The sequence below is a fragment of the Trachemys scripta genome, chromosome 11 (genome assembly GCF_013100865.1).
Source record: "Trachemys scripta elegans isolate TJP31775 chromosome 11, CAS_Tse_1.0, whole genome shotgun sequence".
Taxonomy (NCBI): domain Eukaryota; kingdom Metazoa; phylum Chordata; order Testudines; family Emydidae; genus Trachemys; species Trachemys scripta.
This window is the reverse complement of record NC_048308.1, coordinates 40137023-40281201: the sequence shown is the minus strand read 5'-3', so window position 1 is coordinate 40281201 and position 144179 is coordinate 40137023. Positions and strand designations below refer to the sequence as shown.

Genomic DNA, 144179 nt, shown 5'->3' with positions numbered 1-144179 from the left:
CTTTATCTACAAAAGTAGAAAATACAGTACAGAGAGGTATGTAATATCACAAATCACCTGGACCAGTTTTCTTCAGAATTGCTTGCACGAAAAGCATTGTTCAGTTTAATTAAAAATCATACCCTGGGGAATTTTCCAGTCCACTCTCTCATTGAAATATTATTCTAACCCACATAGATGCTACTGGGATTTACATGCATGATTTGGAAAGAGACTATAGCATAGCACAGTCATCTGTATATTAAACTATTATATATTTTGCATTTATTTTCTGCTTCTGTTTTATTTTTCTGTTTCATTCCACTTGAAAATTAGACACTAAAATATTCATTACTATTTAAAGTGTTTTTGCAAATTGTAACTTTTCTTTAGTGCTTTTAAAGATGGAGATGAATATGGATATTTTATATTTTAGAATTATTAGCTCTTTATTACAATTCATTTCCTCGTTCTATTTAGATGAATGCCAAAAAATCTCCTATTTAAACTGAAACACAGAATAAAAGTTCCCACTACCATAAAAACACTTTGTTCAATGGTTATACTACAGTTCTATAATTTTCCCCAAAATTCTAACATTTACTCATAAGGTTTTCAAATATCCACTTACTTTTCATGTGCACTTGGTCTGAAACACATAGTTCCTTAATTTGCACATGAAATTCTCCTTAAAATTCTCCACAAAATATAGAAAGCCTGTACAGTAAAACTCAGCAAATCTCCATATTTGGAAAATCTAACAGATGTAAGTAGATTAACATGTGAAATTACTGGAAAATACAAGTTTTGACACATGTTAAGAACACGGCCTTTACATTTAAGCGATAAGTTTTGTTTTTGGGGTGAGAGACTGTTTGTTTTTTCAGTGTGGAAGATATTTTTACACTGGTTATAGCAGAACAAAAATTAAAGTAAAACTAGAAGAAATATTAGCAAAGGCATTTTTAAGGACACAATTTATGTGTTCAAATATATATAAAGGCAGGCTAACTTTTAAAATGCATTTTACTCCTATTCAGTAGAGCAGTATTCCATTTATGTGGAGTATCTATTTTGCATTCAGAATTTCTTTGCTTTGATGAGGAAATACGAAATCTAGTGTATAGACATATTTCTAATATTCATGTTGAAGACTTGGGAATTAATTTCTTCCTGTTAAATTGAAGACAGAGCATTGTTTGTGCAGTCTGACAAAGATTTACATGCTTAACAAAACTTTGGAAATGAATACAAATCTCCCTTAAGTGAAAACATTTTGTTCTGCATATTATCCTATAATTTCCACCTTGATTCTTCCCGTTTAGAAAATACTTGAAATGCTATCTATAAACTACATTATGGGTCAGATGCTGCTCACCTTACCTACTGTCACAACTTCATTAGGACTACTCAAGTGAGTAAGGTTCACTAGATTTGACTCTACGTGGCCCTGATCCTGCAAAAGCAAAACTCTCATTGATTCCAATGGTGCAGAATCAAGTCCTGTATTCTTTGGATAGTTTTGGAATCTAGGATTTAAAATTCCAATGCTTGCACACAAGATGACTTTAAAAAAGTAAAGATATAAAGCAGATAAAGCAACATTTTACTGAAAGTTCATTCATCAAAAAGCTGCATATTTTGAAAAGGGTAAAAAGTACTACTAAACCCATCAGGGATAAGTAAAGGCTATATACTATAGATTATTTTAATCCCCCTGCTAGATATAAAAGGGATAATTACATATTTGTGGTTGAAGCCATGTGGTGGAAAAATCAATACAACTTTTTTGTATGACACTTCATTAGTGTGAAAAATTTTAAAAGCTGAGAAGAACTGCCTTGCAATTAAATGCCTCTGCTACTTCAGATTCAGTAATGGGTTTGTATTATTATCTAGTTTATTTTAAATAGTGGTTGCACTATAGCAGTAATTGGAAAACATTGATTATGCACTTGTATATAGAAAACCTGGCAAATTATTACAGGGCACAGCAACAGTTAGTTAGCCTTACTAATGAAGCACTAATTGCTGTAAGTAGGTTAACGTGTTAGTGAAACTACAGGGAGATACAGTTTTGAGAATTTTTATCTGTTCATTGATATGTACATTTTATTTTAAAAATCTAGCTAAAGAAATTTCATTCTACAAACACAAACCACAAGACTTTCTTGATGCTATATTTGGAATAATTACAAACAGAATTGTTTTTCTCTGTGATAGTTATGTCTGGTACATTTACATCATGTACACTATTCCAATTAACATGAGTGCTTTTAGCACACGTATATGATTAATTGAAATGAAAACCCATATTAGCTTGACTGACCAGTTTATTAATGTAATTATATCATCCATACCACATCCTATGATTGTATAATAATATTTTTTCATTGGATACCATACATTTTTAAATGTAGTGGCTATATCATTTAAGATACGGTTTTCCTTTAAAAAAATACAGTAATAATGGGAGTTTGAGCCCCAAGCCCGTCTCTAACAAAATTTGTAAGGATAAAAAAAGAATAATAAAGTATTCTTTGCTCTACCCTGGCTATTAACTAGGGATCACATGCTGAAGATTCTTTAATCAGTTACAAGATTTTAGCAATTCTTTCAAGAGTTTGGATCAGAACCAGTTTCAGAAACTTCAGTGCTACAATTCAAACATTTAAGAAATTAGAATCTTCATACAATATTTTGCAGAGATAACAAAAATGTTACTTTTTGGGCGGTATTTGTGATCAAATTTTCAAGTAGAAAATTTTCCTCTCTTTTTCTATGTAAGGTCAGCTTAAAAAAAAAATCAGCATGTTGCACCTTATGATGAGAAATATATGTGCTTAAAAAGTTGTGCCTTGAAAAAAATTGGTTTCTTCCTCCTGTACACAAACCTTAGCATTAAGGCCATATTTTCAAAACTTGCCTCTAAAATCATAGGTATATCACTCATGCCCATATCTTGCTCCCACAAAATTTGGATTTGTGCAAGCAAAATGTATTTGTGTATGTAAATGGATAGTTAAATGTCAAGTTAAACAACTTGTTTTTGAAATTTAAGGTCATGAAAATTTTTGCCAGCGATTCTAGCTACTGGGTGGAGGATTTCTGATATTATTCCCTAAAAGTAGAAAATTGGATTAAAATATTAATACCATAACTCTTTAGAATATGGTATTTATACATCCAAACTATGGGCTATAACAGAGCTGGAAATATTTAACAAATACAGCACATATGCACATTAAAGCTTAATTGCCAAATTTTCAGCTGACCTCTGATTTGTGCTCTTGTGAAATATGTGCACATGAACTGATATTTGGATGCATGAGTCAGGTAACAGCCTAAATACTCAGTTTTCAAGAAAAAAGGCCAGTCTATTGCTCACATATAAATAGAAAAGAAGGCAGCTACAATTTCAGCCTTAAAAGTTGAAACCCTTCATGATAAAAATTTTCAAAACCTGTTTGGGACATATTCATCTATGCCTGCCAGTTGCAAAGAGAGGGTTTGTCTATGATAACAAGTGCATCTGCTAAATAGAGAGTTGACTTCATTTGTGGCCAGATGCCATAGGTTCAGAGTGAAATTCATATTCCTTCTGCAAAAGTCAAGTAAAAGGGCTTTGGCCGGAGGTCAATGTGGGAGGCTGGACAAATGGAATCTTGCCCTAAACCCAGGTCAGGGTTCTGTCCATCCACACAGCCACTCCATGGCTGCTACGGCCTTTTGTGCCTTGTAGTAATGGCCGTAATCCACAAAACCCTTCCTGTGTAGGGACTGTGTCCTCTAGATCCGTGAAATGTGAAGAACTACTGGCTGTGGGTGCATGCGCACACGCACACACCCTCACACCTCTACATACACACCCATACACATACCTGTAGGGAAAGTTAATACAGAATTTAGTTCCATAACATGTGGCAGGTTACAGAGTCCTCTGTGCAGCTGCTCCACTTCCTGCCCACATCCCAGCATATGGAGTAACTATAGCAGTTCCGTTGCGTTTTGACCTCACTTAGCAAAAGCAGGGGGCATGATTTCCCTTTTAAATAGGTGTTCAGTTCTCTTTCAGATTCAAGGGAATAGATCTGACCCCCTAAGAAGTTGCAGAAAAATGACGAAATCTTACAGAACACCTTGGGACCATTCGTAAACTGAAAAGTAAATTAATCACAACACACGTGTTTACCAACCGGTAGGAAATGAGAGTTTTGTGTTTCTTACCACAATCCAAATTGTGTGTGTGTGTGTGTGTGTGTGTGTGTGTGTGTGTGTGTGTGTGTGTGTGTGCGCGAGAAAAAGATTTTGCAGAGGATGGGGGGAGTTTTAAAGGGAACACTGCTCCCAGCTGAGAGCAAACCAGGACTAGTTCTGCTTTGACTCAGCTTTCTAAAGAACTTAACAGTATTATACCCTCTGTTCATAATAATGAGCTGTTTTGTGCAAGGAGCTCATTATTATGAATGGAGGGGTGTGTTTCAACTAGTAAAGCAAATCATAAAAATTGCTGCCCGTGTCACGTTTTTCCTTCGTCAATAAAAGATTTTCCTCGGGGTCAGAAACAATTATTGACCAGAGAAAAATCTCAAGCCCTATTTACAAATCTCACCCAATGATTCTGGAAGTAGGGGAGTGAAGTGATGAAACTAAAAGTATGTGTTGTGAACATTATCTGCAAGGTCTTTTATGTTAGGGAAATCATGACATCTGCCAATCTTTCAAATTCCAAAGGGTAAAGAATGAGGTCTGTTAGGCTGTCATTGAACATGACAGGCTTAATGTCAGGTTTATAACAGAAAAAGGGCAATCTTATTGTGGTTTATTCAGTTTTATGTTGCTTGTTCAGTAGAAAAGCTCATTTTTTATCTAATTTATAGCATTTGAAATACCAAACAGATTCTTTACATATCTCCTGAGCTCACAGCTCCTCTTGACTACCCCTTAGTCGTTCCTTTAGGGAGCAGTCTTAAATCCTTCCAATTTAGCATCTATGTGAGACCAGACAATTGTTTTACTTGAGCATTTCCTTCAGTTGTTATAGAGCTGTTTCTAACTCCAAAATTTTACTTTAATTACTGCTTAGAATATTTTCTATATTTTTATCTAAGTTGCCTCTCACTTGAGCCCATTGGGCTGAAGAAGGAATTACTCCCATGCTGTTCTTTAGCCCTTCTTGTTCAGATCTGTAATTGGCCCTGTGTTTTTGACTTTTTGCTAATAAGCAGCTTACTTTCTCTCCCACTAGACTCAACCCACCACTTTTGTTTCATGAATTTTACAAAGGATTTTAATAGATGCTTTAGGCTATGCAAAATGTTATATGAAGGAAAGCATTAATGCTCCAGTCTTGACACAAAGGACGTGTGAATGGCTGCTTATCATTACCGTCAGGTCTCAAAATTTTCATTAGGAGTTCTGGAGGACAAAAGGGGAAAAAAGTGTAGCTCTATGAAAGAATATTAACCTATACAGTGTAACCAACTATAATTGCTTAGCATTTTACATTAACTCTCTTCAGACACTGGCTCTCATTATTTTTACACATACATAATAACTGCTTATTATAGCGGTACAGTTCATACCGATATATTCTAGATAAGGTTGTGTCAGCACTTCCATTATAAACCCCATTTTAGGGGGTTTAAAAGGCAGCTGTAAAAATTCACTCCAGACTGAAGATTGGTTTTCTAGGTTTCTGCCTTGGGCAATTTTTTAAACCAATTAAAAACAATTGGTTTGACTGTTTTTTTTTTTAAACTACAGAAGTAAACAAAACAAATTAAAAGGTCTAAAACACTTTTTGCACTTCTGCAACTCCTATGCCTTTATTAAAAACAAATAAACAATTTTGGTAGTGATTGTGTTGATACATTGTATTTGCTGTTAGTATTTTCCAGAGAAAAAATATTTCTCAGTTACTGTATTGAGGATTATAAACTGAGATATCGAAGTTTAAAATTGATAGTTGTATAGTACCTGCTTTGCAACAAAACCAGTTTTTGTAACATTGGAATATGAACTCTGAGCCTGCAAGCATTAGGTATGTGCTTAATTTTACTCAAGTGAGTAGTCCCGTTTAAACTAATGGCTCTATTCACATGCTTAAAGTTAGGCTCTATCTTAAGAGCATTGCTGAATCGGGGTCTAATTGTGCAGGCATACGTGTAGTTGCAATGGCTCTAAACATTGTGATATCTCAGGTCTATCCCTTAATCATTCCAAGCCTTTAGTTAAGAATGTGATACCGATTGGGTCAGGAGACTGGTGAAAAAATGCGATATTTAGCATGTCACTTCTAGGTTGCCCAAACCTATAATGACTGAACATTGTTACCCACACATGTCTGTTCAGGGGACTTTCTAAAATGAATTGTTCCCTGTGCTAATTATCCTGTCAGCCGTACAGGTAGCCCCTTGTAGTTAAGCTGACACACATGGGTGGGTCAGTGTGGAGAGGCTTATAATGTCACACTATAGGCCAGCGAATTCTGACTTCAGTCTGTTGATGGCTGTCAATATGGCACTCTTCACCAGCACTGAAATTTGTGTGTACACTCAAAAATTTTAAAAGGTTGCCAAATATGCACTGCAAGTGTCTGAGCAAATGCATGGGATGCTGTAAACAAGTTAATTTTGAAGATTGTGGACAGTAGGTGAGATACAATATTACCTGTTCTATCTTAAAGAGTAAGCTGTTGCTATCATATGCAGAATTCTTCCCTAGACAGCATTAATTCCGTGAAGAATATCAGGTGTCACGCACAGCCAGTTAACTAGCACTGTGGAATTGTGTTCTGTAACTGTACCTGGAAATCAGATGAAAAGATGGCAACACATCCATTGTTATGAAGGTAACTTATGAGGTACCCAAATTAGGTAGCTTAGTATCCCATCATTTCTGTTCAAACATGGATTCACCTGCTACTATGGATTGCTCTTTGGTATCTACTGGGGGAAAACCGTGCATTAATTTCTGTTAATGGGCTTAAGTGTGAAATTGTTGAGAGTTGTTCTGCTGATTTGGATTAATGATGCACGTTTCATAACCCTGATTTCACATTCAAATATCATAGTATAATCTTAAAGACCACTTTAATTAAGCCTCTAGATTTAAGATATATAAAGGTAAATTAAAACAAATTAGGCTCCTGTCGCACATGGGCAAAAGTCAGCAACCCACACAGATATATCTGATATCTTATCATTAATTTATGTATAATTATTTCCTCTCTTCCCTCCCCAACAATGTGATTTCAAGAAGGTGTCAACTTAAATGGGCTGACACACATTTAAGTTAATCAGATAATCAAAGGGCCAAGTCCTGAAGTCCTTATTAAGTATTTACTCAGTCCTCACTAAGGCAAACTCTCATGGTGATGACTGACTAAGGACCTCAGGATTTGCCATGTTGAAAGAAGGGGTGTTAATTTAAAAGTATAAAGCCACTTGTAATAACATCAGGTCGTGTTAGTACTGTAATATCCACAATATATTTTGAGGTAACAGTTCAGACAAATCAGGAAAGTGGGTCTGACAAAGAGAATAAAAGCCTGTTACATATATGTTTAACCTTTGTGGTGTAACACAAAGATAAGAGTTCTGAATTTAAACAATTTCTTAATAAAGGTCTTGACACTATTAGCATCTGCTCATCACGTTCAAGCAAACAGAATGCGAAGTCTTACATTAAAATTAAACTCAGTAGTTACTACCGTACCAGTATACAGTGCCACACTCATCCAAAAGATGATTGTCATCAGATACCATAAATTTCTCCATGCTGGTATTGCAATAGCTACAGAAGGTGGTTTTGTATTGTGACTAGATCACATGAATGCTCTTTTGAAGGAGCTGGGACTCTGAATGACTCAGATGCTACTTACAGGCAGCAAGCTACTTTTGCCTACTGATAGGAAGCTAGCAAGGTTAGATGCAGTGTGGAGTATCCAAAATCACACCTGTCTGCCTTGCGAGGCAACAGCTATGCAAGCATGAAATGTAATAAGGGAGAAATACAGAAAAGAAATGGGAACATGTAGCAAAGTTCATATGTGTGAATGTAGTTCCTACATAACTAAAGAAAAATCCAAACTTAGTCCTAAATTCAACACATGCTCAGCTATGGAGAAGCTAACAACACCTCCCTAATGCTTCAAAAGTTTTACATTACCTACTTGCCTAAATTTGCATTTTACAAAAATATGAAAGTACTTGTGCTTGCAAGGCTATAGAAGATGTGCAATGAAAAACTGAGACAAAGGGTGAGGCAGGTTTTGCTTGAACATCCAGTGTTCCCATTCCCAGTCATCCCTGGTCATATCAAAGATTTTTTGCTATATAGGTATTCTATTTCTTAGGCAATTTTATTGAAAAATCCCCTTGCAATATGTCTATTCAGCATTTAATGGAGAGTTAAAATGCAAAGATATTCACTGAGCTGCATGAAATCTGTGGGGCTATGCAGGTAATCATGGGCAGAGCCGTCAGTTATTGCAATCCACTGGTCCACAGACTGGGCAACTCCATGCTGGCCTCAAATAAGCTAACATAGGATGCACATCTCTACAGATCTAGAAGCCAGGATTAGCAGGTATAGCGTGGCAGTGACTGCTGTTTCATTCCATCCCATGGTGCTGCAGCCCGTAGTCTGTGTCAACCCCTCAGCATTCCCTTACAAATCTTGATTGTTTGGTCTTCCCATTACACTCTTAATGAACAACCATGAATAACCAGTTAAGCCCTTGTATCACAAACTTGCCATTGCATGTAAGATTATAACAAGACATACGCATTAGATACTTCATGCAAATTTTCAAAGGAGCATATTCACTAAGGACCAGATTCTGCCACTTTTATGTTGAGTAGTAACAGTATTCAATGTGATTAAAGATGACCGAAACAAGCCTTACATTTCTAACCCTGCTTTATTTTTTGTTTTAGAATGTATTAGGTCAAATTCTTAGGGAGACAATGAAAACAAAAAATGCCATCATTAAATGTAACAATTTTTATATTAATTTGAACCATGTTACTGAACTAATCAAGAAACAACCGTTCTGAAAGAGTTGCAATCATTTCTCTTAATAAAGATATGAAGCACCATTTAAGATATCTACTGTGGATATGTTTAATCAAGAAGTGCCGATTTCTGCCACTCTTACGGTGAATAGTATCTTCTTTCGCAGGGACTGCTTTCAGAGAGAAGTGCTACTCAATGGCTATGTCTTCATTGCAAAAATGCGTTTTGTTTTGTTTTTTGTTTTTTACATAGAGTGCTCTCTTGCTGTAAAATCCTAGCAGAGACTAGGCACCTGTAGTTTTAACTCAGTGTAGCTAGTTGAAGTCAATCCCAAATTATGGGGGGTGAGAGGAGGTGTAAGGTTTATGTGGACTTATCTGCCCTGAGATAAAAATTACAGTATCTTGTCTGCACTAGGATTTTACAGCGAGATAAATAATTCAAGTTAGGTATCAGTGTAAAAACACTTTTCTTTTCTTTTTTGTGCAATGAAGACACAGCCAATGTGAACAAGTGTAGCAATATCTGGTCCTAAATAATCTTATTTAGTTAGAAAAAAACGTATGGAATAAGAAATACAAGCACAGTTGTATAAAATGCTAGAATACCACACACTCATTTCAATAAATGTTAACTGTACATGGTATCACATACCCTACAGCCTCTTGAGTGTGTATGGGAGAGACAGAGGAAGCAATGAATGAATGAGGTGGTAAGGTTACTTTTAAAACCTGTGGTGGGAAATAAAAGTGGAAAAAATTAGACTGAATAAAGAATCCAACAAGCACAATATCCCCAAATATCCCAGAATCATTAAAAGTAAAGAAATAATTTCATTAGCTTGGGGACATTAGGAAATTTATTATTTTTTCCTCATAAATTTTACTGATAAATGACAAATTTGCAAAAAACATTTAAATGAGTGATTTAAAAAAAAAACTGAAAAAGGAATGCAGAGAGTGAGCAAAACTTTTCCAGATACCTCCAAAATGTATTATTTAATTCCAACAGCTGGATCCACCTTAAGAAAGGTCCAAGGAGCTAGATGGAAACCAAATACAGTAAAAGGAAGTTGGGAATGTGGGTGTCAGGTTGTCAGTAATCTGACAGCTATGGTAACTACCCTCTAATCCAGCAGGCTCCAGCCACGCTCTCAGCTGACACCACAAGGACTGACTGACAGCTGAAGAGCGGGCACTTTTTACAGGCAAAAGTGACATCCAGTCTATTAAGGCTGACAAGCACAAAGCAGAGATTTGCCCTGAATGGTTTGGTACTGAAGCCTAGTAAAGGGGTTATTTGAAAGGTCTTAGAGAAAGTGTCAGACTCAAGCTCAGATGATAACAATATTGTAATGATAGCACTGGACAATGAAGTGCTATGATTGCCTATACAGGCTGGGAAGATTGCATGTGGATATTGAGCACCAAAAGCCAGTTTATAGTAGTAGATTCTCAAAGGCAAACATGCAACAGTTTTCAGACTATCCTCTAACTGTATGTTAGAGAGAGATTTTTCATTTTAGATATAATGCATCTGTATATCTGCTGCACTTTCAAGGGCATGTCGTAAACAAGTATTTAGCAGTGGAAGTCATTATTGTGGTTCTCCACAGTATATACAAATGAGGGAAGAATTTTTTTTATGTTTGTTTACATCTGAGGCTTACAGCAATTAAGTTAAAAGCAAGACATTTAATATATATATAAAAGGAAGTTGGGAATGTGGGTGTCAGGTTATATATATATACTATATATATATAGTATTAAAAGTAAAACTATCATAGTAATTGAAAGCCTACTGTTTCAGCCACAAACTCAGTCCAATGGAAATTGGTGAATATGGGCTGATCCGACAACTCACTCACTCACGTGAGTAATCCGTAGTCACATGATTAGTCGCAGTAAGTAGAATGTTGGACTGACTAATCATGTGAGAAAATATCTTAAGATTTAGCCCTATGTTAATAGACAGTCATTGAATCTAAATTTTGGAAACCAGAAGGGTCACAGACATAAGCAAATTAGATAAATTAAATCTGGCCAAATTCTGTTCTCACTGTGGAGGGCCCCCTAATTGATGAGGGGAACATGGCTGTACCAAACACATGTACATTACAGCCATGGTTTGTGGTAGGGGGGAAATGCATGGTAGGGCACTCACTGCTTTAAAATGAGCAGTGTCTACCACATGAAGTGCCTGCTTACACCATAACATTGGCAGTATGTTGGCTGGGAGTCTGACTGACAGAAGCTGTGGGGCACCAGCAAGCACATTTAGCTGTTATCCCCTCCTAGCATGCCCTTGAACATTAAAGTAGGAATCCTGCCTTGCCACTGCATGAATGTGCTATAGGAAGAGGTAGGGTGACCATATAGCATGTGTGAAAAATCGGGCTGTGGGTGGGAGGTAATAGGCACCTATATAAGACACAGCCCCAAAAATCAGGACTGTCCCTATGAAATCAGAACATCTGGTCACCCTAGAAGTTTATCTTTCCATTTTAACATACAATACAGGGCAATATGTAACCTTTATCATTCTAATGTGGAGAGCATGCTAGAAAGAACACATGGACTCAGTGTTTGTTTGAAATGATCAACAAGGGGTCAGACCTTTATAACATTATTACAAAAAGATTGTTAGAAGAGCGTTAGGGTTGTGAAGTCAAGCACACTGAAGTTAGGAAATGCCAGAATTAAGGCTGCCTGTGCAACCTTAATTCAGCCCTAGTGTGCATGCATTGCAGTCTTTAATTACATGATCACATACTGTTTATTTCCACAGGACCCCAGATCTCCTTGCTGAGCAAGTCTTAGCCTCTCCCTCCACAGTTTTCCACCCCAGTGCCAGTCTTTCCCTCCCCATGCTCCGAGACAGTGCCAAAAGTATGTGTTCATCCACATACTTCACCCATTTTGGTTCCTAAAATTTTTCCTAGTGATATTGTATATAACGTTGGTCGGTGAGACTTTCTGATAGAGGATTATAAATGTGCCACAACACCAGAGTTCAGGGTGCTATGGAAGCCTTACTTCAGAACTACTTTTCTTGTGTGGGTTTATGTTAATGCTGTTTTACTGTCTTGTTTCTGGCTTGTGTTTATTTTCTTTGTTGTTTTAATGCTCAGTGTCACACTTTGCTCTCTTATTGTGAGATCAGGAAATGTGTCCATAGGGTTGCATGGATGTGATTTTGCAATCTTAATTTTGCCTTTTTAAAGCAATTAGTTATAGCACTGATCTTTTCATTGACACCCTTGGCCTCTTGCTTCCCTCCCCTTTCCCCCCGATCTATAACTTTCAGCTACTGTCATGTTGTGCTCAAAAACAATAAAATAATACTTGGAACAGTGTCTTCATAGAGTTACACAGAAATTATTTTACTATTGAAGATGAACCTTTTATAATAGCATCATTGTTTCAACTGGATAGGATGGCCTAATGATCAAGGAATTAGATCTGAAACTGTTAGAATCCCACATTACACAGACAGAGCTCTGCATGGTCAATTCAAGATGGTTTTGACTAAGTCCTTCATGCTTCAGAAGCAGGTAAATTGAGTTCCATGAGGTTTATAGCTGACTGAATAATTTGCAACAAATATCTTATTCAAAAAATGTAGCCTCTTGGTCTATTCATGAATTGTCTGAACCTCTTGTGATTTTTCTCAATTTTGTTATTCTTAGTTATATTAGCTGTGTTTCTGTTCCCCGATTGGATGAGAACAACAATTATAGTGAGGTTTCAGTTAGACATTCATTCCATGTGAATATTCTCCAATATTAAAATTCATTATTTCAAAAGGCATTCTGACCAGTTAATAGAAAATGAACAAAAAGTGAATTTGCCTAATAATTTAAAAAAGGTGGATTCTCCCCACCCCTTCAAATATTACTCAGCAGTGTTAAAGCCAAGGATCTCTTCTCTGTTTGGAGATTAAAGACCTCAAGGCACTATTTGCAAATTTCGATTCCTCACACCATTTTGCAGTGTCAGAAAATAGAGAGACTGTGCCCACTGAGAAATTGGGTTTCTTGTATCTCTTTAATGTTTTCTTTAAATCCAAATGGCACTATTTTTCATTAAGGAAGACTAAATGCACTGCAGTTTGTTTTGTATTTCTGAAAGCAAGAGGTGAATATATAACTTTTGGCTAAGAGCTTGGTGACAAGAATTATCGGAAACTTAGTGCCCAAGGTATTCATTTATTTATTTACTGCTCTAAACTTAAAAAAAAAAAAAAACTGCTTAGTGGATATAAACCATCTTTAACTTATGAAATGACAAATTAAATTTAAAATAGCCAGGAAACAAAATGTTAAATCAGAGTTTTGGAAACACTTACTAACCCTCAATCAAGCAGGGTTAACTACTCCACTATTACAATATAATTGACCTGACAGGCAGTGTGGTCCAACAGAGAGGGCATGTGATTGTGTTCAAGGGCTTTGGCTTTGATTTCTGCTGTAACCTTGTACAAGTTACTTCACTGTTCTATGACTCAGTTTTCCCTTCTATAGAGTGGGGAATACTGACACTTACCCATCTTTGTCAAGTGCTGCAAAGTTTATATAGAAGTGCTAAGTATTGTTGTTCTATGACTATATAATAATTATTTAGATTTCAGGAACCCCTAAAGGCCCAACCAAGATGAAGGCCCCATTGTGCTAGACACTACAAATGCATAGTAGAAGATTGTAAATTCCTTAGGGCTGGGAAGGGAAAAGGAGGCACAGAGATGTGAAATTATTTGCTTGAGGTCACTGACAAAACAACGGATTAGAACCCAGGTCTCCTGAGTCCCATTCGCAGAGATAACTGGCTCTGTGGATGAGGGGAAAGCAGTGGATGTGTTATTCCTAGACTTTAGCAAAGCTTTTGATACGGTCTCCCACAGTATTCTTGCCGCCAAGTTAAAGAAGTATGGGCTGGATGAATGGACTATAAGGTAGATAGAAAGCTGGCTGGATTGTCGGGCTCAACGGGTAGTGATCAATGGCTCCATGTCTAGTTGGCAGCCGGTTTCAAGCGGAGTGCCCCAAGGGTTGGTCCTGGGGCCGGTTTTGTTTAATATCTTTATTAATGATCTGGAGGATGGTGTGGACTGCACTTTCAGCAAGTTGCAGATGACACTAAACTAGGAGGCGTGGTAGATACACTAGAGGGTAGGGATCGGATACAGAGGGACCTGGACAAATTAGAGGATTGGGCCAAAAAAAACCTGATGAGGTTCAACAAGGACAAGTGCAGAGTCCTGCACTTAGGACGGAAGAATCCCATGCACTGCTACAGACTAGGGACCGAATGGCTAGGTAGCAGTTCTGCAGAAAAGGACCTAGGGGTCACAGTGGACGAGAAGCTGGATATGAGTCAACAGTGTGCTCTTGTTGCCAAGAAGGCTAACAGCATTTTGGGCTGTATAAGTAGGGGCATTGCCAGCAGATCAAGGAACGTGATCATTCCCCTTTATTCGACATTGGTGAGGCCTCACCTAGAATACTGTGTCCAGTTTTGGGCCCCACACTACAAGAAGGATGTGGAAAAATTGGAAAGAGTCCAGCGGAGGGCAACAAAAATGATTAGGGGTCTGGAGCACATGACTTTTGAGGAGAAGCTGAGGGAACTGGGATTGTTTAGTCTCCAGAAGAGAAGAATGAGGGGGGATTTGATAGCAGCCTTCAACTACCTGAAGGGGGGTTCTAAAGAGGATGGAGCTCGGCTGTTCTCAGTGGTGGCAGATGACAGAACAAGGAGCAATGGTCTCAAGTTGCAGTGCGGGAGGTCCAGGTTGGATATTAGGAAACACTATTTCACTAGGAGGGTGTGAAGCACTGGAATGCGTTACCTAGGGAGGTGGTGGAGTCTCCTTCCTTGGAGGTTTTTAAGGCCCGGCTTGACAAAGCCCTGGCTGGGATGATTTAGTTGGAAATTGGTCCTGCTTTGAGCAGGGGGTTGGACTAGATGACCTCTTGAGGTCCCTTCCAACCCTGATATTCTATCATTCTATGCCTTATCCACTGGACTATGCAGCCTCAAAAAATTCTATTGTACTATTTTGTCACTTCTTACCAGGATTTCTGGACTTTGAGACTGTCCATCATGTGGGTTCTTCATGCGTGCACAAATCATAAATGATACAGCAGATTAAGCGCTGAGTCCGAATCATTAATGCACTCTCCCATTTCTGTCAATTCAGTGCCCTTGAATAAGCAATCCAGTATGGTGTTGATATGTCATCTGATAAATAAAATTTTAGTTTATATAGGTAAAAATACAAACGTTGGCTGATAAAAAGCAGAAGCCAATTACAATGCTGTACAGTATATCCTGAGTCCATTTCAGATTACGAGAGCTCGTGGTAGCACTGGAAACTGTTGTATACACACACGAGCAAATGTAAAATTTCATTAGCATCCCTCCCTAGTTATAGTTTAGCATTTTCTGTTATGGTTGGTTTATTAAATATAGCGAAGGAACCTATGTACTGCACAGTAGTTACAAGAAGTGGGAGATAAAGAGAGACTGTTCTCTGCAGACCTTGAATGTTTATTGCCTAGTTCTTCTTTTCATTCAGTCCAAGGTATTTTATAAATCAGACCCCTTTTATTTTGATACACTATTGTTTAACAGCCAGTTTAAATTGGGACCAGCATCCTGATTCTGGACAACATGGCTTTTATGGGAAGTCTCTGCCACTTTTAAACATCTTTAATACATTTTAAAAATAGAACTGTAAAAAGCAGTCACCAGACTTCAAAGAGAAGACATGTTGTGCCAGAATTACAAAGCTGGTGCTGATTTTCACTGGTTGTAAAGTTTTGAGAAATTCTTCCAATCCTTAAACCAGTGACAAATAACAGAAATACATATGGACTAAAAAAGGCTGAAGTGCGGGTGGCAGCATCAGAAGGGCGGGTAGCACCTAATCAGAACAGGTGTGTCAGAGCTCATGGCTACAGAAATTGCTGACCCAACCATGGCAGGACCAGTGAGATCCTGTACATGGCATATAACATATTGGGCCAAATTAATCCTTGGTATAATTTCACTGAACTCAAAATTATCCATGGTGTAACTCCAATGGAGTTAGGACAGAGGAGAAGTGGGCTGTTAAGGTAAGGCTAGCCCTGTACTGGCTGAAATTACCTTAAACCTCACAGGATAGCAGGAGAATTCTGGCCAGGTTTCCCAGTTACTTTTCACAGCTTAAAACAGCTAGCTTCTCAGAAGGAAATGTTCACATTTGGAATGCCCCCAGAGAGCCCACTAGGATGACACAGAGTAAATAAATGGATTTGAAATCCTGAATAGAGGAAAACCAGTATACAAATGGCAAATTACCCTGTTTAACATTTTTCAGTTGGTTTCCTTCTAAGGCACTATAGTTCACAATGGTCAGCAACCACATCTTTGCTTAAGGAAAGCAGAGGGACTTCTCCTACCCCCCTGATTTACTTAATTCTGCCAGGCTTCTAGCATTGTGTCTTCTTGTACAAGCAAATACAATGTAACAGCTCACTGTATTTGCTGCACCAGGTAACACCCCTCATTACAGAGCAAACGTATTCTGGAGCAACTACTACAATAGAAATAGAGTCATACAAAAACAATCTATAGATGGTTCTATGTTTAAAGGAACACAACTGTTTATGTACCTAACGGTACCAAGAAAAATAGCCAAGGAGCAAAACAACTTGCCTTTTTGCATGTTTCTACCTAGTCAATGCTGTTCTTTGTGGGTCTTGCTGTGGTAACAAGGGGGGGGGGCAGAGTCTCTTATAGTATATTTGTCCTAGCTCCATTGAGGTCACGGTGCTATGACAGCCTGACTTGAATTCTGCTATGGCAGCCCCAAAGGGAATGGAGCTATGACAATTACACCAGTGGAGAATCTACCTCAGTATGGCTCACTACCATGGTACTTGCAGGAAGGAACCATCATACTAGCATTTCAGATGCAAATGCTTGACACCCCCTGAGCTGCTGAGTTCCCTTAGTTCCCATGGATTTCACAGGAACTAAATGTGCTAAGCATTTTCCAGGAGGTGCTTGCAGGAAGGACTAATCCTCCAAAGATCCTTTCAAGCTAGTTATTTCCCCCTTTCCTTTGGTTACCTCATTTCTCCAACTGGGCTATTGACAGATCCTTTAAGTTTCCATACCTTACCACTGCTTTGCTTGTAGGCTACTATATCTCCCTTGCAAGAGAGAGAGTGATAGTGCAAGTTACTATGGTTAGGGACCTGTCTCATTAGTACTCCCCAATATGTATGTTAGCCCCACTACCATTATAATGTAAGAAGGTAGCACTGAGAAATATCACTAAAAATTAGTTAGAAATATGACAGAATATGACAACTGGTTTATTACCTTTAAGTAGGCAAAAGTGTGACAGGGATCTCTCCAATGGGATATCCACAGAGAATGTTCACTTGGGAATAAGCTAATTGAACACTTGATGCTACTATGAATCCACCTGCATGTAACCAGAAAAGGCAGCTATCTGGCAGCTACACTGGATTTTTAAAGAAATTTGAAAATTCAATGATTATGCAGCCAAATCAGATTCAAAACCTGAGATGAATCAACTCAACATAAGATTGTTTAATAAAGGATAGGTGCAGTATCCAGATTTCAACATTTCAAAGTTCTGGCTCCTTCAGATCCAGAGGTTTGGTTTGGTCCATTTTAAAGACATGGGCTGCTGGCAAAATTTGAATGTAGAGCCAGGTTCAGTTTTGGGTTGTTTGGATATAGGTTTTTGATTGGCCCATATCTGATTTTATTATTAAAATGCCATAATGTTTGTTAACCTACTCAAATTTTAATTTCAAACTATATTTTTTTGTTAGCAAATTGCACAAAAATATATTATTTTGGGCAAGTTGTTCTAGAATAACTGTGTTATGCAGTATCTGTGTATCCATCTAAGTGTTTACATTGTGCACATCACTAAGGTTGCTGGGTAACTTACAACATTTAAAAAAATCTATGTGAATGATCTGCAGAGAGACCTGATTTTTCACTTCTGTTCCATTAGCTAGGGACAGCCAGGATTGATTAGAACTGAATTTCTTTATATTTTTTTATTTCCTAGCTATGCTATACAACTTTTTGCTTTATTATTTATCAGAATGACCCTATAAATACAGTGATCGCTCTACCTTTCAGGATGGCTTCTGTTAAGATGGCTTCATTTTTGAATACTTACTCGACTTATCTTCACACACTTAGAATCCAGTTAACTATAATGCTACGTCAATGATTCTGGATATCAGATCTCCTGATAGCAGCTGGGGCCAGAAGAGCTCTTTCCTCCAGCTTCTCTCTCTGTAGCAATCTTAGTGCTGGAGAAGAGAGCAGGACCAGGTCTTGTACACACAAAGGGAATTCTTTATTGATGTTGCTGACCACACACAGACCCTGTAACTTCTGGGTTGTCTAGATTGCAGATTGAGGGACACCATTTGTGCTGCATAGCATCACCATATGCAGTCTATCTAAACCTTGGCCCAAGTTAAGCGATCTTGGGATGGACTGCTGACAACACACTTGGCAAGGAAGTTGTAACCTTTCTTTTAGGGGGTAGATCCCACCAGACTTACCCATACCTTTCTTGCTTTCACCTTGGATTACTGCAATATACTCCTGAAAACCACTTTGAAACTTCAGCTGGTGCAGAATGAGACATCCTGCTTACTAGGCAGGGTCCCATTCCCGGAGCAACTTTAGCTCCATGCAACTACCAAGCTGTATATCCAACAGGCTCAGAAGTGAGAATGTGCTTAACTTGCCCCTAAACTTGAGCATTTACTGGGATCAGAGTCTCATTGTATAAGGCACTGCACAAATGTACTGCAAAACACAGCCCCTACCTCTGAAAAACTGATTTGAGACAAGGAACGATGAGTAAGTATGAAAAGCAGTAAGAGGGAATGGGAGAAGGGAAATGAGATAAGAAAATCACATAGTTACACGGGTAGCTGTCACACAATTTGATAGTTCCATGTTATCTCGATTTTTTTTTTCATACAACAAAATCAGCTTTCCCCAAATGCTGTACAACCTAGCCCTTACTAGCTAGCTGATTCTCGTGGGTGCCACAGCTATAACGTGGCTTCAGGAGGAATCTGAAGGAACGACAGGATAAATGGCTTTACAAATTAATTTAGGGAGGGGCTGGGGGACTTCCATGGGCTTAAGAGCAAGAGCATGCAGCAGAGGTGCTGTTTTTCTTTTCTATGCCCCTAGACAGGTTGTGTAGCTTCCATGCCATTCACATTAGTGAAAGGAGATAATAGACTGTAATTCTTAGATTGGCCTACCTAGCTGTGGATACAGGTATCAAGAGTGGATAGCAAATTAGTTACAAGAAAAATGTAAAGGGCAGCAGGTCACAGTCATGAGAAAGTACTGCTGGGATGCTTTTAGGGTCAGTGCTCTTCACTGGCATTTATTAACGAGCTGATGCTCAACCTCCTAATTTGAAGAGACCAGTAGAGGATTTTTCTGCTGTATATGAGTACCAAAGAGGACTTGGTCCATTAAGCATTAGCAACAAATTACAGGGACACTCCTGACAATGTTTAAAACAAAAGCAAATGATGTGCATCTTAAATACACAAAAGGGCTTTTTTTGTTTTTTTTTTTTACTTAGTGGGTAAACCAGGTTTTCCCTTCACTACCCTAGAGGTTTGCAAGAATCCACCTTGGGAAACAATGTAATCACACACGGGATTCAATAGATTGCCAAGTTGGGGGACCGGAAGGAAATTTCTCCCAGGACTGATGATGTCCTTGCTATTTCCCCCCAGCTTACTTCGAGAACCTTATTTTATAAGGAAAACGGATCTGTTAGGCTCAGGTGAGCATATTCCATCTGTTCAAATTCTTGTCTGTCAGCATGGGACAGGGTGTGGTGGACATTGGTCCCTACAAACTTTTCTATGTTTGTTTATTTCTGTGGTACTATGTACCATAAGCAGGCCTAAATTCCTGAGATGTTACAAAAGTCTTTTGACTTCCTCATTAACAGATGTGGGGTGCTTAGATTGTACTGTGATGAGTGCCATATAAATACCTATCAGTAAATAAAATACAATTTTGTGTCTGTAGCATATATTAGTCTCTCACAGTGACCCATTCTATAACATTTTATAAGGACATTGTCTGCTGAATGATTTTGAAACTCATCTTTGTGACCCACATATTGGGATGGTTTACCATCAGAGAACATTATGAAAACAATGAATTTGTGTAAGATATAAATACTTGAACAGTTTTACAACTACTTATTTGATAAGTTTGTGGAAAACAGTAAATAATGCTTATGGTTTACATTCTGAATGCTACAAACATTTATTATTCACCAAAATTAAATTACAGTATAGTGAAATAAAATGTGCGTAGATGGTCATTTCTTCGTGGACTCCTGATGGCAATTAAAAATGTGGAAGTATAACGAATTGTAAAAAAAAAAACGGTCATCTATTTCATGGAGTCCTGAAACGGTGTTAAATTGTTTAATAAAGTGGATGTGTTCTATATAGTGTACTATAGGTTCATTTTTATTTGCTTGATGCAACTTGATTTTTTGCTGCTGTTTCCAACAAGATATGTCCAAAGAGAAGATACTGTAATTTACAATCAGCAAATACTTGTGTTCATGCATTAGTTTTAGAGAATTAAATAATAAATGACGGCAATTGACAGTAGGCCTTCTGATCTTAGCAGAGAATCTTAGAGATTGATATGCTTCTAGCTACAGAAATGTTTCCTATATAAATTCGCCCAAAAGACAGAGCCATAGGGAATCACCAAATAGTTATGCTCCCTCTACAGACAGGTGTATGAATAAGTAAGAATAACCTACCTCATTGGACTAGCTTGTTTTTATGTGAATTACATCCTACTATCTAATGCTTTCTCAGTTCCAACTATGCATCCTGGAGTTCTGCCCAGCACTATTTGTATTACAAACTAATGGAAAATAGAAGAAAAAAAGGTGTATACAAATAATTAAGCAGAGATTGATTCTTTCCCTTTTAGTGATTTATACCTTTAAAGTGCTACCTCTTTACCCCTCATATATTGCATATATTGTCTACTGTGGTTGGCTACAAACTAAACTAATAGCTCCTTTCACCTGGCAGAAATTAACTGGAAGCTATGAGCAGGTCATTCCCACAGAAAAGTCTGGGAGGGAAACATCTAACCTAGAAACTCTGTGTATTTCCGCACACAGAAAAGATGACCTGCGAGAAGACATTTGCTAGGGTTACCATATTTAAAAAATAAAAAAAGAGGACACTCCACGGGCCCTAGCCCCACCCCTTTCCCACCCCCAGCCCCGCCCCAACTCCACCCTTTCCCCGCCCCTTCCCCAAAGTCCCCGCCCTAACTCCCCCTCCTCCCTCCCAGCCACGCGAAAAGGGCTGCCCAAGCGCTACCAGCTTTACGGTTTGCCGGGCAGCCTCCAGACCCTGCACCTCCGGCCGGTGCTTCCCCAGCACAGCTGGTGCCCGGGAGGGGAAGCGCCCAGCCGGGGGCACAGGGTCTGGAGGCTGCCCGGCAAACCATGAAGCCGGTAGCACTCGGGCTTCGGGCAGCCCCTATGCCTCCGGACCCTGCGCCACCGGCTGGGCACTTCTCCTCCCCGGACTCAGACTTCGGCTCTGTTTAAGAGCCAAGCTGCCTGAGCCAGTGCTACCGGCTTCGGGCAGCCCCCTTGACTCTGGACCCCAGCCACCGGCTGGGCACTTCTCCTCCCCGGCTCCAGCTGCTCTGCTCCAGCAGCGCAGGGTCCGGAGGCATGGGGGCTGCCCAAAGCCGGTAGTGCTGGCTCGGGCAGTGTGGCTCTTAAACAGAGCCGAAGTCTGAGTCAGGGGAGGAGCAGAGCAGCCGCGGGAGAGGAAGTGCCCGGCCCGTATTTTTCCTGGACATGTTCAGCTTTTTGGCAATTCCCCCCGGACGGGGGTTTGATTGCCGAAAAGCTGGACATGTCCGGGAAAAACCGGACGTATGGTAACCCTACATTTGCAGTGCCATATAAGGGCCATGGGGCATGGTGATAGGTTTTTGCATAGAGTCCAGATCTCTGTGAGTTATCCTGGCCACAGCCCCATGAACATTGCATCATTCATGTGAAGTTCTTGCTTCTTTGTCAGTCTTTGAATGTCTAGACTAAACAGAAAAGTTCAGATGCAGTGGCCTGTAGTTTGTTAAAAATCAAACTCTAGTCAAGTGTTGGAGGAAGCATGGACCCTTCACTGAGAATGTTGCTGCTGCTAATTGGGGACCGCAAGAGCAACACAATGGGCCATAGCTCCCCAGGCCATCTAAGACTTTATATAGTAGATTATAACCAATGCCATGAATTGGACCTGGAAGCAAATACTGTGTATAGTAGGTGTATAGCAACCAGCTATCAGCTCAGAGATTATAAAGCATAGTCTATCGAAGGTCTTCATGAGAAAGCAAACCAGTGCGGTGGTATTAATGTTATTATTATTACTTTATTGTACTACAATAGAACTTGGATGCCTTTGCTGAGATTGGGGCCCCATTACACTAGATGTTGTACATTCATATTGTTAGAGACAGTTCCTGCCCCAATAGCTTACGATCTAAATAGACAAGGCAGACAAAGTGGGATACTCCATTAAAAAAAAAAGCCCTAATATGTATTCCACACTGACTTCAATGAGAGTTCCATGTGTGGAACAATGACAGGATATGGTCCTTATTGTTTAGAGTGGTCTGAGTGGTGGAGGTAGTTGGTAGGAAAAATAGAATGAAACAGAATAAAGAAAAAATTTGCTAATACAATATGACATAGGACCCCACACTCTACTATGCCAGTGATTAGAGGCTGCTGATTGTTTGGATTACAAGGGTCTTCTTCTCTGGCCCAACCTGCTTCCCCTGGTGAATTTAAAATTATCATTCTGCTCTATTCCGCTATTACCCTTGTGAAAATCTCATAATTTTGCAGTTGCTTTGGAAACCTAATAATTAAAATCAGCAAAGTTTGTGCAGGATGCTAATCTCAGATAATCAGTTTTGGAATTAAGCCAAGTTAGGGGCCATTTCTTCCTAGCTCTGCTTTTTATTAAAAAACAAACAAACAATGCAGCAAGAAGATCAAGGCCAGTTCTAAAAAAGAACCTGATAATTGGGGGAAGGGGGAGTTTGAGAACAAGGAGTGATCATAATAAAATTTTTGAGAGCACCTTCAAATCTAGGGCTGAGAGTCATGAAATGAATGAGAGAACTCTGATGTGGGTTTGATGTGGCAACCATCCATCTTGAAAGACAATGGTGTAAGCACCAAAGCAGCAATTCAGTTACTGTTTGTCATGCTGCGGTATCACGAGTGGCTACAAAGTCCAATTCTCAAGGGACAGTACAAACAGTACTGGCACAAGGCACAGGGACAGAGGATGAAGCCAGCCACTACTAGTGTTTGAGGCCTGCTGCACTTTCCTCTTTGCCCTCTTCACTTTCAGCCTCTTTGGCTCCCTGATGCAGTGCTGCCCTCCACTGTGGCCCATTACTAGCTGCACCTTCCCAGCTTGCTGTGTCAATGTTAAAAGTATGCAAGTCCCTCTTGCAAAGGTCCTTGAACTTGAGCATAGGTTGGCCCAGTGGCCTTTGAGCATTGGCAAGTTCTCCATACAGGAGATCCTTTGGAATACACCCATCATCCCCCTAGTGCAGATGACCAAGCCAATGGAGATGTGTGTGTTTAAGAGTAGTGATTAGATTTGGCAATTTTGCTTTCTTGAGTTCTTCGATGTCAGAAACCTTGGTTTCCCACTTGATATCTAGAATATGGTGAAGACAGCAGGTATAGAAAGTGTTTAGTCTTCTCTTATTCCTACTGTAGTTGGTCCAGGTCTCGCCGCTGTACCATCATGCTCAAAGCACTCATCGGGTAGACCCATATCTTGGTTTTCAATGTTAGTTTCCTGTTATTTCACACATATTTGGTTAGTTGGCCAAATAAGTAGCTGCCTTTCTGATGCTAGAATTAAACTCACCAGAGATAAGTTATCTAGTACAGTTGATCCTAAGTAGCAGAACTTGTGCTCAACTGTGCATGCTGTTAGCTATTGAAACCTATGGTGCAGTCAATACACCTTGTGCTATAATCATTGTCTTCTTTGAATGATAGTAAGTCCAAATTCATCACAGGCTAGCACAAAGCTAGTGCAAAGTTGCTGAAGCACCTCTTCACTGTGTGTGATAAATGCTGCATCATGGGCACAAAGAAGTTCTTTTATCTGCAAGTGCTTGATTTTTTATTTTTGCTTTATACATGAAAATTTGAAGAGTTTCCCATCTGATTGTATATGGAGATGTACACTCTTAGTGCTAGATGAGAAAACGTAAAGAAGAAGCAGAGAGAAAAATATACTGAAGAGTGCAGATGGCAAAACACCTCCCTGTCTGACATCACTGCAGATTAGCATCATATTGGAAGCCACCTTCATGCCACTGTGGAAGGATTGGATCAGACTGCAGGGGATTAGGGGCACCCAATTCTCTCTAACGATTGAAAAAAGGCCTTTTCTGAAGTATAAGTCAAAAGCCTTTGGAAGATCTACATGGGCTTGATGTAGTGCATAGCAAAGTTTCAATAGACTGAGTTTCATTTCAGTTCAGACATGCACCCAAAGGTTTGTATGCTCATCTGAACCACCTACACATTTGAGTGTGCAGAATTAAGCAGGAAATCTCAAGAGTACCGATTTTATTGTACAGCATTTCTCATTGCCAGGCATGTCAGAAATAGCATGAAAGGAGTTGCCATTTTGGCTCCTTCCACTTTTGATCTTGCCTGGAAACTGTAAGTGCAGAGGTGTGTAAAAAGGAGAGTGAGTAATCTTTGCTGGTTTGGCCCTTCTAGAGCTGATACTTCCTGTCAGCAAAAGTTAGGTGCCAATGTAGTTGTTGGAGTCAGGAGTGAGGGAGATCAGACAAAACAGAGGTGGCCTGCACCCCCAAACTCTGGCTTTGATGTCCCTATTTTTTACAAAGCAGAGCTTACTTTCAGCACAAAGCTGCAGATGGTACTGTCACTGACCAAGGGCCTCTACTACTACAGAAGTAAGCAGTTAAAGTGTAACCAGTGTAGGCCAAATTCTGAAGGCTTTTCTTGGGCCAAGTTAAAAGATTTGCCTGAGTAAAGTCCTCCATGATTTGATTATTTATGAAATCCTTGTATCTTTCCCTAGTAAATGCAATATACAGCAGTACTTTTTAGGGTAAGGCCAGGGCCGACGGGGGGAAGGGGGGGAAGCCAGTACAAATTACCGGGGCCCCGCGGTCCGGAAGGGGGCCCTGGGTCTGGCTTCCCCCCCCCTCTAGTCAGCCCTGTTTAGCCGGTCCGCCCTTGCTGGGAGGCCTGAAAAAAAATTTTCACTGGGGCCCGAACCCGCTCTCGGCGGCCCTGGGTAAGGCAATCATATGCACTGTGTGTGAGCTGATTTTACAAAGGTAAAAATTTTCAGAAGTAGGATCTCATTTTGAATGCCTCAGTGTATGAGTGTCTGGGGCGCTTCTGGCTCTGTTTTCAGAAGTACTGAGCCCGTCACTCCCATTGACTTTGGATGAAGTTTTGAGTTTCAGCATCTCCAAGAATGCTAAACATATCTCAAGTTGGGCTCCAAAAACTGAGGGACCCAAAGCTAGAGGCCTCTTTTGAAAACGTAGGCCAGAGCAATTAAACCGGTAAGAGCTGCCATGTTTTGACAGCAAACTCAGAACTAGTTCCTTCAGAATTCATTCTATTTGTGAATGAAACTATCATCAGCCAGTTGTCTAACATCCCTGGGAAGGCAGTACTCCTGTGGCTGATGGTTAATAACACTGCAGTGCTCACCTAGTGCAGGCATAGCAGATAGACCTGGTTGGGAACTTTTTTTTTACAAAACGTTTTTCCATTGGAAAGTACCCATTTGTTGAAACAGAAAATTTTTATGGGAGTGTACAGGCTTCACATCAGGAAGTTTTCTCAAGCCCAGGATGGACTGTCTGCTTAAACAAGAGAGAAAAAGACCAGTTATAAGGGCAGTGTGGGAGGCCCAGGTTCAAGTCCCTGCTCTGAAGTAGGAAGAACAGAGACTTGAATCTGAGTCTTTCACATCCTAGGGGTACCTATTCACCAGGTTATTGGCTATTCTGGGATCATTCTCACACACACGCTTACTTTTCTGCGGGGGAAAAATCAAAAGTTCTTAGTTTTATTCTGCATCAGAATGGAAACAGATGTTGAAACCCCTGAAGTTTTGTGAAACAGAATTCTTGTTTTGCAGCCCACTCTACTAGCAGGAACATGTGTGAACAGCAGTGGATCTTGTCTGTGCTTTGTTCAGCTGCTTGTGTGTGTGTCTGTGTTGATGGTCTATTTTAAGGCATTCCAGCTGACATTGGTCTTAAGTTTTTGCTCTTGTCAGCAGTGACCAATTTGAGGTTCCCACTGCTACAGCCTACGAAAGCTCTTTCTCTCTCTCATGGATCATGTAATTGCTTTATTTAATTAACATTATGGCAGAAAATGTAGCTTGCTGGGGTTCTTGTCATTGTAGGACCCTCTTGTGGCTCCATTATATCCCTTCCCCCAATAACTTTAAAAGGATATAGAGTGAAGAATGTATGTGTTCAGAAAATAATAAATGACTACTTAGCAGGGTAAACAGATATAGCAGTATTAAATACACCTGTGCTGTAGTTATCAGAGTCCCTGTTTAATATAAAAAAAAATGTGGTGTGTGTGCTGAATTTCCCTCACATCTTTCTGTTTTCTTCACATGGCAGATACTTGCATATTATTGGATCAAACATCCACAGATACTTCATTTGCAGTCCCTTAGTTTCCTGATAACAATCATGTCTTGGTAGCCTGCTGGTGACCCTGGCATAAGCACCTTTGTTGGCTAATTATTTCAGGGAGCAAACGTGACCAAATCATTTGTGAGTGATTAGTGGGTCTGGTAGTGCTAGAAGGCAGATAGCTTTGAACAAGCACATACAGAGAAGTGGATAATGTGTGTTTCAGGTCCAGTTTATTGCCTATTAAAACATTTGATATCACTTCGTTGATAATAATGTGGCTCATATTTTCAAAAACAACCTCTAAAGCTGCACCCACAATGTTATGTCAGGAATTTTGAGAGTGTAATTACTTGCAGGTGCAAATAACTGCACTCACAAAGTCACAGCAAATAATTGTGGGTGTAATTTTAGAAGCTGGGATCAGGCTCATTTAAAAATATAGGCCCCCATCTCAAATCACCAGAGGGATATCACTGTGGTATGGTAATTGTCTCGTGACATATATTTGATGCTACTCTGAGCATTATTGAATTAGTGATCTCCATTAATTGTTCATAAATAATATTGTACCTGAATTCTATCAACATTATCTCATATTTAGGTACTGAATATAGTAACAATGTGTTTGTTAATATATAGTCATGTTATTTTTGACACTTTTAATTGCACCGTGGCTAACGTAACAACCCTTCTGCTGTGTTAATAAACATTGTTTCATTCCATAGAACATGGACCACTTTGGATGTGGATTCTTGAACGTGCAAGCTTAAACTTTAGTTTCCATCAGTATGTTTGTAAGTAAAATATGTAATAGAAAGTAAACAGTTGTGCATGTATTTAGGCATTTTTATAACAAGTTGTCATTGGTGGTTGTCATTATAAATGTTACAATCTCTGTTTGCGTAAGATTAGCCCTATACTAATATTACAATGATTTTTGCATGTGCTGAAGCAAATGCATAAATCTGTGCAGGATTGAGGCCTAAGTATAGAGAATACTGCAAATACCATGATAAATGAACTATGCAGAAAAGGAACATTGTTAGGCTTTTCATGATAACCCTTATAGTTAGATATACAAATACCAGATTTGCAAGCATGTATTTCCATTTACATGTGCAAAACATGTTTTGCATGGGAAACAGAGACTGGCTGAATTTGTGACCCATCTCTGATTTTTAATATTAATGGAGGTACTTTTTTTTCCTATTTCTCTTAGGCTGTTGGTTTCCATTTAGGTGATTGGTGGCAATTTCCCACTTGTTTGAATGGGAGCTATCGCGATAAGATTTATTAGGCAGTAACAAGGAATGTCACTTTGCTACTGTAGTGAATTAAAAAGAGCAATAAAAAAATAACTGCAGTGCATGTTCAAGAGCTATGGTTTGTATTGTTAGTGTTGCAAAAAATATTGATATTTCTTTATTATAAAGCTTCCAAAGGAGTTTGGAGAAAACACGTGGTCTAAAATACAACTCAGGGGTGAGAGTCAGGATTACACTCATTGACTTGCTGTGCAACCTCTTTCATTCAGCTTGTGGGTGCCTCAGTTTCCTCGTCTGTTGAAAAAAACATGAATAATGCATATCCATTGTTGTAAAATAGTTTGTGATCTTTGGCCAAATCATGCTATATACATGCAATTGTGAGGTTGTCATCTCAAATAATAAAGTAAAAGGAAACCTATTCTCTATACTTACTAGCTGGAATGGAGGGAGAGGCAGCAAGCTGAGGCTAGCTGCCAGGTGGCCATGTTAGGGTGCAGCTGCTTGTCTATACTCATCATAAAGAGCCAGAAAAGCTTGCTGGGAAAAGTTCCTATGAAAACATGGGTACCCTGTGGTGTATAAACAATGATTAAGGCTAAGATTTTGTCATGGTTATTTTTAGCAAAAGTCATGGACAGGTCACGGGCAATAAACAAAAATTCACAGACGCTGTGACCTGTCTGTGACTTTTGCTGCTGTGGCTCCATGGTTTCCCCCACCATCGTGGTGGATGGGAGCTGTGAGGTTCCCTCTCCACCCATGGCAGCTGGGAGCTGCAGGTTGACCATATTTCCCAAAGAGAAAAGGGACACCCCAGCCGCTCACCCGAGGTGTGTCCCTCCCCCCCCAACCCCCACAAGGCTGTTGCCCATTGTTGGAACCCTGAGGAGGGCCCCTCAGGAGTCGTCACCTGTCGCTGGAACTTTGCAGGAGGCCCCCTGTCGCTTGTTGCTCCTGTTGCTGGAACCCTGCCAAGGTCCCACTGGCTGTCAGCTCCAGAGTCCTGAAGTCCCTGAGGCTGAAGCAGAGAATGTCATGGAGGTCTCTGGAAGTGACGGATTCTGTGACTTCCATGACCTCCATGACATAAACGTAGCCTTAGCAATGATCAGGTGGTTGTAAAGAAACTTGTTTGTAGGGAAGGGCCTGATTTTCTGCCATTTTGAGGAGAAGAGTTCTGGTTGGAAGTGGTCTCCAGCTTTTCAAGGTGTGAGCCTGGTGTTTGAAATAGCTATGTTTTTTTTAATTAATATTATGTGCCAAATTCTTTTTCTGGTCTAAATTGGGCAGCTCCATTGAATTCAATAGAAATGGGTCACTTTATATCTACAGAGAATTTGCTCCTGCATTTCTACAATAAATACGAAGATGTTTATCTGTCAGAAAATAGTTTCTTTGAAACCAAAATTTTCACAGGAAAGGGTTGGTTTTCACTTGAAAATTTTTTGGGAAAAAAATCAAAATTGTCAAATCATTTCATTTTAACATTTTCAAAATCAAAAGGTCCAGTTTTCAGCTCAAAATGATGTTACATTTTGACATTTAAGCTAATTATGGTAAAATAAATAAAGTTTTAAAAAGTGGTCAAAAATGAAACAAAATATTTTGATAGACCTGAATTGATTTTTATTTTTGGCTCACAGAAATTTTCAGGATTTTTACTTTTCCTCCTGATTTTGGAATGGAAAAAATTCTCAGAATCTTGAAGACTTTCACAGGATGGGAAAACCATTTCCCAGATGCCTCTAGCACTGAGTGCTTCATCCCACATTGTAGTAAGTAGGGAATTGAAAGTGCTCAAATATCAGACCCCATGGACCAATCCTTCAAGGTGTTGAGCACTTCCTGTTAGCCGGTTAGCAGCTTCAAGTCCCATTGACTCAGAAGGGTGTTAAAAGACCAGAGTAACATGCAGGAGGTGTTCTTGGCAACTTACAAGATAGGAGTCAATGTGTTTATTGTTGCCCCTGAGGGTAATATAATATTCCAGTGAGGACTTGATAAGGGAAGTATCCCAAAGTAGTGACATTTGAATGTATTTAATCTTGTACCTACACCCTGAGGTTGGTTATGCTATGCCACTTTAAAATAATATAACTCATTTTAAAATGAACTTAAACTTTATTGAGCCCCAGCATGAAGATGCAATATTTAGACTTGTTTATTAGCCACCCAAATTCTCTGATGAAGAGCTATTAGCAAATACAGAATAGGATTTCTTTATAGTAGCACTCATGTTGTTAATAGGAGCTACCACTGGCACTAGTGTTGGTGTCCATGCAAAATATAAAACAAAACAAAATTTAACAAGCCACATTTTAAAAAAAATCAAAGTTTTCAGTTATCACCTTATAGGCAGCTAATCAGACAGAAAGTAACATAATGGAACTTTTTGTTGAACCAAGTGTACTTAACTCCAATAGACCAGGACTCCAAAAGAGGCACACATCAAGTGAAGGTAACATATTGGGTGAATTATGTGTCCCATCACTTCAATGACTGCAGAGCTATAAAACCACCCTAACTGTTCTAGTTACAATCAATTACATCATGCTTTAATCACATTTTAATGATGTATTAACCAAGATTTCAACAGCAATTAGTTTAATGGGTGTTTGCTTTTTTAAACTATTTTAATTATGTCCATATCCAGTAAAAAACATAAAATAAAAAAGCATTGATTGTGACCTCCTTCTTCTCTGGTGGTTCTGTGCTTCAGGGACATAGGTAGAGGATTTCTCAATAATCAAGCACTCATGGGTCCAAGCAAGAATGAATTTGTTTTTTCTCATAAAGAGAGATGCTCTGAGGTTTTCTTATGTAGACATGTTCTGTGAAATATCATTAAAATGTAACATTGGAAGTAGCCATGGCTAACCCATCCTCTAGGTTAGAAAATATTGTGCTGGCTACTGGACTTCTTGGGGAAAGAATGAACAGGAGAAATGCAGGGAGTAAAATGATGGACCAGAAATATGTTAATAGAATGGTTTAGAAAAGTTATGTGGCTCCATATTGCATTTTGGTTTATACCTATTTTATTTATAAAAAGCTGGACAAGTTTCTATGAAAATCCAGTTTCCTTTAAAACACTCCTTAACATAAAAACAGATTTTAAAAAGATATTTCAAAGCATAACGCACATAAAAAGCCATATTAGGAATGATACGAAACTTAAAGAATGTTGTAAAATGAGAATGGAAAAATGTACAAAATGAATTCATGCCCATTTACATGCTTTCAGTCAGGCTACCAGATAACAAAGCCTCTGTCTTTGTGTTAACACTGCAGATTAGGTCAAGTTTTTACCCCTCTGAGCTCTTTTCCTGTAAATGACGGGTTTTGATGTGAAACAAGCAACACGTCAAAGCAAGTTGAAAGATGTAGGCATTTTATGCCATGTCACAATGACAGGCCGGTGAATATTTGGGCCATTAGGGGCTTATTAGTGAATAAATGACCAGATGGTTCAGTGATGCACAGAGATGGACAGAACTGGATGCTACTAATCAGCACTGTCTGTACTTGATGTCAAATCACATGACACAGTAACCCATGGATACCGAATAAAAGTTACCATTAGCAAGTCAATTTGATATCTGTGTGGTGTAAACAGACTTATAGCTGCACTTCAGTGCTGCCTGTTGTTAAGAAAAAACAACAGTAGAGTATTTAAATAAACATACTTTACTCTTATCAAGTTATGATAAATTTAAATAGAATTTCAATTCCTAATACCTCCTTTTTATTCTGGAGAGTGAACGGAGGATTATTTACATATTAGACCATATTCAAAGATAAAAGGGCTGGACTGAAAATGCAGTAAAAGAGAAACAGGAAATGGCACATAAAATAATTGGTTTTTTACATCAGTTAGAGAGAGAAAGCAATGCTTTGTTAGTGCATTTGACAGAAAGTACAAACTTTGAGAATAGGACTATATATTTTAGGAGACACTGCTAACCTTTTTAACAGTAAATATACAGTTTTAGTCTTTGATTCCACTAATAATGTTGATAGCACTAAATGTCTAGTAGCTGCTACCTTAGGTTATTCCCTTGGGTCTTTGAAGCGCTCATGCTATGAATCTCAGTTAGCATTTCTTTTCTCAAGTCATTTTCAGTATTTTCCAAATGACCATGAATCTCCCTCAAGAAGCCTTACAATTTATTTAGGATTTGGTTCTGAACCATTAACATAAATGGAAGTTTTACCTTTGATTTTGGTGGAAGCAAGTTTAGAGCCCTTAGTGGTTTAGGGGTGTATGCCATCTCAATGGAGAGAGTGCAGCTGGCACTAGTACACATCAGCCTATAATGTAATACCTGTATCTAAGGCACAGACCTACTCAGGTTCTCTTTTAAGAATCTTTACTGTGAATGAGCATGAATTATGGCTTTCAGTGGTGTAGCCATGTTGGTCCTAGGATATTAGAGAGACAAGGTGGGTAAGGTAGTATCTTTATTGGACCAACAGAAGAGGTCTGTGTAGCTTGAAAGCTTGTCTCTCTCTCCAACAGAAGTTGGTCCAATAAAAGATATTACCTCACCCACCGTGTCTCACAATTTATGGTATTTAATTGCTATAACTTACATACAATGATCATTGACTGATGATGTGCTGATGTAATTTACAAAGTGTGTAGGAATTCTCAAGAAAATTTGCTTGTATTTCTTGAATCTGAGGCGTTAAATTTAAATGTCCTCCTGCCTTTGCTTTGAAGAATGATATTGCTATATGTGTTTTACATAATTGGTGAATAGTGCAAAAATGTTCTGCAAATATGTTCTGATCATATTTAAATAGGAATTCCACTCTGCCACGATTGTGCTCCTCTTGTGTCTGCTTCCTGGAAGCATTAATGGCCTGAGTTTTACTAGCATGAATACTTGTGGATAGTGAATTTGAAGTTTATATGCTCACCCCAGGAAACTGAAAAGAATTATCCTCATCCAATGAGGGGCAGAAACAACATTGTGTGACTTATGTGACTAATCGCAACTAAGCAGCATAGCTGAAATTTTCATTATCAAGTAATACATCAAAGTGTATTCGATTTGTGAATGCTAAATAGTTTAAAATAACAAATGTGTTTAAGGAAATAATCTGCTCATGGACATTCTGTAAACAGAAGAAAGTGCCGAGTCTTTGGATGAGATTCTCAGTTGGTGTAATTCTAAACTCAACTTCAATCAGTGGAGGGACAGGAGAACCTCAGAGTTACAAACATCTCAGGAATGGAGGTTGTTCATAACTCTGAAATGTTCATAACTCTGAACAAAACATTATGGTTGTTCTTTCAAAAGTTTACAACTGAACATTAACTTAATACAGCTTTGAAACTTTATTATGCAGAAGAAAAATGCAGCTTTTAACCATCTTAATTAAATGAAACAAGGACAGGAAGAGTTTACCTTGTCAAATCTTTTTATTTTTTTTTAATTTCCCTTTTTTTTAGCAGTTTACATTTAACACAGTAGTGTACTGTATTTTTTGTTTGTTTGTTCTCTGTAGCTGCCTGATTGTGTACTTCCAGTTTCAAATGGGGTATGTGGTTGACTGGTCAGTTTGTAACTCTGTTGTTCATAACTCTGAGGTTCTACTGTATGTTGATTACATCAGCAGAGAATCTGGCCTCTTTATCCTGCAATTAAACTTGTGAAACTTGTCTTCTTCCGGGTATCTTTACAAACCTAAAACTTGACACACTTTACCTAAAAGTTTCTTCTAGATTTATAGATCTTTCTGAAAACTTGGGCTTTGTTTCAAGAAAGACTGGGCTATATTTTGAGTGAACTGGGAACAGTTCTTCTGTTTTGGGTAGAAGCCAATAAATCAAGTTAAACTTGGTAGTTTTAGCTGAGGTTAAAAATAAATGTATAGGCTCATTTGAATCAAAAACTCAAAGCAAAACTCAGGAGTTTGAGTTCACACCGAACAGAAACCAAAGAAAAGGGTCACATGAACTCCTGGTCTTGCAAAGCTTCTATCATCACCTGATAACTCTAAATATGCAAGTAACTCATCATTTTAGTAAATAAAGTTTCACCTTGTACTTAACACCTGAACATATACCACTGAAGTCAATGGGCATTTTGCCACAGGGAGCTAGATCAAACACCTAATAACTGCAATTTGCCATGCTATTGAATGTATTTCTTATATTTATATTATATGGTCCTGTTTTCTCTGGACATTTTAGCCTTTTTTCTCAAATTTATTAAATCTCAAGTTTAGTTACATTTCACTTTTCTTCCTAGAATCTGAAAAATATAATCCCAATAGCTCCAGAAAAAAACTGTTCACAAAAACTGACATTCACAACATGTGGGGAGATTTATTATAAATTTATAAAAAGTATTTAATCTTTATTAGATGTCTTAATAGCATTTCAAAATACATTAACGCATGTAATTATTTCCCTCCCTCAACTATTCCAGATCCAAAGGTTAGACAAGTGTATGTATGTGTGTATATATATGTGTGTGTGTGTGTATATATAATAAAATATTCAAAAAAACAGGCAGTGTCACAGGTTTTAAAGAGATTACAAAGAATTCTATAGGAAATAAAAAGGAAAATTTGATTCCCTATTTAAGGACAATTTCTGTTCCTATTAAAGTCAATAGGAGTTTTGATATTATCTCTAGCAGGAGCAGGATTGGCCCTTTATTTAGTCTGTTTCATTAAATAATTGCAGCATACCTACAGGGTGACAATGAAGAGAAGTATTTCTTTGACCCTGAAGCCTCAAGTGGGTTTATTATAAATTTATTGAAGGTACAGCAACATAAAATAGTCTGCTTCATATATACTAACTAATTTACCTGTGTATGTATGAGTAACATTTTTTACTATGGTTTTCTAGCAATTCATTTCTGATATGCATCCTTTGTTTTCCGTGACAGGATATGTGGGTGACTGGGTGTGCATGACCATAAACATGGTGCCCTGAATGGCTTCCCTGTCACCAAATGTTGAGATGATTTTCATGATTACCTGTTGTTTTAGCAAATTAATTTGTTGGAGTCTTCTGTTTGTCTATATCTTCAGAGGTTTGGGAATTAGGTGATGCTTCTATCAGAGAAACAAAGCAGTTTATCACTATGTCTGTGCTGTATATCTCATTTCATTTTTATGGTACTTATAAAGTGGAAGTCTCACCACTTTCAGAAGTATGTCATCTTCAGTCTTCCTTGACAAAGTGAGTGTCTGCTGGCATATGTAATCCTTACTCATTCAAGCTTCAGAGACTGTCTGCTTTTAACCATTTGGTGGTATTTTAAATAAAATTATTTCAATATCATGTTATAGAGCAGACAATGCCTTTTAGTCATTTTGAAAAGCATTCTCTTCAGAAACAATCCTGTTAATCTAGAAGATGCTTCTCATACTTCTCATCTCCTATTCAGCGGTCAGATGAAAAAAGTTATTCTTTCTTAAGAATTCATTTGCCTTTTCTGCTTATTCTCTGCCAGACATCATAGGGCCAGATCCTCAGCTGCTGTAAATCAGCTTCACTACTTTGATTTTGATGGTGCCCTGCTAGTGGTGTCATAACTGATTGATGAGGAAATCATTATGAGAGTCCAAATCCTGGTTTGTCTTCCTTATCAGAGTACTCCCTGGCTAAATCATTGGGATTCTGAGCAAGGTGAGCAGGAATTGGCCTCATTCAGTGGTTAAAATAGATCAACATAGGAAGGGGAGCTCACATGTTCCCAAGCTGGCGCATAGCTAGCCGAGCAAACTCTGTGTGTGCATGTGTGGATCCAGTAGCGGACTTATCGTAATGTTCCCCATCCCTATTCTGACAAATGCAATTATTAAAATTTGACCAGAAAACAGACTCTGAATTGGGATAAGGACTATGCATCAAAATGGTGTGTCCAGGGGTATCCTCTGGGGAAAAAAAATTGAAAATATCCAATGCAATTTCCTACATTTTAGAAGATTTTAAGGTAGTTCATCTCCCATCCATGTCCAGATGTTTGAATAATCATGTCCCTAGCATCTAAATCAAACACTAACATGTATTTTACTGCAATATGTTGGCATCCAATTTTCTATACAAAGAGTTTTTTAAATTGTTGGTCTCTCAAGTTTCCTGTTCTTACTTTTTCTAATTCACTCCAGCTTTCCCTAGTCCTTTGGTCTGTCTAATATAAGAATTTATATAGTCCCATTTCTGAAGTAGCTGCCTATATCTGGCTGTCTTTTTTTCCATAGTCTTTTCATTTTCTCCACCATTAATTTCCTCCTCATCCCCCATTCTCTATTCTTTCCACCTCCATCATCCTCATTTCCCCCCCTCTTCCATTCTCATCTTCTGCCTCCCATGTCATCGAGGATGCACACACAACCAAATCTTTATTTGCTACTTTGGACCCAGGAATAGAGCTGTTCGGGGAAAAAACCCAAAACATTCCAATGGAAATTTCCCAGCAGAAAATGAGAAAATGTCAATTTTAACAAAACATCTGGACTGAGCCATAAATAAATGACCTCTCTGGTTCTCTGCTGTCACTCTCCTTTCTTATACTTGCCACGGGTATATCATTATCCCTATGTCAGACTACTTTACTATTTTGTTAACATCCTTCTTTCATGGTCTTTATTAAGAAAAAAGACCTGTTGAAATATCTCTTTAAATATCCAGTTTGTGGAACAAAAGCACCACGCTGCCTTAATAAAAGGTAAGCAGAAAGCTGTGGCTTTCTCAGAGTTTTGTCTAAGTGGATGTACTTTTGATGTCTTTCATATCTCCTTATTTAAGATCCCACTTTTTCTGCAACCTGTTTGAGAACACATCATAATCATAAGTGCCAGCCTCACACAGTTGGATAAAATTAAAGACTTAGCTTAAGACAGGCATCCTTTCCTCTAAAATTATAACCATAAAAAACTACCATTCTCGTGAGTTTGGTCTCATGTGATTATGATACTGTTTCCAATGGCTATGAAGCAGGCTTTCATGATCTGGTTATTTGATAGTTTCATAGCCAAAGAAAATATTTTAAAATCCCCATTGATAGCAAACAAGACATCTGGGCCTTAGTATGGAGGTAAGTAACCAATTAAGTAACCTTAATTGATGAACTATCAAGAAATACAATAGCTCTAGAAAAAATATTCATATTCCAATGGTGACTCATTCTAAATATGCAAACATCCACAGAGGTTTCAGCTTCTAAATCTAAAATTTGTTAGTCAGAAAGGATGTTTTCTTTGGCCTGATGATGAGGGACACACTTTTATTAGTTCTTCAACAGCTGGAGAGGTTGCATAACAGAATCTACTCTTCATTCTTCATAACTAAAATTTTTATTACATCCTGAATACATTAGAAAACAATATGCTTCGGAGCTGGGTGTGAGAAAATTGCTTTCATCAGGGAAGGAGTAAGAGACAGAAATGAGGTGCAGGAAGGTGAGAAGAATGATTGCCTCCTATGGTCAAATGTTAATTGTAGAGACTGATACAACCTATCCTGTAGTGATCAGTCCCATTTTACCCTGTGGTCAGTTTTTAGACCCAAGTAGCATCATTACAGCTTTCTTCTTCTTTGAGCAGTGATTATAGGTGCTATTAAAACCGTCCTTTAATAATGAGCAAGCATGTTGTGTTCTGTACAATAAGTGCTCACTCACTGCTGGACATTGAAGCCAAAGAACAGTAAAGGGGGGAGAAAAGAAAAATCTACTATCTGAGAATTTTCTTTTAATATGGAATTGTTTAAAATTCTGAGGGATTTTGAGCCTGAGCTTTAAAATCCTAGGGTATATGTCTGAAATAATCTTCTACCTAAAAGCTATGGACTGGTAATTGACCTCCAACCCTTGCTACTCTGATACTCTCTAGTGTTTAGCATTGTTTGATTCATGTGCACTTATTTCTGTGTTCATTTTTTAAATAATCACTCCATTCCAGGTCAACGTATTCCGTGGCTTTGAGTACTCCATCAATCATACTATGGAGGGTTGGGTAGCTGAATGCAGCAATGCTCCAAATAATGATGGTCTCTAATATTTATTTGAAAATGTGTGTAATTTGTTATCATAGACTAATTATGCATAATTATGGCTACATTCTGACTCTTCTAGTCCAAAGTGGGCTGGAAGGAGCATGGAGGGACCTCACTGCAGCTGGTGCCCTGGGAGGAATTTGGCTGGTTTGTTCACAATTCCTGCCAGAGCTCCCAGGAAATGCATCTGCAGCTATCCCTACAATGGGTGCTGCATGTACCCCCCCCCCTTCTTTGTACCTGGTGTAAATGAAGGCAGAGTTGATTGTTACCAGCATTTTCTTCTCCACTAGTGGCCACAGTTCGTTCCTTCCTCCCTGCCCCTCTCTTATACCACTCACAAAATACTTCCTCCTCTGAGCCAGCTCAGCTGCACTGGCTATACATTTGGGGTAGGAGGAGAGGCACAGTCAATGCTCAGCCCATTCTCTGTCCCTCTCTGCCCCACTTATACATGCAGTAACCCTGTAGAGCTTCTCAGCTCTGTGTGCAGATTGGTGATGCAGGAAGACCACATGGGGGGGATGGTTTCTTCTCTTTTCTGCCCGTGTGGCCACCTGGACAAATGGTAATCTTGTCCTAAATGAATAAAGCAAAAAATGGAGCTGAGGAACAAGCTAAGTGCTGCTCTAGCTGCTTAACATATTTGGTCATCAAAATGTCACATAACATGCAAGGCCTTTTGCTCACAATGGATTGCAAAGCCAGTGGCTGGCTAACCTGGTGGCTGCCTCCCACCCTCTTGTTGTCTGTTTGATATAAGCAGTCTGGCCAAAGGCCAAACCCCTGGCTTGAATGTGCATTGACCAAGCTGTTACGTGTTTGCTAGTGGGAAATACAAAGAGGAATGTGCCAGTGCGTCCAGTGGTCTCTGCCTGCCCTGGAATATTCAGACTCAATGGGTGTAAGAGGAACTTCCTAAAGGAAGTGATATGCCTAACACAAGAAATATCATCTGGAATAAGACAATGCCACCTGGCCCAGCACCAGCCCTTTTGTGTATACTTAATCCCTTCTTTGGGATTTCTCACCATAGTCTCCACTGGCCATCTCATCCAGAAAAAAAAATAGCTGAGTAAAGCATTTCTTTAACTTGTGTACTGTATTTGTTTTGTTTATTTCCTGGTAATTTATTCCAGGCCAGATCTGCCTCCTTTAAAATCGATGGCAAAGTTCCCACTGACTTCAGTGGGAGCAGGATTGGGCACTCTGTTTGTTTATTATTATCCATGCATAAAATAGTTCAGTGAATTCCGCCTTTAATCCTAGTTTTCTAATTTTTACATCCCTCCGTTTCTGAACATTTTGCCACTGTGAAAAATGTATCTCTATCCGTGTGTTCAATCCCTTTCCATAATTTTGAAAACTTCTATTAGGTCACCTCAATGTTGGCTGTTTTCCAGTGAGAATAAGCCCAGCTCCCTTAACCTTTCCTCATAACTTAGATTTTAGAGACCTGATATTATCTCTGTTGCCCTATAGTGCATCCTCTGTAAGGCAATAATATCTTTCCTGTATTACAGTGACCAGACCCACAGAAAGGTCTAGGTATGCTCCAGATGAGGTATAGCTAATAAGGATCTTATACAGTATCTGTATCACCTTTTGTTTAGTATTCTATCCCCCTGCTAATATCACTTGATATCTTGTTTGCCTCTCTTGCTGCTGCTGTGCACGGGATTGATGGTTTCAGTGATTTTTCTACAATAATTCCCCATCGCAGGCAGCAGCAGTAGGATTCACCACTTGGGAAGGGACATGGCCATTTCAGCACCTGGGATTTGTGTTCTGGGGAAATAAAGGAATCATTTTAGTCAAAATACTTTGCAACAATATTACCATTGGTAAAAGCAATCATAATGATGTATAAAGAATGAGGAATACTTGTGGCACCTTAGAGACTAACAAATTTATTTGAGCATAAGCTTTCGTAAGCTAAAACCCACTTCATCGGATGCACGCAGTGAAAGATACAGTAGGAAAATATATATACACAGAGAACATGAAAAATGAATGTATCCTGTAAAACAGTATGTTTACAGGGGATAAAAACCTCATCAATTCAGTGATTCATTAGGGCAGCAAATAAATTATAGGGATCTCTTGCCATTTTTGTTGTCTTTGTGGAGCAGTTCACTGGGACTGCTAGGAAGTAACTGCAGTTGAGGTCCAGCAGGGAGCATGGCTTCCTTCCTGAAGCTTCAGGATGGAGGTGCTTAATTTCAAGGTTCATATGAGGTGAACAGCTAAGCTATCAGAGAGTGGTCTTTGGGTCAGTTAAATTGCAGAGTTGTTCAGGCAATTAATGGGCAGTCAGCAGACTCAGTGCCAATGATTAAATTACTGAGAGTTTAGGCATAACTGTTTGCTCTTTAATTATCTATCAAGTCTAGACATAAGCTTGGGAATTGTAACCAGATCACCGATTTCTTTCCCTTGCTTTCAGCACTTTGCAGTAGATGACAAAAAGCAGCTTTGTCCAATCCCAGCATCTTTTTGGACTCTGGGTTGTAAATATCTCAGAGCAGTTATACTTTCTTCTTATCACTGGAATTTCAAGAGAATTCGCAGCTGTCAGGCACAGGTTTCCTGGGGTGTCTGTTCCAGTATTGTGCTCTGTGAACCCTGCCATGCTAGGAAACCAATCCATTAGTAGATCCTTCCCCTCCACACACACACACCTCAATTGGTGGTGAAAATGATTTAATTATTGGTGTATACGGGACAAAATCATTTTCAGAATCCTTACAGAAAGTGTCCAAGGCAATTTTTAAAGACAGATGTGGAAAGAAGCAAAAATGGGGAAGAACCCAAGTATAAGGACAGTGGTTTACATTATCCTACTTGGATGATGTGTTCTGCCCTCAAACTGGAAATAATATTTACCTGGGATATGAGCAATGCTCTTGAGTTTGGGTTTCTTACCACAGTTTTAGACACAAGAGTGGTGGTTGGAACCTTGCTGAGACAGGAAAATAATGTTAATCACTTCTTTACCAAGTAAAGGAGATTTTGCCTCAGTAGGGTAAAGAGTGGAGGGAGAGCTAGAGAGGAGAAATCACTTGAGTACAGGAGAAAGGGTTCCTTTCAATGAACACCAATGTGTCATATGCTGGTCAGAGTCCTGGCACTCATCAGATGGTCTGGAATATTATTCTTGGATATACGTTGCAGCTTGTCATGTACAAGCTAGAACATTGGGGAACTCTCACTTGGCTTGGGATAGAAAGGTCGGCAAGAGAGGTGACCCAGGAGGCAATTAATTCATTTTCACCAAATTCTTCAATCAGTTGTTTCATCCATTTTCCACTTTACTGAATTTCACCTGCCCACATTTTGTGTATCTCTGAATTTGAAATATGTACAAACTATACATCTTCAGTAGACATATGAAAATAAGTTATACAGCCAGATGAGCACAAATACATTTCAATTTGCTTATCCAAATCTGAAACTGGCACATTTATCTGAAATTCTGCTCTGCTATAATCAGGTAGTCTTATTTTAAAGCATTCCATAGAATGATTGTTTTTTGTTCTTTTACCTTTCTACTATATTGAAAAAGCTGTAGACTTTGGGTACTTGAAACTGGGGGAAAAGCGAGGATCTGGGAACATTTTCAACTACATAAAAGGTTGTTACAAGGAGGAGGAAGGTAAATTGTTCTTCTTAACCTCGGAGGATAGGACAAGAAGCCGTGGACTTAAATTGCAGCAAGGGTGGTTTAGGTTGGACATTAGGAAAAACTTCCTAACTGTCAGGGTGGTTAAGCACTGGAATAAATTGCCTAGGGAGGTTGTGGAATCTCCATCATGAGATTTTTAAGAGCAAGTTAGACAAACACTTCTCAGGGATGGTCTAGATCAGTGGTTCTCAACTTTTCCAGACTACTGTACCCCTTTCAGGAGTTTGATTGTCTCACATACCCCCAAGTTTCACCTCACTTAAAAACTACTTGCTTACAAAATCAGACATAAAAATACAAAAGTGTCACAGCACACTATTAACTGAAAAATTGCTTTCTCATTTTGTCTGTATGAAATTTTAGTTTGTACTGACTTCTAATGTTTTTTACGTAGCCTGTTGTAAAACTAGGCAAATATCTAGATGAGTTGATGTTCCCCTGGAAGACCTCTGCATACCACCAGGGGTAGACATACGCTGGTTGAGAACCACTGGTCTAGATAAGACTGTACTGCCATGAGTGCGGGGTACAGGACTAGATACCTCTTGAGGTCCCTTCCAGTCCTTTGATTTTATGTCTGAGTGAATGACAAATTTGAAGTACTGTACTGATAAACACATTAAAGAGACAATGAGAACAAACAATAAGAGAAGCCAGAGCCTTAATATTGAGCTTTTGACCGTAGGAAGCCTCTGTGAATTTTGCTGTATGTTCCACTATAGCTATGCATTATGCCTTTTATGCTTGCACAGAATGTGGTGATGCTTCTTAGATCAGACACCAAAATATCTGGGGTTGATTCTTTTGAAAATGATTATTCCAAGCTAGTGTGGTGTGACCCAGCAAGGCATTATTATTGGTCATTTGTATTACAGTAGCACCTACAGGCTGAAATCAGGGACCCAAGACTCTCCATCATGCTAGTCTTTGCACTGACATATTAAAAAGACAGCGCCTCCTCAAATAATAAAATGGGTGAACTAGAGTGCCTCGTGTTAAAGGAGGATATTGATATAATAGGCATCACAGAAACCTGGTGGAGTGAGGACAATCAATGGGACACAATCATTCCGGGGTACGAAATATATCGGAAGGAGAGAACAGGTCATGCCGGGAAGGGGGGGGGTGGCAGTGGCGCTATATGTGAAAGAAAATGTAGAATCAAATCAAGTAAAAATCTTAAGTGAATCCACATGTTCCATAGAATCTCTATGGATAGTAATTTCATGCTCTAATAAGAATATAACAGGGATCTATTATCGACCACCTGACCAGGACAGTGATAGTGACGATGAAATGCTAAGGGAGATTAGAGAGGCTATCAAAATAAAGAACTCAATAATAGTGGGGGATTTCAATTATCTCCATATTGACTGGGAACGTGTCACCTCAGGACGAAATGCAGAGACAAAATTTCTCAATACTTTAAATGTCTTGGAGCAGCTGGTACAGGAACCCACAAGGGGAGAGGCAATTCTCGATTTAGTCCTGAGTGGAGCACAGGATCTGGTCCAAGAGGTAACTATAACAGAACCGCTTGGAAATAGTGACCATAATATAATAACTTTTAACATTCTTGTGGTGAGAAGAACACCTCAACAGCCCAATTCTGTGGCATTTAACTTCAGAAAGGGGAACTATGCAAAAATGAGGGGGTTAATTAAACAGAAATTAAAAAGTACAGTGACTGGAGTCAAATCCCTGCAAGCTGCATGGAAACTTTTCAAAGACACCATAATAGAGGCCCAACTTAAATGTATACCCCAAATTAAAAAAACACTGTAAAAGAACTAAAAAAGAGCTACCGTGCCTTAGCAGCCATGTAAAAGAAGCAGTGGGAGATAAAAAGGCATCTTTTAAAAAGTGGAAGTCAAATCCTAGTGAGGTAAATTAAGTGTAAAAATGTAATAAGAAAAGCCAAAAAGGAGTTTGAAGAACAGCTAGCCAAAAACTCAAAAGGTAATAACAAAATGTTTTTAAAGTATATCAGAAGCAGGAAGCCTGCTAAACAACCAGTGGGGCCCCTGGACGATCGAGATACAAAAGGAGCACTTAAAGACAATGAAGTCATTGCGGAGAAACTAAATTAATTCTTTGCTTCGGTTTTCATGGCTGAAGTTGTTAGGGAGATTCCCAAACCTGAGCCGGCTTTTGTAGGTGACAGATCTGAGGAATTGTCACAGATTGAGGTCACTAGAGGGGGTTTTGGAATTAATTGATAAACTTAACAGTAACAAGTCACCAGGACCAGATGGCATTCACCCAAGAGTTCTGAAAGAACTCAAATGTGAAATTGCGGAACTACTAACTATGGTTTGTAACCTGTCCTTTAAATCGGCTTCTGTACCCAATTACTGGAAGATAGCTAATGTAACGCCAATATTTAAAAAGGGCTCTAGAGGTGATCTCGGCAATTACAGACTGGTAAGTCTAACGTCAGTACCGGGCAAATTAGTTGAAACAATCATAAAGAATTAAAATTGTCAGACACATAGAAGAATATAAATTGTTGGCCAAAAGTCAACATGGTTTCTGTCAAGGAAAATCGTGTCTTACTAATTTATTAGAGTTCTTTGAAGGGGTCAACAAACATGTGGACAAGAGGGATCCAGTGGACATAGTGTACTTAGATTTCCAGAAAGCCTTTGAGAAGGTCCCTCACCAAAGGCTCTTACGTAAATTAAGTTGTCATGGGATAAGAGGGAAGATCCTTTCATGGACTGAGAACTGGTTAAAAGACAGGGAACAAAGGGTAGGAATAAATGATAAATTTTCAGAATGGAGAAGGGTAACGAGTGGTGTTCCCCAAGGGTCAGTCCTAGGACCAATCCTATTCAACTTATTCAAAAATGATCTGGAGAAAGGGGTAAAAAGTGAGGTGGCAAAGTTTGCAGATGATACTAAACTGCTCAAGATAGTTAAGACCAAAGCAGGCTGTGAAGAGCTTCAAAAAGATCTCACAAAACTAAGTGATTGGGCAACAAAATGGCAAACAAAATTTAATGTGGATAAATGTAAAGTAATGCACATTGGGAAAAATAACCCCAACTATACATACAAAATGATGGGGGCTAATTTAGCTACAACTAATCAGGAAAAAGATCTTGGAGTCATCGTGGATAGTTCTCTGAAGACATCCACGCAGTGTGCAGCAGCAGTCAAAAAAGCAAACAGGATGTTAGGAACCATTGAAAAGGGGATAGAGAATAAGGCGGAGAGTATCTTATTGCCCTTATATAAATCCATGCTACAACCACATCTTGAATACTGCGTACAGATGTGGTCTCCTCATCTCAAAAAAGATATACTGGCATTAGAAAAGGTTCAGAGAAGGGCAACTTAAATGATTAGGGGTTTCAAATGGGTCCCATATGAGGAGAGATTAAAGAGGCTAGGACTTTTCAGCTTGGAAAAGAGGAGACTAAGGGGGGATATGATAGAGGTATAGAAAATCATGAGTGATGTGGAGAAAGTGAATAAGGAAAAGTTATTTACTTGTTCCCATAATATAAGAACTAGGGGCCACCAAATGAAATTAATGGGCAGCAGGTTTAAAACAAATAAAAGGAAGTTTTTCTTCACACAGCGCACAGTCAATTTGTGGAACTGCTTGACTGAGGACGTTGTGAAAGCTAGGACTATAATAGGGTTTAAAAGAGAACTGGATAAATTCATGGATGTTAAGTCCATTAATGGCTATTAGCCAGGATGGGTAAGGAATGGTGTTCCTAGCCTCTGTTTGTCAGAGGATGGAGATGGACGGCAGGAGAGAGATCACTTGATCATTACCTGTTAGGTTCACTCCCTCTGGGCTACCTGGCATTGTCCACTGTTGGTAGACAGGATACTTGGCTGGATGGACCTTTGGTCTGACCCAGTATGGCCATTCTTATGTTCTTAAGATCTCACAGTCTACCTGGGACTATTGGAGACAGCAATAGGTCCCTTTCTATTTGGTGGGAATATCTGTAAGGGATTCTAAAGATTGGAATAGACATAAACAAAAGTGAAATGACCAATGGATGGTTCTGCTGTTGGGACTCCCAGATAAAAAGACCTACCCATTGTATAACTCAAGATTGCTCTCCTCCCTTCCAAGAGCATCAGTTTGTGCTATGGCAGAGGAGGGATCCCTCCCCTCCCCCTCCCCCACCCCGTGCATAACATCTCATGGCTTAGCAGAGTGCAGGACAGCCTTGTTGTTATGGAGAAGCTCCTGGATGAATTAAAACAAGGGGCACAGTGGTTTCCTACAGATCTGGCTACGATTTCTAGAATATGAAAAAAGGTAAGACAAGTACTTAGCTACAAATCCTGAGAGTCCTATTTCTGGTCAAGTACTGTTACCTTCTTCATCTGCTATACCTTTTTGAATACAAAACCACAGAGAAAATAACTGCTAGTCAAGATAACCTAAATTAAAAGAAAACTAAAGTGGATTGCAAACATCATAAAATAAGGAAAGTAATGTTATGGTTGTATTGTTAATATATATCTTTGTGGGCAAACAATTTGTATTTACTTCTACTGATTTATTTATTTGGTATTTTCCAGGCAGCCATGGCGGGGGGGGGGAGGCACACCACACACAGCAAGGATGCTATAATACCACATCTTTTTAAATGAATTTCATTGCCCTCAAATAAAGAGCATGTTTGCTTTTGTTTCCTCTGTTTAAATTCTGCTTCCTCCTTGTGAATCTGTTAATATGGTGGAGAACTGCTTTGAAATTGCCTCAAACTCTTAAAACGTAGTTCATTACAAGATAGGCCAATTTAAACTTTACAATGTTCTTTATACTGGAATGTATGGGAGGTTGTTTAAGAAATCCCACAGCAGACGTGTGTTACTAAAATGAGCTGACAGATAACAATAGGAGTTAATAGTGGTATTTATATTAACACTAGTTACACTTACAAAATAACTAGTAAAAGAACAATTCTAGTGACAATATAAGTGAAAATTTAGGGTTAAATGTTGGTCTCGGTTACATGCATGCAACTACTACTGAACACTTCAGAATCTGATATTATGAAAAAGATATGTATGAAACAATTAAAACAGTTGTGTAATATTAGTATCACTGGTTCTGGCATTCAAGAACTAACTAACTAGCTCACATATAAAAACAGTTTTTCTAAAATGTTCTAGGACAGGGGTGAGCAAACTTTTTGGCCCGATGGCCACATTGGGGTTGCAAAACTGTATGGAGGGTCGGGTAGGGAAGGCTGTGCCTCCCCAAACAACCTGGCCTCTGTCCCCTATCTGACTCCTCCCACTTCCTGCCCCCTGACTGCCCCCCTCAGAATCCCCGACCCATCCAACCCCCGCCCCCCCCCTGCTCCTTGTCCCCTAACTGCCCTCTCCCAGGACCCCCCGCCCCTAACCACCTCAGGGACCCCACCCCCTATCCAGCCCCCCTGCTCCCAGTCCCCTGACTGCTCTGACCCCTATCCACACCCCCACCCCTTGACAGGCCCCCCGGGACCCCGCACCTATCCAATCCCCCCGTTCCCCGTACCCTGACCCTATCCACACCCCCGCCCCCTGATAGTTCCCCCCAGGATTCCCACGCTTATCCAACCCCCCCATCCTCTGACCACCCCTCAGAACCTCCTCCCCATCCAACCACCTCCTGCCCCCTTGGCAGGAGCGCACAACCCCGCCACCCAGAGCGCTGATGGCGCGGCAGCATGGCTGCGGGGGAGGGGGGACGGCGGGGGAGGGGTTGGGGGGAACTCAAGGGCCAGGCAGGACGGTCTCGCGGGCCATCTGTTCTAGGAAGTTGTTTCTGTGTAGCATTGTATAACTTGGTAACATGCTCAGGAAAGAGGCAGGGTGGTCCAGTGAAAAGGGAAACAACCTGGGAGTCAGGAAGCAAGATTCTATTTCTGGCTCTACAATAACATTTGGCAAGCCATTTAACCTCTCTGTGCTCCGACTTCCCCCTTTCTAAAAAGGGGGATAATGATGCTTACCTGTCATTGGAAAGTGCTTTATTATCTATAGATGAAAAGCATTTCTTAAGTTCTAAATATTATTGTGATTTGAATGTTATAGTCCAGTGGTAGTCAATTGGACTGTGGGCCCAATCTGGACCTCTAGACCAGAGGTGGGCAAACTATGGCCTACAGGCCACATCCCACCTATGAGACCATCCTGCCCGGCCCTTGAGCTCCCGGCCAGGGAGGCTAGCCCCCAGCCACGCCCCCGCAGCCACGCCACTGCTCTGGACCACGGGGTTGCATGCTCCTGTTGAGCAGCATATCTGGCTCCAGCCGGGCGGTGCAGCTGCCAGACATGCTGCTCTGAGCGGCATGGTAATGGGGAGGGGAATACCAGGGGGCTGTTAGGGGACAGGGAGCAGGGGGTGGTTGGATGGGGCAGAGGTTCTTGGGGGCGGTCAGGAGATGGGGGGTGCTGTCTAAGTGTTGGACTCCTGGTGGGCCTGTCATGGGGCAGGGTGGATAGGGGTCAGGGAACGGGGAGGGCGTTGGATAGGCGTGGGGTCCCTGGAGGCCTGTCAGGGGGCAGGGATGTGGATGGGGTCAGGAGATGGGGAATGGGGGGGTTGGATAGGCATGGGGTCCCGGAGGGTCTGTCAGGGGGCAGGGGTGTGGACAGGGGTCAGGGGACAGGGAACGGGGGGGTTGGATAGGCGTGAGGTCCAGGGGGGCCTGTCAGGGGGCGGGAGTGTGGACAGGGGTCAGGGGACAGGGAACGTGGGGGTTGGATAGGCGTGGGGTCCCGGGGGGCCAGTCAAGGAGCGGGGGTGTGGATAGGGTCAGGGCACTGGGAGGGGGGTTGTATAGGGGGTTGGGTCCTGGGGCGGTTAGGGGAGGGGGATTTCAGGAGGGGGCGATCAGGGGACAATGAGCAGGGGGGGTTGGATGGGTTGGAAATTCTGAGGTGGGCAGTCAGGGGGCGGGAAGTGGAAGGGGTTGGATATGGGGCGGACGCCAGGCTGTTTGGGGAGGCACAGCCTTCCCTACCTGGCCCTCCAAACAGTTTTGCAACCCCAATGTGGCTCTCAGGCCAAAAAGTTTGCCCACCCCTGCTCTGAATGCTTTTCAATGGACCATGAAATCTTTTTATTTACTTATTATCATTGTTGTTATTTTTAATTATTTTCTCGGAAGTCTGGATCTTGACTATACTTTGACCAAGAAATTTGGACCTTGACAAAAAATAATTGATTCCCCTTGTTAGAACCCTTCATTTTCATTCATTTTTAGCTTGGAAGGGTCATAGAATTTAAGGCCAGAAGGGATCACTAGATCATCTAGTTGGACCTCCTGTGTATCACAGGTCACCAGCACCCGCACTCTAAGCCCAACAACCAAAATTAAACCAAAGCATTACAGTCCCCTGGAGACTTAACTGTTGTGTGCAGCAGGCAGAGAACAGGAGGATCCAAGGACCCCACAATGGCAGAGAAATGATTAAGTGAAATATACCCAAACAATCCTGGCAAGTGACTTGCATCCACAAACTGCAGAGGAGGGCAAGAAACCTCCAAGGTCACTGCCAATCTGACCTGGGAGAAAATTCCTTCCCGACCCCACATATGACAGTCAGTTAAACCCTGAGCATGTGCACAAGAAGCAGCCAGCCAAACACCTGAGAGAGAGAGACAATGCTCGGTGACACCTCAAATCCCTGGCCCACCTGGCCCATTGTCCCATCTCCAGCCATGGCCATCATGGAGGCTTCAGAGAAAAGAGATTTATTTTAAAAAACCTCCCAGAGTACATTGGGGGGAATCCCTCCTGATCCCTGCTGATGGCTGGCTGAAACCCTGAAGCATGAGCTTTAGGAATGTAAGACATAATCCAGAAGTGAACCTCGGGGCTTCTGCACCTAACTCCCTACCATTACAAGTAACCCTGTCCATGACATTACACTCATCAATTTGTCTGTCTCTTAAAACTAATTGTCCCCCACAACTAGTTGAGGCTGTTTGAGAAGGGAATTCAGCTAACACCTTTTCAGCAATTTCAAATCAACAAGCATAACTACTTACAAAAAAAGAGGAATGTGTGGTTTTATATCTCCTTCATTTCAACCGAAAAAGTATTTTGATCTGGAAATATTACAAACTGGCTGCCTGGTAAATGCAATTAAAGATTCTGACCATTTTAAAATAGAGGAACACAAAACTGGTATTTGAAGCTAGTAAAATCTAGGAGTTTTAAATTTATGTTTACAGCACATAGGCTCTGATCATCCAATTGATTCCATGAGAGCAGATACCTGCATCCCCATGGAGCCATTGGGAATATGTCTACATAGGAAACAGCTTTAAACTCATGCCCCTCTTCCATACACCCACAAATCAGTCTGACTCAGGGAGAAACCCCTCTGGAGTTGGACCCGTGGACTGTGCTGGGGGTGGGAGGATCAGAGCCCAAGTCCCACTGTGGTGTGGATCAAAGCCCAAGCATTTTGCAGTGTGGACACAACTCAAGTCCAGGTCACCAGATTCAGGTCTGGAGAGTCTGCCAATGCTATCCCACAATCCCTTGGGGCTGTACTTCCCAGCTCTTCAGTCCCAAAACTTCCCACTCATGTCCCAGGAAGCAGCCCCGTTTTTCAAAGACAGCTGCTCAGGCTTCAACCCTTCATTTCCATATGGACGGCTCAATGAGAGACCGCCAATCCTCGTGTGTTAGCTATGGCCAGCACCAAGAAGTCCTCAAGTGCACTGCTAGCTGTCCCGAGCAACATAGCTGGATTTTGGTGAATATTTGGTGCAAGAAGAGCAAGATGTTCAATTTCAATAAGAACACAAGAAATTACCATGTGTACAAAATTATATCCAAGTGGCTGGCAGTGGCTGGGACAGCAGAACAATGCAGCGCTACCCAAGCGATTGAAGACGGAATACCAAGTCAAGGATGCTAATGGCACCTCTGGGAACTCCCTGTCTTCCCGCCTCTTTTACAAGGAATGCAACTGGGAACTGGGAACTGGAGTGTGCACTAAGGCCACAGTGGTGCATGACAATTTGCTAGGCAGGGATGGCACCCTCATAACCACCCCATCACAGGAACCAACCAGGGGAGAGCCAGCTGCCAGAAGAAGGACAAGAAGTGCCCTTGGTGCTGAGGCTGGTAACCAAAGAGCCTATTGCCAAAGGGCAATTACAGCACAGCCTGGGTCTATACTTGGAGAAGCTGTTTGGGACCAGCCCTGGGGAGCAGCCCGCTGCAGAACCAGCATCAAAGCAAGCACCGGAGCCATAGCCTGAGCTGGAGCCTGGTAACTTTCTGCCGCCATGTTTGTTTGTATTAATATATGGATGGGAGGGATTTCCAGTTTATGTGCTTATAAAATTGTTAATTTAAGCTGGGATTTGGTGTGCTTTCATTCAGGGCATCCCTCTTTAGCCCCCTGACCACATCAGGTTCAAAATGGACACCACAAAAAAGGGGAAACACGTAAGCAGTTATCATGACATTTTTACTAGTTACTCACTGGTTGTTGTAAGTTGGGTTGGGGCGCTCAATCAATAGCCTATCGAACACAGCACCCTTGTAAATCGGCCATGCCCTGACTGTCCTGGACCACTGTAAACTGAGTCCCCAAAAACCTGCCTGTTATGAGTGCAAGCAAAACTGGAATGTGTATTTGGTCCATTGCTGGTTTTAATATAAGGGTCCACGTTACAGTGGAGATGGCTGTCTGGCTGCTTTAGCAATCCCCAGGGCAGTCAGTTAGGTCTGTGCATCGATGTAGGGTGCTTGTAAGGAGGTGTACTGCATCTCTGTGCTAAACCAGCATCCTGTTGGTTTTACACCAAATTTTCACCCATTGCTGTCAGGCGATGAAAGTGAACTTCTCATGGAATAGGTATTCCAGACACTTGGCTACACTCTGGGGCAGGATTAGAGTCACATGCCCCCTCCAGTCCAAGATGTGCTGGTGAGTCGCTAGACACCTAAATATCTCCTTAGCGTATATGGATGGCTGTCCTCCGCTGGCCTGGAACAGAAGTTCTGCTTCGACTCAGGGACCTCCTGAATATCAATGTTCTCCAGAGCTTGCCCTGCCTGACAGGATTAAAAAAGCATAGCTAGAAGCTAGACCACTCATACGTTTTTCCACCACCACCCTAGAAAAAATGAAGAGGATAAAGAAATAATTTCAATTGAATTTTGTATTTTGTCTTGCCATAATGTGTGATGGCTTTCAGTGCTGCTCCAAAGGATATCTGAAGTGGCCTGTGTTTTTTGTGGGATTGAAATACAGGCCATTGATAAAAATTTAATCTTTTGACCTTGAATTAAAGTGGTCCCTTTCACAGAGTGGGGAAATGTAATTTATTATCACAATCAGACAATGTGCTCACTCTTTTTTCAATCAAGGCCCTTCTACCACCATGGGGCAACCACACAGCACCAGGAACTTGGGAGTGCAGACCAACCTACTGCAAGCAAAGAGAAAGGGTCCTAGATGAGCTGATGGGGGAGGTGCTAGATAAAATGAATCAGCAGATAGAGTTCCAGAAGGACCACATGGAGTATCTAAATGATAAGGATGCAAGAAGGGTAGAAAGAGAGACAAAGGCTGCACAGCATGCGGAGAAATTGGTGGACAGATTCATGGAGCGTGACCAAAGTTAAGGGTAGAAAGGAGGTTGCAGCAGAAGAAGCTGATCGAGCACTCATGCATATGGCTACCACCCTGCTGGCTCCAGTGCCACCTTCAGCTCCTGCACCATGTCCTAAGTCCCCTCTGCACTGTAAGTGCTGCAAACCATGCTTCCTTTGGACAATTAAAGGGGGAAGGAAGGTTGGACCGTGGCATAGGCAATGAACATTAGCACATGGAATGGACAAACACACCCTGTGCATTCATCCACTCCAGTCCAGTCACTGTGCACATGTGCAAAATGCACCAGAAAGGCCAAGGAGAACAGAGGGACAGGGGACATCCAGGAATGGCTGGATATGTCATTTGACTGTTTTAGCACTGAGTCTGTTTGTTACGCTGTATGCTTTGATGGAAGCTTATCTGTCTTTCTGGTTCTTACACTGGTATGTAAATACCTGTGTAAAATGGTGTTGAATTTGCTCACAAGGCTATAATAGCAAGTTTTATTATACGTAATGTTAAAAATGGCACAAACTTTACTGAGAATGGGCATGTGAGGACATTCATTAACTTTCACAATAAAACATTTACAAACTGTTATCACAGTAATCCATAAACTGTGAGTTGCAATACATGGCCAGTATTGATAAAATGCATAATACCAGATCTCCATTCATTTCATAAAAGTGTTTACAAAATTCACAATATCTAATAGCAACACATTTACAAAAATCTTCCCACAGCTGCCCCATATCCATACAGGGCACAACCTCAATACCATTTCATTCCCCCTCATGCATGTAACCATGCAAACCCATTATGTGGGTGCACAGAGCTTCCCTGGTTTCCATTGCACACGTGGATCCAGCCCCAGTCATGACAGATGAACTGTCTGGCTGTGTATATATGTTTAAAAATCTACCAGTGTTCTAAATCCACTCCTGACAAACGGTTCCCCCTTGCCCTCACAGACACTATGCAGAACACAGCAGACCACTACAATATGGGCTGCATTGGATGATACTGGCATCCAAATGGTTTTGAAGGCAGATCCAACAGGATTTCAATCTGCCAAATACACTTTCCACCACCATCCTACGGTTACTGAGTGTGTGGTTGAACCTTTTGTCAGATCCTCTGAAATCAAGGTTTGGTTTCATAAGCCATGGCAACAGGGTAGGTGAGATCCCCTAGAATAACCAGTGGGGAACAGTGACGCCATTTCTAACAATGTAATTCGATGGGAATAAATGTCCCAGCTTGTCCATGAAGGTAAAGTCCCAATATCTGGAACACCCCCGCATCATGTACCCTGCTAGTGCATCCCACATTAGCGTCCATGAATGTGCCTCTGTATCAACCTGGGCCTGCATAACAATGCAGACATACTTTATGTCCTCATGTGCTCCTTGCATAGGCCAGACTATAGGCACATGATTCCCATCAGAGGCCCCGGCACAGTTTGTAAAGCCCATTCTCTTGAAGCCAGCAATAATTTCAGGAATATTTGTAACCCCAACACCCTTGGGTATATCATAGTCCTGATCGCCTCACAAACTTCTGCCACAACCACTCCTACAGTTCATTTGCCAACTCCATCCTAGTTACCCATGGACCTAGAGCAGTATGGGGTAGCCAGCTTCCAAATGGTTATAGCAACCTGCTTTTCGACTGGCATGGCCTTCCTCTGTAGGTGTCCTGGTGCTAGAGTATGGGGCAAGCTGATCATAAACCTCCAGAAATGTCTGCTTTTCAAGTGAAAGTCCTGGACCCACTGTTGGTCATACCAGGTCCGCATGACAATGTGATCCCACCAATTTGTGCCTGTGGCCCTGCTCCAGAAGCACTGGTCTACACAGGGGGAATCTCTGGCTAAGACAATAGGCTTGAACAGCATCAGCTGAGTTGCGTCTGGATGTTGGTGTCCCCCCTCTGAGAGTTGCCTTCGGCAGTTGAAAAACTTCTGCCAAGATGTCCACCAGTGTTTCACAGATGATCCACCTTGTTCCCTAAAATATGATTGACAGCATGAGGTGGAGAGGTTCTTCCATGGGGTTGGAATCCATATTGATGGCTCCAACTGCCGGAAGCCCGTGAACACAATGGGGCTCTCCTGGATGTGTTGGTGGGCTAAAAACCACTCAAAAAGCTTCCAGTCAACTCTCATGGGATGGACAGACAAGTTCTCCCTCAACGCACTATGAAACAAACCCTTGAGTGGCTTCCAGTGGTGAGGGTACTAAGAACCCTGGGATATGATAGTATACACCCACAGAAGCTGAGGTTGAGACTGGGTCTGTGAAGTGCAGTATGGGTGCATCAGTACACTTGTGAGGCCCAGACTTCAGTGCAGCTGAAGTGCAGGCTTGGAACTACCAAGTCTACAGGCCTGACCTTAATGTGGTGTGTAGACATACCCTATGGTGCCCAGGGTCACTGGGATCTGCATGTATATAGCTAGTTACAGGACTGGGGCCATAGTTTTTGCTTGTGTATATAACAAATGGGCAAAGCAATTTATCTAGAATATCAACAGCAACAATAAAAATTTAAAAACACCCTGTGACGTTGTTATCCAATTTCATCCAGGAGAAAATGTATATAGATCTCTGGATGTTGGGGTTCACAGTGGAAACTTCAATTTAACCCTAAGCACTGTATAGCTCTGCAAATGTGACACTATAATAACTAGCGTGCAGCTAGTGATGCGTTGTCACAATATGTTTTAAATATGAAGGCATTAATTTCTTAAATGCGTTTCACCTTTCTTCATGTATCAGGTTTTTTAACTGGGATAATTTGACAGCAGCCTTTGGTCTGTCTGAAAGATTTTTCTGGTGCTAGCTGCACACCTGCGTCTGTCCATGCATTAAACCTTGACTGTAGGACTCTCGTCACAAATGAACTGTCAGATCATTACTACGTTTGATGCAGTATAATCTGTCTTGAAATTAGAATTGGTCCATCCAGGCTCGAATTTCACTTGCTACTGAGGCTAATACCTAGTTTGAATATGCATTCATGGAGATTCACATCCATTTGGAATCCAGAGGGAGTACAAGTTAAGAGCAGATTTTCTGAATTAGCATGTCGAGAGGGAAGGGTCCTTCATTTCGACTGCTGCAGATGCCTCTCCCTCTTGTTCATTACAATTGCATTTCATCAGCTTTATGATGTCCACATGTCAGTTGAGTGTGAGGATTTTGCACACAAAAGAGCCATAGGGAAAACGACTTCACTAGCTAATCAGCTGATTATCATACCTCAAATGGGCTGCAGTATGCTGCTCCCAATGCTGCATCAGTGAGAGCGGAATTGAAGATTAAGACAGCAAAGAAAGAAGATGCTACAACCCCGTTTAAAAAAATCAAATAGGAATTTGTCAGGGATAGAAAGAAACAAATATAGCCAGGACAAATGCCTCTGAAATATACTGGGACTGATGAAGTAGAATGACTAATGCTCTTTCATCAAAAGGTGTGGGGGGTGAAAGGTTAATTAACTGTATTATCTGCCTGTTTATGCCCAGCTGTGTAAAGCTCAATAACACACTGTATCCAAGAATCCAGACCAGTTGCAAGAACAGCTTCTTCTAATAATTGAATTAGCTTCTGAGCAAACTGCATGTTCATGTAGCAAAACAGACTCTTCTCCATCTAACTCCCATTTGGATCAGCTTTTTGGATGGAGCTCTGAAATGTATAGTTTTTTATAAACCAATTTACAGTAAATGATCAAAACAATAATAAAAATAGACATTACTGGAGACCATTAAGAAATAGTTCACGGTAGCTAACATGTATGGATTTCTTTAGCCTGTGTTTATAGATCTATAAGAACTAACATTTAATGGTTAGAGTGGGCTTTTTCTTTTTCGTCTGAAATTTACCAAAGTTTTATCCCAGCTCCCTGGAGTCTTCCTCAAGTCTATCTAAAATGCAGTTAGAGCAGAGGCTGTCTTTTGCTTCACAGAGCGTCTGCCTTATGCTTTCATCAGAGTAGTCTAACTCACACAGATGCACTATTTAACAATGCCATCCCCTGCTTTCATCAGAAGGGGGAAGGTTGCAGAGCTGAGCCCTGAAGAATAAGGGGGGCAGGTCCCCTGTGATCGGCGAAAGCTGAACATCGGTGCCAGTTTCCATCTGTCATGATAGCCTATCTCCGAACCTTCAATCTGTCAAAAGCTTGCTGCCTAGCTGAAGGCTCCAGGAGATTTGGTGCACTAAACACATTTGACAACAGCATTATCACTGCAAGGAGCCCAGCAAAATGCCATCAATGTGTTAATTGTAGCTGGCTATGTAAAGTGTCACTTCCCATATCATTTTACACCAGCTTTGCCTATTTTACAGCACCAAATTTTCTACACTTTACAAACATATGGATTGTTCCTGTAAAAATGTGGTCCTCTTTCATATCACCTATGTTCTTTTGCCAGAGGTTTAATTTTGATTGAATACATTGCCCCAACAAAACAATGCCTTCTGCAAAAAATTAAATAAATAAAATAAAGGGCTTGTAGAAAGCAACTGACTTCAGATTGCTGCTGTTCTAATTTGATATCTCATTGGAGATTTTTTCCCTGGGTCGGCACATTCTTTAATGTCTAAATGATTCACTTTGCTGCAGTTGCTCCAAACTCCTTTTGCCGAGTATCTTTGTAACCCTGAGTTTTTCTTCCATCATGATGTGAGAACAGTTTTGTAATGATAAACAGGAGAGCACAGCATAAATAAATGAAAAATCCCCCTTGAAGGTATGAAAGTAGCTTTTTGCACCCAAGTAGCTAATATTCAGTTTCTGGTACATGGTGCCAGGTGTTAAATTTCTCTAGTTACAGTCACTAATGCAAATTAGATTCTTTTTCTGCTCATAAAAAATCAAATCCACATTAGAAAATAGCTATAAAATGTAATGACTTAAATGCTATAGTGTTTTACAAATCTCCCTGCATTTCTATGGCAGATAATGCAATAAAACTAGGAAAGGATAATAAAATACAGTAGAAAGTTGAGTTATTTAAAGGTCTTTTGTGATTGCTTACTTAGGGATTTGATGTACTATTTTGCTTTCTTTCATTGTTAGAGAAATAAGCATGCTTCTGATTCCATTTCTTTACGGGATCGAATGTAAACAACGTCTGTTTTTAAATTGTTACCATAGCTGTAAAGGCGGTTTGCATTATTGGAAAATATCATATGGTGAAGTTTATAAATATATCTGCAACTTTATCATGAGAATTCTAAATAAGTGTGACAGCTTTTAAGAATGTTGCAATGACCTAGACAGAGATTCTAATACTGAGACATAAGTGGATCTTTAAGTATCTTCCCCAAATCGACTAAGGGATTTATACCTATTTTCAAGTGTGCATGAAAGCTTTCAAAAGCAAACAGGAAAATAAATCTAAACTATTGGGGTAAGCAAAATCCAATTTGCTATCCATTTGAATGAAACTCTTTGTATATAATATAGCTTACATACGGCACACAGCAATACAGAATGCAACATGGGGAAGCCGCAAAAGCCACGCATTTATCAACATTTAAATCCTAGCAGTGTTCCATTTACTCAGCTGCAAGCTGCATAGTTCTTTCAGCTCCTGCCAAGTACCCAATATAAGGTATTAAATTAAAATCCTAATGAAACTTTAAGCCCTAGATGAATAGGATATTTTGTGCAGCGTAAAGGAAGTTATGATTAAAATTAACATTTCTGAACTCATTTGTAGACGGTACTCTGCCATTTACTTACTGCAACTTTTCTAAAGGAAGCATAAAAGAAATTTCATGGAATTCCTTTACAATAATTGCCTGGGAAACAGGAGCCATGGTGAAGAGGCTACCCCTTCCTTGCAAACCTTTGCTGACTATACTCCCCTCTCCCTTCCCCCATAAGAAAAAGTGTTCAGAGTTTTAAATAGGATTTTAATAGATTCTATACAGAATGTGATACTTTCAGAGCATCTTTGGGACAGAAGCAATAGCCCACTTGTATACCAGGGTGACAAGTGTGGAAGAACGGCCTGATCCAAACCAAGCTGAAGTCAGTGGAAAGACTGACTGGATCAGACCCTAAATGCCTACGTACACAGATAGACTATCCAAAACTAAGCCATGGATCTTTCAGAAATTTCTTTCAAGTGGAAGGTTACTATAGTTAGAATTCTCAAATCCCAGTGACTACAGTGTTATGGTTAGCCAATCTTAACTGTAATATGAACATCCTAATGTGGGGAGGGGTGGGTAGTAAACTTTTAATAGTTTCTTGGGAAAATAATCGCTTTTCTACAAATCAGTTGGAGACTATGATTATTTAGAAGATATATAGCTCTTCTATATAGCTAGCTTTGCTATCATTTGACTGTATAGGTAATATTTCATTAGGGTATGTGAACTATATACTATCCTGCTCAGTTCAGCCAAGGTTTTCAAGTGACTAATGGTTGGCTACCTCAATTTTTGGGTACCCAATTTGAGATTCTTCAGAGGTCTGATTTTTTAGAAAGTTCTGAGGACCTGGCCTCTGAAAATTAGGCCTCTCTAAGGAGTCTCAGATAGGGCACCCAAACTCACTAGTCACTTTGAAAATGTTGTCCTAAAAATTTATCAGCAGTTCGTTCAATGCAAAGAATAGCATTTTAGGTGTATTTCTTGGGTAACTTGTTTGATGCATTCTACAAAATGCCTCTTCTCAAGCACAAGTGGCCTGGGATTTAAAAACAAAATCCACTCTAAATATAAACAGTTATTTAGGGCCAGAGTAAGGGAGTATTGGTGTGGTGGGGAGAGCATCTTCCATGGGGCTACTCTGCCCCCTATCCCACATGTGGCCAGGAGTGGGTGGGAAGAGTGAGTATAGCTAGAGCCTGGCCTCTGTTTCACCCAGCTCCCGCTAGCCTATGTAGCTGTGATAGCATGCCAGCAGCTACACCAGGCACAGTGCTGTCACAGGGTACATTCCCCCCACACACACACCCTGCAGGGTTACCAGGAGAGAGACTGTATTTCTGAGTCCAGTCTGCTTCCCAGTCTCCTTCTGGGGCAACCCAACAATGTGCTGCCCGTACACATGCTAAAGTCACAGTAGAGCCCAATTCAATAGCTATTCCATGTGAAAACTCCCATTTTAGCCAATGGGAGTACGACATTTGATGCAGCTGCAGGATCAGGTCCTAAATGTAAAAAACCTAACCCAAGAGACTATTTTTTTAAAGTTTGAAACTTGTATGTAGGGTTATAGACAGCCATTCTGTGTCAGATTTTCTAAAATAGCCTCTAAGTTTGCCCAACCAAGGCCCCAGGCATGCAAGCAGCCTTGAGTGTTCTCCATATAGATCAGCTTGCTTGAGTCAGGTCCAGGTGTCAAATTGTTGCATGCAAATAGCACTTATGCACCCAAATCAGGAAATCAGCCTAGCTGAATGCTTGAATGCCATCGTGGAACACAAATCTTGTAATGCCCCCAATATAATACTCGAGGGCCCAAAATCACATGCCACATACCATTTTTCAGGGTTTTGTGTTTTAAACAAAATCAGCCACCACTATTCATTTCCCAGCTGAAGCCAGCATCTAAAATTAGTCTCTTTGCTGCCTACTCAACTTGAAAAAAGTACATGATATGAGAGACGCTAAGTTTCCAGCAGAAGATACTGAGGAGTCCTTGGATTTTCATTCGCCACTTTATTCTGACCTGACAGTTTTCAATTACATATTTAATCCCTCTCCATCTTTTAAATCTACTCCCATGCTGCTGGCAACTCACTGTGAGAAGGGAAAAAAATACCTCTTTCCTCATCATTACCTTATTGTGGGCTGCTTCTTTACCAAGGGAATGTCTACATTACGTTTTAAAACTCACAGGCATCTTACTACTACCCCACTCCCCAGGCTTCAGAGCCTGCCTCCACCCTTGAGCCGCAAGGTCTGTAGACCTGGGCTCTGAGACTCACTGCCACACGTTTTAAAACATGGTGTAGACATATCCTAAGAGAGATTTGTACAGCACTTTGCAAATGAGGTTTATGGTCAGATTCACCCCCTTCAATGTGTGGGGTAGTGATGACAAAGAGGGGATTCACTTCTGGAAATCAGCAGCTTTAAATTCCATCTGGGGCTACCTGCTGGCTGAAGCTACCTGGGACAGCTGCTGAATCAGCCTTCTTCATATCTTCTTAGACTAGCTCCACCCACTCTTGGGGAGATACCAGCTGGCTCCCTCATCTCTGGAAGAGCGTAGAGTGTATTGCTGCACCCCACACTCCATAGGGATTTGCTACTGTGGGTAAGACACAATCTGGGTTGTACCAAAGGAAGTACAGCTCTCATATTGACTTCTTCCCAAATCCTATGTTAGTGGGCGCACTAGATGCCCATTGCCTGATATTTAGTAGAGACGGACTAAAGAGGAATGCCTCACTGATTAAATGTTCAGTCTTGTAAAAGTAAACCAAAACAAGTGGTGATTTGTAGTTGGTTACAGATTTTTCCAGTCAAGCCTTTTTAATGGGTTGTTTAGTTTCACATATATATATGGGGGTGCAGATCCTTAGGTGGTATTAATCAGCATAGTGGCACTGAAGTCAATGAAGCTACATCAGTTTATACCAGCTGAATAATCCAGGGCTTTGGAGCTGTGCTCCGGCTCTGCTCCAGCTCCAGGCAAAAACCTGCAGCTCCACTGCTCCGGAGCTGCTCCGGGCTCTGCTCCAATGCCCTGGAATAATCTGTTCTTTTGTTTTTGTCCATAATAGGTACCTGTTTGATTTTGGTTTTGCAGAACCTTATCAGTCAGGATTTAGTTTTACAAAACAAGAACCAGGGGATGTTTTCCATTTTATCTGAACCACCAAAGTTTGAGCAATGGGATTGGATAAAATGTTCCAATGTTGGCTTATCTCTAGTATGAAGTAATGTGGTTTTGGATATGCTGCCTTTTTGAAGTTTTAGAAGCATACCAACAGCTAGAGCTGAGAAAAGACTAAAAAAATTGTTTGCAATTATCCACTGCAATACAAATTGTGAATTCCCTTTTGTTGTTACTTTCTGCAAATATTCTAGCAGACAAATTCACTAACAGAAATATTTGTGGAAAGAATTAATTTTAAGGGACTATTAGTGAGGAGTTTCAGCAAGGAAATCTTGAATTTGAAATTCAAGTACTAACACCAGGACCCTAATTCTAAGAGTTATAATCAACCAATTAGAGAACAGAAATAATACCATGTGACCCTGTACACAGTCAAAATGAACCAATACTTCTTGAATTTCAGATAGACTCATAGACTTTAAGGTCAGAAGGGATCATCATGATCATCTAGTCTGACCTCCTGCACATTGCAGGACACAGAATCTCACCCACCAACTCCAGTAATAGACCCCTAACCTCTGGTTGAGTTACTGAAGTTCTCAAATCATGGTTTAAAGACTTAGTTACAGAGAATTCACCATTTACACTAGTTTAAACCTGCAAGTGACCCATGCCTCATCCTCATCCCTCCCTGGTATTTATCCCTCTGATGTATTTATAGAGAACAATCATATCTCCCCTCAGCCATCTTTTGGTAAGGCTAAACAAGCCAAGCTCTTTGTCTCCTTAAATAAGATTGGTCCCAAAACTGATCCCTGAGCAACTCCACTAGTAACCTCCCTCCACTGATAGTTCACCTTTCATCATGACCGATTGTAGTCTCCCCTTTAACCAGTTCCTTAGCCACTTTTCAAGTTTCATATTACTTCTTATCGTCTCCAATTTAACTAATAATGTAGAACTCATATCAAATGCCTTCCTGAAATCCAGGTAGACTAGATCTACAGCTAATATTTGCAGTATTACTTCTTCACAAACTAGAGAATCAGGGCTTGTCTACACGGCACTCATACACAGCACATTAGACAGGTGTGGTTTGTAACATGCTACAAGTGAAATGTCCCATGTAGACCCTGCTGGCGTGAACTAAAGGGTACCTAGTTTGTGTTACCACTTAATGCCCTTTACTGTGCTATGTAGACAAGGCCTGAGTCACGATGTTTTCAGTTAATAACTTCAAATAACAGATAAATTTGCAAAAAATCACAATCTCTCAGCAGAGAAGCAAAGAACAAATTGACAAACAAGAAAAAAGGCAAAAATATTAGAATATTTTATTTGCCATTATTTATTTGTTCAGCTCTGTATTCATCACCAAGAAAATAAATTATCCTTATTTTCCCCTTATGTATCATTCAGATTTTCTGGTCAGTAATTCAGTACATTGCTTATATTATTTCTATGTAGAAGGTAACAGCAATAATTAAAATATGCAAGATGAACACAGTATCACAAGTCTATGGTTTCTTTCCTCCCCTCTGCCTTTTTTAAAGTAATAAACATAAATGTGCCTGAATTACCAAATCCTGATCTATAATCGATTCCGAATAAAAAATTTCCCATAGTACAAGGACATTTAGATTCAGTGTTCTGAGTTCAGCCCACTATAGAGTGAGCCCTGAGTTGGAACATTAGGATGGGGTGAAATCTCAGTTCTACTGAAGTCACTATGAATTTTGCCACTTTAATGGGGCCAGGATTTCACCTTGAATCTTAATCTGTATCTGAACATCCCAAAATCCAGGGGAAGAGCAGTGACATCTGTTGTTCCAGTCTGGAACCATCCTGACCCCAATGAAGAAAGATAAATATGAAAATCAAAGATGTTTGCTATAACTTTTTATTTGTCATTAAGAACCTATATGCATGCAAAGCAAATCTTACTTGTACACATACATAAAGTTTCCCTCAACAATCATCAGACAAAGAAGTGAGGTTCTTACCCACGAAAGCTTATGCTCCCAATACTTCTGTTAGTCTTAAAGGTGCCACAGGACCCTCTGTTGCTTTTTACAGATTCAGACTAACATGGCTACCCCTCTGATACTAAACAAAAATATGTCTCCCTTGTTAGTACCTCTCCAGACAATCTGGGATACATGTCACTTCCCGTTCAACCTTTGTGTGTGGTTCCTTTCCTGTCAGCAAGCACTCCAAAGCCCTTTATGCTTCCTGTGTTGGCCGACACACAGTCAGTAATATGGTTTGGAGTGCTTGGTGGGATGGAAAGAGTATCCTCTTGCATCAGAGAAATCAAGATGGAGGTAATCCAGAATAACAGCAAATAGCTTTGTGAGTCTCGTAATTAAGACAGGAGTGACATTCAAATGCAGCTTCGACAGAATGTGGCAAATTACTGTATTCTTTGTGGGAAAGGCTCCTCTTACTATGCTTTGTCTGCCCTCTTGGGAACTCATCACATTCACTAAAAGTCAAAATGGGATTTTGTACCCTCTCTGCCTTCACCTTTTTTCCTAATATGTGGACATGTTTGTCACAACGTGCTAATTTATGGCATTGTGAGAGGAAATGAAACCTCTGCTTTCAACCCTTATTCTTATAGGCAGCTTTCTAAAATACTAACATTTAGAAATCTCTCCCCCCTCCCACTCTCTTTGTTATTTGCTAAACAGGACATGTTCTTTTTCCAGCAACATATAAAGCAGGCAAATGGCTGCTCATTGTCCTTTTTTTCAAATATGTTGTACATACAATTCTCTCCCAGATAATAGCTCCTTCTATCATCCATGATTTATCATTGTCGAGCCTCTTTACATTTTATTTCCTCTTTATCTATTTTGCTGGAAATCTATCCATTTTAAACAGAGGGCCTGGATTTCATTAGCATACACAGCATATTCCTGAACAGACTAAGCCATGTATTCTTTTGAAAGCGTAGGGTACTGCTTGTATTGGTGTGTTTTTCCTCTCTCTCTCTCCTCTCTCTTTTTTACCCTTCTAAACCATTATAAAGTAAGTACCAAAGGTATCCTAGGTAATTAGCCATTACAGTACTGTCAGAGAGGGTTCCGCAGTCAATACAGAGATAATTTGGGCAATGGTGAATGACATGTTGTCCAGACTTTTGGGATAATCAAGGACACATCCAGCTGTACCAGACATCTGTCAGACCCATGAATCATTTCAAGTAGCTTTACAATAGCCAGGCAACTGGAGCAAAGATAAACATTCCAACAGCACACAATCACCGAGATAAATACGGCTTCCACTATAAAACATTTACCTGCTCGATACTGCAAGCATGTAATACAAGACGGAAGGGGCAGCACAAACATTTTCCAACGGCAAAGGGATATAAATATATAAAGTAATTTCACATAGTAATGAGAAGAGTGGAAAATACTAAGTGATTGGAATTATTTGGGATGGCAGAGGTAAATGAGAAACCTCAGACTAAATTTAACTCAGTCTAAGCAGTGCAACCTCCTTTTTATCAGTGGGCTTGTATTGTTAACGCCAGTTTGAATATATACCCCTAGTCTCTAGTATATGGATTTTGCTTATATGTGGTGAGACTCTAAATTATTCTACTTCCCCATGAATGGGAATAAGACGACTTCCTTATACTGGTGACCGATATTGCAGGTAGCGGCATAGGAGGGTGGAGAGAGAAGTCAGTGTGGCACCACTCCCCTACACTACTATAGATTGTAGACTGGGTACTGGATTAGGACTCATGGAGATATGGGTCCCATTTCCAGCTCTACCACTAAACTGCTTGGTGAACTTGGTCAAGTCACTTCCCCTCTAAGTGCCTCTGTTCTCCATCTGTAAAATGGGGATAATGACACTGACCTCCTTTATAAAGCACTTTGAGACCTTCTGAGCAAAAGTGCTAGATAAGAATTCGACATTATTACTCCCCCTGCTCTGCAGGTAAACAGGGAGTGGACAAGCAGGGCTGAGAAGTGGGTGGAGCCTTGGATCTACTTGCTAGTGCACCGGCTACAAGGCTGTACAGATTATTTCTACCTCCAGGGGCAATGAGGGAACCAGGAAGTAGACTATGATTCAGAGTCACAGTCTGGTTCTTGGTCTGCTCTGGGGGCAGCACAACTATCGCTCCTACTTATGGCAAAGCTACAGTTGGGCCCACAATGAACTGTTCGAAATAATTTCATAAAATGCCATTACTGTGGTGTAAGTGATATTTCTAAACAGGTGCAAGATAGCTGCTAGAGGAGATTCTTGCTGTTAGTGTCACACCCCAATGGCCCTCTCCCCCAAGGGGTCCTCTTGGGGGAGGCAGATCAGCATTGTATATTGCTAACGCTGTTGCAAGCATCATAAGACGTTTTGGGAAGGGTCAAAGATGTGAGTGTGGAATAGAAGATTCCTTTGCAGGTTGCAAGAGGCCAAAGGGGGAAGGAGGAAGAGAGCAGAGAACGGTTGACCCTGCCAGCAGGTAGGGGATCTTGGGGGACAACTACTGCACTGGTGGGGTGCAAAATAAACTTTATTAAGAAAATGCAAAAACAGGGAAAATTCAATAGTGAGGGGTATGGGGTTTGTTAAGGTAGACAATTGGGGAGGGGTTTCTTTTAGTAAATATGATGGGGGGTTCAATAGTGGGGTACAATACAGTGGGGTACAATACAGTTGGTAACCAATTAACACTGAAGTATAAATGTAACAGGTAGCTAACAATTTCTGTGTAAAGGGTGTGTCACAGCAGCATATAACCAACTAACAGTTATGGGTAAAATGTGTTAAATAACCAACAACTTTAGGTAAAAATGTGTCACAGTGGTGTAAATGTAAAATGTGAGGGGTGTTAGAGAGAAAAGGGGTAACCAATGGGGTTTTATGCTAGACTTCAGTAATACAATTGAGGTCTGGCAGCAGTAGGAGCAGGGTAAGCACATGGGGGAAGGGATTAAGAGAGAGAGAGAGAGAGAGTGAGCAGACAGGCTGCAAGTTTAAACAGCAGAGAGACAATTATACAGAACACAGCAAAATCTTATCTATGATTTAACTTAACCAAGACTACACAAATTAGCAAGTAACAAAACACAATGCAACAATTCTTTAAGCCTAACTTACAGAGTACAATGCAAGCAATTTTCTAAACCTAACTTAACCACAACTATGCAAAATTAAATTACAATTTATCTAGACTAAAGGCTAAATCTAACCTAATGGGTGCACCTTATACTAGGGGTAGTTCCAGAGGGCAGAGTGGTGTGTGCCCAGGATACAGCTCCAAGGGGGCAGGGGGGTTTAACTAGTGGTGACTGCAAGCAGGCTTATTTCTAGCAGCAAAGGCGCTGCGGAGCTAGAAGCAGATTACAGATACAGACCAAGGAGTTAGCTTGGGTCTGCCTGCTGGGGAAAGAAAGCCAGCAACTAGAACAAGGGGAGTGTGCAAGAGGTTTTTCCTTACCAATCCCCAAAGCAGCAGCAGGAACAGCAGTTTCAGCATCAGAGGACACAGAGAGGACTCGATTTGCTTACAATAATCAGGAGATCTCCAGGCACAAATTCGTTGTTCGTGGGAGGGGAGTTTAAAAACGGGGGTACGCTCAAAAACAAACAAGAGCAGGGAGAGGGCCCCCTAAAGACTCCTAGCTGATCAGACCAGGTGGCAAAGCAAGGACCTTCTCCCGGGCGTCTGATCAGAAAATGTCTGGTTTTAAAGGCAAACTCAGGCAGTTTCCCGCCAGTAACTCTGATTGGTTCCCCTTAATCCAGGGGAGGAGAGAAGGGAGGGTAACTGCAGGTAAGCACAGGACATGTCTGGGCAAGTTCTGAGTCACAGGTATGACTCATATGCTCAGCTATGTGGCCACTTTAGGTCTTGCATACCTGGGCAGAGCACCCTACACCGAGCCGGGTCCGAACAAAGAAGCTAGACAAAGGAGCGAAAAAGCCCCCCCCCTCCCTGAGCAGAGCAATGGCTCCAGTCAGTCTGCACAAGCCATTCCCATGAGCAGGGCCAGGCTGTGACTTTGGTCAGTTCCATGGCCGGGGGGGGGGGGCAGGGGCGGCCACTCAGCACAAACAGATAGGAAGGGAAAAAAGGAATCCAGGAGGGGGACAGCTGTAACAGACAGGCTAACTCAACACTGTAGCTAGCTCGGTCCGACGATAAGACACTATGCTGGCCCAAGTCCCAGGTTACGGCACTAGATGAGAAATCTGCAGCTGTGTTTATCTCTCAGTCAGCCACAGACAGCCATGAGAAAAGAAAAAGTACACTGAACAGTGCTGCAGAGATGGAAAACACAGGCAAGACAACGAAGGGGGAAAGCAGAGCTGCGCGTCCCTGGAGCTAGTGTGTTTTGGGAAAGTTGAAGAGACCACAGAAAGCCAATTTGGACTGATACAAAGAACACCAGAAACAGAGGTCATGGAACAAAACACCCCCAAAGGAACCCTAGACTTAAAAACCCTCCTGAGAGCTGGAGCAATTTGGAGATCACAGCGGACCCCGGACAATCTGGACTCAGGACAAGAACTCCCGTCCACCCCTCCCCCTCTTCTTCTTACATTACACCCAGGCTTGGCCAACCTCGGGTCGTGTGTGTGTGAGTATGAAAGTGAGTTAGGGCTTGGGGCACTAACACTTTCTTTCCTCCTCTGAGTGACGTGGGAACACCCTGAACTCTCTGCTGTTATTTTATTATTTTATTAATAAAGCTTTAAATTTAGACACTTGGTATGCTCCTTCATCCCCTCCCCCAACAATCCTGCGGCCTCAGCCTGATCACCTGATTCCTCAGGTAGATTGGTAACAGAAATCTGTCACATTAGCAATCTTCAGTTTAAATGTTAAATTCTTCAAATTGCTTATTCTTCAATTAGCTTCTAACATTTAATTTGTTCCTTGTGTCTTTTGGAGCAGAGCAACGTGGGGACAGTCTCTTATTACAGGTAGTTTCACAGTGGAGTACTGCCATGGTGACTGTGAAAAGCCTTTTGAAGCTCTATTGGAGAGCCTCCGGGCAGAGATCAGCAAAGAACTTGTGAATGCTGTCACAACAGTTTCAGGGAGTGGCATAGAGCAGTTCAGCTGGGAGACACAGATGGTGGAAAGTTAAGTGCAAGGACTGATGTTGCATGCTGGTGGTGTGAAAATTAGTGACGGCCTTTAGAGAGACAAGTTGAACCTTTTATTGGAAGAACTTCTGTTGGTGAGAGAGACAAGCTTTTGAGCTTATACAGAGCTCTTCTTCAGTGATCGCCTTTGGCAAGTGAGAGAAAGAATTGAGATTGTGACTGGCATGCTGGTCGCTTTTTGTTGACAAACCAAGAGCAGTTGAAGTATCTGGGGAGAAAGAGAGTGAGTGCCACAGAGAAAATGCCATTGATTGAGGTGGTTATGTAGTTTCCCATGACAAAGAAATGGCTCTTGAGAAGTTTGCAAATGTGCAAAGATATTGGGATGTCCTCTAAAAACAAGTGTAGTCCTTTGGCTTGCTCTCCTGCTCAGGCCTTTACATACCTCAGGCGATTGCATGGCCTCTAAACATCACTGCCCAGGTTCATCAAACTCTTGAAATATAGGTAATGAGGTCACCAAAACCTGCAGCTTCTTCCTAGGCAATGAAGTCTTCCTCTCATCTCCATACCTAGGGATGATGAAAATTCTATGTCTGCTTCAGGGATTAAAAATTGGATGATACATGGCGTGAATGATTTTGTCAGGAACTAGCAATCCTGGTTTTTACAAAACCCGGCTCAAGGGCATCATATACCCTTTTAGGAAAGATGGGTGTATTGCCCTTTCAGTGTGACTTTGGAATGTTCAAGGCATCAAGCCTATCCTTGAAGGATCTATAGTGACCTGAGTATATAACTCTCACCCATGCCCCCACCCCTTCATCTTACTGTCTTTTTGTAACAATCACATTGACTATTACATGTGATTTTGTAGCAGTAACTAAATACTTGTACCGCACTTCCTAGAACATGAGGTGCAATTTTCTCTTTGTAGGCCTGGTGCTTTCACTGTAGCCTAAACTTCTCTTGGGTTTGCAATTGTGTGTGTCTTTTGAGCGTGAGTTATCTGTGTTCATGATGTCCAGTCTCACATGATTCCTAATGGCCTCTTAATGGCACTGTTTGCATTGAATTGCAGCTTTTGTAATGTCTACCTTCTCTAATTCAAGCACTGATAAAAGGTAGTCGTTACTGATTGGGACAAGTGACATTTTTTTGCTTCTTTATTTCTTTTCTTTCAGTTTCCAGAATTCCTAGTTACAGGGACATCTTAGGGTACGTCTATACCCAGCCGCTAGTTCGGCGGCTGGCAATCGAACTTCTGGGTTCGACTTATCGCGTCTTGTCTGGACGCGATAAGTCGAACCCGGAAGTGCTCGCCGTCGACTGCGGTACTCCAGCTCGGCGAGAGGAGTACCGCGGAGTCAACGGGGGAGCCTGCCTGCCGCGTGTGGACCGAGGTAAGTTCGAACTAAGGTACTTCGAACTTCAGCTATGTTATTCACGTAGCTGAAGTTGTGTACCTTAGTTCGATTTGGGGGTTTAGTGTAGACCAAGCCTTTGACTCTGAGCTTTCATTCAAGGGTAATGTTTGCTAGATTGTGAAATTCTTATCAACTCAGCATAGGAGTTTCTCCTGGTTGTCACCCACGCTGTCATTTCAAGAGACTGAACATCTATACTGATACTTTTTCTATTAATACACTATTACTATATTAATACTCTATTATAATATTAGTATTATTCAGGCCTTTCTTGCTTTAAACCAGCTTTGGCTGGTTGATTGTAATTCATGTTGTATAGGTCTTCCTGTGACATTCTTCAAGCATCTGCAGCTTGGGAGCAGAACTCCAGAACCAGAATTCTCCCTGCAGCCAAGAGCTCTGAGTACATTCATTATTCCTGTGCTGAGAGAGCTTCACTAGTTCCCCATGCTGCCGCAGAAAACCTTTAAGTTTTTAGCTTTTGTACATGGCTTTGCATGACGTTGCTGATTCATACATGTGAAAGCTTGCTATTCTTACTTCCAAAGAGGCATGCGTAAGTCTAGCTTAATAGTTCTCTGAGCCATTGCAATTATTAAAATTATCATTTAGGTTTACATCTTTTATGTACGGTGGCCCACCTCTTTGGAACACACAGCCATCACCGAGAGACACTCCGGGCCTGATTCTGATCTCTCTTACACAGGTTAAACATCACTGATGTCATTGGGCCAGATTCTGTCACCAGGCTAAGCTCTGTTCAGTGCTTAGGACAGTTAATCTCCAGGCCAAGTTCCCCACTGCAGCTCTAATAATCATGAAGGCTGCTTTAACCTATGCCAGTTTCCAACAAACTGACGTGGCCATTACAGCACTTGGGGCACCACAGCTCTGGGGAACCGCTATGGTGGTTCTAAATGACTACAGGATTTCCGTACATAAGAAGAATCCTCCACTGGTGGTATGACAATTTTTCACCAGGAAACTGGTGCAAAGCTGCTCTAGGAAACAACTGAATCTCGTTGTGTGGAATTAAATTAGTGTAAAACTCATGTGAATGGGAGGAGAATCAGGCCCTGCATCTTTACCCCAGCTTAAGTCATCTAAAGACTTAACTATCTATTATTGCCTTTTCATAATCTGCTTTAATTGCTATTGATTTGTATGTTTGGAAAGTGCCCTGAGCAAATCAAGGCATGCAGTCTGTGTTTGCTGCTGACCATTTACTCTGCAGTCCCCAATCTGCTCTGTTCAGCATCTTGGAAATGATCCTGAACTCTTTTCTCAGGCAAAATTCTGGAGCCATCAAAGGGAGTCTGAGTAAAGAATGCAGAAAGCAGATCTCTTATTTATCTCTCTTCAGCACTCCTAGTGTTGCACTGCACCTGTCTTCCATCCGGCAAGGTCACCCACCCTTCTACAAAGTATTAACCAATGAACTGGCCAGCAGTGCTTTAATCAGGTATGCGGGTTCAGATTTATTTTGGAAAACTATCTGGATAATTACATCACAGTGAAAATTACATTCAACAAAAAGGAATGAAAACTCACTGCTACTCAACGAGAAACAGTGTTTCAGCGTATGAACTCTGTAAAGGAGACTACTCCAATGGAGATTACATTGCAATCCAACCAGTTAACACATTCAAATATATTTCACATTTTACACATTTCAAAATCTTGGAACTCTCCCTTGAATTTAGTTAATCTGCACAACATGTGGATAATTAAACATTTGGTACATAAGGAAGTTAATGAGATATAAATATCATTGAACGTTGGTGGTTAGCTTACCAATATTATGAGCCCATTAATAAATAAAGTCTTTATTAAGTTGACTCTTTTTTTTCTTTGGTGCTAGGTAACTCAGCCTGGTCCTTTTAAGCAAATCAGAGTGGGAGAAAATAAGACAGAGAGAATTTCCTCATTCCCTCCTGCCCCTTATATAGGTGGGCAAGCAGGACCACAATGACAGCACCACTATGATTAACCCTTACTGTTAAAACAGGCATGCAAGTCAGTTTGATTGGATGGCAGGTCTCCATGGAGGTTTGGGATGGGCCTGAGGGATAGGGGACAGGACAGCAAGTGTTTCTACTCCTAAACATTGGGCGCCATGGAGACCAGGCTGAGTGGCTGCCCAGACGTCAAGGCAGACATAAGAGCAGGGTCATTTCTCAGTGCACAAAAAGGCCAAGTTGCTCAGCAGCCCTTGTAGCAATATTTGATGCTGAAGAGGAGGAGGGTACCAAGTGAAGTCAGACAATAAGATGCTCAGTGCAACACAGAAGGACTGGGAGTAGGATCAATCCCACTGCAAGACTAAGTCTCCAAGGAAAACCTCCCCTCACGTATATCTGTTGTTGATAGTTCAGCAGTGATAAATAGAACTGTGCCAATCTAGGCAAATATCTGAAATAATTGTATGTGTATGTTTTCCTTCTTTACAAGCTCGCCATACTGCTGGTAGCAAGACTATAAGGGAAGAGGGTTCCATATAGAAATGAAAGATGAGGGTAGGGATATTTGACCAACCTTTTTCACTATATGAGTGCTGACCTCATGCATAGATGTCTGTCCTCATATAGACTATAATACAGTAGGGTGAGGGTGGTAGCAATACTAATTACACTTTTCTGCATTACACAATAGCATTATGTGTTGGCAACAGAAAGAACTATCAGATATAGACCTAGATCACCACTTGCAGTGGAGACACCTGCAGGTGATGGGACATCAAAGGGAGGAAAACTTGATGTAATCGTTCGTAGGCTTCTGCCATTCTCTCCATTAGGACAAGGAGGAAACCTTGCTGCAGAACAAACATGGCATTCTATCTCCCAAACCACCTCAAACCCTTCCCTCCCTGCCCCCCCTAATCTTCCCCTTCCCTTGTCTCCCAAAAGGTGCTACAGAGGTTGCTGACATTCCCCTTGGAGTCACTTGCCTTCCTTTTTGTTGGTGCTTAGTATTTTCTATTTTTCTTTCAGTGCATCCTGCATCCAGATACAATGTGCTTGGCACATATTAATAGATCAATGAAAAAGAAAGAACAATAGTGGAAAGAAGGCTCATAGCTAGAACGAGCCAAGAGATGGGAAGAAAATTTCACAAAAATGTTCTGTTGTTTGTCATAAGAAACCAATAAATATTTTCCTCCCATCTCTAATTACAGCCCAATGGACCTCAAAGGATCCAGTTCAATTCCTCTAGAAAAATATATTTTTAGACGTCAGAAGGAAATTTCTATAAACATTTCATTAAAAAGAAAATTAATCTTTTGGACCCAATGTGACCTTGTTGTAAACGAATGCAACCTTGTTGACTTGAACTAAGTTGCATCTGCTTACATCAGGGCTAAAATGGGCTTTAGATATATATCACTCTAAACAACACTTACAACATCTAACAGAATTATCATAAATACAAGATGTTAAATATAATTGCATTATGTAGGTTCCCCAGATTTCATCAGCTTTCCAGGATGAATATTGCTTACAAAGCAAAAAGACTAGATAATAAAGCAGTTTGGGTGCAGTGTCAAATCATGACAATATCACCTGACCCTACTCCACTGAGAACAGTTGAAAGTAACTACTTCTCTGTTGCTCCAGTTCTCAGAAAAAAATGTGCTTAGATTCTCAACTCCTTAAGCTCAACTCCCCTTAGATCCTGTAGCACATTGTGTGGGTGAAGTAGCAGGTTTCCATGTAGCCAGGAAAATAGATAATTCACTGCAGAGACTCTCTTTGAAGAAACTCCTAATCAATTACAGAACAGATATGGTGTTTTTTAATTAGGGATACAATGGGAGCTGCATGAGCACATCCAAGGGCAGGATTTGGCTCTTAATTTGTATTTGTCAGTAAGTAATGCAGAAACAATACAGCACAAACATTTGCACTGAAGATGGACTCACTGAATTCATATCCTCCTTTGAAATGCATTTTTGTAAGCGTTTGTTCCCAATATGCATCCTTATGTGTAAATTACCAATAACACCAGACAAGAGATTGTGTTTCTTTGAAATATAATTGTTTTTCGAATTCCCAAACATTTATAGCAGGCACCACTATCTAAATCAGTTTTCCCTCAAATGATCAACATTCCAAGGTTCTAAAATAGTAGACAAACCACAGAGTAGTAATAACCCTTCTTTGGTCTGACAAAGCCTGGATCTGTTAGCTTTCCCAGTTGGAAATATGCCTCCAGTTGGAATATTGAATACTTGTTGCAAACTATTTGTGAAAAAGCAACTCAGAATTATTCCTGCAAATTATTGCATAAGTCATTTCTAATAATGAATATATCCTTCCTTATTTATAAAGGGCTCAAAATCGCATCCTCTGTACAGTGTAACTTCACATGCACCAAATGTGCAAGGTCACACCTGGTGCCTCTCACAGAAGAGGCTCTGGGATTGTGTCCCAGCAAGCACCAGCACAAATTAAGCTCTGGAATACATTCAAGAAAATAGTTTTCTGTTCATAGACAACTCATAAACTGAAAAGGAGGTGAAATTGAGCGAATACATCTTTTGTTAAGAATTAATTAATTACTGTTTTACAAAATTTGGGATTACTGTGGGATAGTAGTGTATTAAATTACTTTAATTTCTATCACTACTTATGAACATTTTAAAGACAAAATGTATTAATTCTAAATTCTCTGCTGGTCATGTGTTATAGCAGGTTTGCTGATGTACTTTTCTTGTAACGATGTAGCTATAGGGGTGTGGCTACACAACAAGCGCTACAGTGCCACAGTAGTAAATCCACCCCTTCAAGAGGCTGTAACTATGTCGTCAGAAGAATTCTCACCCTAGTGGTTGGGAGGGAGGTCATTAGAAGATTCCGTGGGAGAGAGAGCTCACATCTTCAGAGTTGCACCTCTCAGAATGAAGGCCTGACACTTTCAAAAGAACCCCCTTCCTCTCCCACCTCCTGCTAAGAATGTTTCTACATTGCCTTGGGGTAAATTAGAAGTTTGGGTCATGCTTCAATACAGCTAATCTATTGACCTGCTATTTAAAAGTGTGTCTATCCTGCTGTTTGTGTGTGCGCAATAACAGAAGCAAGTGCATTTTTGTACATACAATCACACAAACATATTTGTGAAAATCAGACTCTATATGTTTAGCTTAGTGCTATGAACATTTTAAAGCAGTATATAATTAATCTGCCATGAAAATTAGTTGTTTTATTTATTATGTAACTCTGGCTTTTATTAAAATTACTTTGTGAAACTCTAATTGCACTACAGTACTATAGCGTAACAGTCCCTCACATAAATACATGATTATTATGTACAGTCACTTATCTGTGAACGAGTTCTGCTACTATTTTCCTTAATTAAGGATACAAAGGGCTCCTTCATCTTTGCATATTCCCTTGCCAGGACATTGATACTCATTATTTCCTAAGTCCAAACACTGAAACTGTGTCAAGAATGCATCTATCACTAGACGGGCACTTATAGTCAGCGGAATTTTTGACTGTGTCAGCAAATTTGGCAATTTGCAATTTCTGTGTGTCTGACGTGCTTTTATTGGTGAAGATCACTTTCAAATACCAAGATCATGAGAATGATTCCTTGGTTAGTCTCCTCAGCAGGCTAATGTAATGACAGTAATTAACAGCTTGTGATTAGCAGCCACTCCAGAAAGTGTTTGAATGTTAATTTGCTTCAACTAATATGCAGCACTTCTGTGTAATGAGATCTATGCTATAGGTTCACAGTGAAAGCAAATTATTTTCCAGCATTTAATCATACAAACGATTCTTAGTTAATCACTTGAATGGTAAACCTCAATGTTCTAATAAGTGACATTTGTTTTTCTGTCATTTGATTTATTGCAGGATAGGGAAATTAAGTATTATTTTTCTTTAAAGAGGGCCATATACTCTAACCAGGATTATTGCATTTCAGCTTTTGATAAACACAGCATCATTCCTTTCCCTTACATTCTCTCTCCTCTTTGGGGTTATGTTTCAGCCTGGTACCCTTCACACCGCCTTTATGATGTTTCCTTTTACAGAACCGCTGACATCCCTCCCCACCCCCCCAGGCATTTTCAGGTAACCCCAAACTGATATCAGTTTGAGTTCTTTTCCGATCACATCGGTGGTGTTTTCTCATTTGGACTGAGCAGATATAGGAAGAATCATCAGTACCAGTGGGAAAGAGACCCCCTGAGAGTATCACAGCAACAGAGGGGAGCACCCACATTAACAGCTGAAGCCCTAGTTGTGTGCAAGTTAATAGCATTTTGAATCAGACAGGTACGAAGAGCTGACTTGATACTCTTTGCTGTTGAAAAGCGACATAATCATTCTACATCTGGATGATAACAGCTATTCCCCTGCTGGAGCACACCGTGTCTGCTCTGTTAGTATCAATTTCAGGCAAAAATTCTTTCTCTATTGTTCCAACTCTTTGGGCAGACGTGTCATGGACAGTCACAGATAAAGTTGTTTTCTTCTAACACTGAACGGGGAACTTTATTAGAATAAGGGCTAGTGTACTCAGCGAGTTACTGATCAGCAAGCCAGGATGGGAATCTACAGTGCACCACCTGGCCACACAGTAACATCCAGTGTAGATACTGCTACAGAGTAGTGAACGTCCTGGAGGGTGGCTTGATGTACTATGCTTTCAAGCAGCGGTCCACCAAGCCGCACACAGGGCCTTTCACTGCACTGTCCACACTGGACATTACTGTGCAGCAGGTTGGTGTGCTGTAGAATCGCACCCTGACTTGCTGTGCAGCTAAGCCCTAAGTAACGTCACTCTCTCTCTCTGCTTTACTGCAGAGCTTCTACCTAGACTATTCCCCAGCCATTTGGGTTCTGGTTCGGCTCAGATTTGGGACACCGGTTAAGGTTTTTTTGGTTGGGTTTTGGTTGTTGTTGTTTTTTTTATCTAAACTGATATCAGTTTGTCCCTCCCCATTGTAATTCTGGGTACCTCCTCTTCCTGTCTGCTTTCTTATAGCTTGGCAACTTGATTCAGTGTTCATCAATCTAGTTTTCTTCTCACTCAGATTTTTTGGGTTGAGGTGAATACTACACAATTTTCTTGAACAAGCTGGGTAAAATTCAGCCCTGCAGTATGTGGATACAACATCCACTACCTTCAGTGGGAGATATGCCTTCCTATACAAGGTATGAATTTTGGCCCTTAAAGTTTGAACAAAGTATTTCTGCTTTTTCTAATTTGGCCACACAGCTAAACTTTTTTTTGAAAACCAGGGTCAGAAAACCGTATGGTAACAGTCTCCATTGAAGTGACAGTTCTTTTGGTTGCCGCCACCATACTTGATCTGCAGAAAAAGGTGTTTTGACATTATGCATTGTATTTGTTTCCTTGTTCTGGATGCTGACTGGCAAGATGAACAGTCAGCTTGCATTCAGCAAACTGAAGCCTGCCAACTGGGGGAAGGATTTTGTATCTTTTTTAGTGTCGTTCACCTGGCCCAAGAAGGTGAGACTTATTAAAGTCAGCAGACAGCTAAAATGAAGGAGAATTTATTCTAATCTAGTTGTAAATGGTTTATTTTTACAAGTTCCTAGTCGATGAATCCCTTAATTTCTCAGATTGTGGCATTTTTCATCACACTGACTTCTACTTTGTGCCTATATCTAAAAAAAAAAAAGTTCCATCCATCTCCCTAAATCTGTCTGCCTTTCCAGAGGACTGAGTACAGAGCTGGGAGTCAGAGGTCCTGAGTTCTAATCTTAGTTCTGCCACCCACTTGTTCTGTTGTCATGGGAAAGTCCATTGCCCACCTAAAGAGTGGGAATGATAATACTGTTCCACCTTCCTCACAAGGGTGCAGTGAGGGTTAATTAGTTAATATCTGTACACTACTTTGAACCCATTATGATTGCATCAATGTGATTTTTTTTGTCTCTCCCTCTTTATCCAAGTAGTTATTTATAGCATGCCTATCACTATTGTGTTAATAATTAGGGGACAAGAGATACACTCTGTAAGAATTAGAAGCTATGTCATATTTCTGGTCACTGTCCTGTTTTCTTCAATTTGCTGTCAATCATCCACAGATCCAAAACCTCATCGACTTTGTTCTGCTCAAAGAATGCTCTCTTGCTAATCTGTCCAGTCCTGGATCTCTGACATTTCTCTTTTTTTGCCCCAATACTTGTATACAATATTTTGGCCTTTTATAGAAAATGACAAATGGTACCATATGTTAATTAATCCTTTCATTAAATCCAGTTCTAAAATAAATCTTCAGGGTTGTATTTGGGCCACTCATGATTATTTCCAACTCTTTTTAGAAATAAATGTTTTAAAAATACAGTTGAGCTACTGAGGGTCTTTTCATTCAGTTCATAATCTTTTTATTACAAGCATGCAGCACCATCCACTTGTAGCAGCAGTCCTCCGATGCTACCATGAGATTCACTAGTGATGTTCTGTAAATGCCAGCCAAAAATCTATCTACAAGAACATCTGCTCAACAGTGCAAAACTGATGTAATTACCAACCATCATCTTTTATCCTCCTGCTGGGGCAACTGCTCCAAAGCATGACTTTTTGCCCTGAGCTAATAAGATCCAAAAACTAGCTCTTATGTACAAAACCTGCCACAGAAAACCAACATAGCTTCAACATAAATTATAACAGTCTCTCTGAACTACAAGAGGTAAAAAATATCCAATTGACATGGGTCTTGTGGAATTATTTTAAATGTTCTGTATTACTATTTGCTTCCTTTTGTTTTTTTTCCCTCTAAAACCCATATAAATTGTTCATAGACAAAATGTAATTTAAAAAAAAACTTAGTGCTGCTATAAAATAATTCTGTTTAAAGGTGTACTTGTTTTAAAATATTTTTAATTAAATCATTGAAAGACTGTTCCCAGGTGCTCAAAATTGACTATTATTAAATTAAAAGATTTTCCTCTAAAGATGTACGCCCCCCCATATACTGCACAGGTTCATGCATTTTACAGGCCAATTCTGCCTCGTGAGTCACACACAGGTATTCCTCATTGGAGTAAATGAAATCCTTGTGTTAAGATGAGCAAGGTTTCTGGGATGGGTGTATACGCACGTGACATCTTGAGATTAGTGGTGCTATTGTATACATATTATCATACTCACCCATCGACCAAATCCTGTTCAAACAAGCAACATACACACAAAAGCATGCAACAATGTTGCCAATACTCATGAGTTGATTGTGAGTCTGACATCTGCAGTGGAAGTCACACATTTGCTCCTGCCGTCACTCTGAAATGACCCTCATAAGCCAAGCTGCTGGCAGCCAGCATTCCCCGTCTCAGCTTTCATATTTAAAAAATAAACCAAGGTTCTAGCCTTCAGGGTTGCAGAGCAAAGCTTGAAAATGTGACTGACTTGAGTGTAACCCTAACAACCAGACAGCAAATCTAAAAAACACAGCGTCTACTAGTATTTAGAATCTCATAATTTAAGGGTGTGGTGGCTCATGATTTTTGAATGGTTGGGGTTGGCGATACTTGCGTCAGCTATTCCTCTTGGCTACTGGAGGTTACTCTCAAATTCTAAAGCTCCTGAATAGGCAGCCAATGCTTCCTCCTCTCTCCCCTTCTCACTGGTCCCTCACCTCCTTTGTAACTATTAGGCCATGTCTACACTACTACTTATGTTGGAAAATATTGTGTTGCTCAAGGGTGTGAAAAAACATACCCCTGAGTGACGTAAATTTCGCCAGCATAAGTGATAGTGTGCACAGGGCTATGTCGGTGGGAGTCTCCCACCAACATAGTTACCGCAGCTCGTGGGGTAGTTTATTTATGTTGAGAGGAGAGCTCTCTCCCATCAGCACAGAGCAGCTACACGAGAGATCTTATAGCAGTGCAGCTGCATCGGTACAGCTGTGCCACCGTAAGGTCTCTAGTGTAGACATGGCCTTAGTGGAACACAGTGGAGCAAGAGATAGGGAGGAATTAAACATTGTTATTTTCTTGCCCTGAGCATCAGCATGCCCCACCTCTCAGAAGGAGCTATGACATAAGGGAGGCAGCACCAAAGTGGTTACAAAGAAGTCTAGGGAGAGAAAGGAAGGGGTGGGGGGAAGATTGACCCATTGCAGGAAGATGGCAGTGGAAAGTGGTGATGGGTCCAGAGAAGTGTTTGTGGCCAGAAAAGGAGAGAACAGTGAAGACCACAGGAGCTAGGAGAGGGAAATGGACTGCAGCAGAGGGAAGTGTAGAAAACACGGCACGTACACATAGGGAAAGGATGGATTGTGGCTAATGCACAGGATTCCTGGGTTTCACACCCAGTTCTTTCACAGATGCGCTGTGTAACCTTGAGAAAGTCATGTCACCTCCTTGTGCCTCAGTTAACTGCACAGTCATTCAGGTTTCACATCAGGATGATGTAGGGACACAGAATCTGCTCTCAGTTTACATACAGCAACAGAGAAACATTGTCAATCAAAATCAGATCAGACTAGTATTTAATTATATGTAAAGGGTCATTCATGTTTAACATACAGTTGGAATATGCATCTGATTGAGGTTGCTGATATGTTTTTATGTAAACTGGACGCAAATGTTTGCAATTTATGAGCCAAAATCCTGGCCATGCACTGCTCATTGTTGTTTGCCAGAAAATTCATGCCCATCAGGCTGAATGTGGGGACACTGGGGCCCCCATTCAGCAGTCCATCCCTTTGCAGCAAAGAGCTTAAGCATATGCTTAACTTCAAGCACAAACTTATTTAGGTCCCATTGAAGTCAATGGGACTTAGCATGTGCTTAGAAGTTAAGCAAATGCTTAAGTGTTTTTCTGAATTAGCACATGCTTAATTGCTTTGGTGTCTGCCCCAATACTGGTCACTTCCAAACCCCACAAAGATTCCACAGTATACATTTTCTGCATAGCTGTAGCCACACACAGCTGTTTAGAATGGTCCTTCTGTTCATGCACTTTCAGAGCCTGACTGAGCAGTGGCCCCTGCCCACATGTGCAGGTCATTTATTATCCCTAGAAGAAATAATTTGTGCAGAGCAACTGCATGTGGCTGCTTCTGATTAGAATAAGGGTGCACATAATAAATATCTACTCCAGTTTGGGTGGGGTTTGCACACTCCATCCTCAGATGATATTAATTAGCTTAACTCCATTGAGCCAGAATTTGACCCACAGTCCGTACACTGAATTACATGCTTATGAAGAGTTCTTTTGTGGCACCTATTAACTTCTTCACACTATTACCCTATCCTTTTTGTTGAACCAGTGGGTATTCTTATTTCTTTGGACAGCCTCTTCCATCTCTGCTTACTTATGCTTTATCACCTGAGGAAAGATGCAGTTGCAATGACAGAACTCAGACTTGTTATGTTGTGACTAATACTGCATACAGTGCAGTACTTCCGGAAGGAAGTCTCCAGACATTGGTGCTTTGTATACATGATAAACAAGGGGAAGTTGCTTAGCATTTGAGATAACTTATTGTATATTCTTCATTTGGAGCTACTGCTGGGCTGTTCTGTTCTGCCAGGATTCACTACATATAACAGGTTGGCTAACATCTTTGAGACCTCTTACAAGACTTCTCAAAGAGCTTAAAAGAACAGTATATGGGTTAGGCATATTTTCAGTAAGCTCTTTGGAACATTTGTGTTTGAATTTGAATGAAGAAACAGCAGGAAAATAGAGTGCTTAAACATTTGTCCTTTCCCATCTCACTTATTGGGTAATGATTCTGCCACTAATCATCAATGAGAGTATATTTTGATGAGTCTTTCAGACTGTTGCTTAAATTGGGATTAGAATGACCTTGGGTGGTCCTTTACACAGGCCTAATGTGAATGCCAAATGGGCAGAAAACTCTACCAATCAGAGTGATGGGATTTTACGTTCACTTAGCACTAATTCTGCACTGGGGTTAATGACAACACAAGGTGTAAGGTAAGGGAGAATCAGTCTATAGGTATAAGTATGTACTTTAGACAGTGTGCAACCCAATTATGAAACAATGGGCTGAGTTCTCAGTGGTAAATCAGCAGGCCTGACTTACCCCAGTTGAGGATGGCCCAATGGGTAACATTTTCAAATAGTCTAAGTGACTCCGGAGCCCAAAGCCCATTGAAAGTCAATTGGAATAGGTCACTTAGGCACTTCTGAAACTTCTACCCCATATCTTTGGCAAATTTTGTTCATGGCCTTTTCTCATTTCTTCAGCATTTCTTGGATTTATAGTTTTATTGCCATACAAGTATTTTTCTGCAATTGTAGAATTACTCTATCTTGATCATGTTACATACCTCTGTGCAGATGATAAGGGCTTTATGCTATCTATTTGTGTTGTTGCTCTCATGAATGAATAACTTCTGTCACATTTTCTCAATCCCCTAGCAAGCCACTTGATACTTCCCTTTCAGTTCATTCATTCAGTTCAGCTTCATGAATAAAGCTAAAAAATAACCCGTATAGAGGAGTCCATTAGAAAAGGAGTTCTGAGCCTGCTCCTGTCATGTTTGCTTGCCAGAACAGTGACATCAGTATCACTATTCTGTGCTGTGTTCTTTTCCTGGAGTGTGGGTTGCAATTGGGTGACTTGGTTCATATTTAATTATTAAGACCAAAACTGTGGGAAATTTGTCACTTGAGATGACCAACAGGATTGTATTGAAGAGAGAGGGTCTGCTTCATCTCCACCTTACATCACTTCGACACTGGCTTATTTCCACTTGCTTCCCTGGAGTTGCTCCTGATTTATACCAACGTAGGTGAGATCAGAATCAGTCACTACCTCTAATGGTTTGTGCTTTTCTCCCCCCTCACTGCCAGCCATTTGGATACCAGTCCTCTTATCTTTGTCTAATTTCGTAGATTTTATGACAGACTTGAATATTTGACATGTTCCTTACAGTCCCAGTGTCTGGGAGGTTTCTCAGACACACCCTTTTCTTTTAGGGCACTTTATTTGCCTAGTCATATACCCAGTTCCATCAGAAAGGTCAATAGACTTTGGGCCCAATTCTGATCTTGATTATGCAAATCTAGCATAACACTAATGAAGCTCATCATATTGTAGGGATTTACACCCATGTAACTGAGAACAGAATTTGTCTCCCACTGTCTATTCCTTTTTTTTTTAATTGATCATTTTTTATGACCCCAACACACTGTTCTTCATAAGGAGCAGAATCATGATAGTTTCATGTGCTCTTCCTCCCAGGTTGCCATGCATCCAGTTAGGGGCTAGAACTCCTTAATTTGATAGACGATATGTAGTTCATAGGCATAGACTTACTTTGTGCTGTCAGGCTAGAGCACCAATGGCTAAGTGAAGGATGAAATAATGAACCTACATGGATTCATACTGCAAGAATGTGAATCCATGGATAATCCCCTACAAATATCAGTGCTCCATTGCCCATGGTTTTTAAACTCTAAACAGATGTCTTCTACTATTGCACTGAGATCTGAAGCTGTGTCTGTTTCACTAAACTCACTGCTGTTATTGACTCCATTATCAGTGATGATAAAACTCAGGGATAAACCTTGGGAGGAAGGCTACACTTCCACTCAGTCCAAATGCTTTTCTGTGACCTTGGTTACAAACTATTTCTTCAGTGTGCCCCTAGGGATGCATCTGTCCCCAGATAGGCAGGAATGCGACAGAAGAGCATAGGGCTCTGCCCTCCCAGTCCCCACCACTTAGGATTTATAGAGCAGGTCTTGCGCACTGCAGGGAGCAGACTGCACCATCTTGAAGGGTGGTGGAACCTGCACAGTCCCCCTGTCCATTCAGGGCCTGATCTAAAGAACAATGAAAAGACTCCCATTGACTTAGTAGGCTTTGGTTCAGGCCCTGAGAACTGAGAGAGAGATTGTGGCTTCTTGAGAAAAATATCCTCAGTGCTCTGCACTCTCCCTCCCCCAGTGCAGAGCTGTGTGTGCAGTTTGCACAACCTAATCAGGGCCAGCTGAGCAAGCTGGTGCTTGGGGCGGCAGATTGTTCGAGGTGGCATTCTGCCCAATCCTAGGGTGGCACAGCCGCTTTTTTTTTTGTTCCACTCCGGCCGCCCTGTAGGGGGCGGCGGTGTGGAGAACCAGAGTGCCCTGCAGGGCAGTCCTCTTCCTTCCCTCCCCGCCGACCGGAGCAGAGCCCTGGCGGCAGGAGGCAGAAGGCGGTGCAGCGGGAGGGGCCACGTGGCAGCGCCTCTGCTGTAGCCGTCGCCGCCCCCTTCTCTCTCTCTCCCGCCTGCTCCCTCCCCCTCCCCCCCCGCCCGCCAGTTCCCCTGCACCCGCGCTCCGGCTGCGCCGCAGGTTTTTTGTTTTTTTGGGGGGGTTTTTTTGCTTTGCCGTTCTGGCTGCCCCATTTTTGTTTTTTTTGGGTTTTTTTGCTTGGGGCGGCCAAAAAGCAAGAGCCAGCCCTGAACCTAATACAGTGCATGGTGGAATTTCTCCTGTAGATTTCCTGGCAGTCACTATATCTGCATCAAACGCTGGAGCTGTGGCTCTCACTAGCTTCTTAGGTTTTATTTGGTTTTGGAACTAGAGGTGTGCCTAACTGGTTATTTCATACACTCCTAATACAGAGTACTGCACTTATATTTTATTTAAAATACAGAGCTGGTTTCAACATTCTAACGGACGCATACAATTTTTACGGCGCTCTCTCTTCCTGAGATGTCTCAGGAATAAAACCAAACTGTTTTCAAGAAAAAAAGAAAAGGCATATAACTGTTCTGCTTTGCTTTAACTTTAGGCTCACAAACTTCTCTTGCTGTGTGTGAGTGATGTCAGTATGCATGGAAAATAAACCTCCAAGAACAAAACTTTAGAGTATTTTAAAGAGATGTTTTATTCTCGTGCTGTGCTCACGCTGCCTGTTCTGTCAGACTCAGGACGTAGATATGAAGATATAGAGCGGCAAAGGGACTGAGGGCAGAGCTGTAGCAGAGGCTCCATGAACAACTCTGCCTGTGTGGGCAAAGACAGGGAAAATGGCTGAGGAAGGCTTAGGAGAGCAGCTCAGCAAAGTTCCATGCCATTGCCTCAGAAAGGTGTAGCTTGTGCTCCCCTCTCATATCTGCTTCTGGACACTAGTGCAGGGGAAAATGGAGCCTTAGATATGTCCTTGGGGCTGCTGAATGCTATTGGGCCCCTCCCTAGATTTTCTGTCTGGCTGTTGAATGTGTGCAATCAGGGTAAAAGGGACCTGTGTCCCCTTACACACTTAAAAAGAACAGGAGTACTTGTGGCACCTTAGAGACTAACAAATTTATTAGAGCATAAGCTTTCGTGGGCTACTGGGTTGTAGCCCACGAAAGNGCACTCTAAAGTGGGTTTGGTTTTGGACCTATATTACAAACTCATTTTGCAGGTGGTTTTGGATTGGTTGTTTGTGTCTGAGTGTAGGATGGGAAAAAGAAAGGGGAAAATCAAGAGAGGGCAAAAATGGAGCATGGAGAGATCACCAAAGTAAACAATGAAGGGTAAGGGGCATTCCCTCCTCCACAACACTTAGCAATTAAAAAAAATGGTTTATAGAAATTTTGTAGATAGGGTGAACTTCTGGCATGACCTGCATGGGAGCATTAAGTGTGCAAGGTTTCAGGGTAGCAGCCGTGTTAGTCTGTATCCTCAAAAAGAACAGGAGTACTTGTGGCACCTTAGAGACTAACAAATTTATTAGAGCATAAGCTTTCGTGGGCTACTGGGTTGTAGCCCACGAAAGCTTATGCTCTAATAAATTTGTTAGTCTCTAAGGTGCCACAAGTACTCCTGTTCTTTTTGAGGATACAGACTAACACGGCTGCTACCCTGAAACCTTGCACACTTAATGCTCCCATGCAGGTCATGCCAGAAGTTCACCCTATCTACAAAATTTCTATAAACCATTTTTTTTAATTGCTAAGTGTTGTGGAGGAGGGAATGCCCCTTACCCTTCATTGTTTACTTTGGTGATCTCTCCATGCTCCATTTTTGCCCTCTCTTGATTTTCCCCTTTCTTTTTCCCATCCTACACTCAGACACAAACAACCAATCCAAAACCACCTGCAAAATGAGTTTGTAATATAGGTCCAAAACCAAACCCACTTTAGAGTACGCTAGAGCATAACATAGCAGAAATCCCCATGGCACTGGAGAGTCGAGCAATGGAGATTCCACCTGACAGAACTCTGCAAAGGGGTGAGAGGGAAGTATGGTGTTAAGGATGTAGGGACACTGTCAATAAGTTCCCACATCACACAAATCCACCACAGCAAAAATCAGTGGATGAGGGAAGCAACAGGCCAAGTTCACTATGCCCCCCTCTTATCCAGAAATAGCTGGTGGCTGCTGTGGAGCACATGTTGGAGTTGCGGATTCCTTCTCATTGCCCCTCTTGTTAGCATGTTTTATTGGAGCAAAGCCCTTTTACTGAGGCTTTTATCAATACAACATGACTGAGCCCACTGTAAACTTGTGCTGGATGATATATTTGGAATAAATAACTCAATTGATATATGAAGTAATGTAAATGCTCCACCATTTTATATTATCTTCAGAGTTGTTTTTTTCTTTCATACATAAACTCCTCATGGCAAACCTGCCAGGCAAATGGTTTAGGCTCACCAAAAAGAGTGTGTAATAGGCAAACATCAGAAACCTAGAAGGTTTGCCTGCCAACTCTTTATCAGAGGATGCATGTGATCAGTTGGAATCAAATAAAGCCAAGCTGAACCTTTGTTCAAAACTAATCTAATGGAAGCTGATTCATTATTAAGTTTCAAACGCGTTTGGTTAACTATTTTGTTGATATATTAAAATGTTTCAGGTACCTCTTTACGTCTTAGTTAATAATTAGTAGATGGTTTTTAATGTGCTTTGATAATATATGGTGTTAAAGATGCTTATTATTGTAATTGCTATTTATTACTAGTTTAAACATCTGGAAGAAGAAATATCATGGGAAACCTGCTTATTGCGCATTTCCACATGACTGAATTCAGGAATTACTAGAAATCTTGCAACAAAGTCTGTTCTTATGAGATTTCCAGACCGAAGACGTTTGGATACATTAAGTTTCAACCTCTAGAGTCTTATCCGAACAAAATCAGAACTGCTGTAGTTTCTGAAGTTTGATCATCAGTAATTTGGGGGAAAACTTTGCTGCTCAAAATTATACAGATAAGTGTATACACATGTGTGTGCAAACACACCTTCAAAATCTAGATAGCTATTAGATTTATAGAGTACGATTCAATAATTTTTTACAATGCAGTAAAGGCACTTGCCAAGTCTCTTGGAAAAACCATATATTTTGGTTTTAATAATGAAAATGTTTAATTAATAAGATCCAATTATGAACTGGATTATTTAATACAGCACAAACTCTTTTCCATGGACCTATATATTTTCTCTTTATTTTATCAGCCTTCTGAATTATTAACATTTAATATAATTTCAGTTTATTTAGACTTGGTCTTTCAGAAAGCCTGTGACAAGATCCATCACCAAAGGCTTTTAAGCAAACTAAGTAGTCAAGGGATAAGAAGGAAGGTCCTCTGATGAATCAGTAACTGGTCAAAAGGTAGGAAATGCAGGGTAGGAATAAATGGTCAGTTTTCACAATAGAGAGAGATAAACAGCAGGTTCCCCCAAGGATCTGTACTGGGACCTGAGCCTTTCAGCATATTCATAAATGATCTGGAAAAGGGAGAGATCAGTGAGGAGGCAAAACTTTGCAGATGATACAAAATTACTGAAGATAGTTAAGTCCAAAGCTGCTTACAAAGAGTTACAGGGGGATCTTATTAAAGTGACAAAATTGCAGATGAAATTCAACGTTGATAAATGCAAAGTAATACATATTGGGAAAAATAATCCAACTATACATACAAACGGATGGGGTGTAAATTAACTGTTGCCACTCAAGAAAGAGATCTTGGAATCAATTGTGGATAGTTCTCTGAACACATCCATTCAATGTGCAGTGGCACTCCAAAAAGCTAACAGAATGTTACGAGCCATTAGGAAAGGGATAGATAATAAACCAGAAAATATCACAATGCCACTATATAAATCCTTGATATGTCCACACTTTGAATACTATGTGCAGTTCTGATCATCCCCGTCTCCACAAAGATCTATTAGAATTGGAAAAGGTGCAGAGAAGGGCAATGAAAATGCTCAGGGGTACGGAACAAGTTCCGTACGAGAAGAGATTAAAAAGACTGGGACATTTCATCTTAGAAAAGAGGTGACTAAGGGGAGATATGATAGAAGTCTATAAAACCATGAAAGGTGTGCAGACAGTGAATAGGGGAGTATTATTCCCCTTCACATAACACAAGAACTAGGGGTCACCCGATGAAATTAATAGGCAGCAGGTTTAAAACAAAATGAAATAATTCTTCACACAGCGCACAGTTAACCTGTGGAACCGATTGCCATGGGATGTTGTGAAAGCCAAAAAGTATAAGAGGATTAAAACAAATTAGGTAAGTTCGTGAAGGACAGGTCCATAAATGGTTATTAGCCAAAATGGTCAGGGATACAACCCCATGCTCTGGCTGTCCCTTAACCACTGACTGCCAGAAGCTGGGACAGGACGACAGTGGATGGACCATGCAAAATTGCCCTGTTCTGTTCACTTCCGCTGAAGCATCTGGCACCAACCTCTGTCAGAGGACTGGATACCAGGCTAGATTAACCATTTGTCTGACCCAGTTTGGCCATTCTTATGTTCTTATTATGTACATGTCTATCTGTTTCACCCTGGATTTCAGAAAGCAACTTAATAACTTGGCAAAGTTTACTTATTTTTGTTGGTGTGAGTTGGGGGGATTTTTTGTTTGTCAGGATTGTGCTTTTGTTAGTTTGTTTTTCATGCAGAAACTAAACATAAAAACGATTCTTTTCTTCTCCTACTTGAAAAAGGATCTTGTGGTCTGTTTGCTTGAAAGCTGCTATCTTGGGTGTTACCCTGGTCCTGGTTGTTGAGAGGCAGAGCCAAATTCAGACCTGAGATAAACAGGTGTAAAATAACTTTGTTGATTATTTAAATGGCATTTCTCCTACTTACACCAGGTATAGATTTGACCTTTCCACTTGACAGGTACTGATGGTACACATGATTTAGGAATAATTTATTTTCTATAAATAAAAGGATGTTTTTCCCATCTGAGGTGTCACAGGACACAACTGCTGCATAAGTGTTTAACACTGAGATCATGCAGTATATTCCTAAAACTCAGATTGAAATAAAAGAGAAAACAGTTCTTCTCCTTTGTGACAATTACCTCACCCTTTGGAAACACATACCCACTCCCAATGTCAGTCCTTCCACCTCCAGTCTCTAAAGAATACCATAGTAATGTGGTATTTGTCAGGCATCCAGTGTGTCTATATAATTTAAGTGTGTTTTGCAAGAGAACATGTTACAATGTGGACATAAGAAATGTGACTTTTGGTGTAGTTGAAAATTAACATGCTGACTTGAGTGAACAATCAATGTGCTACTGACCACCCAGTAAAGCAATGCTTGAGTTTGTTTCTCATATAGCTGTGGCCCTTTGACATCACTCTGTAGTGTAAGAGCCATGTGAAGAGACCCTCAAGTAAATGAAAATCAGGCCATATAATAGTTTTAGTGACCAGCTTTTGTACTGTGCTCTGCAGGCAAGTTAAGAATTGTGTTCCCTAGCAGCTGTGCCACTGTGCTACACTGCAGCAAAAAGGACAACTGGATAGGTAGTTTTCTATTTTATTAATAGATTTGAAGGTCAGATCATCAAAACTGTAATTTCAATCAGGGCCAGTCTAGTGGCTCAACATACTAATGGGGCTGTAGGTTGTAGATCTTAATGCACTCAAGAGACTGCGATCTAATTCTAAGTACTGCTGGTTGGGTCAGATTGGTTGAGTCAAATCTCAGGGCGCCAGCCCATCAGGTCACTCCTGAGAGGTTGCCTCCTGCATAGGAGGCAGAAAATAGAATACAAACCAAAAAAAAAAAAAGAATTTGAGACCTTGCATTGCTGAACAAGCACAAAACAGTGCAGTCAGGGTTAGCACTGTCAAGACTTTGTGGAAGATATCTGCTACTGTGCTTTAATGTAATTTCATCAGACATACTAAATTCACTGTGGAGCCATTGCAGGTACCATCAAGTACCAGGCAAAGGTGTTCCCTGAAAAGGGATGGGGGTATACAGCAGAGACCAAAAAGGGAAGAACAGATTGTAATTTCTCATTGTCATCTGATTTATTCTCCCAAAGCCAAACATTACAATGCAGATTGCAGTAAAAGCCACCTATGGCTGCAAAGCCTGTCCCAGGAACAATCTGTGCAATCCAAAATAGTTTTTTTAAAAGACAGAGAGAGAGAGTCCAGTAATTACTTAATTTTACTTATGTTAATGTGCCAAATTAAGAATTTCTGTTGACATTATAAATATATGTATTCCTTAATTATTAATGGCTTTATAAGCACTTTAAGAGCCTATAATATACTCAAATCAGTTACTGAAGCTTTATTAATATTGGGCCAGAACAAACAATCCTTACTCAGAGCCGAATGTTGCTCTCCATTACACTTGTGTAAATTTGAACTAACTCTATTACAATCATTGGATGTACTCTCGATTTACCAGCGTAAATGAGACAAGAACTGAAAGCAGTAAGTTACTCCAGGGAGTGGACAGAAGAATTTGGCCTTCTGTTTTTACTCAGGCAAAACTACCATGGAAGTCAATGGAAGATTTGCTAAAGACGATGTAAAAATTGAGCAAGGAATAGAAGATGTGGCCAAATGACAGCCATGATCATCTCCATCCCCCAGGATAAAACCTAGGGGATAAAATTAAATTGGAGAATATGTCTGCAAGGATCTCCTGGTGGAAATTTATCCCTAATCATTCCATGCAGCAGATTTGGGGGCAGGAGGGGATGGAGGTGCCGCCCTTCAGAACAGGCATCAGGCTCACCACAAACTCTGTGGATTGCCCAGACTCTGTACAGAATCCAGCCACCTGGCAGGAGGCCATCTGTGTAGAGACACGCTTCTTATGAGCCAGTTCTGAGGTTCCCTTAGATTTATTCCTGTTCTGTAGCAGCCTTGCTCTGATGGAGTCTGTTGTCCAGATTCCAGCAGTCTGTGGGTCTCCATTACAGAAAGATAATAGAGCCTGGAGCTGCATTACCTTTCCATGCTTAATTTCATTGGGCTGAGTACATCCCTTCATCCTGTCTCCATCTTCAGTGTACCCATTTTTGCTATTACCTCTTCCCTCCTTCTCCATGCACTCCATGGGGAGGGAGGATTCTGCTGCAGAAGCAACTGAACATTTGTTCTATGCAGGCAAGGTGTGATCTATGTGCAAAGGGTCCCCTCCATGAGAGCCAGATGAAGGCATGGACACTACAGGCCCTTGCCCTGGAGTTGTGTGATAACACCAAAATCTCAACTTCAACTTAAAAACAAAAGCAAGTTTCTAGCCCCCTTTTGGTTGCAAAGAAAATGTTGAAAATGTGACCAGCGTGTTCCTGGCAGCAATGTTGTCTGCCTGAGTCTGCAAACAGCCTGTAACAGTAGGTCTAAGAGCTACTAACTGTCACATGCCTCTCTATAGGATGTTAACTCCAGGATCCACTCTACATGTGGCAGGAAGAGAAGCGAGCAACAGGCCTGACTCTCCCACCAAAGCAATTACGCCCTGGCTGCTGGGGTAAGTACTGGGAGTCTCCCCTGCTATCACTCCTGCTTCTCTGTGCTCTGTGCTCCAGCTCCGTTGGGGTGGAGCCAGGGAGACTCTGTCATGGTATGCCTAGAACCCTGGATTGCTCGGATATATTTCTGCCCGCCATGCACAGATCAGGGCAGATCATAATAGCAGCAAACAACAATCTTTTGTAATTATACAGCATCCATAAATATAGAGCACCTCCATGAGGCTATGGGTATAGGTAGCAGGAAAAAACAAATAGTTGAGGCTTCAGTCCAGCAAAACCCTTAATGTGTCTCTCCTAAGCAGTAACACTAAAGTCAATGGGGCTAAGTTATGCCTGGGATAAGTATGTCACTGGATGTGGTTATTTTATGTAAAAAAAAGGAGAGTGCTTCGGCTAAGCAAAGAGAAATTAAAGCAAGACACTAGACAGAAACAGGTAGATGAAATGTGAGCGAAAGATGCCGAAAGGCATGGAACCTTCACAAATGCAGAGATAACATTGCTCCCTCCCAGTGCGAACTTGCAGCACATGAGGCAGGTAGAATGGCCTCTGCCATTTTGGTCATACTGTGCATAAATAGGAAATAGGGGTAACAAACATGTACCCCTCAGAATAGGTAGATACAAACAACTGGGGGAAGGTCTGGCAGACAGGAAGTGGTGAGGGAGGGAGAACACAAGTAAAATGATTAGTGCCTTTCTTTTATTTACATTTGTCCCCTGGCAGAGTGTTTCTCTGTAAACATTACCACCAAATGCTCTTATTCCTGTTCAAGTCAGTGTTTTATTGAAGGAATTTAAAGAGATGCTAAAACTAGTCTCTGGAAAACACGTTAGAAACCCCATATGGGCTTCATATTTTCTTCAAAGTAGACTGAGCACCCCAGGAACTCCTGCACTGTCACCAAAACAAATCCAAACAGCATCTTTTAAAATTCATATAATTGAAAGGAGCAATGAAGATTGATGCTTAAAGAGTCAAAGATAGTCTTTACAAAACAGTAACAGAGGATGAAATATCAAATTAAGCCTGTAGTTCTGGCACAAACCAGCAATATCAGGGCAATGGAACACACCACATATTGCAAAATATACCATTCTGTTTGTCAGACTAATTAGAGAGGCAGCCAGTAGCACCGCTAGGGTTCTGTCAACATTTCCACAATAAAACCCTCTTTTCAGGGGTTTATAATGTGGCTGTAAAAATTAGCTTCAGGCTGAAACTTGGCACGCAAGGGTTCACCCCAGCAGCAAGGGGTCTGTGCATGTGTATTTGTGTGTGTGGTTTGTTGATTGTTTTTTAAATACAAAATTTCATTACAATCAGTTTTGTCAGTTCTTAGAAGACAGTAATAAAATTAATCCATTTTTAATCTTACTTTCTTTGTCAGTTTCTTACAAAAATGGTTAATCGTTAAATGCACATATATAAAGAAATAGATATGCAGCTGTCAGGCTGGTGATATGTTTTTTTATTTTAAATTAAACTGTCTGAATTACTGATACTTGGAAAGCAAGGAACTGCACAAGCATGTTGACGTTCTTTCACAGGGCTTGATCCTGATTCTGTTAAGTGGGAAAACTCCCATGGACTTCATTGGCAACATCATTGGATCCATAATGGACTGCGCTGAATAAGGGGGTTGGCATGCAGCCACTGAGCCCTTACAAGGGCTTGGGGTGATTGTGCCTAATATATATAATGCCTCCATGTACTCCTGGAGAGTGCATCCAACAATGCACTAAGCATGTAAAAGGAGAAAGTGCCTGGGGTCCTCTCCAGCTTTGCATATAACAGTATTAATGTCAACCCTTGTTAGGCCTCTATTATGGATCAAACCAAAGGCAGTCTAACAATGTTCTATGGTACAGATCTGCTTATTAATACTTCCATATTATGGATGGACACAATGTATCATGTCAAAAATCTGCTTATTATATCTGCATAGGTTGAAGCCAGTTGAATAGCAGCAGGGCTTTTATTAATGCTTGCAAATGCTTCTGTTTCAGTGTCTGCCATGATCCAGGCAAGGTGCTCTGAGACTCACCACACTTATTTCCAGGTACAACTGCAGCACACAGACAGAAGTGGAAGTATTTGGAAAGAAATCAGAAGGGATGGTAGTAAAATTGATGTCATTTCCTTCACCTCTTTTTCCTCAGTAGGGCTTTCATCATTCTACCATTTTTTAGCTTTGTTGATTGATTTTCCCCCCTCATTTTTCCTTCTAGTTTAGCATTTTAAAATAAATTTAATTTTTTCACAAATTTATTATTAAACATATGCAGGTCAAAAAATCAGTCCCAGAAACCCAATACTGCTGTCCCCAGTAGCAGCCACTTAAAGGAAGTACTTCAAAGACACATAGGGAGAGGAACAGACTATCAATAGACACTAACATATTCCTAAAATCATTCTTCAGCATAAGTGTCATGAAGAAAACGAACAATCCACTTCCAGTATTCGTCAATCAATGAACAGTTGAGGATTAAAATTAATATTATAGAATAGAATAACCAATTATCAGCCTGAAAAAAAAATTCCATGTCCATTCATCATGGGCTTGTTCCTCCAAGGGGTGGGTAAGGTTTAAGACAGGGATAACAGCACTGAGCTACCACGAGGCTTCTTGAGCATGGTGCTTCGTTACTTCACTTTCTGTACCGTAACTAAGCCAAGGACTGATGTGCAGGCAAGAACACTATACCCAGCACACTTCATGAAGCCCTTCGGAGCTGGCTGTGAGATTTGTTGTTTGCTCAGAACCCTTGGAAGCTATTCTCCGTCACTGTCTGGCTCTCATGTAGAGCTGGACTTTGGACCCACGAAGCCTGGCTCCCCCTCATCCCTTCCGACACCCGGGATCTAGTTCCAGCGTTTATTTTCTTTAAAAGTAAGTTTCTAGCTCTTTTTCTTGCCAAGATTTCCTCAAGACTATGAGCAACCAGTGCACGTAAATCAACCAAGTAAACCAATGCACACTGATCAGTAGGCTCTGAAAATCACTGATGATTTTTGTCCTAAGGTTATGCTGGTTGGCACCATCTTCCTAGCTGCCTCTACAATCAGTTTCTTCTAAATTCAGTCATGCCTATTGCCAAGTAGGATGCAAGGCTATGAGGGCAGTCAAAGGAATTGAAAACCCTAAGGATCTCTATCCTAGCCGTTCTCAAACTGTAAGTCAGGACCCCAAAGTGGGTCGTGACCTCATTTTAATGGGATCGCCAGAGCTGGCGTTAGAATTGCTGGGGTCCAGGGCTGAAGCCCGAGCCCCACCGCCCGGGGCCAAAGCCTGAAAGCTTCAGCCCTGGGTGGTGGGGCTCAGGTGACAGGCCCCCCACCTGGGGCTGAAGCCCTTGGGTTTTGGCTTTGCCCCCCCACCCCCCCACCCAGGGCAGTGGAGCTCAGGCAGGCTCAGGCTTCATTCCCTCCTCCTGGGGTCATGTAGTAATTTTTGTTGTTAGAAAGGGGTTGTGGTGCAATGAAATTTGAGAAGCCCTGCTATCCACATTATTTGTATTCACTGCCCTGGCCATGTCTGACTGCTGGCCATCCTCACACCCACTTTCCCCGACACACCAGAGCTTACTTCAGTGTGGGACTAGAATATTTCCGCCCATTGATGAGTACTGTACACATTACCCCATGCTACCAGTCAGATCTTGTGAGGTGGTGAACACCTCCAGTCAAGTTTTCCTAGATGGGGCCTTCTGCTCTACTTTCAACAATGCTCAGCAGCCTGAGGGATCAAGTCCTGCATTCTAAGATCTCAGGACTAAACTAGATGCTGTCACCAAGGAAGAAAAGTGACTTGATTCTTTACCAGTTTGTAAAATCTGTAAGTCGATCAAGGAAACTGGAGAAGTGATTGTCCCATTTGACTTGAAAATGGCAAAGATTAATAAAAACTAACCATTCCTTTGTTATAATTCAGGAATACCATTTGTGAATGTTTTCCTGCAAGTTATTGTGGTTTGCACTACCTCAGGATACAGCCATGTCTTATAGTCCCCAAACACAGCATCATTGTGTTCTAAGAGGTACTTATATGGCTCCCCTTTCCATTGTATCTGAGCACCTGACCATATACTGATCCTCAAAATACCTGTGAGGGAAGGCAGTGCTACTGGCCCCATTTTATACAGGCAAAACTGAGGTCCAGAGAAACTCTATAACATGCCCAAGGTCACAAAGGAAACCTGCGGTGGAGCAAAGATTGAACTCGGCACTGCTGAGTCCCAGGCTCATACCTGAAACATGGGACCAGCCCACCTCTCTAAGGACCTAATCTTGATCCAGAAGAAAATTAAAAGTTGTTAGAAAAGTAATTTTGTGCAGTTCTTCAGCCTTTGGGAAAGTACCCCATTTTCACCATTGGGAAGGGGTCAGGTTAGATTAGGAGTATTAAATAGCTTGACTCAATAAGAAATCATTTAATACTAGAGGAATGGACTCCGTTATTAATACTTACCTGAGATAAATCCTAAACAGCTGTAAGAGTAATTTATCAACAATATCCCCAGGTCTCTTAAGCAGAAAGATAAAGAAGAATGCATTCAAATGTTAGCTTTCCATGTTTTCCACTCTCCATCTTAATGATACACTAGCCTGATCAATGACCTGAACAATGGGTTTGGGGAAAACAAAGAAAAAAGAAAGCAGATTTATTTGAAATCTCACTTTCCTCTTTCTGCAAAGTAGTGGTGACTTGCTGAAACTGAAACTCTGCTTCTCTGCTGTCTTGTGAGTGCACTGATTACCGCCAGCTTCGAGTGTTAGCATCTGACTAAAGCCAACAATAGACAAGGAGATGCAGGTTTTTTACAGTAAGGGCATATCACCATAGCCCTGCACTGGGGGCAATGCAGAGGTTCAGTCCTCTGAACGAGCTCTGAGGGGGTTAGGCCTGAAGGCCCGTGCGGTGTTGGGGAGTGTGGGAGAACAATGCTATTGCACCCACTCCTCTGTGTGCCCAGTCAACTCTGCTGGCCAGTGCAGTGCGATGAGGCTGTTGGTCCCACCCCCTGTTAGATGCTAGTGCCTTTTGTTGCAGATGCCACAGTAGCTTTCACTTCCTCCCATACCTTCTTACACCCTCTTCAGAGGATGCCAGATAGCTATAGGGGTGCTAGGTGTTGGTGAGCTTCAGAGAGGTAGCTAAGAGCATCACTTGGTTTTCTTAAGATATTAGCAGCTGCACAGAAGCTTGGGATGTTGGTCAATCCCAGACAATCAGTGGGAATAGCTGAGCAGGGGAGCGGAAGGCTTTTCAGAATTGCTGTTAAAGCAAGAGCAATGAAGGTAGCATGAAGGCCTTTGCTTGAATTGGAGGAACCCTCTACAATGGGCCTCCGTGCAGTGGTGGCAGGGATTAAGGAATACAGTGTGTAAGAAGAACTATAAGAGAAGGGGATGACAGATCACTTCCGAAAGACACCAAAGATAAGGTGGGGTCTGTATGCTGTTGATGTGTAAGGTGACCAGATGTCCCAATTTTATAGGGACAGTCCCAATATTTGGGGCTTTTTCTTATATAGATATCTATTACCCCCCACCCCCTGTCCCGATTTTTTACCTTTGCTATCTGGTCACCCTATTGATGTGCAACATGGATTTTTCTGATTATTACTGAGAATATTTGGATTCATAACTCAGGGCTGATAGTTTGCCATAGAAGACATTTCTCATCCAGTTGGCATATCTCTGTTTCTGTACTACTTCATTTGGTAGACACTGATTCCTTTCCCTCTCCCCTAACCTTATGCTATATTTTAAACAGCTCAAGCCCCAGCATAGCTGCCTGCCCTTTACTTCTGTGATTGCACAGCAGTATCCTCAACGATTTCAGCAAGAACTCACACAGCTTGGCTGAGAATGGGCCAAATTCTGCCTGGAGTGACTTCACTGGGGTTACATGGCTGTGAAGAAGGCAAAATTTAGGCCAGAATGATCATTGTTTACTCGAGACCAGCAGAGATAGATCACACATTAGGCCAGAGTCAGAGGTAACATAAGATATAAACATGTAGTTACATGTATATAAATATTGGTAGATAATTTTAATCAAATGCATATTATAAAGGTTGCCTTGTGCCAACCAGAAAGTATTTAAATATTTGGAATTGCCTCTTCCCGTTACCCCCTCCCCTAGTCTACAGGCCAACTTTAAGCTAATCCTAACCTTACCTTTAGTTGTCAGCCTTGCCCTGCTTTTCATGCACTTCATATGAAGGAAAGGCAAGTAGATGAGAATGAAAGACAGAATCACATAGAGGTAACATAAGATATAAATCAGTGCAAGTGACTACTGCAAATTGGTGTAAATTACATGCTGAGAAGGGCAGGGTCGTAGCATAACCAACAGGAAGGTTTCTCTACCCAGGCCCCAGATTCAAACCATTATTGAGTTTGTGCAAGTCAGACCATCATAGTCTTCACACTGCCCCAACCTAACCCGACTATGTTGACTTATTCCAGCCTTCAACCATGTAACTTACCATAAATGTCAATTCTATAGTTGGGCTCTGTCTTTTGGGTGTGTCACATGAGTATGGGTGGCTTTAAAAAAACTGGGAAGACTGAGTGGCTGATTTAAAAAACAAATTGTGTTGCTATTGCTCACTAGAGTCTAACGACTTTAAACTGGCCATATTTAGGATAGCTATATATATATTCATACTCCTAATATTAATAATAATGTTGAATTGCTATCTTTGCCACTTGGAATGTTCCTCTGTTATAATACTTCTACGGCACTTCTTAAAATAAAACATATATTGGTGACATGGAATCTCCTCAGAGCCAGGAGGAAATACCATAACAAGCAGCGTCACAGGAATCAGCATATCTGGTTGCCTTTGTTGAAATTTTCCATCATTGTACCATGCCATATTACATTGCCCAGAAAGTTTTTATGCACCAAACCATTAATTAATATACTTTGAACATACCCAACACACCACTGGTGTAAGACGGAGCAACTCCACTGAAGTCAGGGGAAAGTCACCTCCTTAGACCAGCGGTGAAATTGGCCCATTGTCTTTGAACAAATCTATTTTATATATATAAACTAGATACACTGGCTCATAAAACTCTCCTTTTTCTGATTCCTAGTTTTCACTCCTCTGGTGATGAGCACAAGCTAAATTATACAAAGTAATATAAATCTGATGCTACTTATGGTTAAGCTAATTGTAATACACCCTCCTGTGAATGTTAACACTTTTTGTCTCACTATACATGTAGTTATATGTATATAAATATTGGTAGATAATTTTAATCAAATGCGTATTATAAAGGTTGCCTTGTGCCAACCAGAAAGTATTTAAATATTTGGAATTGCTTCTTCCCGTTACCCCCTCCCCTAGTCTACAGGCCAACTTTAAGCTAATCCTAACCTTACCTTTAGTTGTCAGCCTTGCCCTGCTTTTCATGCACTTCATATGAAGGAAAGGCAAGTAGATGAGAATGAAAGACAGAATCACATAGATACCTGGAAATGTCTGAGATGAGGCACACCACAGAGAGGACAGCAACTGCCCAGTGAGCATTCAGCTTTTTCGTTTGCCTGTTTTATGGAAAGTTACATGAAAGCTCCACTCTTCGCTGTCTGTGCTTTGTACTAGGCATCCTTTGCTTTTAAATGTATGCGTCATCATTGAGAAATACCATATGAGACATTCATTGCACTAACAATAAATAATCATTTAAAAAGCTTTCCTGTGTGTCATATGGGCCATTGGTAGATAGGAAAATGCTGTCCTGAAAAAAACCTGTACATAGACACCAGCATATTTTGTATAAATATTTCAAATACTCTCCCCCCCTCATACCTGTGTGAAAACAGAAATTTTATAATTGCTCATTAGTAAATAGATGGACAGGCAGCAACGGGGAGGAACAAACAGCCCTATAGACGACAGATCTGTATAGATTGTTGTTAGCATGCCAGATCTTATTACAAAACAGTGGGAGGCCTTGTACACTATGTACTGACTCTATGGGGACCACCACATTTAAAACAAGATGAAAAAATGTGATTTGAAAAACCCCTCATGGGCAGTCTTCAAAGGCACAGACAGGTTCTGACTGGATTAACATTTATTGACTGTTTAAGCTGGCTTTTTTGCTTCAGGACAGAGATACATGAGTTTAATTGCAGAGGCTGTTCTGCCAACTGATCACCAGAGTGGCAACCAAAGCTTTACTAATCGGTCCTTCATTAAAGAAAAGTCTCTATTACAAAGCAAATTAAGCATGCTCTGATCCTAACCTACAGGTCCAATGGTATTACAGCAAAGTTTAAGCTGTTAGAGCACTGAAAAACTTATTAAGCTTTAGCGCTGAGATAGCACTTTTGTATTGATTTTACAATACACAGGTATTATGATTTATGGAGTGCTAGTGTCACTCTAACAAGCTGAAGGACACACAATATCATCTCCAACATCATTAAAATTCAGAAGCCTCTAGAACTAACTCATCAACCACTGTACATTGTCATACACTCTAGAGCTATATTCTAGTTTTTAAATGCACTAAGCTTTTGGGGTAGTTGTCTCCTTGGATAGTTTAAACAAAAAAAGCAAAAACAGAGATCAAACTTCCCATATGTGTTAAATATTAACTAGCTAATTACATATGCCTAACTCATTTAACAAAAGAGCACTGAACACCATTATTTAATACTGACCACAATAATCAAAATGGCATTTTCACTCTTCCTGTGTTACCTGTGTGTATAGATGAATAATAGTGCATTAGTTCAGATTGATCCTGCTGGAAAATAAAACTTCTTATTTCAATTGAAAAGAGCTAAACAAGAACATCATGTTATTTTATCCCACTCTATATCAGACGGATGAAATAACAGGTTCATAAGTCTCCATCCTGTCACAATCTGAAAATACCATCACCTGCCATCCCCTCCCAAGTGAACTTCTCACATCCTTTTCCCAGCAAAAAGTCTACATGTCAATATAGTACCTTAAAAATGAGAGATAGGAGATAGGAAATGAGAGAAAACAGCCTGATATAAACAAAATACACAAAGGGTGTGAGGATGCTTTAGACTTATTCACACAGTATGTGTTAAGTCAAAAGCTAATCTTGCAACAGACTCTGCTTTGCTTCACCTTGTAAGAGTTGTGATGCAATCTTCTAACTCCTGCAAATAACTTCAGTCTGGGGACTGCACCCACTGTAGATCCCCTTTCTCCTTCCCTCACTCTCACTGCCTCTCCTTTGCACTCTCCCTCTCTGGCCACATACTGTATACTGTAAATAATCATGAGTAAATTGTATAAATAGTTCTGTGATACACTGGAGACCCCTATTGGTCAGACAGTGAAAACAACAGTATGAGCAGTTAAATGATTTAACTGTATCTACTGATGCTTTGCACTTTGTGTATTGTAGGACTGAAAGCAGCATTACTTTGCTATTTTGGTGTGTAATATATACCCAGTTTTGCACAATATATAATTGTTGATTTAGCAAACTCTTTGACTGAAACAAGTATTGGCCAGTATACATGGCAAAAAATAGCTAAATCAAAATGTGGTGTTCCAAAACTTCACTGCAGTCAGGAGATGTCAAGAGCTATATTAAACACAGCTAAATGCAGCACTGTCATTATATCATTACTGTAGGTATTAACCAGGATTACTATGACATCCCAACACGCTGCAGCTGTATGAATAAGGGCTGCAGGACTGAGCTCTGTCCTTTGCTGTCATAGCTTTGACACTGATATTTATTGAGGAACTATATAGGTCTGTGACTTGTGTTACTTCAAAATAAATAGATGTTAAACATCAGTATGAACTGTGGATTACACTTCAGCAAAACTTTAAGATACAATTGGAATCTAAATATTCACCAACGGCTGATTTCTGCCATCCTGTCTCACAATGAGTAGTTCTTTACTGTGCGAGGAGTCCCTTTGACATCCATAGCAATACAAAAAGGCTAAGGTATAAGTCAGTGTGAGTAAGGGCATCAGAATTGGGACACAAGTGATTTTGCATGTGATGATTTCTCATCACATAATCTTAAATTAGAGGACATGGCAGGAGCTGTGGGGAAGAAGAGACAGAAAATTAAACCATACCATAGAGGGAATTCTCTAAAAAGTTTCCTCCCTCTTTTTAGGTGCTTGCCACTCTATTGATCAGAGTAATACTAGTTGAATAGGTTGGGTCCTGATTCTACTCTTATTTAAGTTAATGGGAATTTTGCCATTGACCTCAAGAGAGCAGAAGCAGGTTCTTGATGACTTAGTGTAATCATCCCATTTTAATGGGTGAAGATTTGAATGCACACACTTCCTTATAATGAAAAATTTGCCATATATTCATGCACAGACCAAAAAATAATAACCCCCCGTCAAGGTCAAAATATACTCCTGAATGTGGACCATATCAGAATACACACACTATACAATTTTAGTTTGGGTTGCCTCTTTAAGAGAAGCAAACCCTGAAATACCAAAAACAAAATATTTTTGTATTTTTCAAACTTAAGTCAAAAATGTCTATATTTATAGTATTACAACTTCTACTGCCTTACCTCTCTTCTGGACGAGCAAAGCAAAGTTCATGTTCTTCCAGCTGATGGGGTGGATATTTTAGTAGAGATGCAACTTCTGCATTCTCTTACTGGTATCTAAACACAGAAAACCATTCTTCCTTTTTATATCTTACATGCTGTAATTTTCTAAACAACGCTGCTCTGAGTTTACAAAGTGGAAGAATATTTGTAGCTATTTAAACTGAAGTAATTTTTGACTGGATGAAATAATTTACCTTTATAAACCACTGTTTTGTTAAGGTACTTACAGCACTAAGGAGTCAATAGCTACAGATAAAATCCCTGACCCTGGACTCTGTGTAGTCATTTACACCAGTGCTACCACATCAGCCACCCAGCCTTCTTGCACTGGTGGGATTGATTGTACAGGCAGCATAGGGCAGTTGAGAATTGGGCCCATTCTTTTTAATAAATACAGTGAAAGATACAAAGTACTATTTAAGAATAATTTTTCTTTCCTTTTACATACATTTCTCACTGGTTACTGTATTTCTTACCACGGTTGTTTTTACAAAATGTCTGTTTACAAGATACACACTTCAATCCTAGTCAAAATACAATAATCTAGTTGTTCTGCAACTTCAGGCTGTTATGCATGCATAGCTTCCATTGTAGGCCACGGAATATCTCATGTGAAAAGGCTGCATGATCAAGCTAAGCGGATGGCTAAGCTTATTGTTAAGAGTTCTTTACTATTGTACTGAATGAATGTCAAGATGTTCTGTGTTAATAGAACCTTTTAATACACTGTATGCTCCTGTTGATGCATACCCCTGGCATACATTTTTTACCAAAAATCTGACTTACCTGAACATTTCTTTTACCTTTCAATACATTTGAAAATTCTAATACCAAGTATTTCCTAGATCTTTTTTTCTAAACAAACTAAGAAATTGTATTATATGTCAGCATTAAGATGGTTTTGATAGCAAATCCACTGCAATACATTTTGCTCTAGACCATGTTTCTAGACCAAAGCAATTTGCCAACTAGCTAACCACCTCAGCATAAACACTGGAGTGCTCCTGCTGGGTCCTGGAAATCCTGCTTGTCTGCAAGTGCACAATATACAAGGAAAATCTCCATAAACCTCAGTGCCACAGTTGAATACAAACACTCCTCAGGTCCTGCTGTGACTTGGCATACCCCATTGGACAGCTGGAAAATGAGAAGAAAGGAGCTGCTGCCAATAACATGTTACAAGGGATTTTCAATGCAAAGTTTCCTGGAAACAGGCAGCAACTGACATTATTATTTTCTAGAGGATATTGATAATGATATATGGGATATATACAATGATAAGTGTTGTATTTGATATATACTGGACATGATATATAGTAAAGCATCATGTCAGTCAATGCTTTCCTGATACCATTTGTATGCTCAAACAATGAATTAGGCAGTGAAAAATATGAATACAATTCATCCGAGCCTTATGTTTTGCCTAATATAATTCTGGAAATCAGTATTGCCCTAAATGACATTTTATTATGTGTATCAATAAGATTTAGCATACTAGGGTCTAACACCTTTGCAGCTGCAGTGTACTGTGGATAGATTGCACACAGTAACTCTTTCTTTTTTTCTTGGAGCCATTTGCAGTGAAATGCTACCAGCGATCATTAAAAAAAGATTGCTCATTTTATGTAGCTTGAATATATAAAATGGTACTTATCTGCATTCCACTGTAAAGAATGCTTGAAAGACAATTCAAAGATACAAATGAAACTGAGCTAAATCAGGGATCTACACACTCCATAACAATTAGTCTACTGTAATATAATTTTTAATGCAAAGAAGCTATATTTTCTAATTCTAGCTAAAAGCCCTGCATGCTGTATGTGTTATAATAAATTCATGCAATAAAAATAGGTACACTTTATCCCATAAAGAAGCTTATTAACCAGACTGCTAGTGCTGCAAAATCCAGCATACAGTAAACAATACTTTTTTCTGTTAGAATAATGATGCATAGTTTATTCTTTTATACTGTGCAGCACTTGGGGACCACATCCATTTACCAAAATAATACCAAATTAGTACTGTAAATATTGAAACCAGACCTTTCAGACTAACCAGTGGCCTAATTTTCTCTTCAATCTGCTCTTAATCTCAATTCATCAATAACGCTGCCTTATTATAGGACTTTGACAGCAAGCTAGGGCTTTTGATAAATTATACATCTCAAGCCAGATTTAAAATTTGAAGCTCAAGTGCTAATTATCTGTACAGGCCTAGTTAATAACGAGATTTCTTGTTAAGTATCTGATCACAGCATGGGCATCATTTGTCAAGAACCTCAAGTCTACCTTGGAGACTAGCTCTTCGAATTCTCCCTTGCCTACCATATGTAAAATTGGGATCTTTGTTTCTATAATAACCTTTTATTAGGAAGCTGACATAATGATTAAGTTCGTTGTAGACACATACAATGAATTAGACAATTACCCTTGCTGCTTTAAACTACTCAGGCTCCTAGCAAGACAAAATAATTAATATTGAATTTTAATTTGATGTGTTCCACATTTAAACCCCAATTTGCAAAGTACACCTGGAAAGCTGCCGCTGTTTTCTTGCAGTTTGTGCTGATGAAATAAAGGCTCCTGCAGTTTGAATGTAAAAGCACAGAAGGCATGATGCACCACAATCACTTCTCAGTGGAGCAAAGAATTTTCTAGCATTAATGGGAAAGGTAATTACCTAGGTCTAACTTTATAGCCTTTTCTCTAATGAAACTATAATCTCCCAGGCCTACATAGTTTAAGCATTTACATGATTTTAACGATTTCACTGCCGTAACGGTTGTCACACAGTCCTTTAAAAACTCAGTGCCTTAAAGATGCTAATTATATTTCTATATTTTTATTATTGAAATAAAAATGGATTGGGTGAAGTGAGAGAATTATAATAAAAACAGCCAGGTGCTGAGTTTCTTATGTGGGCAAAAGAAAACCAAAAAAACACTGATGCTTGCTTGTAGGGGAAAAAAGGCCCAAGAGCTTTCATGACTGTACCTGTTAACTACGGTAAATGGTTTAATTCCTTTGAGCTTTACTACTGTGGCTAAACACAATGCACTCTGAGGGCCCCACTCCAAATTCAGGCAAAACTCCCATTGGGCCAAACCAGGCAGTCTTTCCCTTATTAAAAAACAAACTGACTATTTTCTAGAATAATCACCTACAATATGGCTATTGTAAGGTGCAATGATGGACCAGTGCTGTCAAATATTGTGGTACTTATTATAATGGTTGCTCTGTCCTTGCAGGCAAAATTTCCACTGATGTCAGCAAGAGTTTTTCGTATGTAAGGATGAAGTTAGCTCGGTAGGATCTGATGAAGTGGGACAGTTGCCTGAGGAAGGACTTCAGGATTGAATGGGCCATTCAATACACACGGTGTATTCTCATATCCTGGAATGTGAATGCAACATTTGCAACTATGCAATTAAAGACAGCATAAGGGTCTCCAGACTTCAGAATCTTGGCTCATTGTCTGCAGGGACTGGGAAGGGATTTCTTCTTATCTTACATCATCAACCATTCTTGGCCCATTGCAGGACTAATGTTGCTTCTGCACCTCTCCACTGGCTTCTCTCTTTATCATGACGAAAGATTTGGCTGGAATCTCAGCCTCACTTCAGATGAACATGCAGGCTGGCAAGGGAATGATATTATTAGCAAAGTTTGCCTCCTCAGCAAACTCACTGCCCGGATTGGACCCGCCAGCACGTGCCATCTCCTCTGGCTTTCTCTGAGGTTTTTACTCTGATTGGTTGTTACTGTAGTTTCTCTAGCCTTCAGGTGAGAGTGCAGCATTCAACAGTTCATGGAGGTCAAACCAATTTAATCTTAGCCTTTTATCTGTATTTGAGATCCTCGGGATGTTTGGGGCTCTAAATGAACAAAGTAGTCACTATTCCAAACTCTACAGGTTAAACTAATGTGATATTTATCATCATGGCACGGCATTAGTCTCTTAATCATTCATATGCCAGCTAAAGATGGGATTCAGGTGCAAAGTTTGGCTCCATTTCAAGATATGAGTTTCCCCAAAGTACAGGTCTCTTTCAGGCCCATCTCTAATGCAAACAATCTTGTGGTTTTTACCAGTGTAAAACCATCTTAAAATGACAAATATAAATGACAAAACCAAGTGCAACTATACCAGCAACTATACCTGTGCTAATGGAAATGTGAGTCTGAGGGCTATTTATCACTGAATTTTTCTAATGTATCACAGGGACAGAAATGCAATGGGATGCAGTATAAAGAAGAACAGGAGTACTTGTGGCACCTTAGAGACTAACAAATTTATTTGAGCATAAGCTTTCGTGGGCTACAGCCCACTTCTTCGGATGTAGCCCACGAAAGCTTATGCTGAAATAAATTTGTTAGTCTCTAAGGTGCCACAAGTACTCCTGTTCTTTTTGCGGATACAGACTAACATGGCTGCTACTCTGAAACCTGTCAGTATAAAGAAGATTGATACACTGGTTTAAGACCTTTTGCATTATTTGCTTTTTTACACATTCTGAAAGGTAGATCGGGCTCTGTTCCTTACTGTAATGGTGTATGTACTGCCCTTTACAAGGGCTACAAGGCAAGTATGGCCCTGGTCCCATTTCAAGGGCATTCTGGAGGATGTAGACTGATGGGCGATGTAGTCCATGTGCCGTGTGACTGCAGGCTGAGAGTATATTAGGCAAGATTCTTGTCAAGGCAAGACCTTGGGGAAGGCTTTTAATCAACCGAGCTAGAGAAGCATGGGAGTAGAGGCTGTGAAGTGAGTGAAAGAAGAGGTTGTGGATGAAGCAGCATAGAGGGCTTGGAAGAGGAACTGAGCTCTAGCTTCCTGCTTTGGGGCTGATGGTTGGTGCTACTAGAGAGGATGAGAGAATGTCCCTGTAGTGAGTCGGTGTGGCTCCCCTCCTGCCCCGAAGAGGGAGCCCACGTGCAGGCACCAGAGTGGGTGGGACCTCCACCCCCTGTCCCCGCCCCCCGGAAGTCAAGGGGCGGGACAGGAAGTATAAAGGCCGGCCGCCAGAGCTCAGTCGGCGGCCAGCCACCACAGGGAGCAGACGTGCGGCCGGGAGCTCCCGGCCAGGAGACCGTCGAAGACCCTAGCTGGCCTGAGCTACCCCGGGCCCGCTACGAGGAGGAGCCGCCGGAGCCCGTTCACGCCCGCTACTGGGAGAATCCCTGGGAACCGAACCCCACTAACCCTGAGGGTGAGACTGGACCTGAACCCCTTCGCCCCTGCTGCTATCCAGAGGAGCCGCCTGAGGACCATTGGCCGGACTTCCCGACAGAGCTACCGGACTTGCCGCCGAGCCCGGGCCGAGAGGAACCCATGCAGGTGGACTGGCCCGATCCCGGCGCAACGACCGAGGTAGGCTTTGAGGGGGATCACGGAAGTAGCCCGGGGGTAGCCGACCCCGGTCCGGCTGCAACTGAGTGTGAGCCTATGTCAGTGTGTTGCGGTCTGGATACCCCACTGACCAGCAGCGGCAGCAACCGCTGTTAGGGCCCCGGGCTGGAACGCAGTGGAGTGGGTGGGCCTGCGTTCCCCCCTGCCACCCCCGCTCACGGGTGGCAGGCATCTCCCTCCCCCAACACTCGGCTACAGAAAGCCTAGGCGTGCCTTGCCTGGGCTTTGAACTATTTGCTCGCTCAGCCCCTGCAACAAGGGCCTGAGCCTAACTGTGTTTGCCCCGCCCTGATCCAGGGCCTGGGCTTTGAACTATTTGCTCGCTCAGCCCCTGCCACGAGGACCTGAGCTAACTGTGTTTGCCCCGCCCTGATCCAGGGCCTGGGCTTTGAACTATTTGCCCGCTCAGCCCCAGCAAGCAAGGGTCTGAGCTAACTGTGTTTGCCCCGCCCTGATCCAGGGCCTGGGCTCCCGAGCTTTAACTGTGGTTGCTCCGACTCTGCACCAAAGAGCCGGAGTTTCGGGACTAACTGACTGCTTATACCCACAGTAGTGAGTCGGTGTGGCTCCCCTCCTGCCCGGAAGGGTCGAGCCCCGGCTAGGACCTACTACAGTCCCCATTATAACTTCTGTGTTAACAAGAGGAAGACTAGACAAGACCCTTGGAAAAACAATAATTAAACTAGTTAGCTGCTGCTATTGATGAGTCCTGCATCCAAAGAGGTGAAAGAAGGACCTGTCTAGCCTGGGAACAGTCAAGAACATAGTTCTGCTTTTTCTTTGGACTCAGGTTGAACCCCGGATGGGGAGAGCTTTTCGTTTTAGCAGGAGGGCCAAAGCACTAAAACCACAACAACTATCCAACATAAGAGGGCCGCTGCAGACTGGGGGCAAATGAGGCATAACTACATCTGATGATGGGGAGATAATATTTTATATTTACCAATCTGTGTTTCTCCTCTTCTATTTAATTCTAACACATTTCCTTTCACATGGAAGGGATGTTTGTGCTACATGCAGGCCAACTGAAACCATGGGGACTAAGGGGGGCTTTCCAGGGGGAAATAGAAATACAAGGTTAGCTTTGAAAATGGGTATCTCCCCTTACCTTCACTGACATATTGCAGGGACAACACATACGCCACACTAGCGGATAACCTTTATAGTCACAATTTCATCTATTCCCAGTGCAGTGATTCCAGAGTTCCCTGTAAAAAGCAACAAAGAGTCCTGTGGCACCTTTAAGACTAACAGATGTATTGGAGCATAAGCTTTCGTGGGTGAATACACTTCGTCAGATGCAAGAGTTCCCTGATCCATCAGTTAGGTGTGCCACAGGCTGTATTACCTCTTCTGTATTACCTTTTTCTACCTTGAGATAGATGGGACGCAGAGGGGGATGATGATCAATATCCTCTTAGGTGCATCCCTGGCTGATGTGCAACTACCTGCCCCCAGCCCTATGGTGTGTCCTCCAGAAAGTCCTGGGAAGAGAGGTGTGGGTTTGCCTGAAATCCTTTGTCTGCAGTAGGGGAGATATCTGTGCAGGAAGGGTAACAATCTGGCCCTATATAAATGGATGGTAAGCCTTCCTAGAGGGTTAAGCAGTTTGTTTTTCTCATTCTCTTCTGTCATGTCATGCCAGCCACAGAACCCCCTGACTGGAAGGGCTGAGAGTGCCACATTACCCTGGTTACTTGGATCATTCTACACTTAAATTAAAATCTCCTCCTCCCTAAGATCTGTCCCAAGTCATTCAACTGGATGTTTGGGTACTCCCTGGAGAATGTAAGCGAGTGATTTCTGACTGTGCAGTGTATGAGTGGAAATGGAGTTGCTCCACAGCCACTATTCCTGCCTAGTGGCTGTTGAAGTCACTGCAGCTGGTCCTCCCACCCTTCCCTGAGGGAGGAGGACCAGAGGAGCTACACAGTGATAGATCTTCTGGCGCTCCCCACGCCTCCCTAGTCCACCAACAAACCTCCCAGGTGTAACAGAGCACAGGGAGCTGGGCTCCATTACATGTCTGGCCTCCACAGACCTTATCCCCTTGTATGTTAACAGAAGGCCCTCTGCACCCTTAGATGAGGGACATGATTTATTCCTTAGGGCAGAATTGTGCCATCAGATGTGTCCCAGTTTCTCTTGGTGTATGAAAAATCACACAAACCTACCTACCACTCAGTGGCTTGTGTTTTGATTTGATGTATTTAAGTATCATGTTAGTCATGCGTCTGAAGTGGGCATTCACCCACGAAAGCTTATGCTCCAATACATCTGTTAGTCTTAAAGGTGCCACAGGACTCTCTATTGCATGTTAGCCATGATTGACTCAATCCCAGCAGTGCTGAAGGGCAGCTTTATATCTTGTATGCATTCCAGGTGGTGGTTTGGGCAAAAGTGGATTTGATTTGTCTAGAAAAAGGTGTTCAGCTCAGTGTCCAAGAAACTGAAATGGAAATGCTTCTGGCCACTAACTCGTAAGGGAGGTGTGTCTCAAGTATGCAGGTTAACCCTTCCTTGGGCGTACTGCTAGTAGATGCTGGTTCAAGACCATTTGGATTGTTTTTCTCTTACAGGCTGAAAGGTACATCTGTCCTTTGTTTTTCAGTGTCTCTATCTGTTTCTGTATTCATATTGTTGCCCCTTCTTTCAACACCAGTGTTCTGTTTCTGGCACCAGTGTTGGCCGTTGGCATATGTATGTAGCAAATTGGCTTCCCAATGAAGGAGAAATCAGCAATGTGGAGTCTAGGTATATTCGCCGTGTCACTTGTGTTATTTACACTCAGAAGACCTAGAACAGAGACATTCACAAACAGCATGTAGGCAATCCTTCCTTCCAGAAATCTTAGTTCACACACCAATGCCTGGCTCACAGGATCTCTCTTTCTCAACAATTGCCCCCACATATACAGAATAAGACAATCTGACACAGCTTCTCTACAAGAACCATTACATATCAAAACTAACATCAACACAGTACTTCTTCAAAGACTAAAAACTTGTTTACACACTAAAAGAAAGAATTGTAAGACTGTGTAGCAGCACCATCTGGTGACTTCTGCCATAACAATATTTACTGTAATATATTTATAAGATAAGCAAAATCACACAACTTTATCGTCCAGTTTCTGACAAAGGCCACTGATTCCTAGTATTGACCTTTGCAAGCCCCTGGTATGCCTATAACACACCTCCCGTCCACATATACAACACCTAGAAACAGCTAACGGGCATTGGCACCATCACTGCTATTGCACTTGCTCTGAGCAAATCTAGTCACTTTTTGCCTCCTTCATTGGGTCAATGTACCATTGCAATGCCAGTATGGGCAGAAAGTGTTGCAGCTGTAGAATCAGTCCTCTCAATACAGTTCCTCGCTGCTCCTGCTCACAACAAAACTTTCTAAGTATAAGGATAGTTAAGTTCTGGAATCGGTTATCAGAGGAGGTAATGGAATCCCTGTCATTGGAGATTTTTAAGAGCAGGGTAGATGAACACCCATTAGGAATGTTCTAGAATTACTTGGTCCTGCCTCAGCAAAGGGAGATGGACTAGCTGACCTCTCGAGGTCATTTCTATGCTTCTCTGAAAATGCCTTTTTCCATATAGTTCTAACATATGTCAAAAATATAATGGACCAAATTCTGCTCCCCGTGCACCAATGTAAATCCAGAGCAGCTCCACTGACTTCAGTGAGGAATCCACTTTTATATTGATGCAACTGAGTGGAATTTGACCCAGTGGGCCTGGTTCATCTTTCTTGTAACATAATTGAGAAGAGGTTCATTTGGCCCAGTGAATGGCTTTGAAGAAAATGATGCTGCCTTGCTTAGTACACTTCAGCCTGTTACTACTTTAACAGTTTTGTCACAGATCACATATAAAGTCAGCATAACACCTGAATTACACTGCTACTGACTAACGCTCTTCACAAAAGAAAGAAGGTGGATTGACTTACTAACTGGTGCAGTAATTAATCTCCAAGAAGGTGGAAGATACAGCATTAAATTGGAGCTCGGGTTACAGAGATGAAATCAAATGAACAAGTTCAGTCTCTTTAATATCTTAACACTTACTCCACAAGCTGTCCAAGTACATGGGGACTTAATTAATTCTGAGATCCCCTGATCAGCTGTAGAAAAAAAGACAAAACACAGTGTATGGCAAAAGAGTCCTAATCAGATTGACCTGCTGTGTGATACGAGAATAATCAGTGTACTGTAAGTGTATATAATGGATGATACAGTGTGTCTGAGTCAGAACGTGCTAAAATATTGAACTAAACTGCAAGTTCCTACAGAGAGAAGTGTGTTTGAAGGCATGGTCAATTTAAAAAAGGCAAAATATTTGCCATCACATCTAAAAATTAAAATGAGCTGCTGGCAAAATGTATGAGAAGCCACCACTTTCCTGGCTCGTACAAGTTATTCATTCAAATAACGTAACAAGATTCCCTGCTGCACCCCCCCCCCCCTCCAATTTAGCCCTTTCTGTGTGTGGCAAGGGTATATGGAATATGTAAAACTGTGCGAGACCTTCAGCCTATAGCATAACACCATGTGAGGGATGGGAAGGACTCTCACCTCTTTACAGATATGTATATTTATCTTGTTTATGGTTGGACCTGCACAATCTGTTCCCCGAATAGGCCAGCAGTACCTAGTGGTCAACTGTCTGACTGCAGAGGTCAAGAGACTTGACTTTTCCCCATTGCCATAAGGAGATCATCCATCTGTCAAGCTGTCTAGAGTAGCTCATGAATGGGAATGCCAACCTCAGAGCAGACTGTTACAGACCACGGCACAAACCCCAAACTGGCTGAGTGTTTTATAAGTAGATTTCACCAACCAAGTTACAAGTGTGAGCTCCTAAAGCACTATAGCAGCCTTAACATGGAGTCACAGATAGTGCCCTTGGGCACGCTGGTCTATCTTGTCACCCAGGCAAGCATGCCTTTGTGATCCCTTTCACCAAAAATCACAATATTCAGGTTACTCTCAGTCCCAAAGGACCAGTCACTTACCCCAAGTCTGATCTCAAACCAAAGACAACGCTTGAGGCCAATCCTATAATATTGCCAACTGAAGATTTATTAACCAAGAAAAAGAAATGAGAGTTATTTACAAGGTTAAAGCAGGTAAACGTACACGCACAAATAAGATACTTAGGTTCCAAAAGGCAATAGTAGCTGCTATAATATGCAAGCTCTGTATGTCCTTTAGGGCTAACCCAAGCTATGGAGCTTGGGAATCCCTTGCTTATGCCCTCTCTGAATTCCATTATAGTGATGACAATTCCTCCTTGACACAGATTTTTAGGCCTTTTCCCCAGAGTTCAAGTAGTGATGGGAGAAGGGCTTGCGCATGTATCCTCTTCATGGGTGTCACAGAAGCAACCAACAAAGTCTTTTGTCCACCAATGTTCTACAGTGGCTTATCTGATGTCTATAGAACTTCTTTTGTTGGGCAGGAGATGACACCTCTTATGGTAAACTAGCATTTCAGATTAGGGAATGCTTCTCTTCTGACTGTTTTTTTTTTTTTACAGTTCTAGCAAACACTTTTATATTACATTTAAATCTTACCTTGTACAATGGGCCACAGATATTATAACTACAATTAACACATGCAGCATCCTACCAGCATTTCATAAAGTCTAAACACAAAAGACACTCTCATAACTCTAATATCTATGTTAACAATGCTAACACGCAGGCGAGCCAGACTAGTGTCCAGCTGTGCATTTGTCTGTGTTCAATGAGGCCTTGGTATGTGCTGGCACTGGTTCTGTCTGCATCACAGCATCACTAGTGCTACTAGAGACTCTACTATTGCACTAAGTGAAGCAAAAAGAACTTCTCTGCCACCACAGCTGCAAAACCTTCTCTAAGCTGTAATGAACTGACCTTGTCTTAGTTGAAAGCCTGAGTGATACGTCCTAGATGCTGGCAGATTTTGAATGATGTCACTGCTTGCTCTATGATCTGGCCTTGAACAAAAAGGTTGGGGAGCTTGGGGCAGATCCTCAGCTGGTGTAAATTGTCATTGACTTCAGTACACCAGCTGGGGATCCGACCCATTGTCTGGTTTCTTTAGGACTGCGCAGGGTATTGCTTTTCTACAGAGGCTGATAAGTTCATTTCTCTGAAGGAATTGTTAGCTACCATTAGCAGGGGGCTCAATTGATCTCTGCTGAATTTTATCAGCCAGCATGGATATATGTCTGTTCTACAGGTCATGGCTCATATATTTCTCAGGACTCTGTTTTATTGAATGGGGTCAAATTCAAACAGTGGCTGGCTCACACTTTCTGGTTCTGTTTGGAATTCTCTGTCTGGGTCCATCTTACATTCAGTTAATCTTTTCTGTGACATACGACAAAAACAATTCAGTGGTCAATAGAGCTGGTCAGAAATTGTTTCTGAGAAACGTTTTTTTCCCCCATTGGAAAATGCCAGTTCATCAAAACTGCAAGTTTTCACTGGAAAGGATTGGTTGTGATGAATTTTTTTTTACTTGGATTTAAAAAAAAATCAAAATTGTCAAATTGCAACATTTTAGTTCCAGTTTTCCTTTTGAAAATGATACTTTGTTTTTTAAATGAAATTTAAGCTAATTATAGTAAAAAAAAAATAAAGACGGATTCGTTTCTTCCCTGTTCATAACAGCTTTGCCAAGCACAGGTCTGCAGCTGTAACAGCACAGGACATCTCTTTACTTCCTTTATAGTGATGGTACAGTCTGTAAGAAGTCTCTCTGCTGTTGGCTGATGGCATTGGAGTTGGAAGGGGTCTTCCACCACTACCAGCTTAGTATTCTACCTTTTCATTTGACCTGATGCGTCTGCTCTTCATGGTCTGATGGTGAGGAGCTGATTCATTAGGAGGTCACAATTCTCTGGCAATTTGTTAGCACATAGCCCTTGGAGCTGAGCAGTTTGCTTCTTTGGTGCATGCTGAAAGCTTTATCAGTTCAAGAGCCTTTGCAGGCTAACCTGCTCAGTTGATTTTTATTTTTCCTAGGAAGGATGGGGTAGAAGGCCATGCTTTCTGCCTCGATTAGGAGGTGGTCAGGCCAGAAAAGCAGTATAATTATGTCCTCTGCCAGGTTGAAGATCTAATACAGCATGTGGCTGAGTATGTGGGCCCAGAATCTCATTACTTCCACTCAGAACAAGAGTTCAAGTGCTAGCAGATCCTTGGCACTCCCTATATGTTCTCTCTCATATAAGTTATGGCCACATACCAACCTATTACTTAAACCACTATTTATATTGCTCTCAATTTGGTCCACTGTACTTTTTTTACACTGTCTTATACTAATTTTTATACTTGCCAAAATAACAAAAGCAATCTTATGTGGGTACTGATTGTTGTACTCTGGATATATATTTCACATAACTTTTCACATATACAATTATTCCTATCTCAGACAAGCATACATAGTATTATGCAACTTACATAGCTAAGGAAGACACAGGAAGGCTCTGCAGTGATCTGAAACTGGGACCACAAAGGGGTCTTAATATTTTTTTCTTAGTGCTTTTCTTCCGACAGCAGCCGTATAGAGCAGTACAGATCACACAGCACCACACAGGGATCTTTGTTTAACCCGAGATGAGTGTTCCATTACTCATTGTATTGTATCTTCTATGATCCATGCACATTTGTTTCCTTGATCCGTGTACGGTACACTAGCGCACTAAACAATTCTCTCTCATCACTTACGTGCTGCTGCAAGAGATCAGATGGATATTTATTGTCAGGTAGGAGAAAGAGGTTGACATTTTTGAAGTAAAATTGTCCTGTTGCACCTGCTTGCAAAATGAGAGGCCAAATTCATCCCTGTTGTGACTCCAGTGACTTCAGTGGCGTTACTCCAGGAATTAATCTGGCCCAATATATTGTATATGCTTTTATACTATAGAAATTGCTACTAGAATAATAGTTTACTTTAAACTACTATAGCTATAATGCTCTGAACTTGTTTAAATTGTGACTGAATGAAATAAAAAAATGCACGCACTGGTTGTTCCACAGGAAGCAGAGTGGGAGATGCTCTTGACCATCAATGTCTCTTCTTTTGCCAAAAACACATCTACTGATCCTTTACTCATTAGACAAAGCCTTTTAATGGCAATAATGGAGATAGCTAGAGGCCAAAGAGGAGCAGCTTGCTGTTCAGAAGGAAACCTAAAACCTTTAAAGCTTAAAATAACTGATATTATATAATTCATGAGCAAATTAAATGTCAGAATTAAGTGTAGTTCTTAGACTCCAAGGAGGTCACCATTTCTTTAGAACTGTTGCAGGGTGCCAGACAGGAGGGATGCTGGAGAAGCTTCTAGACAGAAGCTCTATAGGGAAGGAGAGAGTGTATCTTGAGGACTGCTTTCCTTAGTCTATCAGGATTGCCACACATAACCATTCTAAAATCATGGGTCAGGTGTTCTCCCCCCTTCTCCTCCCCCCAAGAAAACTAAATTTAAAAAAAAATAATAGCTGTTGGGTTATTTTTCTTTGCCTTCTGGTTTCTGAGGCATCAGGGTGCACTTGGGTCACATTTTCAAGCTTTTAAGATGAGATTCTCATGTAATCACTTGACTCCAGGAGCTGGGGCTCTAACAAAAACTCCAAAAAACTTGAGACTCTCAATAAGAGTCATGAGTTGGCAACGTTGTTCTGAAACATTTTCCGTGTTACAAACATGACCCTGATTCTCTATCTCTGTCACAGGACAAAGACCTTGCAATTCGTTCTTCATCAGTAATCCTTGAGAAAGACAGAATCTTTCTCCCATTTGAGGGAGATTCTGCAAGCTCTTCTCCTGTGCATATTGCAAGGGTCAAGGATATTAGTTCAGTGGGCCTGCCTTTCTTGAAGAAGAGAAGCTGATGAAGGAGGGAAACTATTCTTCTGATGAGTAAGCAGGCACACAAATTGGCTAGAAGTATCCAGCATTGAAAAGGAGAAGAAGGTTGGCATGCAGAGAGATGAGCAATAAGAGAGGTTATAGATAGAGTAAGAACAGAATGTTAATGAGGAATTGCACTATGGAGCTCCATTCTGCCCAGTGCTACCTCAGTGGAAGCCGAGATGTCCAGATTGTAGTGGTTAGTAGATGTTGTGATAGGGCCTTTCTTGGGGCCACACTCAGGTAGCTTCAGAGTCCTTTCCCACTTTTAAAGGTCTTTTGGGGTTTCAATACGTCTTTGTGGGTAGTGGAAACTTGTCAGCTGTTTCCTTCTCAGCTCCCCTGTAACAAGAGTCAACTTCTTCTGAGCTACAGCACCTTTTCTCCTGGCTGTCGTCTTTCTGGTGACCGGCTCTCCTTTTTAAGCTTGCTTCCTCCAGTGGGGCAGGCTCTGCAGGTGTTTATATTTGGTAGGGATTGAGTTTACAGGAGCACATTAGCCTTCTCCTGATTGTTTTGAGGGTGTGCCCCATCACAGATGTAATATTTGCTGGACTAGGCTTCAACATTGTACTCTTGATGTAGAGTACTCCTCTGCTTATGACATGCACACGATAGAGTATGCCTGAAGCCTGTCTGGAGTCATTAGGCCCTTGACTTGATGTCCTTTCATTGGATGCCTTATTCCACCTGTGTCTGGAAATGAAATTGATTTTCTGAGCTTTTCACTTGGATGAGAGTGCCAGAAGTTTTCCATCTGAGGAGTACTGGGGATTAATTTTTCTACAAGCTCACATTCCACTTTATCTGCTTCAAAGATGCAATATCAAGGGTTGAAGGATAGTGTCCCCAGTTCAGACAATCACTGAATCAATGTTATTGCCACTAGGAAGGCTAGGGTCAGGATATAAAAAAAAGCTGATTGAAAGGATTAAGTAGAAAGTTAGGCAAAGGCCTCTGACTACGTAAGGATCGAGTCTTGAGGGATTCTATGCTCCTTGTTGTATTCAGGGAAAAGTGCTACGTGGGTGGGAGCCAAAGGATTTGTGAAGCTGAGAACACAATACTGCGTAGGAGGCAGCCACTAGTATTATACGTTCATAGTGTTGGCTGCAAGACCATCCTGCCTGCTCTGTGGAATCAAGGGGCTGTTTGTGGTTGGCTGAAGAACTTGTTGGACCAGTCCACTTAATGGTTACAGATCTTGGAATATGCCCTAGAGGTGAAGGGTTTTCTGGCTGTGAGGAGAGGTTCGTTTTCCTCTTCAATAGCTAGATGCTAGGTTCAGATTCCAGGGGACCAAATGTCAGAGGGGACACTGGCTGAGAAAACCTTGCTGGTGTGGAAGGAACTCTGAGATTTCCATCAACAAACAGACTAGTTAGGAGAACCAGGGACTTCTCTGCCAGTGAAGTACCATAGAATTATACAAGGTCTGTCCTACATTTTCCAGCCTAACAAGAGAGTGTGGGCCAGTAAATAGCGCACTGGGCTAAAAGTATGGAGACCTAGCGTGGTGATGCTGACCTGATGTGACCTTGGACAAGCCACTTCTCCTTTGGTTCATCAGTTTGCCCATCTGTAACACGGAGGCAATTATGCTTGCCAGCTTCTTATAAAAAGTGCTGTGATCTAGGAATGTGAAGACAAATTATTGTAAGGAGGAAATGGATAGAAAAATAGGCTTGACCAATCTTGAGAAAGAGTATCCACTGTCTTTTTAATGTGGAGAAAGAGCTTTACATTTAGTATTCTTCCACTATGCGAAAAGGTATATTTGTGAGCTGCCTAACACTTCAGGTATGTGCCATGGAACACTGAATTGTTCGTGAACCATTCTATTAGGGTGCCTCTTCACATTCAGGGTAGTTTTATATTTGTGACCATTAGTGACATAAGGGGTTCCTCTGGGCATACAAGGCTTCCTGGAATAGACTTGTTCCGTTGGGATCCCCCTGTCCAATTTGTTGTGAGACAATGGCAATATCATCTGACATCACTGAGCACTCTTGATTCTCCAAGACCTCTTGGAGCTGTTGTCAGGTTGGATGGACTGCTTTCCATTCTAGAAAGTGTATGCTGTCACACTACCTTGCTGAGGATGAGATGCCTTCAAATAAGTAGGATCCCATGTTGTCTCCCTGTCCTCCAAGAGTGGCCTCTGATATGAGGGTTACTCTGCAATGTAGCTGGAGAGATACCCTTCTCTTCAGCCATCTATCAAAAGAGAAGTTGTAGTCTTCCTTAGGCACTGTCCATGTATTTGTAACTCTTCAGCCACTTGGTAAGGATAAATCTTTGCAGCTCTCCTGTATGCTACGGGGCCATTGGTAGAAGAGATCATCCCCTTAAGGATGCTTAACAGTCTGGTAGTGGGTCTCCTGTGTGAGTATATCTAGGTAATCATAGCTTAGCATTTTATTAATCACTCCTAATAGAGATGGACTATTCTTCCTGCTGTGTCTATCACTACTACCAGATAAGAACTATCTCAACAATTTAGGATTAGGAGAAAACACTTAGGATACTATTTAGCTGTATAATTTTATTAGCATATCTTTGATTATGATGATTGTTGAACAGATGGATGAATCTCAATCATAATTCTATAATGGAAGATTAAATATCACTGTAAATTATATCAATCATGTTTAAATCTTTCTTAGCAAAACAAAGGACAGCACATGGGGGTTATCAGCAGGGTTTGAACCCAGGACCATTAGATTATCAGCACAGACTTCCTTGAATAAAGGAGAAAACCCATTAGCTGCTTGCAGTAGTATGTTGATATCTGTTATGAGCACCAGCCATTGGAACAGGATATGATCCACACCTGGCCAGTGGATTACACACCTGACTGCTGAGACACAGACTTCCTGGAGTCTGTGTCCCTGAGAAAGGAGTGATGCCCAGTGGCTAGTGCAGAAGATTGAATTGGGTCTCCGTGGTGATCATTCTATATTAACAATGTTCTGCTTTCATATAGTGCTTGTCCATCTTTGGATCTCAACGCACTTTATAGAGGTGGCTATGCAGAAGTAGTTCCAGTTCAGAGAGAGACAGTAGCCAAGCACACAGATGTGGTATTCTAATTCTGAGATCCAGGATGGTTCAGAGCCTCCATCTTATGGAGGGGGATAGAGTGAAAGTTGGTGTGGAGTTAAGGTTGGATACAACATGCTTTTTAATCTCCTATTTCAGACAAGATGGCTTTTCTATTCAGATGCAAGTGAAGTTTTGGAGGGCTTTTCTCTCTTGCCTTCATTGCAGCAGACATGAGGCAGGATGGCTGCTTCCCTTCCTGTGCATCAGTACTGAGCTCAACTGACTCACAGACTACTGGTTCACAGCCCCACCTCCCTCTATCTTCTGCCCTACCAGCACACACAAGGGCAGACAAATGCAAAAGATTATTGAAGGCCTGAAATGACAGCATAGGTTGGATGTGGATGCCTTATTTGCAGAATATTGTTTAATGAAGGACCCACTGGAGAGTGGATGTTTGCTCAATGAACCTTGTGCGAAGAAATGATCTCAAACCTTCACTGCAAATCCAAAAATATATATATTTATAGTAGTCAAATTTACAGTGTCAGTTCCTGCACTGAATGCAACTGTAGAGAGGATATTTTCCTTGTATAAACAGCCTTGGACTGACAGCAGAAAATGCATGAGTATTGATTGACACCGCTAAAGCTGAGCTTCAAGTAAAGGTTTATTTCAATATGTCATGTTAAGAGTTTTATGGGTTTACATTATCCAAAAGGAGCTACTAAGAAGCATTCAGTCAGATAGAATTGTTTTCAAACAATAATCATGCAAGGGCTCATACACTGTGATAGAAATACATGGCTTTGTAATATTCATAGTGTAGAATCTGACATAAAACATTACGGAGAGCAGTCCCTTTAACGTTATCGTTGTCCTGTATTTTTCACAGTGTCCCTCTTATCTCCCTGAAATTTAAGCAGTCTCTCCACAGGACTTGGCAACTGACTGTGAAGTAGGGCAGATTGAAACTAGTACTTGTGTGGTGCATAAGGCACAAGGAGGCTGCCAAGTAAGACAACAGTGGTTGTCCGCTCTCCCTCCGGGGTGAGGGACAAACACTCAGATGTATGGAGTACTCTGGGGTGAGAGGCCAGTAGCTAGGCCACGGTGGAAGGATTACACATCACTTATCTGAAATTTGAGGGTGGCACCTTCAGCAACACAATCCCCGCTAATGTCATACTCAGGCATGGATTCAGCCAGCTCAGAGAGAAGAGTTGCCACCAACTGGTTAATCAAAAACACTTCCTGTAGCATCCTCTGGTTTCCTTGGAGGGCTCCTGCAAATACAGGCCCATCTCTATTTAACTTGGGAGAGCTGACAAGAAGAGGTAGTATGACTACATAGAAGTTCAGCGATTAAGTGATATCATTCTGCAAATTTTGCAGCTACAACTGTTATTCCTCCTCATATGTTTACCTACATATTCACAATTAAAAGACGATTTGTAAATCATTTTACAGTGGATCAGTTTTTCAGCTCTTCCCCTGAAGAAATGGAAATCTAGCAATAGTATATATTTCTTTTTTTTTTACACTGGAAAGCCCTTGGAGAACTGATACATTGATTAGCACCAGTCAGAAGTGCATCTTTTCACTTGATCAATACATTTGCATTTTGTAGACTTCCTAATGGCCAGACTACTCACCTGTTTGAAATAACTGCAGAGGTACAAGAATTAACCTATTAAAAGAACACATTTATTGGGCACCAAGAAAATGTATAGTCATCTACTGTTCAGTATGAGCAATAAAAGTGATTGCCCAGTGGAGAAGAAAGAATTTGACAATGTTAAAATGGCAGGTAAATCTGGAGCTGGGGTTTGCCTCAGGTATTTAAAGGCCTGAGTAGAGCATAATGAATGAACAGATGCATCACGTCAGTCCAGTATGGTATATGAGTAGCCACAAAGAAGCATTGGAGCGTGAAAGGAAAGAGACAATTCTCGGACCAAAAACATATATCCAAAGGCTCAGAAAACACATATGCCAGTTTACAGGCATAAAGAGTGAACTGCCACACCTCCTAAATGAGATATGGATGTGCAACTGGTTTCTTCATAAACAAGTGATTAATCAGTGATATAATTATGTACATGATGAGAATATAAAAGAACGCTCATACTGCTTCAACCCAGTATCCTATCACTGACAGCGGCCAGTGCCAGGGGCTTCAGCGGGAGTGAATAGAACAGGGCAATTTCAAGTGATCCATCCCCTGTCATTCAGTCTAAGATTCTGGCAGTTGGAGGTTTAGGGACATCCAGAACATGGGGTTGTCTCTTAGACCATCTTGGCTAATAGCTATTGATGGACCTATCCTCCATGAATTTATCTAAATCTTTTTTAACCCACCTGTATTTTTGGCCTTCACAACATCCACTGGCAATGAGTTCCATAGATGGACTGTGCATTGTGTAAAGTACTTTCTTATGTTTGTTTTTCACCTGTTGCCTATTAATTTCATCAGGTTACCCCTGATTCATATATTATTCGAAGGGCTAATCATTTCCCTACTCACTTTCTCCCTAACATTCATGATTTTATAGACTTCTATCATATCCCGCCTTAGTCGTCTCTTTTCCAAGCTGAACAATCCCAAACTTTTTAATCTTTTCTTGTATGGAAGCCATTTCATACTCCTGATCATTTTTGTTGCCCTTCTCTGCATCCCTTCCAATTCTAATGTATCTTTTTTGAGATGAGGCAACCAGAACTGAAGGCAGTATTCGAGATATGGGCATACCATGGATTTATGTAGTGGCATTATTTTCTGTCTTATTATCTGTCCAATTTCTAATGATTCCTAACATTGTTAGCATTTTTAACTGCCACTGCATATTGAGCAGATGTTTTCAGAGAACTATCCACAATGAATCCAAGAGCTCTTTCTTGAGTGGTAACAGCTAATTTAAACCCCCATCATTTTGTATGTATAGTTTGGGATTATGTTTTCCAGTGTGCATTACTTTGCATTTATCAATATTGAATTTCATCTGCCATTTTGTCACCCCGTTTAGAGAAATCCCTTTGTAATCAGATTTGGACTTAACTATTTTCAGCAATTATGTATCATCTGCAAATGTTGCTACCTCACTGTTTTCCTCTTTTTCCAGATCATTTATTAATGTGTTGAACAGCACAGGTGCCAGTACAAATCCTTGGGGGACCCCACTATTTACCTCTCTCCGTTGTAAAAATGGTAGAGAGGTAAAACTATAAAAACCACTTATTCCTGCCCTTTGTTTCCGATTTCTTAACCAGTTACTGACCCATGAGAGGAGCTTCCCTCTTATCCCATCACTGCTCAGTTTGCTTAAGAGCTTTTGGTGATGAACCTTGTAAAAGGCTTTTTGAAAGTCCAGGTGCATTTGAAATGTGGTGCTAGCAAAGCAACATTTGGAGGCCAATTATCATCTATGACTTTGCCATCCTTCAATCTGAGATTCTTTTTATCATTTTCATTTAACTAAGGCTGCCCCTTCGTCATAGAAATCATAGATTCCTTGATATTCAAGGAGAGGCTCTGTAAAACATATGCCCGGTTTCTGACCTTTTGTGTAGCTGGTGAATGGGATGGTAAAGAACTCAGGGCTAGATAATAGCATTACAGCACAGTCCTGTGTAGAAGGCAGGGGGGAATTGTACTGCCCCATGAGAACACTGGGAGGCATTTTGTTCTACAGTCATCTACAACATACAGGCAGAGGACGTAGAAAGTATCACTCATGTACACAGTACATGATGGAATTTCTATGCATATATTTTATACTTCACATGAAAAACTACATTTAAAAACTGTTAGTTAGGCTGCATAGCCAAGCACAAAGTTAGGAAATGCCAGATTTAAGGTGGCCCATGTAATTGAGCCTATGCATTTTAATAAGTTCTTTAGTTACATGAACTTACATTATTTTCTCCATGGGATCCCTCCTCACTCAGTGCATAGGATGGATTATGTTCCAGGACTGAGGCCATTGTACAATATACCTTCTCCTCCTGGCCATTCAGTGTGTGGTTCCATGCCTTATTTACTTCACACCATCCAGATCCTGCATTGAACAACCAGTTATTGCTTTGTGGGCTTTTCAGTGCCACACCTCACAACTACTAATGAATTCATCTTCACCACTAGCTTGTGAGATAAGAGTAAGACAAATAGGAAACTGGGGCACAGAAATTAAAGCCAGTGTTTGCAAAAGTCTCCATTAATTGTTGGTTACCTCAGTTATTGTATCCCCCTAGGGAATGACTTTTCTCAGTACTTAGCATTTTTATGTCTAAAGCACTCTATAGACATTAACCAATCAATCTTCACAGCACCCTTGGGAGGTAGAAATACATGTTTCCATATTTTATAGATTAGAGGGAAATGGAGACAGAGAGGCTAAGTGACTTTCCTAAGGCCACACAATGAATCAATAGTAAAGCTGGGATTAGAACTCAAGGTTTCTTATTTTCTAGTCCTGTGCACATTCCTCCAAGTCACCTATTTTGCTTTCACAGCTTTTATTGACTGCAATGATAAGTGTGCTCAGCACGTCTGAAAATAAGTCCCCAGGATTCTCAAGCTGAGTGCCCAGAAAACGAGGAACAACCACTCATGGCTGCCTGTGCAAAATCTTGGCTTAAGTGACTTGCTTAGCACTAAAGCTGGGGGTGGGGGTATGTTTTTTCCATCCCGTGAAAATTTTTGAGATATTTTTTCCCGTTACCCATCTGGATGAACCCAAGACCTTTCAAGTTTGGGGGTTTTTTTGAGAGAGAGAGCATGTACAACCCCCCACTTGAGAATAAAAATAGCCTAATGGTTAGGGTACTCACCTGGCATGTGGGATAACCAGGTCCTAGTTCCTTTTCCAAATCAGGTATGTCAAGGACTTGAACCTTGGTTTCTCACAGGCAGGCCCCAAACCACCAGGCTATGTGTTGAGGTGGCAGGGGTCTCTTTCTCTTTTTGACCAGAAATTCCACTCCTGACTTGAGAAACTCCTACCCCACAAAAGTTTTGTCAAAACTGATATGTTCCTGAAAAGTTTGGGGTTTGATGAAGTGGCATTTTTCAACAATTTTGTTGAAAATTTCTCAACCACTTCTATTTGGCACCATGTAAAAAGACTGTTGGTAGGGCAGGAACAGAACTGAGTTCCCATATGTAGCAGTCAGCTGTGGTCCTACCACACCCCAACCCAGGAAAGAGCAGCAGATAGGAGTCCTTCAGACCTGGATAGGGAGACTGCATAGAAGCAGCCAATCAGAGCCCAGCAGGCTCAGATAAAAGGAGCTGCAGGCGTCAGGTGAGTTGGTTCCTGGCTGGGATCAGAGGGATGAGGAAGGATGTTCTGCTCTGGCTGGAGGTGCTTGATGGGCTGATTTACTTGCCCTGGGAATGAGAGGTTCTGACGACTGTAACCCTAAGGTAATGGGTGACAGAATAGGGGCTGTGTGGGAAAAGGCCCAGGGAACAACAGTAGTGAACTGGAGGCAGCAGTATATGGCTGCTGGGTCCTGGGGTTGGGATCTGGATCTCCCCACCAGCATGCTGGAGTGGCCTAAGCCCCAGAAAGGGGACATAGCTAGTTTAAAAGCCCAAGAAAATGGGCTAGACTCAAAGTTCCTAGAAACAGGGCTGAAGACCTCAGTGAGGGTAGATGGTTTTGTTGCCCTCTTTGGCTACTCCTGGAAGGGGTTCATTCAATTTTGATTGTGCGACTTAGCTGGAAAGCTGAGCCCCTGAAGGCCCTGCCTAGTGAGGTTGGCAAACTATAGGGGGTGCCAAGAGCAGGGGAGGAAATATTGCAGCTAGCTGATAGGAGGCACTCAAGAGGTGAGTGTCCCCTGTCATAAGGGGGCAAAAGGCTCCTTGCATACTCTGTCCACCTTGCTTGCCCACATAGGCCCAGTCTTAGTCTAACCCTACATATGTAGTAAACCCAGTGTAAACTGTGTTTACAAATTTGATTAAAATAAATGTTTGCTGTATGAACTGGGGAAGTGGACAGGTGTGTGTCAGCAGATTGCTTTTATATAGGGTGGGATTTTCAGATGCTCTCAGTGTTGGCCAAACTCTGCTCCTGTTTGTCAGTTGGAGTCTAGCTACTCATCACATGCAAATGTTCCATTTTGTGCAGTGACAAAATTCTCGGTGGCAGTGCTATTTCCATTTCTCCCCAATATGCAAGAAACAACTAGACTCCTAGCTTGCAATCTGTCTCAGTAATATCAAAGCTGGTGTTCCCAGCCCTCAGGGCCTGTAGTCATTTTAATTACATTCATTTTGTAATTTCAAGTGATGGTATTTTGTAAACATTTTTAATGCATCATCATTAATATGCTAAGGAAATAAATCTATTTTTGCCAGGAAGGAGGAAATAAATCTTCACTATCTCTTTGGTCCACTAGTTTACATTTAGAATACAACACCTTTTCTGAAAAGCTGTTGGAGACATATGCTCCCATTATTATCTCACAGTGATTTATCACTAACTCTAAAATAAACATTATATTCAAGTTACCTGCTTGCTACTGTCCTTACAATTCCAATTAAAGTTGCTATCTCAAGAAGCCAGTCTACAAATAATGAAGTTATTTTGTCTCTATTCTGGTTTTTTATGTCAAATTGTGCAAACGGGGGGTTGAGTGAGAGAGAATAACAACCAAAATTGCCTAGCCAAAGTCCTATGCCAAGAAGGAAAAGAGAGCAAGCTGCTAAAATCAAACTAACATTGAAGTGTCCTTGATGGCTAGAGGTGGGCAAAATTGTTTCAGCAAATAGTAAATTCATTAGTAAAAATGCCTTTTTCGGGGCCCCAAAATGATTTGTGAATTTGGCGAATAGTTTTGGGTGGAAAAATTTAGAATTATTGGAACATTATGCTTTGACATGTTCAAAATGAACTCTTTTGATGTTTTGTTTCAAATCAACGTTTCACTTTGAATTGGTATTTCGTTTGGAAAATGTTTCCATATGGCATTTGAAACATTTGTTCAGCCTGAAAGAAATTTGTTCAGTTTTTGTATTGATAGGAAAAAAAAAATCAGTTTGGGTTTGAAATGAACAGATTTTTTTTTTCCAGCACCAAAGTGAAAAATCAATTATCTGCTCAGCCCTAGTCCTGGCAGAAACAAAAATGTGTTCTAGAGAAAAATACTGACAGGCTAAGAGTAAGATTGGATGCTGTACCTCTGGAGACTCAGACACAGGAACAGCCCAAGAGAATGAGCGGTAAAGGGGTCCTCAAGTCACCTTTGTACCTATGGGATTCTGGGCAGGGTGGGACTGGTGCCCTGATTGTGAGACTTAGAGCAGGCCTAGGTGCTGTTCTGTGGTTGTAGCACTGCCTATGGGTCGCTCCACAACTCGCTGTGGCCCAGAATCTCCAGCAGTTCTGTAAGATTATATTGTTTATCAAGCATAATTTAAGGCCCTGATCCTGTACCATTATAGCCAATGGGAGTTTGCCATTGCCTGAGTTGAGTGGGACCATAATTAGGGCCTCAACAAGTGACAAGACAGCCAGATCTCCATTTTATTACTGTGGTTCGTGTTTGCGATGGCATAATGGAGCCCCTCTCCTGATGGTGGAGCACTGGGTGTTAAGGGCTGTACAAACCCACTGTAAGTGACTGCCCAAAAAAATTTACAATAAACTTGAAACAAGATTCAGAATGTAACAGAGTAAGAGGGGGAAGAGTAGGGGAGGATGAGAGTATTGAAAATACTATCCTATAATTATATAGTTAGCTGTTCAATAACATGGGGGGTGCTGAAGGTTTTTAATCATTTTAGGTGGTTTTAGTAAACCTGCTATACCTGGCAATTCTTTCCAGTTCAGTATCCTCTGCAAAATTAGTGTCGTATTTTGGCAGTTAGCCATTGGCAGCCCTGGGCATTGTGCAAAGCTTCCCTAGCTTGGATGGGGATTGTGCCTTCTACAACAGCAAACTCGCAGTATGTCCTGAGCACAGGTTCTGGATTTATGAGTGGCCCTTGTGAACCATATATGAGGGACTAATAGTTGGCCTTTGTTCAGAGCAAGGAGGAGAGGCCTTCTAACCTTTTCTCTCACCTCAGGCACTCAAGTAATGGTCATAATCTGGCCCTTCATTAGTGTGCTATGTGCTCCTTCTGCTACTTCTAGATCATTACTGAAGTAAAATATGTTAATGTCTGCTTAACAAGACATCCTAACTGATACCAGTCTCCCACTACATGCATCCCCCAAACTGAGTACTGGGCTCTTTATCATAGCCCTTTGTTAACAGTCTTTCAGACAGTGTAAGAATCCTGTGGCATAGTGCTCTACTCTAGCTAAAAGAAACTTGTCTTCCTTTCAGAAAGGCGTTTTTTGGGTCTCAAAAAGGAAATGTCTTATTCTGCTCTGACTTTCACTCAGGTTGTACAATGTTGAATTTGGCCTCCTGTATCAATGAGCAAACTCTACCTTAAAAAATCAGCGGTAGCATAAAACTATTGATTTCAGTAGAGACTTTTGCTTAAAAACTGACGGTACAACATCCCTCTGTTCTGAAGCATACACAAGGTATTCTCTCAGTGATTCCAACACAAGGGTTATGTTTCCTACCCCTACTGAAAAGTGGTGATATACAAATATTGTGATATACAAAAACTGAAGCATTACACTGTACACCTTTGCTCAGTAAAGACTCATTAATGTTATGTGATCCTACCACACTAGCTTTCTTTACTGTGTGAAAAGAAACCCTGCACTCTGTGCTTACGGTCCTTAAATGTTTTATATTTTCTGATATCATCACCCTGTTCATTTTATCTGGTAGCTTGGTAATTTAAGATAGTCAGTCATTCAGAGCAGAATGCCAGTGGCTTCTCAGGCTAAAATGCATATAGTCACCTATAAGAGGAGATGATGTTAAAAATAGTGTGTGGCACTGCAAGATGAGGTTTCAGGACTTTAAAATCCACTCTAATTATTCACCACACCGGGATGCTTCTGTCATCTCTTACCATGCAGACTAGCGCTCAAAAAATACATGTGACCCTCACTACCATACATAATTTGGCAGCTTAATTGGCAAGAGGAGTGTGAAAAGTAGGCTAGGAAAACCCTCTGAGACTGATAGGGCATATATCAGTGGCTTCATCAAGGTAGCAATCCCCAGGTGACTGGAGACAGCAAATATTTCATCAGGAAAAATATAAAGGTGCTTCAACTATGGAGCCTAGAGCAAATGATTGTGGAACACATGTTCTAAAGAGCCATTCTTATCCTATGTATCTAATGAAAAGTGGAAGAAAATGATTGATACTAATGACGCTCAAATTATGGGCATTGTGCACATGAGGGCATCTTGCATTTGAGCAGAGGGTAACTAAACTAGCCATTCAGTTGTAAGCCGCCTATTAGATTTCTTTAGAATAGGATTGATTGATTGATTTATTGGTATAGTGTACCACATAATATGCAGTCCTAGTATACATCAAAATGGAAAAAATACTGATTTAGATTTTATTTCGTAGTCACTGAGCCTATTTAGATCTGTCGAGTTAATAAAAGCTCCCATTTATTGAATAGTTTTATTAAATTTACAGTGAGATTTCATCACAAGCCTTTTAAGTTAAAACAATGTAGCTACCATTTGAAGTGTTTCAAATGGTTTAAAAATAAAAATGTCTGTTTAATTTTTTGATGGAAAGTAAAAGCAATTTGTCTTTCTCATTCTGCACCGGCAGTGTCGGAAACCCGTGGAGATGAGTTCTCGGAGGCTTCAGGACAGAGGCTTAAAATCTGCCTTCCTATTCAACCCCATTGAGCACATTTTGGGGTTGCACAAGTGTACACTGGGGCAAATTTTTGTTCTAAATATTTATTTTAAAGAATCTACCACTTCATTACTAATGTGCGTATGTCCCACATCAATGTGAGGTCAGAGCTTTGTGAATTGAATTGTGAGATCTACTGATGAGAAGTGCTAGGTAAGAGCTAGGGTATTATTATTTTTATTATAGCCTATTAATACTAGAGAGGTGTTTTTGTAATATATTTTCCGTTAACAATATGTGTTGTATTAAACTTTCAAATGAACACCTTTGTGTTTTCTCCCACACATTTGGGAGGTGCTGCCCATAAGCTTCTGCAAAGCTACCTCATTATCCACCTTCAGATCCCTCTGCCATGACACCTACAAAAAACTTGACAATAGTTAAACTGTTGGTGTGCAGAGTGTTTGTGTATATCCGTCTCTTGTCTTAGATTGTAAGTTCCTAGAGGCAGGGGCCATCTTTTTGTTCTGTGTCTGTACAGCACCTAGCACAGTGGGGTCCTGGGACACGACTACAGCTTCTACGTGCTATGGTAATAGACATCATAACAGGAGAGTTAACATAAGAACCTGTTTTGACCTAGCAAGGCTCACAGGAAACTGGAAAATACTAAGGGGTCAACTCTCCTCTTGTGCATGTTAGGGCAGTTAGCATTAATGGATTCAAACATGTACATCAACAAAATAGTCCCTAAGTGAGGAAAAGGCTGGATCAGATTCTACTGAATATGAACTATACAGTAAAAAATTTGTAACTGGCCCATTCACACTTGTTTAGGAAAATTGGTAATGGCATATAGAAGTCTCTACCTGCAGGCTGCCAGTTAAAATACATCCCAGATCAGTAGTGAAAGTATAGGAGGGCACTGGTTTCAGTCCTAGTCTCAATGACCAAGCATTCACATCACAAAATTGTCTCAACCGGCAATAATGGGCACCTTTGTTCACATTCCCAACAGAGAGCCCAATATCAGACTGGGCATAGACAACTACCTGTCCTTTCAGCCCTATTGGTGGATGCTTTTAGGTCAGGGTTGAGGAAGCTTGCTGTGCAAGGGAGATTGCACAGTCACTGCCCATCCTGTATCCATTCTTAAAGAAAGGGGACTTCGATTTTCAGGGCTGTCATCCAGTATCTTATACTCAGATCCAGGAAAAGGAAATACCAAAAAAACCCATATTGAACTAAAACGCTACATAATCAGTGTGCTTAATACTGATATTTGACTATAAATATATATATTATAACTTTCTGGCTCCCATATTCCCTTTCATGCCAAGAGTTTCTCCTTTAAGGAGAACTCACTACGGTATATGGAATAGCAAAAAGATGTGTTAGACCCCCTTTAGACACATGGGAGGATCTCTTGCCTGGATCCTTTCTTTATATTCTAGTTATTTTCCAGGACTACTGTGATGTTAAGGGCCCAATCTTGAATCCAATAAATAAATAAAAAGCTCCTGGGGATGGTTCAATTATACAAGTCTGTCAGCCTATGCAAAAAGCATAACTGTTCTTAAAATAATTGCTGTACTATATGTTAATTAGTCATTGTCACTGAATGACAGGACTGGATTAGCAGACAGGTGCATGCAAAACCATATTTAGGGTACTACATATGCACAAATTCTAGCATCTAACAATCTTATTTGCAATCTGCTAGTGAGATTAGAATTTAGTTAAACATCTTGAAGATGTACAAAATGGCTTGTAGGGATATTTGCCCTTAAGTAATTGGCAGGAACTCTAGCTCATTAGAATAACCTCTAACCTGACATGCCAAATGTGCTCTGTGTTGAGATGTTCAATAATCAACAACCAATTGTTTATCTTTTCACATCACTCAGCATGACAAATCAGTGATATTAGCCACATGGGTTAAGGCCAGTGCCAATCATTGTTTAAATCTCAGTTTAGCTGATTCTCTTTTAAAATACCTCCAAAATAGACTAATATTGCAGCCTTCATAAAAATCCTTAAGCATTGCACACAAACACACACAATACCACCTCCACCATCACACCCCCAACAAAACAACAACAAAAAGCCATCTAAATTAGACAATGACATAAAGAGATAACACTGTTTTGCTTTAAGAACACACAAATTGTCACTCTCGATCTGCCCAGTGATCTGTCTAGTGCAGTATCCTGTTTCTGACAGTGGTCAGCACCAAATGCTTCAGAGAAATAAACCAGAAACCCTGAGGATTGTGGTAATGGAATAACCTGCCCACTGGGAATGGTTCCTCCTGTCCTGCACTAGTTAGAAGTTGTCTTGCACTCTGAAGTGTGAGGTTTTATATCCCCTCTAAAACCTAGTTGGCTTTGATCCTTACAGGTTTCAGAGTAGCAGCTGTGTTAGTCTGTATCCGCAAAAAGAACAGGAGTATTTGTGGCACCTTAGAGACTAACAAATTTATTAGAGCACAAGCTTTCGTGGGCTACAGCCCACTTCTTCAAATGCATATAGAGAAAGCTTATGCTCTAATAAATTTGTTAGTCTCTAAGGTGCCACAAGTACTCCTGTTCTTTTTGATCCTTACAGTAACTCTGGACATTCTTATCAATGTAAATGTCAGTGTTTTTTAAATCCTGCTAAACCCTTGGCCTCAATATCTTGTGGCAATGAGTTCTACAGGTTAAATATGTGGGGAGGGAGCGTGTTAAATTTGCCACCTTTCAATTTCATTGAATGTCCCTTTATTATTGTACTATCAGAGTAGGTGCATAAAAATCCTGACCTACCTTCTCCATAGCATTATTTTGTATATCTGCTTCATGTTCCCTTTCTAAAGTAAACAATCCCAATCTTTTCAATCTTTTATGTGAGTTTATTAGTACTCCCTAATCATTCTCATCAGCTGTTCTGCCCACCCCCTTGCAGTTTGGCTAAATGCTGTATGAGTTTGAGTGACCAGAACTGAACCCAGGGTGCACCATTGATTAATATACTGCCTTTATATAATTCTCCATCCCATTCTTTATGCAGCCTATTATTTTGTTTGTTTTGACTGCTGCTGCATGTTGAGCTGAGGTCTTCAGTGAGCTGTTTGCACTGATGATGCCCAGGTCCTTTTCCTGAACTGCTAGAGCAAATTTAGAATCCAGTCAGGTATATGACGAGCTAAAATATTTCTTCCTGTGTGCACTACTTTGCATTTGTCAATGTTAAATTTTCATCTGCTTTCATGTTACCCTTTCACTTAGCTTGCCTCTGAAGTTCCTCCAGTATTCTCTGACCTGCAAATTTTGCCACTTTACTGCTTAATCTCTTTCCCAGATCAATGATAAATTTAAACACTAGTCCTGATATGGAACCTTGTGCCACCTCACTCTTTACCTTTAACCGTGATAAAAACTGACCACTTATTCCTAACCCTTGTTAACTGTCTCTTAGCCATAACAGCACTGGTCCGCACTCTCCATGACTACACATAGCCTTAATTATCCTTACTAGCCTCTTGTGAAGGACTTACTGAGTCCATTGCCATTTTAAAAATATTGTAAGTCTAATATTTAGTTAGGGAATTACAAAAACAAGAAGCCAAATGATTAAATCCCGCATTGTCACATACATACTTTCGGTGCCCAGTGGGTCTTGTTCAGTTTGTCCGCCTGGAGACAACTGTGAACCAGATTCATGAGAACTGGCTTATGCTGAATTTAGCTGAAAACAAGGTGGTGGTTTCAGGAAGGGGCTAGGTTATGACTGTAATTATAATTATAATTAATTAGAATATGTTTTATTTTTTTCCACATTCTTATAAAAATAATAAGGGGGTAAGATCAGGTCAGTCTTGACCATTCTATGGCAACTGAGAAAAAACTGTGAGGTGCTAAAGGGGCATTTCTGTTGTCCTTAATAGAATCCTCCCTCTCCTCTCTAGCCATGATCTGACCATTGCAACCAGGGTCCTTATAATCTCTAGGCTTGGTTATTGCAACCTCTTGCTCCGGAATCTTGGCAAAGCAACATTGTGGTTTGCAGCTACTACAGAATGCAGCATGGTTTGCTTGCTGGAGTGAGCACTTCTTAATATTATTCCGCCCTTGCTCTCATTAACACTATAGCATCTGATAAATTGGCAATATACTTGGCTAACATATAAAGGCCTCCAGTACCTGTGGGATGTATGGTCTATTGATTGTCCTTCTGGGCACTGCACATCTCCTAACATGATCTCTTGGGGGCATCTCTTGAAGCCAGTAGGCAACTGTTAAATTTCAGTGGCAGCCCCAATAATGTCATATTGTAGTAATAGTAATGTAGCATTGCAGTAGTAATAGTAATGTTGTATTGGCTCCTAGTAGAGCTCTATTTTAGCCACTCCCTCCTTGTAATATAAAATCACATGAATTATATAAAGTAAAAAAAATACTTTATTTCTAAGGTGCTTTGTTACTTAGGCCTGGTCTACACTAGGCGTTTATGTCGAAGTTAGCGCCGTTACATCGAATTAACCCTGCACCCGTCCACACCGCGAAGGTATTTAGTTCGACATAGAGGTCTCTTTAATTCGACTTCTGTACTCCTCCCCGACGAGGGGAGTAGCGCTAAATTCGACATGGCCATGTCGAATTAGGCTAGGTGTGGATGGAAATCGACGTTAATAGCTCCGGGAGCTATCCCACAGTGCACCACTCTGTTGACGCTCTGGACAGCAGTACGAGCTCGGATGCTCTGACCAGCCACACAGGAAAAGCCCCGGGAAAATTTGAATTTGAATTCCTTTTCCTGTCTGGCCAGTTTGAATCTCATTTCCTGTCTGGACATCGTGGCGAGCTCAGCAGCACTGGCAACGATGCAGAGCTCTCCAGCACTGATGGCAGTGCAAGCTCAGAATAGAAAGAGGGCCCCAGCATGGACTGATCGGGAAGTCTTGGATCTCATCGCTGTGTGGGGCGATGAGTCCGTGCTTTCCGAGCTGCGATCCAAAAGACGGAATGCAAAGATCTATGAGAAGATCTCTAAAGACATGGCAGAGAGAGGATACAGCCGGGATGTAACGCAGTGCCGCGTGAAAATCAAGGAGCTGAGGCAAGGCTACCAGAAGACCAAAGAGGCAAACGGACGCTCCGGATCCCATCCCCAGACATCCCGTTTCTACGAGGCACTGCATTCCATCCTCGGTGCGGCCGCCACCACTACCCCACCACTGACTGTGGACTCTGAGGATGGGATAGTGTCCACGGCCGGATCCTCGGACATGTTAGCGGACGGGGAAGATGAGGAAGGAGATGAGGAGGACGAGGCAGTCGACAGCGCTCACAACGCTGATTTCCCCGACAGCCAGGATCTCTTCATCACCCTTACAGAGATCCCCTACCAACCCTCCCCAGCCGTTACCCCGGACACAGAATCTGGTGAAGGATCATCCAGTAAGTGTTGTAAACATCTAAACATTTATTTGTAACAGAACATGATTATTAACAATGTAAAAAATGGGTTTCTCATGATTACTTTGAATAACTTAACGGTTCAGTCATGGGCAGTGCAAGTATTTCAAAAAAATCTAGCAATGTCCGGTTTTGCATGATTGTCCTGCCCAAGCCGCTCTACTGTGTAGTCCCTGCTACTGCAGCTACAGTAAGATGCGGTCTATATGTCCGGGGATGGAGCAGAAATCCTCCTGGGACATCTCAAGGAAGCTCTCCTGCAGGTAATTTGAAATCCGCTGCATTAGGTTCTTGGGGAGAGCGGCCTTATTGGGTCCTCCGTAGTAGGACACGTTGCCGCGCCACGAGACTAGCAAGTACTCCGGAATCATTGCTTGGCACAGCATGGCGGCATACGGCCCTGGTCTTTGGAGGCTTTCCCGGAGCATTCTCTGTCTGTCGCTCTCAGAGATCCTCATGAGGGTGATGTCGCTCATGAAGACCTGCTTTGAATGAGGTAGGGGAATGTTATTAGTGTTGGCTGGTTTGCAGCCACGCGGTGGAGGCGGGAAAGGGTCAGCCGAAAGGGATCGTTCCCGGGGACAGCCGCGAGGGTGTGGGACAGGAGCAAACTTCCTGCTTGCCGGATTGCTGGCAGCAGGGACCGACATTGATTTCAATGTGAAATGAGGCCATTGCTAATATTAAAGTTTTAAGCTGCCACGAATCTACGGCTTACCATGTCTGCCTGCAACAGAAATTCCGTTGTCCTGACAGGGTTCTCAAAAGTGCTCTGCAAAACCACAGACAGTGAATGCGAAGGCCGAGAATTCGACCTTGTGCTGAGTGCGCATGTGATAGGTGCTGTGCATGGTCCTGTTCACAGAGAAAGACTATGTTCTTTGTTCACAACTACATTTATGTTTCTGAGGAATTCACTCCCTTTTTCCCATTCCCACAGCCCCATCTGCGACTGTCTCACAACCTAGCCTGTCATCACACTCCCAGAGGCTAGGGAGGATTAGGCATAAGAAGAAGAGGACACGGGAGGACATGTTCTCCGAGCTTATAGCCTGCTCCAGAGCACAGGCAGCACAGCAGACCCAGTGGCGGGAGAACTTGTCCCAAATGCACCAAGCCAACATGGATCGGGAGGAGAGGTGGCGTCAGGAAGACCAGCAGGCGACTCAAACCCTGCTTGGACTACTGAGGGAGCAAACGGACACGCTCCGGCGCCTTGTGGATGTTCTGCAGGAACGGAGGCAGGAGGACAGAGCCCCGCTGCAGTCCATCTCTAACCGCCCTCCCCCGCCACCAAGTCCCATACTCCCTTCACCCAAAGTGCACAGAAGGAGAGGCGGCAGAGTCCCTGCTAACTCTCACTGCACCCCTGCAGAGAGCTCGAGCAGCAGAAGGCTCTCAGTCCCCAAAGTTTGACAAGTTCTTTCCTTCCCGCCTGACACAAGCCCCCGTCCAAGTTTCACTTCCCAGTCCCCTGTGTAGTTGTTAATAAAAAATATGTTTCTGTTAACTACTGTTTCCATCATGTTCTTTTGGAGGAGGGGGGGAAAGGGGGTTGGTAATTGGACAGGACAGTCACCTTTGGCAGGGTACATAGTCGGGGGCAGGCACAGCAGCAGGGCACATACATAGTGCAGTGATGCAGTGACTACTTACCCTGGTTAGTCTGGGAGGTTCTTTTCATGTTATGTGGTGGGAGGTGGGTTGCTCTGTGACTTTGTGGCACGGGAGGGCAGTTAGAGATCTGAAGCGGCGGTCCTTAGGCAGGATCACAGAGCCACACAGCAGGGGATCTGTAAGCGTCCCCCCCCGCCACAAAGTCACATAGTACCCCCATACACACAGTCCCTATCAGGAGGGGTGACAGGCTCCGTTGAAAGAACCATCCCACCGCACCGGAGCCTGTCAGTCCTTCAGTTTAGAAGCTGCATTCGCGCGACTACACTACACCCGCTCCGCACCACAGTCTGCGTCCCAGTTTTAAAAAATTCCCGCGAAAACAGTATTACAGAAAACGGTGTGCTTTAACAAAGTAGAACTATTTTTATTTTGAAACGTGTGTTGGAAGTGGGGTGAAGGCTTCTCTGTACACAAAATTAGAAAGTCACAGGTTACCCTGCTCACTCAGGAACTTTGCTTTCAAAGCCTCCCGGATGCACAGCGCTTCCCGCTGGTCTCTTCTAATCGCCCGGCTGTCTGGCTGTGAGTAATCAGCAGCCAGGCTAATTTCCTCAACCTCCCACCCCGCCATAAAGGTCTCCCCCTTGCTCTCACAGAGATTGTGGAGCACACAGCAAGCTGCTATAACAATGGGGATATTGGTTTCGCTGAGATCACAGCGAGTCATCAAGCTTCTCCATCTCCCCTTGAGACGTCCAAAAGCACACTCCACCACCATTCTGCACTTGCTCAGCCGGTAGTTGAAGAGTTCTTTTTCAGTGTCCAGGGCACCTGTATAGGGCTTCATGAGCCAGGGCATTAGCGGGTAGGCTGGGTCCCCGAGGATGACTATAGGCATCTGCACATCCCCAACAGTTATTTTGTGGTCCGGGAAGTAAATACCTTGCTGCAGCCGTCTAAACAGACCAGAGTTCCTGAAAACACGAGCGTCATGAACCTTGCCCGGCCATCCCACGTAGATGTTGGTAAAACGTCCCCTGTGGTCCACCAGTGCTTGCAGCACCATGGAAAAGTAGCCCTTTCTGTTAATGTACTGGCTGGCCTGGTGGTCCGGTGCCAGGATAGGGATGTGAGTTCCATCTATGGCCCCACCGCAGTTTGGGAATCCCATCGCTGCGAAGCCATCTATGATCGCCTCCACGTTTCCCAGGGTCACTACCTTTGGCAGCAGTACATCAACGATTGCCTTGGCTACTTGCATCACAACAACCCCCACGGTAGATTTGCCCACCCCAAACTGGCTCGCGACTGACCGGTAGCTGTCAGGCGTTGCAAGCTTCCAGAGGGCTATGGCCACTCGCTTATGGACAGTCAGGGCTGGTCGCATCCGGGTGTCATTGCGCTTCAGGGCAGGGGACAGCAACTCACAAAGTTCAAGGAAAGTTCCCTTCCGCATGCGGAAGTTTCGCAGCCACTGTGATTCATCCCAGACCTGCAGCACTATGCGGTCCCACCACTCAGTGCTTGTTTCCCGTGCCCAGAATCGCCGTTCCACGGCATCAACATGACCCATTGCCACCGTGATGTCCTCGGCGCTGGGTCCCCTGCTTTCTGAGAGGTCTGTGCTACTCTCACACTTCAGGCCATCACCGCGTTGACGTAGCCTCCTCGCCTGACTTTTCTGCATCTGCCTCAGGGCAACCTGTATGATAAGCTGCGAGGCGTTGAGAGCGGCCACAACTGCAGCGATGGTTGCAGCGGGCTCCATGCTCACAGTGCTGTGGCGTCCGCGCTGTCAATGACTTGAAAAGTGCGCGAAATGATTTCCCGCCGGCGCTTTCAGGGAGGGAGGGAGGGCGGGAGTGAGTGATGGATGGATGACGACAGTTACCCAAAAGCACCCTCGACACATTTTTTTACCCAGAAGGCATTGGTGGCTCGACCCAGAATTCCAATGGGCAGCGGGGACTGCGGGAACTGTGGGATAGCTGCCCACAGTGCACCGCTTCCAATGTCGACGCTTTCCCCGTTAGTGTGGACTCACAAAGTCGAATTACTGTCCTTAGTGTGGACACACACGTTCGACTTTGCAATATCGATTCCAAATATTCGATTTAAGTAAAATCGAACTACTCTCGTAGTGTAGACAAGGCCTTAGTGTTTTGTCTGAATTGTGGCTTTATCTCTTGGGATTTTTAAATTGCGTGGCAGCCAATGTTTTTTGGTAGGGCAGCTGATGATAAAAATAAGTAACAGTTTTCTTAAATACTACTTATTACTGTATCATGAACTCAGGTAAAGTGAGGGGACTCTTCTAAAATCCATTAACCTACATACAGTGATTGTTATAGGGCAAAACTAGGATCTTCTCTATGGCAAGTGTTGGTAAATATTTGGGGCGCTGTCTTGGTTTTTTAAAGGTGACCACTGCACCTGCTCTGAGGTGGGCAATGTAGCTTTTACTGTGTCTTGTTCAGCGTGGCTATCTAAACATCTAGCCCTTCTTTAACTCTACTCACTTTATATAAGGTACGTCATTATACAACTGACCTTTTTCGTTTTGACTTGTGCTGATGACATCACAAAACATAACAAGATTCCCAGCGGCAACAGAAATACTGTCCATCATTGTACACATTAGCAAAGAGCAGGCAGTGTCTGGAACAATATGATAGGCTGATGATGCTGAAGCTCAGGAGACTGTTTCTCCGTCAAATAACACTGGGAATCAGAAGTTAGTTCACCCCAGGGGCGCAGTTCTCTAAATAATATGGAAGCAACTGGATACAAATATCTGACTCTCCTCATGTTGTGACAGTGTTAAAGCCATTCAAACATCAGCATTTGCCAGCCATGACAGTTACTACAAATACTGTATTTTCTGCCCTAAATCTAGGAGGAAACTGACCATCTCCAATACTACCCCTCTGTACTGAATCTTTAATATTAGCCTCTGTTAACATCTTTTCAACTCATTTTAATTCCCCCATCCAATGGCACTGATGCAGTAAGTACCATTATTCATTCACTCTGTTTTATACTGATTTTTAAATCTCATTAACATGGGAGAGGTCCACAGCTGTGGATTTGGGCTGTATGATGGGTGGCTGATCTGCTGTTAGTTAGGAGCTTTGATTGCAGGGGTCCAGGGAGTTCAGGGTCACACTTGACTATCTGTGACCTAATTAGGATTGCTTGAGGGGGCTGGGTTTTGATGTCCTCCTCATTAAGGAGAGTTGCTTTGGGGGTTTTGAAAGATTATTGTTTTTAATTCTAGAGATCCTTAATTAGGCCCTATTCAGCATTGTTCTTAAACATGTACCTAAATTTCTTTCAGTGGGAGCACTCAGCATTCACATGTTTAAAGGTAAGCATGTGCTTAAGTACCTTGCTGAATTGGGGCCTCAAGCACTTTGACAACCACTGTAGGGCAAGTGAAATGGTTGAATGATACTCTAGGCTACAGATATGGAAGACCGCATGCAAGTAAACACTTCCAGGGGCTTATATAATCCCCTCCTTGTTGTGATGGGTATGAAACTAAAGGCAGAAGGAGGCTCTTCTGAGATAAGTGTTGTACATTTTCCCTATTGATTCCACTGATCTTGTCTTGGCTCTTGTCTTAAAAATATAGATCATTGGCTGTCAAGGACCTGACTCTTCATTTTATGCAGTTCAATGGAAGATCAGTGGCTAATAAAGCTATTGCCATTAGTGATCTGATCTTGGATCATATACATTGCTTGTACAACCAACACCCGATTGGATGATGATGCAAGACTTTTGTTAGCGTGGCTATCTTGGGGTGCCTACACAATTCAGAAAGAGCTGAGACAGTTGAGGAGCTGTGTAGTCATGTTTGTTTTGATTTCAGGTGTGGGAATTACCACACTCCAAAAATTGACTTGTTTGAGCATAGTCATCTTGCTTACAATCATTCAAGTGAGGTGTAATAAGGTAGAATCACTCCTTAACATTAGAATTCTCAGCTATTTCTGACAAATTTTATTCATCCCTAATTTGGAGTCTCTTGGTTGAATTAAATGTCTTTGTGATATGATGGCTCCTCTGAGCTAGCAATGACATCCATGAAATTGTGCCAGGAGACTTCAAACTCAACATCCATATATTGGCACTCTGGATTTTGTTTTTGGATTATAAACTTTGTGGTGACAATACTTCATCATGGTCTGCCCATCACATTTATGAGTCTGAAATCAGGGTGCACTTTTGTATCTATTGTGGTGAGATATCTGTTCGTTGTTCTACCCATTAAGATTGATTGACTTGGTTCAGTGCCTGATGTTTCTAAGGGTGAGGTGGTGGACCACTTTGTCAATGGCCTAGTATGACAGTATTTATGACTATGCGTCTTTGACCACTGATACATGAACTCCCAAACAACTTGTCTCCATACACTATCAGAAGTCATCTTGGTACACAGATGACCTGTGACAAATGAAATAAATGGTGCCCAGGTTAGACCACATATGGTGACCTAGTTCCAGGGAAGTCAATTGCAGAAGAGACTGGCATGGCCTATTCTATGGAGATAATAGAAACAAAGAAGGTTTTCTTTTTCTTCATAGTGACATTGCAATATTGTTGTGTGGGTGCTGGGTACTTGGCAAGTTAGGGCTGCCATCACCTGGAAACTCAAGTGTTTCTGACTGAGTTGGGGAGGCTTCTCTTTTAGCACCAATAAGATGGTGGTGGTTCTTTGTTTGTCCAAGAGACCCTAGACAGGATGGAGAGAATCCATTGTGGCAGATCCTGCACAAACACATACAGACATGACCTTGCCCCACAGGTCTTACAATCTAAGGACCAGATTGTAATAACTTTTCTAACACTGAATTGCACCTTACTCAGCAAGTAGCTTCAAGATTTCAAGTGAACTACTCTGCTGTGTAGGTACTATTCAACATGAGTAAGGGTATCAAATTCTGGCGCTAAGAACACTGATCAAAGGTAGACTGGTGTGATAATGCCACATCATTTGTGGTTAAATTTCAACCCATTTTATTCACTGAGGTGCTAGTAAACTTCAGATGCTTCCTGCATTCATGTTTGTCTTGTGACTGGTAAAACCAAGCACAGAGATATTGGTTCAGATTCTATGCTCAAGAGTGGTGGTTACAGGATGTTGACTGTGGCTTCTAGATCCTATGCCACCCAGTCCCGTGTAGGTTAGTGATGGGCTCTACTAACTTTCACCAATTACATGCACTCCCCAGCATAAGGAAAATTGTGTGCTGGGTGTCTGGCTGGTTTAGGGCCACTTTACCCAGCACAAAGAGGCCTCAGCAGCTGAGAAAAATTTGAGCCCACTGAATTTGATTGTGGGGGGTACTTAATGCCTTCCTAAGTGAATACAGAGTAATAGGTTCCCTCAAATGAACAGTCGTCATGTTCAAGGAATATACAACTTTATGGTTAAACCTTGTAATTAACTAATACATTGAGCTACACTGCCACCTAGATGTCCTCTGTGGTTGATGTCACTGAAACTGTGGTGGCAAAGGTCTGGCAGTATCTGTCTTCAGCCTTTCACAGTCCATGCCAGTTGGATATTTGCTCTGAGTAGTGTACAGAAATGGTTGTGTTCTTATTGGCTGGTATCCTTCTAATAATGGGATTTGGTTTGAGGGTTTTTTGTGTTTTTGTTTTAAGATCTGTCTATAGCCTTTTATACCTTCTGACCATGAGATTTTTTGCAGATACCACGGCAGGCTGAGACAGGGACAATCAGTATTGCATGTGAGTGGGTCTATTCCTTCTCTTCAGTGAGATTGCAGGACATGGTGTCTGGCTGTGGGGTGGATAGACAGTTACCTTTCTCATGCATAGGCCCTCAGGGTTCTAATCTGGCGTGTAGAACTGGGTCAATATTTCATTATAAATAATTAATGTGACTAATTTTGCCTCTTTCTGTTCACCAGTTTCCACAAACAAGTGGTGACACTTCCGGATTTATGAATCATTAATTTCTCCTGCAAATAATTATTGCTTAGTAGATTGTTAATGAACAGCTCATTGTGTAAATTCTGAATTTGCACTGTTCAGTGGCATAAACCACATGGCAATGCTTAGCTACTTAAGGGAAAAACACCAATGTACATTCTGAATTACATTTTAAATGGAAACTTCACAGTTAGAAAGTCAAATTGTTAATGATTGGTTCTGTGGTTCAAAATTTTCCCTTTAGAGAAAAGCTTAGCATGTCCTTTTTGCAAGCACTGATACTAGTAAAGCTGGCATAGAATATTTTGAGAAAGTGAACACAAAGGTTGAGATTCTCAGCCCCACTCCACACCCTTTCTATTTGCTGTTGAAGTCTTGTAACTTGCATAGCCGCCCCAACCCCTTTATCTAAATCAAACTGTGTGGATCCCTCCAGCCCCCAGACCATCCCAGCATCAGGGGGATGAATATGTGGCTTAAAGCCATCTTAGTTCCCCCTTCCCTGGGCTGTGAGTTCTGTATTGTGCCTCTGAGGTACCCAATTTCACCCAAAAGAGAAACAGAAACAGCTAAAGTGAACTCACTTAAAAATTCCAACCAATTTTGTGCAGTATTCCCCTGACCTCCCCATCTTTGCATTCCTATTAACTGTATGTAAAATCACAAGGGGAGATGAGGTGGTTTGTGCTGCACTGGCTAACACTCTGTTCTACATCTCCCTCATCTAGAAAGAGGGATTGTGTCTGAGAAGGTCTGCCAAGACTTTCAGTGATGTGTGTAATTTAGGGCAAATCTGGGTCTTTGTTCCTGTAGTCACAGATAGCTTTGGAGGAATACACATGCATTTGGCAATTGTGACTGCTTCTCTCTGAAGTGGACCTTGACACTATTATTCATGCTTTTATGGCATCCTGAGTGGATAGTGTAATGCACTCAGCTCTCAAAGATGACTCAGAAGCTATAGCTAATAATAGAATCATAGAAGATGAGAGTTGGGAGAGACCTCAGCAGGTCATCTAGTCCAATCCCCTGCTCAAAGCAGGACCAACACCAACTAAATCATCCCAGCCATGGCTTTGTCAAGCTGCGCCTTAAAAATCTGTAAGGATGGAGATTCCACCACCTCCCTAGGTAACCCATTCCAGTACTTCACCACCCTCCTAGTGAAATAGTGTTTCCTAATATCCAACCTAGAGGAGACCATTGCTTCTTGTTCTGTCATCTGCCACCACTGAGAACAGCCTAGCTCCATACTCTTTGGAACCTCCCTTCAGGTAGTTGAAGGCTGCTATCAAATCCCCCTCACTCTTCTCTTCTGCAGACTAAATAACCCCAATTCCCTCAGCCTCTCCTCGTATGTCATGTGCCCCAGCTCCCTAATCATTTTCATTGGACTCTCTCCAATTTGGCCACTTCCCTTCCGTAGTGGGGAGACCAGAACTGGACACAATACTCCAGGTGTGGCCTCATCTGTGCAGAATAGAGGGGAATAATCACTTACCTCGATCTGCTGGCAATGCTGCTACTAATACAGCCCAATATGCCATTGGCCTTCTTGGCAACAAGGGCACACTGCTGACTCGTATCCAGCTTCTCGTCCACTGTAATCTCCCATTCCTTTTCTGCAGAATTGCTGCTTAGCCAGTCAGTCTCCAGCCTATAGCAGTGCATGGGATTCTTCCTTCCAAAGTGCAGAACTCTGCACTTGTCCTTGTTGAACCTCATCAGATTTCTTTTGGCACAATCCTCCAAGTTGTCTAGGTCACTCTAGACCCTATCTCTACTCTACAGCGTATCTACCTCTCCCCCAGGTTAATGTCATCTGCAAAGTTGCTGAGGGTGCAATTCATCCCATCATCTAGATCATTAATAAAGATGTTGAACAAAACCAGCCCCAGGACCGACCCCTTGGGCACTCTGCTTGATACCGGCTGCCAACTAGACATCAAGCCATTGATCACTACCCATTGAGCCTGACAATCT

General features: G+C 41.4%; 2 long non-coding RNA genes across 4 annotated transcripts; one reads left to right on the top strand and one right to left on the bottom strand.

The window, feature by feature from the left end:
• Positions 1-36107: 36107 nt before the first annotated feature.
• On the bottom strand, positions 36108-66732 carry LOC117885257. 3 transcript variants are annotated; one of them, XR_004647752.1, is made up of 4 exons: positions 51295-51864; positions 46119-46182; positions 39735-39920; positions 36108-38711 (listed from the first exon to the last, which is right to left on the bottom strand). It is a non-coding gene; the product is annotated as an uncharacterized LOC117885257 (long non-coding RNA). The 3 variants fall into 3 exon arrangements; XR_004647753.1 differs by lacking the exons at positions 46119-46182; positions 51295-51864 and adding an exon at positions 66692-66732; XR_004647754.1 differs by lacking the exons at positions 46119-46182; positions 51295-51864 and adding an exon at positions 63231-63258.
• Positions 66733-67315: 583 nt separating this feature from the next.
• On the top strand, positions 67316-94409 carry LOC117884592. Its single transcript, XR_004647598.1, has 3 exons — positions 67316-67847; positions 91324-91419; positions 93433-94409. It is a non-coding gene; the product is annotated as an uncharacterized LOC117884592 (long non-coding RNA).
• The last annotated feature ends 49770 nt before the right edge of the window (positions 94410-144179 follow it).